We start from the raw sequence: 142,235 nt of genomic DNA, 5'->3' as shown, positions 1-142,235 counted from the left end.
CAGCTCGCCCTGATCTGCTTGGATTGATCTGTCATCCCCTCTAGACTGCAACCTGAGTCCTGTCGGTGTTTCGGCCCCCACCCACAGCCTGGTACACTGCAGGTGCTACACCACCAGCGGGTGGGTGTGTCAGAGCCCTGGGTGGGAGGGGGATTGTACTGGTTCAGGCTTGGCCTGTTTTCCTTTCCTTTCCTTTTTTTTTTTTTAAATAAGTCCTCCCCACCCTCCTACCTCCAAATTTGATCCAAAGGAAATTGCTCAACTGTGACTGCCAGGGCGTTACCATGGTTACTGGGTAGCACTTGTGGCTATGGTAACAGGAAGCTGCCTGTTGTCTCGGCAACAAGCACATTGATAGGAGATGGAGTGGCCCCTGATTGGTGCAGAAGCAGTGCATTTCCTGAGGGGAGGGGGTCAGATCATCACCTTCTCAGGCCAGATGGGCATCAGTACCCCTTCCTCCATGAACTGGAAGGCCGCTGTTCTTCCTCCCGGCACTCAGCTGTCTTCCCCCCAACAATAATTCCTTACATCCCACGCACCCAACTCTTGGCAGTTTACCAAGACCTTTTGCATCCCCATTACCTCATGTGATCCCCACAACACCCATGAGAGGAAGGTGAGATGGGGATTCAATCATGAATTCACTTAGGGTGGTTGGGGGATGGGAATGTGGGGGGTATATATTAAAATCACCTAGGAGTTTTTTCAGAGTATACAGTCCCCTAACTAAGATTAAGAGTCTAATATGGTTCCCAGGTGATTCTTAACCACCTATATAATCAGGGAACCCTTGAATTAAAAGGTAAAACTGGTTGGAGGGGGGAAAGCAATGGATGGAGAAGTCAAGCTGCTTTCCAGGTTTAGAGCTTGGGTGATTTGGATGGAGGATCAGGTTTGGGTGAAAAGATGAGCTCTGGTTTGGGTATGTCGAGTGGAAAATGCCAGTGGGCCTTTCTAGTCAGGATGTCCAGCAGGATATTAAGCAGCTGGGAAAATGGGTCTGAGGATCAGGAGAAAATGTGGGCTGTTGATGCGGAGCTCTGAGTCATCCTTGTATGGATAGTAGCTGAGGCTGTGTGGATGAGACTATCCAGGAAAATTAGGAAGAGTGAGACAGGCAAGAGCCGAGGAGGGTGACTTAGTGAACGCCAGCATCTTCAGGAGAAGAGAAACCCAGGCAGGGGATGGAGAGGTGAATTCAGAGACTATGGTGATACAGAAGCTTGGGAGAGTTTTCCTTATTTGATGAATTGAATTTGAGAAAAAGAGAAACTTACTTAAAGTCAGACAGTCATGAGATGGCAGGGCTGGGCATAGATAGCACTAAATATAACCCCCTTCTTGTTTAATCTAAATAATATTTAACATTATTTTCTCAGTTTTATATGTAAAACACAAATGTACAGTTTCAATTAAACCCTCTCACCCAATTCCTCTTACTCAAAGTCTTAGATGAGTCTAGGAGCCATGGAGACAGGCCTTACACAGCCCAGCCCAGAAAGCAAAGCAGAAGAATCTTTTTATTTGCCCCATTCTACCTGGTGCATGCCACTGAGTTTCCTCCCCCTCATCCCTTCAGGTCTCCGCACTTTCTAAATTCCTGGGTTTAAGGAAGGGATCTTGGAGAAAATCTACAATCCTAGTAGGAGTGGGGGAGTGTAGAGTTCAAAGGCACTAGGGCTCAGATCTTAAGGAGTCCAGGGGAGGATGGGGGTCTCAGGACCAGGCAGTTATGCTGAATGGGTATGTTGGTCCAATGTCTTTCAGATGAATCGTCCGATCCAAGTGAAGCCGGCTGCCAGTGAGGGCCGAGGAGGTAACTTTCCTGTCTGCTGAACCTCAGGGTATCACCCATGTCAGGGATGGTGGGCCCACTCCTGAAGTCAGTCCTACTCATAGCTGATTAATAAATACCCCCTGGGTCAGGGGCCCAGAGTTGTTCAACCCCAGAAACAGCTCAGTTATCCCAACTCAGAAAGGGGAAGAAATGGGAGCCCAAACCCAGAAGATGCAGAAAGGGGAGATTCAGATGCCGGGGACAGAGGAAGGAAGCTTTTGCCACCTTATCCTTGGAGAGCAGTTGCTCCTGTTTTACCAGGTAGAAATTACACGTTTGTTTGAAAAATGAGTCTGGGGTTATTCTGCCTTTCTAGATTCTTCTGATTCCAGAAAATCAGTCCACTCTGGGTTGAGGCCATTTATTCCTTCACTGTACTTGCTTGGTTACTCTTGGTAAACAATCAGGATGGGATGACAGACTTTTCAAGCCATAATAAAGAACTTGATTTTATGCTGAGGATCATAGAAAGTCTCCAAAAGTTTTTTTAGAGACTATTTCCTGGTAGAGAGACTACCTCTCCTTATGAACAGGAATGATAGAGATCCAGACTACCAGCTGGATAGTTGCCAAGCTGGAAATGCAATAATGACTTCTTTTGTCAGTTCTTGGTGTCTTTCTCACCCTTAGGTCATGTATCATACCAGGATATCTGCCTGTAGTATATCCCTCATTGACATCTGCTGATCTCTGCCTTGAGTAAGACTCTCTCCATGTCTTACCCAAATCAGCCATGGCTTTGTTAGATGAAAGAAGCTGCCCAAGATAAGGAAGAGAAAGGAACCCAATTGATATGAACATTTATTGACCCCTACTAATTCTGCACACCTTCTCAGACTTCAGTTCAATGTCTACACTCACAAGGGCTCTGGCAGCTTAATGGTTCCATTGTGGAATATTCCCTTCATCTGTTCAGATTCTCTGGGCTTTAGTCTCTGACTCTTGATCTTTGGTCAAGATGCTATACCCCCATACTTTGTCTTGGAAAAATATTTTCAACTTTCCTCCCCCTTCTCTCTATCTCTCTCCCTCCCTCTCTCTCTCTTCCTCCCTCCCTCATTCTCTCTCTCTCTCTCACACACACACACACACACACACACACACACACACTCACACACCCTCCTTTCCCATATCATTCTTGCCAGTCAGATTTTTGAGATGTACTAGGCTGTATAAAAATCTTCTGAATCACATGTTCTAAGAATTTCTGCTCCTTGGGAAGCTCTATTAGGCATCAGGGCCAATGTTGGCCATATTCTAACCTATAAACACAAGAGAGTCCCACAGATAAGTCACCCAAAAATAAATTAGTAAGTGAGAAGCAGACAGGTTCATCTGTAGTTCATCTAACCATCCAACCAATATCTTCTGAGTAACTTCCTCCATAAAAAGAATACAATGGTGAGCAAGGCAGTCCTGGCACTTGGCCTCATGGAGCTCCAGGCTATGAGGAAAAAGGGTCACAATTGGGTGTGATCAATGTTTCTCAAGGGAAAGTGCAAAGGGATTATGGGATTACAAACAAGGTGTACCTAACCCCCTCTGGGAGGTCAAGATGAGTTCTCAAGAGGTAACAAAATTTAGTGATATAAAGTGAGATCTGAAAGGTAACAGGAAGTGGTCAGAGAAAGGAGAGAAGTAGCATGTGTCTCATGCAGAGGGGATAGTATGTTCAAAGGCCTCAGGCAACTTGATGCAACTTGGGAGTCTTCTTCAGGAACTGGGTCTACAGTTACTGTATGGAGTGCCACGTATCCATCAGCATTGCAGCAGAACAAAGGAAGTCTTGTGCTAATAATGCTTCTTATTGACCTTATGGCCTCAGTTGGAGTGTTATAATTTTATTCCTCCTTTTGTACACGTTATTGACAAATTCTATATATGTGGCATACCACCTATATACCTATTCAGATTCAAAACAGCTCAACAGGGCAGGAAAAGCAAATCTAGCTGAAAAGTGGGCAGTCTCATAGCTAAATTAATAACTTATGTGTTATACAGATTTGAGGGGTGGTTAATATGTATTGAACCCAGGAGTGATCTACCACTAAGCTATATACCAAATCCTTTTTAAAATTTTATTTTGACACAGGATTTTACTAAATTGCCTAGAAGTTCTCAAACTTGAGATTCTCTTGCCTCAGCCTCATGAGTTTCTGGAATTCACAGGTTACACACATATTTCTTGACAAGCAATGTATCTTCAAGTAGTATATATTCTAAATGTATCCATAAATACTCCTTGAAAGTTTACATGGTCAGGTCTCTCAATTCCTCCCTGCTCTCTGCTACATATTTGGGAGAGAGGAGTATGTAATTAAATCTTGTAGAAATAGTTGGGCTTTTATAATTTAAAAGTATTTTATTACTAACTGATCTGTTATATAATGTTGTTATTAATCAAAATGTGTTACTTTTCTTTAGTGCTATCATATATCTCTTCTGACATGAGTTCAACTCTGCTGAATTTTAACACAATTTTTCTCAATGCTTGGGAAATTCAATTCAAGATGGTATTAAATTTTTGCTTTTGAAATGTAACAGATGATACAACTGTGGGACAGCCTATCCCATTCAAGTCCTACTTTTGTTCTTCAAACATTCTAAAAACTTAGAAGTAATGATCACATCCATGTTGATATATTTAAGCCAGTGAGCCTGTATATTTTTATTATCCCTTTAATTAAAGCCATTAGTTTACAGATGATTAATAATGGCTTCTGTATCTGATAAGGATAGTGGTATCAATGAAACCTGAATTTAAGGGATATCAAAACAAACATAATCTTCCAAAATTCCTCTATGTTCTTCTGGAAAGGATTATAATTTTTTTCTTTCCATAAAACAGGGATCAACAATTCAACTATTCATGTATTTCAAAATGTTAACCTGAGATTATCTGAGGTCAGAAGGAGCCTAGGTAGTAGGTAACCCAAATGGGTGAGATTCTCATAACATAATAAAAATTTATACTTTGATTACATTAAATATTGGCAACTTTTTCAGCTTTTAAAATGGACTACAGCTGCATGCCTGTAATCCCAGCGGTTCGGTAGGCTTAGACAGGAGCATCAAGAGTTCAAAGCCAGCCTCAGCAAAAGCGAGGTGGTAAGCAATTCAGTGAAACCGTCTCTAAATGAAATGCAAAATAGGGCTGGAGAGGCTGGGGATATGGCTAAGTGGTCAAGTGCCCCTGAGTTCAATTCCCTGTACCCACCCCCATCTCCACAATGGACTAGTATAGCGAAAGCCTAATGAAATGTATTGAGTTTGTTTCTTTGGCCCAAAGACCGTTACTTTTCGCCATCTGCCATAAAGGAACATTCCACTTTGCACACATGAGCTTTTGAACAAAAATAGTTATTTTATCTCCTGACTCTTGAATTTCAATGCCAATGCAAAAGAGTAGCAGTATTTGTACTTTCAATTAATAAACATGAGGTTTGTGGTAGAATAACTAGCATATGTGCCATATTTGTATTACTTTTAGAAATTATTGGTAACTCTTGGGAATTCAATGCCTACCACACAATTGCAATACAACAGGATCTGCCTGAGGAAGATGGGAGGTTCTTATTCTTGCATGGCTGACCCCCTGTAGGATTGGTGGCACTTTTCTCAGTGCCAGATGTTCATCCAGGCCTTCATAGACCATATTATTTTAATTTATCCCAGCCAGTTCCTATAAATTATGCAACCAAGTTTTATACTGTTCAGATATTCCATACTCTGTGCCCAAATTTTACATTCTGTGGCAGTTATATGTTGAACAACTACTATTAAATGAAAATGAATCTAATTTTCTCCTAACATAATAATGGTGCCCATTTTTACATTAAACAAACATGTATAAAAACTTTTCCCTTTGCATTTGGATACATTTAAAGGTAAACATTAAAATGTTTGTCTAGGCAGGGTGCAATGGCACTCTCATTGTCCCAGCTAGTTGAGAGATTGAGGCAGGAAGATGACTCAAGCCCAAGAGTTGGAGACCAGTCTGGGCAACAGCAAGATCCCATTTCAAAATTAAATAAGTAAATAAATAATGTCTGCCTGCATAAAAATCCAAGATTCATGTATTTCAAATGTTAACCTGAAATTATCTGTGGTCAGAAGTAAGGGTCAACAAATTTCTCAGACAATGGTAACTAAATAAGTCTGTTTTATTTGCTTTCAGCATGGTAATGTTGATTTTTCTTAACTTACATTACTCTACATTGGAAACACTAATAATAAGTTAAACTGTAAATATACTATTGCAAGAAATGTATTTTTTTAGTCATAAGGCAAAATCCACAATGATCAATTGCCTGTATATTTTCCTCCCTTTCAAATTTCATAATATAGAATCAATAAATTCATAAATCATATTGGTGATTGCTCGGGTTATTCTACTTCCCAACTTGGCTGTATTTTTTATCCAACAAATATATCTAAGTTGCCTAAGATATAGAAATAGGTTAAGTAATCAATTGGTACACTCCTTCCACTTTAGTTTTTTTATTTTAATTATTTTTTATTATTACTATCATTATTATTACTTGTAGTACTGGGTATTGAACTACATCCTCAGCTCTATTTATTTATTTATTTATTTATTTATTGGTAACAGGGATTGAACTTAGGGACACTCAACCACTGGACCACATCCCCAGACTTTTTTTGTATTTTATTTAGAGACAGGGTCTTATTGAGTTGCTTAAGACCTTGCTAAGTTGCTGAGGCTGGCTGAACCCACAATTCTCCTGCCTCAGCTTCCTGAGCTGCTGGGAATACAGGCATGTGCCACCATGACCAGCTCCTGGCCCTACTTATTTTGAGACAGAGTCTCCCAAGATTGTCCAGGATAGTCTCCAACTAGGGATCTTCCTGCCTTAGTTTCCCAGGTCACTGGAATTACAGGTATGTACCACTGGGCACAGCTAGTTTTTAAAAAAACTTTCAGATTTAAAACATTCACAGAGGCTTTTAAAATGTACTTTGAGGCATCTCCTTTTTATTCTTCTTTATTTTTTGAGATGGTTCTCATTATGTTGCCTAAGGTGCTTGAACTTGTGATTCTCTTGCTCAGTCTTCCAAATAGCTTGGATTATAGGTGTGCGCCATACCACCTGAATTTTGCATCTCTTTTTTAATCTTGAAATTTGATTTAACTCAAAAGTCAATTATCTGTTTTCACATTATCCCTCATACCAACATACTATAATTAAGTAATTTCTGCCTGAATTTGCATGGAGTTGCTTACGTATCAGCTTTTAGTTTTTTAAAAAAATAAGCATATATTATTATCTTTTCCAAATTCTTTCTAGGATTCCACTTTATGTAGTGTCTAACAATTAATATAACTCTGGGCTGGGATGTAGCTTAGTGGCAGAACACTTGCCTAGTATGTATGAGGCCATGGGTTCAATCCCAAGCATCCCCTCAAAAAATACCAACCAAAAAACCACATTAGTGTAACTAATGTTTGAATTAAGTTTAATAGTTTTCTCTTTCTTTTCCTTTTTTTTTTTTTTTTTTTTTTTTTTTGTGTGTGTGTGGTTCTGAGGATTGAATTCAGGGCCTTGCTGTAGCCCCAAACCTAAATTTGAATTGTGAAGTAGAATTTTCAGAGTTTTATAATCCTGGGACATATTATCTGACTTAAATCAGACATGGACCTTTGCAAAAACCATCTTATACAGTTGGTTGACAGTCATATCTATCTTTGGTCTTTATACTTATTTAATTCTAGAAAGTATTTTTCCCAGGAAGACCTGACTAGTTAGGTTTCACAGGAGTGCTTGAGACTTTGGCCAAGTTAACTCTTCACTTCCTGAAATATGTTCTACCTCTGAAGGTAAAGAGAGGTGCTTTTCTGCAGTTCGTTTTAGAGCAGATCACCTAAAGGTGATTGAGGTAACTATTTTAAGTCATGGCTGTGGAAAACTCTGGCAAGCCTCCCATAATGATACTGTCTTTCAGGTACATGTGTGTAGCCTGCAAAAGGAAAATGCATCTGTAGAAGCTAAGAGTCTTTTATTTTAAAGGACCAAGCCATACTTAGTCCATCTTTTTCACCTCCTGGCTTTCCTGAATCAGGATGAAAGGACAGTGGAATCTTTGTTCTGTTTATTGCTCCAGGTCTCTTTGCTGTACCTTCTTTAAAGCCCTTCTTTATTTTTTATTTATTTTCTTTTGGTGCTAGAGATCAAACTCAGAGGTGTTCTACCATTGAGCCACATCCCTAGCCCTTTTTATTTTATTTTATTGAGGCATGGTTTCACTAAGTTGATTAGGGTCTTGTTTAGTTGCTGAGGTGGCTTTGAACTTGCTATCCTCCTTCCTCAGCCACTTGAGTTGCTGGGATTACTGGTGTGTGCCACCAAGCCTGGCTCCTTCTTTATTTTATTTTATTTTATTTTTAAAGAGAGAGTGAGAGAGGAGAGAGAGAGAGAGAGAGAGAGAGAGAGAGAGAGAGAGAATTTTTAATATTTATTTATTTTTTTTAGTTCTCGGCGGACACAACATCTTTGTTGGTATGTGGTGCTGAGGATCGAACCCGGGTCCCACACATACCAGGCGAGCGCGCTATCGCTTGAGCCACATCCCCAGCCCCCTTCTTTATTTTTTATTTATTTTTTAAATATTTTTTTTAGAGAGAGAGAGAAGAGAGAGAGAATTTTTAAATATTTATTTTTCAGTTTTCGGTGGACACAACATCTTTATTTTATTTTATGTGGTGCTGAGGATCGAACCCAGTGCCCCGCGCATGCCAGGCGAGCCCGTTACCGCTTGAGCCACATCCCCAGCCCCTTCTTTATTTTTTAATAGTAAAATACACATAATGTGAAAATTATTGTCAGCCACTTTAAGTGTACATTTTTAAGTGTATTAAGTATATTCACATTGTTGTGCTATGGATCTCCAGAACTTTTTCATCCTGCAAAACTGAAACCCTGAACTCATTAATCAACTCCCCATTTCCCCCTCCCTGTAGCCTCTGGTGAACACTATTCTGCTTTCTGTTTCTATGAGTTTAACTTATCCAGATAACCTCATGTAAATGAAATTGTACAGTATTCATCTTTTTTGACTGTCTTATTTCACTTAGTGTAATGTCTTCAAGGTTCAGTCCTGTAATATGATGTGCAATAGAATGTGCTACATTTCCCTTTTTTATTGTTGTTGCAGATAGATATGATACTTTTATTTTATTTTATTTATTTATTTTTATGTGGTGCTGGGAGGTAACCCAGTGCCTTAAACGTGCTAGGCAAGTGCTCTACCGCTGAGCCACAACCCCAGCCCTCCCTTTTTTTTTTAAAGCTGAGTAATAGTACATTGTGTAATATATATATATATATATATATATATATATATATATATATATATCACATTTTGTTTATCCAGTCATCTTTTGGTGGACATTTGGGTTGCTTTCCCCTTTTGGTTATTGTGAGTAATGGTACTATGACCAGAAGTATGCAATTATCTCAATACTGGTGTGTTCCACTGTACAATTTCTCAGAAAACAAAAACTGCATGATCTCACTTAGGAGTGGAACTCATAGAAGCAAAGAGTAAAATGGTGTTCAACAGAAGTGGGTGGGAGGGGAGAATGGAGAAAAGGGAATATGTTGGTCAGAGGACAAAAGTTCAGTTAAACAGGAACAATAATTTTTGTTGATCTATTGTACAGCATTGCAACCATAATTAACAATAATGTACTGTACATTTCAGAATTAGAATTTAATCATTCTCACCATAAAAAAAAGTTGAGCTGGGCTGGAGATGTGGCTCAGCGGTAGCGCGCTCGCCTGGCATGCGTGCGGCCCGGGTTCGATCCTCAGCACCACATACCAACAAAGATGTTGTGTCCGCCGAGAACTAAAAAATAAATATTAAAAAAATTCTCTCTCTCTCTCTCTCTCTCTCTCTCTCTCTCTCTCCTCTCTCACTCTCTCTTTAAAAAAAAAAAAAAGTTGAGCTGGGCATGGTGGCACATGCCTGTAATCCCAGCAGCTTGGGAGGCTGAGGAATTCAAAGCTAGCCTCAGCAAAAGAAAAGGGCTAAGCAAGTCAGTGAGACTCTTGTCTCTAAAAAAAAATACAAATAGGGTTGGGGATGTGGCTCAGTGGTCGAGTGCTCCTGAGTTCAATCCCCAGTACTCTCCAACATCAAAAATAATAATAATAATAATAATAATAATAATAATAATAATAATAATTTGGCCATAAAAATGAGTATTTATGGACTCTCTCTATTCTGTTGGTCTATATTGGCTGTCTTTATGCCAGTAGCACAGTTTTTTTTATATTTATTTTTTTAGTTTTAGGTGGACACAATATCTTTATTTTATTTTTATGTGGTGCTGAGAATCAAACCCAGTGCCTCATGCATGCTAGGCGAACATGCTACCACTTGAGCCACATCCCCAGCCCCACAGTTTTGATTACTGTAGCTTTGTAGTAAGTTTTGAAATTAGGGAATTGTTCTTCTTTTTCAATAATTTTTGGCATTTGAGGTTCCCTGAGATTACATATGAATTTTAGGATGAATTTTTCTATGTCATTGGGATTTTGGAGGAGATTACATTTAAATCTGTAAATTGTTTTTAGTGGGGTTGCTACCTTAACAATATTAAATCTTCCAATCCATGAACATGGGATGTCTTTCCATTTATTTTTGTCTTTTTAAATTCATTCCAGCAAGTGTGTAGTTTCAGTGTACATGTGTTTATAAATATTTTATTCTTCTTCTTCATGCTATTATAAATGTAATTGTTTATTTAATTTTCATTTCAGATTGTTAATTGTAAGTGTATACAAATGCAACAAATTTTTGAGCATTGATTTTGTATCTTGCAACTTAGATGAATTAATTATTTATTCTAACAGCTTTAGGTTATTTGTTTTTAAAATTAATGTCCTTTTTAATGTTTATTATATCTAGACAGGAGTCTCTGCCTGTCCTGGATATTCCTTCACTCAATTTTTTAGTTAGAAGAAGCCAAGCAGGCTTCTTCTGCACTCATCACTAATAACACCAGAGGAGAAGTGCTTTGCTGCCACCAGCAGGACTTTTTGAGATGGTATTTGGACAGAAAGGTGAACTAGTATTTTCAGGATAGTTTTAATAGTTGATACTCAAAGGCTGAAACCTTTCCCTATTCTGTCCCTACAATCATGACATCCAATTAATATGGAGGGGAGTGGGTGTGAAGGGTTTAGAAACCAGAAACTTGGACACCTGAGGCACAGCCTCCTTTCTTGAACATCATCCTGGTTCCCTTTCTAAGGAAAATGAGTTCTTTACCTATTAGGAGTTATTTACATATTAAATGAACTAGACTAACTCTGTGTGGATTTAGGGGCTCTCGAACCTGTTATTTTTTGTATTAGAATTCCTGACTCACATGACCACTGTGCCAAGGCAGTTTCATGGAGGAGCCTATGGGAGCCTAAGCCACTTGTTTAGGGTTTAAAAATGATTTTAGAGAAGAACAAAGAGTACACACTAACTGAAAACAGGAAAATGCAGTTATACCATTCAACTATATGGCTTTCCAATCCTACAGTACTGGGGATTGAACCTACTCTCTTCTATGTCTCATCTCCAGACTGATGATGCCTTCTAATTCCTTCTACTCAAGGGAGGTTGAGCCTCCATGTTTGATATTCCCATTTTTCTAGGGACCTACCCACAACCCATGGGATGTTTTTATTCAGACCTTCCTGACCTGCCCCTTGTAGTATCCTCCCCCTTGTTCCCCTGGCACTGGGGATTGAACCCAGGGCCTTGCACATGCTAGGTAAATATTGAGTCACATCCTCAACTCTTTTTATTTTGAGACAGTATCTCACTAAGTTGCCCAGACTGGCCTTGAATTTGCAATCCTCCTGCCTCACCTCTGGAGTAGCTGGGATTACAGGCATGAACCATCATGCCAGATTTGTAACATCCCCCCTTTACCAAACTGGTAGAATTTGACCTAGAGGAGATGATCAATCCTGTATGTAGGCATCAATCAGTTCCACATCTTCAGGGATGTGGATTTGGAGGCTACTCTCAAGTACAGCCTGTACTTTCTTTGATTGGGTCTCTTGAGAAACTTATTCCACTATTTTTGGATTACCTGAGGTTCATGGTCACTGTGACCCATTGCATTCTCCTGTCAAACATTTTCAAATTTCCTGTGAAGTAGAAAAGACAATTCTACATCCGATTTGATACCTAGGAAATAGGCAACATAGATCCAAGCCCATCGTGGGTGATCATTTCAGTGTCAAGTCCTATATAGCCCAGTAGTACAGAACCATAGGGTCAGTACCCTGACATGAAAATGGAAATTCTTAATTCAGTATAGTCTCATTGGAGAAAAAGGATCAGAGAATTTCATGGATTATTACATGAGCTTCAACTGACCATCAGCAGCAGAAAAAGCAACAAGGGGAAGCACAAATGAAGGCTCAGATCATTACTGTCCATACAAATCTCTTTCCTTTGTAGGCAGCTTCATCTGAACCTGTGATCTCTTTCCTTACAAAGGGCTAACTGGATTCTGGTCCATGTGGTGTGACATCTTATCTGGGTGCCAACAACATCTTATAGACCCTATCCAATGATACAGCTACACTATAAATTGGAATTCTGTGAAGCCCCTTGCGACTCTGGAAGTCCCCAACATCTTCTCTAGTCTCTTCTAGGCCTCCTGCTGCTACATTGTCATATTTTAGTGTCAGACCTAAGAACATAGACTTCTGGGGTTTGACTCTTTGTCTAAATAGACCTTGTTCCCCAATGTCAAGGCAAAATAATGAACATCAGATTGGTCAAGGGATTCATGAAAGACCTTTCCTGTTCTCTCAGGTTTTGAACAGGATGATCTCAGATCCCCCTGCACACTATCTGGCACTCTATTCTTTATCATCCATGTTAATGGTTTCAAAGGGCTTTCCTTTGAGCCCCCTCTATGGGGTTATAGGAAAAGATTAAGCGGGAGGGATTTTAGTCCCCCTTTTCTGGTTTCAGTCAGAGCAGTTCTACTTTTCCCCTAAATTTTGAGCCTCATCCTGAGATTTTTATTGGAACAATGTATTCCACCACTTAAAAAAAAAAGGTTGAGAAATCAAAGATCTGTTTCAAGGGCACTATTCTGTGGCTAACACTCCCAGAAGCAAAGAACACTCACTGGATTGTACGCTCACCACCAAAGGTCAGCACCTCCTTCAGAATTTCAGCCATAGGTGCGTTATCCATTCCCTTCCACACAGGATCACCAGGCAGTACCCCTCTCTGGACAGAGAGTGGATTCTGCTGAAACATATTCCTCCTGCCACATATGAACTGCAGCCTCTGCCCACCACACAGACACAGCATTGACAAACATTTTAGGATCCCCAGGGCAGCTAAGGCTGAACCCCAAACAAACCAGGTGAAATATGGACACACACATAGCCTTGTTGACATTCCCATTGCTAACTTTGATTGATCTATACTTCCATTTCACTGTCTTGGACTTCAATCTGTGACCCCTACCAGACTTGTTTTCTCTGCACACAGAATTCAAGGACCCTATATGCCCAGCCAAGTTTGGCAAAGAGTAAAGGAGTTTTGGATGGATTTTTCTGAGCTCTAAGATCTGAAGATGAAGCCCAAAGCTAGATTCCCACCCATACCTTCTCTTCTAACATATATCACTCCATACATAGGCAAGCCCCATCCCAAATTCAGAGGTTTACTTTAGTGTAAAGAGGAAGTAGACTTAACCAGCAGGGTCAGTGGTCTGTACCCTCTATCCTAGAATCCTGGATAGTGTTGCAGAGGCCTAACTTGATATATGTGCAGTTAGTACCTGGTTTCTAACCCCAACCTTTGAGTTTTCTTTAGGGGACACAGACTTAGCTTACAGTCCCTTTCCTGCAACTCTACCACTCCCATAGCCAGTGTGGGTATACAGAGGGATCAGACTTATTTTTAGGTGGTCATCTAGGTCTATAGGCAGAATTTGTTTTCCCATAGCATGAACACTTGGAGGAAAGATCAGGCAAGAGGACAAGGGAAGTCATGGAGGGGTTAACAGGTTTCAGAGAAGGCTCTGGAAACTAGGAGAGGGGATGGATTGGTAGAAGTGGGAAATAAGGAAAGGGTTCAGACAATTCATCAATTGTAAAGGGGCAAATGCTAATCTTGGAGGCTCAGAAACCCAAGCTTCCTCTATAGGCCCTTGGGAGACAAGACCAGGTTGGATTTAGTGCTGGTGGTAAGGATTCATCATTCCACTGCTCAGTGTCTTGAGGATGAGGTAGTATAATAAAACAACTGTTTTCTGCTCTTTTAACTCACAATTCTCCTTGATTTGAGCAGGAAGGGACATTGATTCTAGCCTCCAGGCTGACCGGCAAAAGTGTACATCTCTGGACCCAATCTGAATACAAAGGCCTTCTCTGAGTACCCCTCCCCTAATATCTCTAGGAAGGTCTGAAACAGCGTCTCCCAAACTAATAGAAATGCTAAACATAAATTGATGCATATAAGGATCTACTGGCTCAAAGGTATCAAGACTATATCACTCCCCACAAGAGCAAAAATGAATCTTTCTGGGTTTCTCCAGGACCCAGGTTTTCCTGATGGAAATCTGAGCTGAGTTCCTTTCCTCTAGATTGGCCTATCTTGCTCCTTAAAGAGACCCAAACTTGGAGCCCCAGGGCCTTCTCATTTCCAACACTTCTTCCCTAAGAGCTAGATTGGTTAGCTACTTTCTTTCCAAGCTCTTCAATCTACTCTGGGGTGTCCAGGAAGATTTAGAGTCCCCAGGTCATTCATGGCTTTGTCCCCAGAGGACCGGAAGCTGTTTGTGGGGATGCTGGGCAAGCAGCAGGGTGAAGAGGACGTCAGACGCCTGTTCCAGCCCTTCGGTCATATTGAGGAGTGCACAGTTCTGCGGAGCCCTGACGGGACCAGTAAAGGTGACATGAATTACCCACTGGGATTACCTGGTGACCTTTTCACACTCGGGGCCACATGATCCTTTGGCCTCTGTAGCCTGAGCCACCCATCCCTCTATCCTGCCCCAGGCTGTGCCTTTGTCAAGTTCGGGAGTCAAGGGGAAGCTCAGGCGGCCATCCAGGGTCTGCACGGCAGCCGGACTATGGCGGTGAGGGCGGGTGCCTGGGCCGAGGGTGAGGCCAGTGGGGCGGGACGGGCTTCTCCTCCCCCATGAGCTCGGTACCCTGGGTCAAGGGCCTGATGGGGAAGGCCCTTGACCCAGAGACTGGGCTGGTATCAGGACCAGTCACTGCGGCCTACCCTGCCCTACTCTGTCCAGGGCGCCTCGTCCAGCCTCGTGGTCAAGCTGGCAGATACAGACCGCGAGCGAGCGCTGCGGCGAATGCAGCAGATGGCTGGCCAGCTGGGTGCCTTCCATCCCACACCACTGCCACTTGGGGCCTGTGGCGCCTACACCACAGCGGTAGGTGCCTGGCTCAGGCAGCACCGGTGGGCAGGTGGCTGGGCCAGGTTAGGGGTTTGGGAACCAAGGCAGCTGCCGGTTGCAAAACCCTCCAACATGTCCTTGTTACTTCCCAAAGATCCTGCAGCACCAGGCAGCCCTGCTGGCAGCTGCACAGGGCCCGGGCCTAGGCCCTGTAGCCGCAGTGGCAGCCCAAATGCAGCATGTGGCGGCTTTCAGCCTGGTGGCTGCGCCACTGTTGCCTGCAACAGGTATGATTCTAGCACCCTTGAGCAGCCACTGGGAGGGGTGGGATGGGCCACAACCTGACTCACTTACCTTTTTCACTGCCAACAGCCAACTCCCAGCCTGGCAGTGGTCCTGGCACTCTCGCGGGTCTTCCAGCGACCATTGGGGTCAATGGATTTGGCCCATTGACTCCCCAGACCAACGGGCAGCCAGGCTCTGACACGCTCTACAATAATGGGCTCTCTCCTTATCCAGGTGGGCCACCCCACCCGACTCTGCCCAAATCTCCCTTCAGTGGAGTAAGGAGCAGGGAATGGGGGGCAGGGCCTTGCTTTGGGGAAGGGGTTCCTATTATCCCTGCTGCCTCTCACAGCAACCCACCACCTCCCACACTCCCCGAGTCTCTCACCTGACCCTGCCCACTGGCCTTCACCGTGGGCCTTGCGCCCCTCTCTCCCCAGCCCAGAGCCCTGGTGTGGCTGACCCCCTGCAGCAGGCCTACGCTGGGATGCACCACTATGCAGGTTTTGCTTGGCGCTGCGCGGCCTGGGGGGGTTGAAGGGCCCCAGAAAGAAATAGGGAGATTTGTGGGGAGGTTTAGTGTCTGTTCTGAAGAGTCAACCCTCCTTTCCAACTCATCCCAAATCTCAACAACCTCTCTTGGGACAAGGGTTATGGTGGACTGGGTTGAACTGATCAGAAATGGCTGGGGTCCTGTTTGGGGGATGGCTCCAGGGGATCATTGCCCACTCCCACCTCTGTCTCCAGCAGCCTATCCGACGGCCTATGCCCCAGTGAGCACAGCTTTTCCCCAGCAGCCTTCAGCCCTACCCCAGCAGCAAAGAGAAGGTGAGGGACTGGGGGCTGGAGTTCAGAGCCTGGGTGGGGTTGGACTCAGGGTCCCTTCCCTTAACCAGCCTGCTACTGTTCCTTCAGGCCCAGAAGGCTGTAATCTCTTCATCTATCACCTGCCTCAGGAGTTTGGTGATGCAGAACTCATACAGACATTCCTGCCCTTTGGGGCCGTTGTCTCTGCCAAAGTCTTTGTGGATCGAGCCACCAACCAGAGCAAATGTTTTGGTGAGCTGAGCCCCATACCTTGGCTTCTCCCACTCCTAGCCTCAGAATTCCCTTACAGACTCTACAATAAGGCAGTGATTTCCAGTAGCTGAATATGTGGCACAAAGTGGGGTCACAGGCCAGTGATGGAGGCTAAGCCTAGACAAAGAACAAACCTTCTTTCATGTTCACCTGGGAAACTTAGGTGTCTAGAATGTATTCAACCAGGTCAGAGCTTTGGAGTTTGACAAGAGCCAGAATCATCTGGTTCTGGGACCAAAGATACCCTCCAACTCCAACTGCAATTCCAAGGACTAGAATGGGAGTAGTAGAGGGAGACAGCCAATCCAAGCAGGGAAAGACAGGAAAAGACCCAACCAACACACTGCCCCACTTGTCCCACAGAGTTATCTCCCATTCTTCCAAGAGTCACGCCTTAGGAATCTCCAACCATCTGCATTTATGGGCGTGCTTCTTATGTATATTGCATGCACACTTGTAAAAATGGAGAGGTATTTGGAACTGGCCTGAGGAACTTGGGAAATGAGGGGGTTGGTTAAAAAGAAAGGAGGCCCTGCTAGGCAGGTTTAGCAGCTAACCTCTTTGCCCACCCCCATGCCCAGGGTTTGTTAGTTTTGACAATCCAACCAGTGCCCAGACTGCTATTCAGGCCATGAACGGCTTTCAAATTGGCATGAAGAGGCTCAAGGTCCAGCTAAAGAGGCCTAAGGATGCCAACCGGCCTTACTGATCTGCTCTCACTGACTAGCCACAGAAAGGTGAGTCTCAGATGGATGCCAGGCAAATGGGATAAAGAGAAGAGCCAGGACTAGAAAGAATCCTTGGATGGAGAGTTTTTCCTTCATTCTAAGGACCGAGATAAATTAGACAATATTCCTGTCTCCATAGGCTGGGAGATACACAAAAGGCCCTAGAGAGGGCTCTGAGAATGAGAGTTTGGCTAGTTTTTAAAAAGTCTTATAGCCTGTGTTCTGACTTTACACTGAAGAACCATTGAGGAGTTTGAACAAAGAAGAGACAAGATATAAGGGCTGAGGTAATGACAGTGAACTCGGAGATGAGGGGAGAGAATCAAATATACTCAAGAGGCAGCATATGCAGGCCAGGTGGGTGATGGACAGAGAGATGACAAGTTCTAGTCTCTGGCCAGGTCATGGGTCCTTAGAAGGCTGTCTGCAACTTTTAGGGGTGTGCTCACTATCCCTTAAGGTCCACCTGGCCTTGCCTCACTTATACTGCTCCAGGAACCCTTTGCAGGGGCATTGGGAGTCATCTGCCTAAGACCCAGGATCTGGCATTGGTGTACCAGGATGCTGCCAAGAAGAGAGGTCTAGCTACTCATCTACATTGTCATTAAGCAGGCGGGCTGCTCTTGTCTTTCCCTCTACGGTGATTTTTACCTTCCCCCTCTCTCCTTATCAATTAATACCCAACAACAGAAACTGACGAGTGAGAAGAAAGGGAAGAAAAAGCACAGAAACCCTGGAGCAGCCCTTCCGGAAGGAGCAGCTGCAGATGGAAGTGGATCAGACCTGAGGCTGGCGCCTGGGGCTCACGCCACTCAAGGATTGTTCTTATCAAGTGGGTTGTTCTGCACCTGTGGCAGAGAGCTCAGGTTGTCAGGGCAACCAGGACTGGTTGAGAACTGACTGGGGAACCAGCAGAGGGCCTTGGGGGTGCCAAGGGCTTCTCTCTACAAGGGAAGCCCAGATTTACTTCTTTCAAAATCATATCATTCCTTAGAGTTTAGGGACCAAAGGACTATTGCTTTTTTTAAGAATATATATATATATATCTATATCTATATAAATTAAAACAAACAAGAAAAAACACAAGAGAAATAAAAAAAGACAGTATAGAGTCTCATAAAAGCTGCCTTTAAATATCCCTAGGAGACAGGGTGAAGGAGACCTTTGATAGCACCAGCCTAGGCAATGGGAGGCCATGGAAAGATTGTCTTGTGTCTCATCCCCTCTTAAACCACTCCCCCACCCTTCCCTTTTCAAGATAATTAAGGACCCAAGAGGTCCAGGCTCATAAAAAGAAGGTTATGGAAGCAGTGAACCCATAATCTCCAATCTCCAGCCTCAGAGGTCAACCCTGAAGAGGCCCCAAGAGGGGTTCAGGCCTGCCTTGGTTCTGTCATCCTACAAGGACTCCTGGGCAGCAGAAGTGATAACCTCCCTTTCCTTCTCAATGGATTCTCTCATGGAACCACTGCTTCCCCAAGAAGGAAGAAAGAGGGAGTTTTGGCCACATGAGCTTTTTTCATCCCAGTCAGTCCAAATAGACAGAGGCCTTGCCTTTGGCTGAACTGAGACACCTCCTATTTCTCCTCCCCTTGAGCCAGCCCCAGTGTCCCCTTGCTCCAGGCCACCTTCTGTCTCTTAAATTTCCCTACCTATAAAGTAGATTCAAAATATACATAGAGGGCTGTGACAACAGACTTGGAAGGTTTGCTACTGTATATACTGCCATTGAGAAGGGGATAATTTTCAATATGTAGAAGCTTCAGAATTAGGGGTCCCTGTTTACCCAGGACCCGGGAGGGAAATAGATGTTTTGCCAAAATACTTCTTCATTCCTTTAAAAAGTACATCTTTCCTATGCAAGAGTGTCTCATATGTGCTTATCCAAGGTGCTTTTAGATGGTGAGCAGTGTTCAGCTTAGAAGTGGTGTGTGCTCTGTCTGTCCGTCTTTGTCCGTCTGTTGTATCCAGTGGGTGCCATATAAAGCTGATCAATGGTGGTGCTTCCTGCCTGCTTCTGTGAGATGGGCAAAAGATTCCGCTTAGAAAACCGTGATTCACCTTGCCTTGATCAGTCTTTCCTGTGCCCACAGGCCCTGCTCATATTTTTCCAGGGGGATAATTTTCTCTCCACCCCTTAGAAATGAATTAGCCTAGTCTGAGGCCCCAGCTGTGTGTGGGAGCTCTCTAGTTCCCAGATGTTGCTGATGTTGGAGGTCTCTGATCTGATAACAGTCAGACAGTAAAGAATGTGGGGTGGGGTCAGAGGATTCTTCCTTCATATGGTTTCTAAGAAAACTTGTTCCCACCTGTTCCTCTTGTCTTTGACTCATTTTTGAAGGGAATGGGAATAAAAATTAACATTACCAGGTAAGGCTCAGTGTACATCCACCAATAATTTTCATCAGAGAGAGGAACCAGTGCTAAGGGGATGTGTATACCAGCATAATATTGACACATAGTTGGAGCACCCTGGACACAGGTGGGGATATGCAGCACCTGCACACTGGAACAGATATTCACCTAGAGGAAAAGAGGGCTCTCAGTGTTAGGTGCTAAACATGGTTCTGGGTGCTGGGACTTAGGAGCAGACTACAATACCTGGATAAGGAGAAAGACAGGCCATGAATGCAGTTACAATGGAGGGTCACACAGGGTCTGTGCCAGTAGGAAAAAGAAAACCAAATTCGGGCTTATTGGTAGGGGAGATCAGAGAAAGTCTTCCTGAAGGAGATTAAGAAAGAGGAGTGTGCTGGGTGCAGTGGCGTAGGCCTGTAATCCCAGCGGTTTGGGAGGCTGAGGCAGGAGGATCACAATTTCTAGGCCAGCATCAGCAACTTAGTGAGGCCCTAAGCAGCTTAGCAAGACTCTGTCTCAAAATAAAAGATAAAATAAAAGGGCTGGGGATGTGGCTCAATGGTTAAGTGCCCCTGGGTTCAATCTCTGGCATCCAAAAAAAGAAAAAAAAAAGAATAGAAAAAAGAAAAAAAAAAGATGTAGGCGTGTCACCAAGGATAAACTGGAACAATTTGGACTAAGTCTTTGGACAGCTGCATCATTTTGAAAAATTATTTTTATTTACCAAGAAATAATACTGATTACCATTTATTTCATTGTCTACCATGTTTCAGATAATGGGCACACCAGATAAGACTGACCCATTTCTATTTCTACCCTGAATCTTAACTCATTACTGAGTCATGTTAAGACACTTGCACCAAAATGACATTTAGGGTATTTTGCTTCATACTATATATAGGGTGTGAGCTAGGGACTGGCCAACTGACTCTGTAGTTTCAGAGTTTAATATGATCTAGACCAGGGGTCAGCAAACTATGAGCCTGTGGGCCAAATTTGGCCTATTGCCTATTTTATATAATGTACAAACTAAGAATGGTTTTTACATTTTTAAAGTGTTTTCTAAGCAAAGAAAAAGAAACAAAATGAGACAAAGGCCATAGGTGGCTCATAAAGCCTAAAATAGTTATTTTCTCCTTTAGACAAAAAGTTTGCTGACCCCTAATAAAATTGTAGAAGACTTGCATTATGTCTGAATTTGAAAAACATGGTATTTGTGTCTCTGTTTGTGTGTATATGTATTAGTCTATACTTTTTTCTGTTGCAAGTATCAAAAACTCAACTCAAACCTGGTTAAGCCAATAGGAGATTAATTAGTGTACATAACTGATAAATCAAAGGATGTGTCTGCCTTCAGACCTGGATGTCTAGAGGTTCAATGATGATTTTTCTATTTCTTCACTTTACTTCCTTCTTTTTGGTCTATCTAGCTCTAGCTCTGAAATCCTAGGGACAACTTTGGCCAGCTTTGGACATGAACCTATCTCTAGGATGGAAGATTGGGCCACCATAATTGACAACTTCACCAGGACTGTGAGGAGGAGAGAAATGGGTCCCCAAAGGAAGGAATGATGGGCAGATAAGCAATATGTGTTCAGTATATTTCACCCTTTATTTCATCCACCTATACTTTTCTTAATAAGCATACAATTTCAAAATGTACCTGCCTAATAATGCAGTGATTCTAAACCCAACCAAAAACATACTCACCCACTTCCAGTGGTAGAGAAAACAGTGTCATATCTAGTTGCTTTACTCATTCAGGGTCTCTTGATCAGGTATGGATATGAATTATTAAGATTTTGCAATTGATAGCTAAAAGATAAGTTTAGTTATCCCTATATAACCAATATGAAATAGCAGAGGAAAATGGGATCACAATTTTGAAAAAGTCTTCCATTTGGAATAAGGGAGAAGAGAAAACAATCTCTAATCTATAGCACACAGCAAGCACATCCTTCTAGACAGTGGAGTGAATTTCTTGATCAATAAAATTAATTGGTCTTGGTCCTTTCCATGGGGGAAATATCTCCTTTATCCATTGTTGTTTATGGACATCCCTATGATGACCCATCTATAACTGTAACATCCCACTTCCCTCTGACATGGTTTTGGGATAAAGATTGCATTAGAAATCCAGCATGCCCATATCTCTCTTTATCAGATATGTGGATTCTCTGATTCCTGGGCTCTCTGTGAACTAGTAACCATCATCAAGAATCTTTTTTTTTTTTAATTTAGTGAATGAGAGTAGCTAGGGGAAATTTTTTTTTAAAGAGAGAGGGAGAGAGAGAGAGAGAGAGAGAGAGAGAGAGAGAGAGAGAGAGAGAGAGAATTTTTTTTAATATTTTATTTTTTAGTTTTCAGCGGACACAACATCTTTGTTTGTATGTGGTGCTGAGGATCGAACCTGGGCCGCACGCATGCCAGGCAAGCGTGCTACCGCTTGAGCCACATCCCCAGCCCCGCATCATTGAGAATCTTGCTGAGTCTTCTTCCTAGAGTTTTTTTCTAGCCTTCAGAAATATGGTTTACATCTCTAGCATCACACTTTAACTATTCCTCTCAACTTCATGGCTTCCATAGTGGCCTGTCTATGGTGGTGCTCACAAAGTCATAATTTCTATTTGATTCATGGCTCATTCATGCTCCAGTAACCTTGGCCCTGATCAGACAGTCAAAATTCCTTAGTGAAGCCAAACATGATGGTGCATGCCTATGATCTCTGTGGCTCAGGAGGCTGAGGCAGAAAGATTGCTAGTTCAAAACCAGCCTCAGCAACTTAGCAAGACCCTAAAAAACTTAAAGACTCTCTCAAAGTAAAATATACAAAAAGGGCTGGAGATGTGGCTCAGTGGTTAGTGCCCCTGGGTTCAATCCCCAATTAATAAAAAAAAAAAAAAAACCCTGAGCAGTGCTAGCTCCTAGGCCTCAGTCCCAAGGAGATTCTTAGGACAGTACTGAAGCAACCAAACATACACTCATTCTGTCCAGCAATAGGCAGCTTGCTTCACTCCTCTCCCTCCAGAACACAACCTGTTATTACACTGAGTTTAAAGCACCAAAGGATGCCTGAAGAAATTCTTTCAGTTGACACTGATTATGGGGCCCTCTGATAATCTCTAGAGCGTGGGGACTGTCAGGAGAGTCTTTAGCCTTCAGCAGGTCTCCTATAATGAATTTCTCTCCTTGGATGCAACCTGAGTGTCCTGGATATGAGAGCAAAGACTTTTGGTCTGAGATGGGTTTGGTGACCTCTGTCCTTGGAAATGGCTCTCCTGTGTACTCTGACCAGATCTAGAGGCTCACCCCTGTCTCTGTGCAGCAATGCCCTCCAAAAGAGGGTGCTATGGATGTGGAGATCACAGAATCTCCTTGATTCTTTCCAACTTTAGTTCTAATCTTTCGGCATCTACTCTTCTATGCTGGCCCCATTGTGACATGACAAAACCCAGCAGTGAATCAGAGGCTATTTGTGGCCTCTGGGCCTCCTTTCATGGTCAGTATATTTTATATTCCATTACACAGACTGGTGTTCTACCTCTTGGGTTCAGGGATCTCAGAGCCTATGCAGGCCATGCAGCTACTATCTTCCAGTCTGAGGCCTGGATCTGGATTTTCCCATCCAGGCTATATCCTGGAAGGCTGAGTTTGGTAACTAAGTCAAGTGCAAACTCAGAAAGGGCAGAGGGCCACTTTTTTTCTTCCTTCAGACACAGCTATTAAAATGTCCTCCACCTTTTAGCAGCTTGGATTGATCAAAGCCTTTAAGTGGCCATCTATTGGTGGAACTTTGAACATCTTCTAGCCTCCTACCCTCCAGCTGCCTAAGAGCACAGAGAACCAGAAGGTAGCCTGCAGGCCTAGGTAGGGCTTTTCCCAAGGGATGTCTTAGATGCTCATCAGAAAATGCAGAGGACCATGAAGAAAGCCTGTAGAATGAGCCTCAGCTTCTTGGAAAGTAGTCCAGAAATGGCTTGACCTATGACCTTGTCACTGGGTCCCTGAGAGAAAGCCAGGGGTCAGGGCTAAGTTCCCTGCATTTGAGAAGGAAAAATCTGCTGTGTTCTCAGGTCTTTTTACTACCCAACTATTAGGAATCAGTATTGAGATGGGGACTTTGATTATGTCTCTATGTCTTAACCCAGTCCTCTAGAAAACAGATTCTGAGGCAGAGGGCCAGAATTAAATGATGACTATTTGGGAAGGTGGAAGCCCAGGATAGGGGCAGAGAGAGAAGTGCAGAGAAAGGAAGCAACGTAAGACAGTGTATTACTGTGTTCACTACTATGTCACATAAATCATGAAGACAGAGCAGGTCACATGACAGTCACAAGTGTTTGCTAGGTACATGGTGTTTGCAAGGAGAAGCTGCAACTTGGAGCAGTTGTCCAATAGGAGATTTTGGAAGGAATTTATCCATCTGTTCTCCTCTCATCTGTTTTCCACTGGCCAAGGTACACCCCACAGAGAGCTAATTCCCCTAAACTTAACAGTAGCATTATTTGCTGCCTGTATGGCTTCTGGGGAAGTCAGCTCTAATGGCCTGCCACATGGAATTTCCACCAAAGTTGTGAAAGTAGAGAGATTACATGGTTTAGGCATGGTGCCACCCAAAAGAGAAAAAGGGAGGTAACCTAGAGAGTACAAGAAAGTGCATGAGGATTATGACCAATATATTCCACCTTCTTCCACAGGATTCATAGTCAAGGACCCCAGAAATCAGGCCACAGGCACTGCCTGAATTCAAAGCCAAATAAATCTTATTTAACTGTGGGAGTAGAAACATTCAGTCCCTCCCCTTTCTGGAACTTCACAAGACCTAAGCTCTAGCCTCTCTCCACCTCTGTGTTTTGTTCTCATTCACCTTAGCTTAGAGAAGAGGATTTGACTTTACACTATGCAAGATGCATGATTATTTGGCCCTTGGCATTCTGGATTTCTGGCCTAAGGCAGAAAAGGCAACTCTAAACAAAGTTGTATAGTGTTCTAATTCTGCCAGCATGGTGGAAAGCTAAATTGCAGGATCTTGTGGAAAATCTCAAGAAGAGGCCAACACACTCCAACATCTAGATAATTTTTTTTTCTAGCACGTCCCTGAAACCTCCAATTTTTTTTTTTTTTTGGTACCAGGCATTGAAATCAGGGACACATGATCACTGAGCCTCATCTCCAACCCTATTTTGTATTTTATTTAGAGACAGGGTCTCCTTGAGTTGCTTAGCACCTCGCTTTTGCTGAGGCTGGCTTTGAACTTTCGATCTTCCTGTCTCGACCTCCTGAGCAGGGGTCACAGGTGTGTGCCACCACACCAGGCAAATCTCCATCTTTAATGGATGCATTATCTACATCTCAATATAAAATAGAGTTTAACTAAATTGTGTGTGTGTGTGTGTGTGTGTGTGTCTGTTTACTGGCAGATTGAACCCTGGAGTGCTCTGCTACTGAGCTATGTCTCCAACCCTTTTATTTTATTGCTAAATTGCCTAGCCTGGCCTCAAACTTGCAGAACTCTTGTATCAAGCTCCTGAGTCATTGGAATCACAAATGTGTGCCATGGCACCCAGCTAACCAGCTAATTTGACATCACCCAACAGGGATTTCTAACTTCCCAGTCAAGAGTGATCAGATCATCACTGACTCCATTTGACTCCAGTTCCAGCAATTACACATTCCATTGTTTGCTTATCACCTTTCATTTCTATATTAGCACTAATTTAATTACAAATTATAGTAACTAATATAAAATAGCTTAATACAAAAAGGGAACTGAGAAGTGAATAGCATTACTGACCTCAGGCAGGGCTGAACTAGAAGGCTCAAAAAATATCACCAGGTCTCTCTTGCTCCATCTCTCAGGGCTCTGCTTCCCTTTAAGCTGTGGCTCTACTCTTTTTCCTACCAGATAAGTACTCTCTCCATATAGCAGAGAGAGCTGGGTGCCAGCAGTTTCAATCTCATATCCTTTTTCTTTTTCTTTTTTTTTTGGGGGTACTGAGTTTTGAACTAACGGGGACTCGACCACTGAGCCACATCCCCAGTCCTATTTTGGCATTTTATGTAGAGACAGGGTCTCACTGAGTTATTTAGCTCCTCCTTTTTTTCTGAGGCTGGCTTTAAACTTGTGATCCTCCTGCCTCAGCCTCCCAAGCCACTGGGATTACAGGTGTGCACCACCATGCCCAGCCCAATCTCATATCCTTGTAACACCATGACCTCCAAAGCAAGAGAGCTTTGATAGGGAATATTATGATTGGCTCTACTTAGGTCACAAACTTGTACCTGAACTAATAACTTTGGTTGGAATGATGGTCTCCTCTACCTGACCTGATGGGTCATGTATCCATCTCTATGGGGCAGAGATAAAGGTGGCATTGTGACTATCAGTCCCATTAAGTACTTATGAAATGTGAATACATGCTCTGCATGACCTATAAGAATGTTTAATTTGGCCTGGCTGGAGGTTAGATGCACATGAAAGGGCAGTGAGAGTCAAGTAGGGCTAGATCCAGAGAAAGTATATAAATTTTATGCTAAGGGCAGCAGGGAGCCATTGGAATGCTTTAATCGAGAAGTGATATGATCAGATTTGGATTTTAGAAAGATCCCTAGGCAGCTAAGTGGAGAATAGATTTGAGCAATACATACTAGATAAAGAGTCTAGTAAGGTTGCTAGTGAAATAGTTCTACTGATGAGGAGTCATAATATAAAGGGACTGATTTAAGATGTATTGAGATTAAATTTAAGATGTTTAGGGAACTGAGTCAAGCTGGTCAGGATGATTATAGACATGAAGCTTGCTGTGTTTACTAACATGCTGAGCATATTGCTTTTCTTGCTTGTCTTCCTCTATTACTACCTAGCTATCAGCAATCCCCAAAAAGGAATGAAAGTGGTGGTTTCATCCCAGTGTTCCAAGAGATAGGGTGAGGCAAGATGGAGGGTGGGAGGGGCCTTCACACTTCACTTCATCCCCCTACCCATCACAGCATGGCAGCAATTATTACATATGAATTCTTCCAAAAAACTCAAAGTATTCCTTACCCATGGAACAAGAAGCTGCCACTGAATTGGGGCCAGTTTAGGGGCTGCTTTTTTCTGTTGTCTCCCCCTTAATAAAAAAGTAAACATATTGGTATTCGGGAGGTAGCTCAGTGGTACAGCACTTGTCTAGCCCATTGAGGAGCTGGATTCAATCTCCAGTTCCATAAAAAAATAAAAATTTTAAGATTTTTACAAGGTAAAATTGATTCAGTTTAAATGAGGATAGAAATCTAAAATGCTTCCTTCTCAAGGTTCAGGCTGAATAAATCATAGATGATATTTACTAAGGAACATGAAAGAAATTTAGAGTGAGAAGATGAGTCTGCCTGTGAGGTATCCAAGTGGAGCTGTTTCAAAGGCAATTCATCCAAAAGGCAACTTGAAATTCAAGAAGGTTAGGATGGAGATATAGATTTTGGAAGCCCAGTTTATAGGTGTGTGTCTCTAATGCTGATTTAAACAGAAAACATTTGTTAGAAGGGCACTAGTTTGGGTACTATGATTCAGGTAGGAGACCCAAGATTAGAAAATAGGTAGGAACAATGGAAGGCGAGTTCACCAGAACAAAGGCCAGAATCACATACCAGAACCAGCCCAGCAAGAACATTGCTCCTGCTGTTATCTTCAGACACTGGATGTCACCACCACCAATTCCCACACCACAGCTGCTGGGCATGAGATTAGGCTGAGCCTACTGTGGCAACTGTCACTGGGATGAATTCTCCATGGTTTTATTTCTCTGAATCATTTCAGAATCTCCATTTCCGGGGGTTGCTTGGCTAAGCCTAGGTCATATGCTTCTGTCTTACCTGCTGAAGATCTGGGAAAGTAAAGATCCAAACTTTTGGTGTCTGTCATGGAAGGCAGGCTCTGCTTATCTATATGATTTGTAACATAAGAAGGGGATTCAGATTCTGAGAAGCCTAAAATGAGCTAGGTCTGCTTCACCAGGGTGCTGTTGAAATCACTGGAAAGCGTGATAAGAGTAAAAAAGGCTTATGCTGGCCTGTTTTCTTATTTAAATAGTAAATTAAGGAAAAGGAGTCTATTAAGAATGCAGTGAAGGAATCACATGAGAAAGAAACTGGAAGAGGCTATTTCAAAGGAGCCAACAGAGGTTGAGAGGATAGGATGATCAACAATGCTGAATGACATCAAGTGGTTTACCAAGCCTGAATATTTCCAGTGGACTTGGCAGTTCAGAAGTCATTTTTAACTTTGGTGAAAGTATTTTCAGTAGAGTTTCTGGGAAGACTCAGATGGCACCCATGGAAGTGTAGATGCAGAGTATAGACTACTACTAGAAGCTTGGCTGCAGGCAAGAAAAACCAGTAGCATATCAGATTAAAACAGGATTTTTTTTTTGAATTTTTAATATTTTTTATTTTTTAGTTCTCGGCAGACACAACATCTTTGTTGGTATGTGGTGCTGGGGATCGAACCCAGTCGCATGCATGTCAGGCGAGCACGCTACCGCTTGAGCCACATCCCCAGCCCAAAACAGGATTTTTTTTAAAGGTTGGGCTAATTGATCATATTTGTGTGCTAAGATCAAAGAGTAGAAAAGAGGAAAGTGTTGAATATACATGAAGGAAAGGGTAAGCAAAGGAGAAGTTAGCAAAGAGGCAAAAAGGAGATACAGATCACAATGAAAGGATTAACCTTGGATTTGAAGGGAGACCTCCACTCGGCTTTGTGAAATATAAAAGATGGGAGAGAGCCAATATCAGGGGACAGAAAGTGGAGGCAGCAACCCTCATGGCCTTTATTTTATCTGTGAAACAGAATGAAGGATGGTGTGGAAGGGATGCTTGTTACACTGAGAGCTCAGCTAATGAGACTATGTATTAGGTACAAGTTAAGTGAGCTTAAGCAATTTGTTCTAGATAAAGAGTGATTCACAGAACCTGAAGGTCAGAGGGCCTCACAAAGTGTCTGAGAAGCCACCAGGAGCTAGAGAACTATCTTGTCATTTCTAGTTTCTACTTCTCCATGCTTCATTCTCTGTCCTAGAATGTCTTTATCCATTCTCATTTCACATAATAGGTGGGAGATGGATAGAGTCTAGTTAGAAACATAATCTCTCAGCCCTATTTCAGATTCCCAGGAGAGAATATTTGTTTAGTATAGATGAGATCAGGAATACACTTACAGTTCAATAAACTGCAACCAGGGTGCCAGGGATCACAAAATACAAAAATGGCCCTGAAGCTTGTGGATTTGGAGTGTGAATGTGGGAAATATAATTCCCAAAGAATGGGCTCATGGGCTGGACTAACCTAAAATGGTTTCCACTTACAAGCTCAAGTCTGTAGGACTGAGTGGTTTCCTTCATCCTAGTTTAGGATGAGAGAATAGAGAAGATACACAGTTAAAATTACCCATGAATGTTTTTTTTTAAAGATTAAGGTCAATCATACTAACAAAAATGCCATTAATGTGACTGACTTAAAGATATGGAATGGAGGGGCTGGGTTGTAGCTCAGTGGTAGAGCACTTGCCTAGCATGTATGAGGCACTGGGTTCAATCCTCAGTACCACATAAAAATAAATAAATAAAACAAAGGTATTGTGTCCATCTATAACAAAATATTTTTCAAAAATATCGGGAATGGATAGGAAAATAAGCAAGGCCAGGAAGGTCCTGAAAAACTATGAAGCAGTTGAGATTCACCATGAGTAATTGAGTAGTGGTGTGAGATGGTAAGGGTTCAGGAGGGGGAGTCCTGGAAGGTTATGGAATTCTGGAGTTGAACATTTCACTGAAGGAGTCAGAACTCCTGTGCCTACCCAAAAGTGCTGTATTCACACTCCCATACACATGTGGTTCTCAGAAGCTATTATGAGACCCTGCATTAGGGAGTAGGACCAACTCTTTCTCCAACTACTCTGACCTTCTGCACTCTGCAATTGGGCTATATTCCTTACTTTTTCAGTTATTATATACAATGGGTGTGTCAAACTGAGATACTGTTGTGGCCCAGGCTGAGTGGCAAGGTGAACAGAGGTGGGCATTGAAATGAAAATCAGTCAGAAAGGGGCTGAAGATATACAAATGTAAAAGAGAATCCTTACTGGGAAAATTCTGACATCAGTTCAGAAGCAATAAATATGGCATGTGGTTTTTTCATTTAGGGTTAAGGCCCTCCTTGTATGTGCTGTGTCCAGCTAAAAAGAGGAAGTGAGGAAGAGGAGTATGTCCAAGATGAACCTTTTCCCATGAGTGCTGATGGAAAAGAAGGTTATATGGGAGCCCAAGACTGGTAAATATGAGAGGAAGTCTGGCCATATCTAGGGATAATAACCATAAAAACTACAATTTCAGCTTCCATTTATGGACTATAGATGCTCCTCAATTTACAATGGGATTATGCTCCAATTAACTCATTTAGTGTACCTAACCCACTGAAAGAACATTATACTTAGCAATAGGGCACTACAAAGTATCAGTTGTTTACCCTCTTGATCTTGTGGCTGATTGGGCAACTTTGATCAGATGTTCTGCCCCACTGAGAGAGACTGCAGTGCATAATGCTATGTACAAGAAAAGTACAGAATTCAAAGTATAGTTTCTACTAAATAGGTATTGGGTTTGAACCATCATAAATTAGAATGATCTTAAGTTGAACCATGTAAATTGGGACATCTGTACTTCCTAGTCAAAGGATTATGCTATTTACTTTTTGTGTGTGAGGATTGAATCCTTGCACATACTTAAGCAAGCATTCTACTACTGAGATACACCCCCAGCCCTCTTTAATTTTTTATACCTTTGTTTTATTTATTTTTATGCGTTTTGCTGAGGATCAAACCCAGTGCTTCACACACTTATTTTATTTGTGAGTCATCATCTAGCTAAATTGCCCAGGCTGGCCTCAATTTGCTATCCTTCTGCTCAGCCTCCGGAGTAGCTAGGATTTTGGTGGTGTGCTGCTCGCTCGGCTTGCTGGCTACTTCAAATGTATTAATTTTAATCCTATGAAATTTCAGGTATTTGTGCTCATTTGGGGAGCATATATACTAAAATTGGAATAATATAGAATAGATTAGCATTCCCTGTGCAAATTCATGAAGCATTCCACATGAAAAAAGTTACAAATATTTGTTTATATCCTACAAAAATGGTTCAAACTAATACATATGGTTTAAGCTAATACTACCTCATTTTACCTTCAATACAACAGCCCTATGAAATAGGCACTATTGTCTCCAGTTCAAAGAAGAGAAAATATTGGTGCAACATGTCTATAATCCCAGCTACTAGGGATCTGAGACAGCAGGATCACAAGTTCAAACCCAACCTGGGCATTCAAGCAGACCCTGTCTCAAAAAATAAAAGGACAGGGGACGTAACTCAGCCATAGAAAGCTTGCCTTAACATGTGTGAGGCCCTGGTTCACGCCCCAGTATTGAAGAGACAGAGGGGAGGGGGAAGGGAGAGAGAGAGAAACGGAGAGACACAGAAAGACAGAGACAGGGGTAGAATGAATAAAGACTCAGAAAATGAAAAGTTTTTATTTTAGATTGCACAATAAAGTGCTGAAACCAGGCTTTGAACCTACCTTAACTTAGAAGGTGAGGGTACTTTCCATACTGAAGCTACCAGGGGAACAAATTAGTTAAACTGTAAGATATTTGCCTCTCACTTTCTAAAGAGATTCTTGGAGTCAGTAATATCTGGGGAGAGGACGGGGCTCTAGGCCTCTGTGGGCCAACTCCCAGCGTTCAGTAAGGAGGATCCCTCCCAGCAAGCAGGTGGATTGCCTTACCTGCGCATTCCTCCGAACCACAGAGGGAGCCAAACGCAAATATTCCTCCTTTGGAGAGCACTCCGCCCACTTCCCGGAGCCTCTCTTCTTTCTCCACTCCCCCCCTTCAACCCACTGCGCAGGCGCCACCTTCTCGCTCCGTACCCCTCCCAACTAGCTACTATTGGGCAAGCGCCCTGATACTGGCGTCCGGAGCGGAGGCGCGCCCGGCTGCCGGCCGCGCGGCGGTTGGTCAGGAGAGAGACACGTGATCGCGGTTGTCGCGGCGCGAGCGTGCGCAGAGTGGCCCAGCGCACCCGTGACGGAACGACTAGGCGTGGGGTGCGCGACCTCGCCCGCCCGGCCTGGTCCCCGCCCCTTGGCTCGCCGCTCCGCCCCCGCGGGGCGTCCCGGGCCGCTCGTCCCCTCAGCGGCGGCCGCGCGCGGCCCGGGGTCGCCGTGAGTACTCGCGAGGCTGGCCTGTGGGGCGGCCACCACGGGGACGGGGCGGGGCGGCCAGACCGCTGGAAGGGTGTGGGGTCCGCCCCGCCTCGGCGGCGGGGGATGAAATGAGGGGTTTGGACCAGGTGGTTCTGAGGGTGGCTCCTAGACTTAGGCTTCGCTCAGGCCGGGCAGCTGAACCACAGAAGCGGCCAGAGCTTTCTTGGGAAGGCAGGGGTTGGGTGTCTGGGGCTTCAGAGGAAACCCGGAGAACTGTAATTGCTGCCTCAAGGGAGGCCCTAGGGCCTGCCCTAGAAGTGCGGGTGGCAGGGTGTTTTCAGGACCAGCCGCGTTCTCTCCTTCCGCCGGGTACCTGGGGTTGCGCTATCCTGCAGGAATCGCCACTCCCTGGCTCTTCTCTTCGCTCTTTGTTTAATGGCCTAGCCTTTCTGAGACTGGAACCCTCCGTATAGAGGGGAGTTTTTTTTGTTTTTTGTTTTTTTACTTGCCCAAGACCACAAAATTGGGAGTCAAGCCCAGAGTTTAAATGAGGAGATCAGAAGCTTCTCTGACTAGGCGTAGAAGATCCCCATGAACCTAGGGAAAAAGACCTTTGTGATCCAGACTTGAGGCTTATTTACATTTGGTTTATTCCCATGGAAATACATAAAGCATTCCATGGTAGTTGTCATCATTCAAAATAAACACTAAAGTTAACAACATCTTTCTTTGGGCATTCTTCATATAGTCTATATTTGGCCCAACTTCTTGTGAAATACTCCCTCTTTATTTTATCATTTCAATAAAAAAGACATGTCTTGCTGAATTCATGAACAACTCCCTCAATTAATTATAGTCTCATCACATGAATATTGGATGTAATTTGGACTTGTCAAATGATATAGTTCACCTATACTCCTAACCTTAAGCAAGTTGTATGACTTCCATATACCTGAGTGTCTCTGCATAACATGAAAGCTTTGAACTAGGTAAACTTTCAACCTTATTTCTTATTTAAATGATTCTATGAATTCTATTAAAATGATCTGTGAATTCTGTGACCTACCACCTGCTTCCCCCCCCACCCCCTGCATGTTTTCTTTCTCTTTGTCTTGGGGATCTATCTCAGGGCCTTATGTGGCTATACTCTCTAGCTCTTAAACCCACTCACCTCTCTGAGAATGGTATTGAGAATACACAGTAGAAGTCCCTTTCACTATGTTAGCCTGATTTGAAAATGCCAGTAATTTCTGAACGTCTCTTTTTGGACAGGAAAAACTCTCTGCCCTGAACTTTTTTTTTTTTTCTCCTTGTGAAAGCAGCAGACGCTGAGCAGCAACAGCCTTTGGAGAGATGCTGAGTTTTTCTTGACTTCTACAGTGATAAAGACCCTGAAAAAGTTACTACTTCTGGCCTGTGTGGTCATCATCTTACCACTCATCCCCCAAGACAACCCAGCCTGAACATTAGTGCCTCCCTCTTTATTCCTCTGTGATCATCCAGATCAATGTTTGACTGTTTATTTTCAAATTTCACAAGCCCAGCCCCAGATCTTCATATTCTGGTTCTCAGCTGCTCTTGAAGGTGAATGAAGTCTTGCTGTTTAAAATCTGTTTTTGTGTTTTTTTTTTTTTTTAATGATTTATGCCTATGCATGGAGGTGGTTTAGGTTATTGTATGAATGTCTTGTTTGACTTAGTTATAGAGCAGAGAGCTCATTATTCGGTTAATATGTTAAGGAACTATTAGCATAGTGAAAACAGTTAAAATCTATGCCATAGGGGGCTGGGGATGTGGCTCATGCGGTAGCGCACTCGCCTGGCATGCGGGCGGCCCGGGTTCGATCCTCAGCACCACATACAAACAAAGATGTTGTGTCCGCAGAAAACTAAAAAATAAATATTAAAATTCTCTCTCTCTCTCTCTCTCTCTCTCTCTCAAAAAAAAAAAAAATCTATGCCATAGAACTTACATTCTGATGGGAGATAAATGTATGCTAGACTGTAGTAAGTATTTTGGGAGAAGAGAAATAGTGCTAGTAAATGTTGAATTGTTGCTATTTTATATAGGATAGTCAAGGTGACCTTTGAGCAGAATGTGGATATGTGCATTGAAAGGGAACAGCAGAGACAACAGAAGTTTTTTAGGCAGTTGTTAGGGTAGCTTTGCCATCTACCATTTAACCCTTCATAGTTTAACAGATGTTTTGTTTTGTTTTTCCCTGCTGCATGTGGAGTCTTTAGTGGGGCAAAAAGTTGCTTGGTATACAGTTAGAGGTCTTTAGGAGTAGAAACAAGCAGGAGAAAAGGTTAGGGGTTAGTGGTTTTTTTTTTTTTTAATGCATTTGTTGGGATCATTATGGATTTTTTATTTGGGGACTAGGTTCCAAGATGATCCCAGGACATTATTTTGGCCATAACAATTCAGACCATGTTTATTTGAGGACGTTCAGTATTGTTGAGGACTTTGTTAGATATGATTGTCGCATAAAGGCTTATAGTAATATTGATGTTTTAAAAAACATAATGGCTCACTATGGAGAAATGACGGAGAAAAAGAGTGATTCTGGTTCTTAATTGTGGTGAGGATTGGTATGGTGAAGAATATTTAAAAATGAACTGGTTAGACAGGATAGCATAAACATTTGATCTGCCATCATCACATTTGGCTTTGAGGTTATTGTAGCATTATGAAGTAGAATAGATCCTTGTTCCAATCCCAGCTCTACCGTTTGAATTTAATGGCAGTACCTTATGTTTGTATAGTGTTTTCATGGTTCATTATCTTTATTTCATTTTATTTTTGGTTCCAGGGATTGAACCCAGGAGCACTTAACCACTGAACCACATCCCTAGCCCTTTTTAAAGGTTTTTTTTTTTTTTTTTTTTTTTTTTTTTTTGAGACAGAGTCTCCCTAAGTTGCTTAGGGTTGTTGAGGTTGGCTTTGAACTTGGAATCTTCCTTCCTCAGCTTCCCTAGCTGCTGGGATTAAAGGCATGCACCACTGTGCCTGGCATCCCCAGCCCTTTTTATTTTTATTTTGATGTAGGTCTCACTAAGTTGCTTAGTGCTCATCACATTGCTGAGACTGGCTTCAAACTTGTGATCCTTCTGCTTCAGCCTCTCAAGTCGCTGGGATCACAGGCCTGCACCACTGTACCTGGCATTGTTCATTACCTTTAAAGAAGGACATACAAAAGTGAATGTGTATACATGTAAGTATATCTCTTTACATGTAATAAAAGTGTACCTGTGTATAAGCCATCTAGCTATTAAGTGGTGATGTAACTAGTTGTTATATGCTTTCCACAGAACAGTGACCTGTTATCACAGTAGCAGAGTCTGATATCCCCAGCAGATCTCCAGTTGCTTCTAACATCACCTCCCTCCCTTATCTCCCTTTGTGGCCTCCTAAATGCCCATCTCGTTGGCCTGGGTTCAGTTGGTGGTATGGAGGGGTGCTGCCTAGCACTGACCTGGGAGTGTGTGTGACCTACTGACCCAATGGTGAGAACTGACTCCTTACTTCTTCCAACTAATCATCCAGTGGGTAGATGAGACAATGTGCTGACTTTATCTTTCCCCAATATTTTCTCTCTTGCCCTTTTGGAAGAGTGTGGTATCTGAAGTTAAATAAAGGAGAAGGGGCAGGAAATAGTATTACTTGGGGGAGAAGTGTCTGTGTGTTTATGTGTTTTCTTAGGGTAAAAGGGGTGAGTTAAATACATTAACAGATAGAAACAGAATAATGAGATGAGAGCTTACGTATACTTGGGTAATGATGTAGAAGAGGCCAGCTTATACTACAATCCAGATATACTTAGAAATCAACTTTATCATTGAAGTCTTTTGTGTCCCTCCCTCATTGGCTACCAGAGCCTTGATCATAGGAGAGTTAAGAAGGCCAAAATTCCTCACTGTTTTCTTTCTCAAGTTAGAGCTATGCCTTGGATATGATCAGATTTAGGAAGAGATAGACTTGGTAAAGGGTGAGGCAAAAAGTGTAATGGGATTAAGGCTTTAGTTATTCTACCCTAAGGAACCTTTTCCTGTTCTGTCACCCCACCATATTCCATGGAATGAAAGGGACTTAAGAAATAATTGTATCTTTATTTCTCATCATTAGGACATCAAAGGCCAGTTCTGGAATGATGATGATTCAGAAGGAGATAATGAATCAGAGGAATTTCTCTATGGAGTTCAGGTGAGGTTATATTCTTTATAATATTCAATGTTGGGTGGTCTTGATTTTATTCTCTGGATACATCAAGAGTGAAAGAAGTTGTCCTGGAGCAGTGATGAGATGAGGATATAATGTTGGTATGGTCTAATTATGGTCTTGTCAGAGCTTATCCCATGTCTTTGCTCCCCTAGGCTGGGACCTATACCTGTTACAGAATAAACTACATCCTCTGTAAATGAAAGCCATATGTATTTTCTTAGGAACTATTTTTTTTTTTATTTCACTAGCCAGTGAGGAATATTCATTAGGGTCAAGTCTTAAAAGGACACACTCTTGAGCAAAAATGCTCACACTTTCAGAACGCTCTTCAGATAGAACTTACTTGAGTTAAAATCTGTACCCTTTAGCCTATCTGAGTTTTAGCAGGTCAGTGCCTGAGAGGAAAAGCTAAAGATTTAAAGGATGTGAACTCCTCAAGAAAGGCCTACATTTGGTCTTCAGAAACTTCCTTAAAGTGGTGATGTAGGAGGAAGGGATTTGTCAATAAAATCTCTAGCTAGGGCCACCATCAAGAACTCCTTTATATAAGTAGCTTTCGCTTCCCTGTACTGCTGCTGTTTGTATCCCTCTGTTTCTGGTGTATCTTCATGTTCTTTTTATTTTTGACTGTCTTTCCCTGTTTATATATCCTTTTCCACCCCTCCTACCACCCTACATTTTTTGCTGCTGTCTTAGGGGAGCTGTGCAGCTGACCTGTATCGACACCCACAGCTTGATGCAGACATTGAAGCTGTGAAGGAGATCTACAGTGAGAACTCTGTATCCATCAGGTAGGACTCTACTTCAGGATGGCAGGGGAGCAAGTCACTTATTTCTGAGTTGTTAAAAGGCTAAATCTTTTTATGTTGTGATAAAAGGGGATAAATGGTGAGCTTAATGATAAAATTTGCCCAAAATACTGATGCTTGGCTAACAGGAGGTATTGGTAGTTTTACTAACTACTTTTCTTAGAAGTTCCCTCTTAGCCAGGGGCACCTACAATCCCAGCTACTGGGAAGGCTAAAGCAGGAGGAATGCAAGTTCAAGGTCAGCCTTAGTTGCTTAGTGAGACAGTGTTTCAAAAATAATAATACCATAAAAATAAAAAGGGCTAGGTGCTCGTGGGTTTAATCTTCAGTATGGCCAAAACAACAACAACAATAATAATAATAAGTAAATAAATTTATTTTTATCCTAAATTCTTGAAAGTCATTAATTTTACTTTTGATGTAAGAAGAGTTTCTGTCCTAGAGAAAGCCCTGATCATATAAGTGGCTTGAGATCATCCAGCTAAGACCCTATATACAGACTGTCTTCTAGCCTTTCCTCTCCCCTGTCCCCAGTTCAGTTCTCCTTCTGTCTCAGTTTCTGTTCCCTTCTTTCTCCCTTAATGAGACTCACCTGTTGTATCTCTGTAGAGAATATGGAACTATCGATGACGTGGACATTGATCTCCACATCAACATCAGCTTCCTCGATGTAAGTGGTGCTAGTACCTGCCAACAACATGTCTATCTGGACTTGTGGATTTTGTCATGTAGGCCAGGAGTCTTGTTCCTGAGTGCTGTATTTGGAGCACAGGTTCTTCATCTCTGTCTTTCCTAGACCATCAGCAGATAGTGGTGTGTACTGTCATGTGCATGTATGTGTTGCATAGGGGAAACTTCAAGTCCATTCCAATTGTAAACTGGAAATTTTCCCTTATTCTTTTAGGAGGAAGTATCTACAGCCTGGAAGGTCCTCCGGACAGAACCTATTGTGTTAAGGCTGAGATTTTCTCTCTCCCAGTACCTTGATGGACCAGGTAAAAGCAGTGATTTGGGCAAGCGGGTACTCTGAGTGTGGTCTAATCTAAAGTTCTAAGTTAACTGAAGTAGAAAAAAACTAGGAGTAAGGCCTTTGGGCTCAATCTATAGCTATTGATAGGGAATTTTCAGTTTCATGTCATTGATGTCTTCTTGATAGCTATCCCTTAAAGGCCTTCTTGGTTAATGAAATTGTTTTCTAGTTCTAAGATATCATTTATTCTTCCCTTTCCTTCAATTTCCTACTGAGAATATTTGAAATTGATTAGAGAGCTTCCACAATCTATCTACCTCAGAAGTTTTTCTCTTCCACATTATTATTTAGAATATGCAGTAGCTGCTGTTTTTAGACTGTGAGGAAACTATTCCACTGAACTATGGCTTTAAACTCCAAGGAGGATAGAGATATGTATACACTAGGAACTTTCTCTTCTCTTTGCAGAACCATCAATTGAGGTTTTCCAGCCATCGAATAAGGAAGGGTTTGGACTGGGTCTTCAGTTGAAAAAGTAAGAAATTTGATCTTTTTTTTTTTTTTTTTTTTGGTCATGGATATGTGAGGGAAAGAGAGATGAACACATGTGTTAGTCAGCTTTTTGTATCTGTGGTAAGATACCTGAGATATTCACTTTGAAAGTAGGAAAAATTTATTTTGGCATAGAGTGTTAAAGAGTTCAGTCCATGATTGCTTGGATCTGTTGCTTTGGGCCTGTGGTAGCATAGTACAGCATGGTGGGAGTGCATGGTAGAAGAGGCCTGTTCACCCAATGGTGGAAGGGAAGAAGGAAATAAAGAAATGGAAAGTGAAGGCCTAGGGTTTCAATATCCCCTTCAGGGGCATACCCTCTGGCCCTAACTTCCTCCCACTAGGCCTTACTTTATAAAGGTCACATTTTTCAATAGTGCCATAAGCTGGGACCAGACCTTCAACACACAGACTTTTGGGGGACATCAAAAATGTAAACTTTAGCAACACATGTGCATGGACAGAGCCTTGGATCTAATGTTTCCTTTTTAAAAATACCCTTTTGAAATAAGCCCAGGAAAAACTAAGAAACAAATTTTGGTAGCATTATTTATGGTTGTGAAAGGGAGCCTATGGTTCTTGGGTATCAGACCTTGAGAATTCCTGGAAGTTAAGGAGTAGTTCATCACTATTTAGCATTTAAAGAAAAGTCAGGCATGGTGGCACATATCTGTATTCTCAGTGAGGCAGGAAGATCTCAAGTTTGTTTTTTGGTTTTTTTTTTTTTTTTTTTTTTGTACAAAATCAATGTTTTATTAGTGTGAATGTGTGTGTTTTTTTTTTTATGCCCTTTTAAAATTTTTACTTGTAGGATTGCAAGTTTGAGGCCAACTTCATGTAACTTTAAAAAAGGACATGGTCAGATTAAATTTCAGAAAAAGTATTCTGGTAACTTTGTAGTGGGACCAGAACTAGTTTAGTATGAAGCTTTTATATACCCTTAGACATGAAATGATGAAGGGCTGAGCTAAAATATGTCTGTGGATTAGAATAGAAGTGAGAGCTGGTTCAATGGGTAGAGCACTTGCCTAGGCTTAAGTCCCTAAGTTCAATTCTTACTAGTAAGTGAACAAAAAAAAAAAAAAAAAAAAAAAAAAGAATTGCAAGAATGGAGATGAAACAGAATGATTTTGGGGGTATAAGTCAATAAGACTGGGCTTAGATATTTTGTATACATTCGCAAGAGCCAAGGAGTAGTGGAAATTACTTTCGATTTCCAGCCCTCCTGTCTAGGTAAATTGTGATGCCACAATTTAAATAGGGATATAAGAAGAGGAGCATGGACTAGGATGTAACTCGGTGGTAATGCACTTTCCTAGTACATGCCTGGCTCAGGCCTCCAACACCACAAGGAAAAGAAAATAGCAGATTTGTAGCATGAGAATAGATACCCCCGCCAACCACCAGTTTCTTTTTGAAACTGGGTATTGAACCCAGGGCACTTAACTACTGAGTCACAGTCCCAGGCCTTTATATTTTATTTTGAGGCAGTCTCACAAAGTTGCTCAGAGCATTGCTAAGTTGCTGAAGCTGGCTTTGAACTCATGATCTTCCTGCCTCAGTCTCCTGAGCCACTGGGATTATAGATGTGTGCCACTATGCTCAGGTGATAATCCAATTTTAAACATATTAAAGGTAACTTTAGGATATGAAAATGGAGATGGCTCATGTACAGTGTGTATATGAAGTACAGTTTGTTATGTATAGGAGAGGTTAGGGTTGAAGATAGTCATCAGCGTGTGGATAGAAATTAAAACCAGTGAATATGAGATAGCTAAAGGGAGAACATGATAGAAAAGAAAATAGAATCAAAGGTAATATACCTTTTAACACCTAGACAGAATACCCAGGAAACCCCAGAGAAAGAAGAAACACTAAAGGTGGGTCAGAGAAGAATGGTATCACAGAAGACAAGGCAAGACAACTTCTTTATCGAGGGTCAGATGCCAGTGAAGATCTGTTAAGAGGAGAATTTTGAAATTTCTATTTGATTTAGCTTAAAAATGAGAACAATTTTAATGGAATGGTGAGGTAGGAACCACAGTAATTTGAGAATTGAATGATTGGCAAGAAAGTAGAAACAATAATTATGAATTGGGAAATTTAGATGAGTTTAGAAGGGGAAAAGTATGAGATACTTAGACTGAGGTACAGAAAGTTTAAATTTTTTGTAATCTTTGGGAAAGGAACCAACAAGAGACAGGAATGATTGATAGATTGAGGTTCCTAAAAAGGCAAGAAGGGGCTGAGATAGAGCACAGATAGAGAAATTGTGTTAAATAGAATGTCACTTTGGTCCAGAGTGGAGGGATTGAGGTCAGGGTGGAAATAGGTATTATAATAAGATTAGAAAAATTAAAGGTGCTGATATCTGATGGCTTTCTCTAATTAGAAGGGAAAGAGATTGTTGGCTTTAGTTGAAATTAGAAACTTGAGAAGTTGAATAATTATATTGAATCAGAAATGATAAAACTGTTCAAGGACAAGTGAAAGGACTGACAAGTCTGGGAGTTGGAAACTATAATTATAGTATTTCTTTATTTGAAATACTTCGGATTAAACCTGGGACCTCACATATTCTAGCCACTAAATCCCTAGTCTTTTTAAATTTGATTTTGAGACAGAGTCTTGTGAAGTCATGATTCTGGACTCAAATTGGATCCTCCTGCCTCAGTCTTCCAGGTTGCTGGTATTACAGGCATGTGCCACCTTTCTGGAAACTGTAAATTTGGGGATGTAGTGGTTTTTTTTTTTTTTTTAATATTTATTTTTTTAGCTGGATACAATATCTTCATTTTATTTTTATGTGATGCTGAGGATCGAACCCAGGGTCTCACACATGCTAGGCGAGCACTATACCACTGAGCCACAACCCCAGCCCGGGATGTAATTTTTCATCTAACAATGTCAGTATCTTTTATGTTCCTAGTTCTTTTCTTCACTATTCACAAGGCAGAGTGTGGTACTTACTTCTGTCCTCCCATCTCTGTTCTGGTTTCAATATAGTCATTCTTGGCAGTAAATTTCAGGTGCACAGCCTTTGAAGGCTCACCTTTGAGATCTCCCTGAAAGTGCAAAAAGCATTTCAGAATTTTTCTGATCCATTTACATAGTCAATGGGAGAGTGTACTATGATCTACTTTTTTTTTTTTTTTTGAATTTTTTTTTTTTAATATTTATTTTTTTTAGTTCTCCGCGGACACAACATCTTTGTTGGTATGTGGTGCTGAGGATCGAACCCGGGCCGCACGCATGCCAGGCGAGCGCGCTACTGCTTGAGCCACATCCCCAGCCCTATGATCTACTTTTTCTCACAGTGGATCCAGTAGAATGTACCCCTTTTTTGAGTTTTTTGTCTTTGGCTTAGACTTTTAGCCTAGGACCTACTTCTCTCCAGTCCCCTTCTGGGGTTCATACTGAGTCTTCATTTTTATCAGTTCTTTTTACCTTCACTCTCCAGGTCTCGCAGTTTCCCCATCATACAGGACTCCATGCTGAAAGGCAAACTGGGTGAACCAGAGCTACGAGTTGGGCGCCTCATTTAGGATGGCATTTAAGATAGTAATTTCCATGTGCTAAGGTCACCTCAAGGCGGGTGTTCAAGCACACATTCCCCTATCACAATTAGTTTTGCAGTCTTTGGAATTAGATTATTTGCCTTGCCTAGTTCCTATTTCTTGACCTTCTCCTTTGCCTGCTCTTGCCTAAACCTGTTCTCTTTGATTCTTCAGGATCCTGGGTATGTTCACATCCCAACAATGGAAACATCTGAGCAACGATTTCTTGAAGACCCAGCAGGAGAAGAGGCACAGTTGGTTCAAGGCAAGTGGTACCATCAAGAAGTTCCGAGCTGGCCTCAGCATCTTCTCACCCATCCCCAAGTAAGAACCCCCTTAGCTAATCATCTGTAATCACCTCAGTCTTGTCTTAGCCTCATTCCCATCTTCTGGAATACATGAATTAATTTTTTCTGTCCTCTTTCTTGGTCCTCCAAATTCTGTACCTTTAACTACTAATACCACTCACATGGTTTTGTCCCCTTTGTGTCCTTACTCTTCTGTTCCTAGTCCAATGTTCAAACCTCATCCTGTATGTAAAATACAATAATTCTGAGCTCACAGTAATATATTTGGAGATGTGCATGCTGATCTTTCCATCTTGTCTTCCTTTGGTTCTTATCCTTATTCCCTGTCATAAGGAGGCAGAGTTATGGAATAGGCACCAACTCCTGGCTCTTATGCAAGGGCCCATTGATTTATTATCTAGGCTGGAAATAAATATTGCTCCATTCTTTGACCCTAGATATACATTGTTTCCTTCTTGGTTATCTTCTGATCTTCCCAAAGGCAGACACAAACCTAGGTTTGTAGCTTCTCAGGCACCATTATTGACAGTCAGATAGTTAATATTAAGCTCTTCAGGATACAACTACTTCTTGCCAGTGTGTAGCACTTAATCCTTCTCTTTTATGACAGAGAGTAAATGAACAGGTCTCCTCTCCAAGGGATTGTTTCAGACCTGGTGTTAATGCCTAGGCTTTGCCTTTACCTCCCTTCCATGTCCCAATCTGAAAAAGGTACAGGTAATGACGTACAAATCAATTCATTTAGTTGGTGTGGTGGTGCATGCCATTCAGCCATTTGGGAGCCTGAGACAGGAGAATTGCAAGTTTGAAGCAGCTTCAGCAATTTATCAAGACCCTGTCTCAAAAATAAAAAGATTTTGAGTGTAACTCAGTGGTAGAATGCCCCTGGGTTCAATCCCCAGTACCAAAATATATAAATCCAATAGTGTGATCCACTTTTTCTCACAGTGGATCCAGTGGAATGTACCCCTTTTTGAGTTTTTTGTCTTTGGCTTAGACTTTTGGCCTAGGACCTACTTCTCTCCAGTCCCCTTCTGGGGTTCATACTGAGTCTTCATTTTTATCAGTTCTTTTTACCTTCACTCTCCAGGTCTCCCAGTTTCCCCATCATACAGGACTCCATGCTGAAAGGCAAACTGAGTGTACCAGAGCTACGAGTTGGGCGCCTCATGAATCGTTCCATCTCCTGTACCATGAAGAACCCCAAAGTGGAGGTGTTTGGCTACCCTCCCAGCCCTCAGGCAGGTCTCCTGTGCCCTCAGCACGTGGGCCTCCCTCCCCCAGCACGGACCTCTCCTTTGGTACATGGGCTGGGGAGGATTTGACTTGGGTATCAGGAGGGTGGGATTGGAAATGTGGGAGTGTAGCTTTTCAAAATGGGGTGGGGTTATTAATGTATTATGAGTGAGTAGAATGGAACATATTTTTTTAATAGTTGAAACTTAGATCTAAACTGTCTGGCTGCCTTCTCTGGTAGTAGGCCATAAACCAGAGAGAGACTGTAGATGGGCAAGTCATGTTTGATTTTATTAGACTGTGGTTAACTTGGTAGTTAACTTCTATACTGATCTGTTCCATCTACTTTGGAAAGGATTAAAGACGAGTTAACACTAGTCTAGAATCTTTGGCAAAAAATGTCTAAAAAAAAAAAAATCTCTCCAGCTTTGAGGTTGCTTTTTTTGAAATAGGACTTAGTAATTTTAGGAAAATCCTAGGTGATGGGTCAGTGAGGTCTTTAGAGGCCCCTGCTTCATAAAAGATTTATGAGGTCTTGTCTTTTACTTCCACCAGGTTAGTGGTCACTGCAAGAACATTCCCACTCTGGAGTATGGATTCCTTGTCCAGGTAATTAGGTCTAAAACTTCAGTCCAAACATCTTACTTATTGTCTGACCATATGATCCCCTAAGATCGCACTGGTCTTTTAGTCAGTTAAATATTTCCTGAGTTGCTTTGTTCCCAGAACTATACTAATAAGTATTGAATGGATAAAGAGAGAAGATATAGTTCCCAACCTCATGTATTCTCAGCATGGGTTTAATCCCCAATATTAGGACTAAAACAAACAAACAAAAAACTTACAGAATTATTGGGAACACTTAGGATCGGGTACAAATGTACTGTGAATTTTAAGTATATAAAGTGTTAAGAGAGGTATTGACACTAATTTTTCTTGCAGTCCCCAAATCCCTTGCTTAAGTGATCTTCAGTTTCCTTAAAGATCTTTTTCACTGCTAAGCCAATGCTGATCATTTACATCTTTCAAAAATCTCTTTACTTCTTTGAGCTTTCACTTTTATATCTCTGTTATCTTTTTTCATGTTATTCTTTCCACTGGCCTTCCTCCCCATGTCTGCCTGTTGCAATCAAGGTTCACAAGTGTCTTTTCCTTATAATCTTCATTACTCCATTGCATGATCCTTTTTGTTTTATGTAACATCTCTGTGTCACATACCATATGTCACATACCATTGTAAGGAATTTTGTTGACATACCACATCTCCCCTATTGGAGTCTAGCATCTGAGACAATCTTTCTTGATAACAGTCAAAGAGACCTTTTACAGAGCTGAGTACATAGTAGGCATTTAAAAAAACCTGCATTAAATGAATTAGTAAAACCCCTTCCATCTCTGTTACCAGCTCATGTGAAATGGGACAGCTTGATTTATTCACAAACAGTATGTTAAGGCATTGCTAGGAAAAACATATTAGGATATTTTGCATGAATTCTCAATTTGTACTACCTTCCCAGCACAGAATTCTTTTTTCTTTTTATTTAGTTTTGAGGGGTGTGTACTGGGGATTTAACCCAGGGGTGCTCTACTACTAAGCTACAGCCCCAGCACATTTTTATGTTTATTTTGAGACAAGGTCTTGCTAACTTGCTGAGAGCGGCCCTAAGTTGCTGAAGCTGGCCTCAAACTTGCAATCCTCCTGTCTCAAAGTTTCCCAGGTTGCTGGGATTAAAGGCATATGTGACCAAGCCTGAACCCAGCACAGAATTTTGTTGGTGATTTTGACCAGTGAATTGGCTAATTGTCTAGGTAGTTGAAGTGTCTTTTCAGGTCCCCTTGCAATCTGATCTTGGATTGAATACTCACCTATACTAAAGGGCAGTCTGTAGTGAGTACATCTGCTGTTACTAGTTTAATTAGCACTTGCTTATGCTTATGAAATGCTTTCATGAAGATAATCTTACTTTTTGCAATATCCCAATGAGGTGAATAATATCTTACTTTATAAATGAAGGCATAGATTAACTGCCATCCATAGTTACATTTGATACTAAGAAGTAGAAGTCAGTTATTAACTCAGGACTTTAAATCAAAGATCATGACAGGTATTATTTTTATAATAATATACAGATTTAGCTCTGAAGTAGAGGCATCAGTTGAAATAAGTGCAATGCCCAAGAATCGATTCTGCTTTAGGCAAATGGCTGGAAGGGAGGAGAATAACTAGAATGAAGCGTAAATTATTTCCTGCATCTAAAAAAATTTTTCTATACTTGTGCGTGAACCTCTAAAATATGTAGACATCTGTTCTCTCTCCAGATCATGAAATATGCAGAGCAGAGGATTCCAACATTGAATGAGTACTGTGTGGTGTGTGATGAGCAGCATGTCTTCCAAAATGGTTCCATGCTTAAGGTATAGGCTCCTACCCTGTGACCTTTTTCCTCCGCCAAGACCCCTTCATTTACTTCTCATCTCTCTTTTCTTCCTGGGCCTATGGTAAAGAAGGGATTCTGTCCCCAGAGACTCTAGAATTGCTTTTCTCAGAAAAGAAGTCTAATCATGTTTGGAGAGATGAGGATATGATAATGACCTTGAGGAAATAGTTCCCATGCAGCATTTAAAAATAGGAATCAGATATTGACAAGATGAGTGGATACAATACTATCCTCTGGTACTCCCAAGTCTAGATGGGTGGATAGTCAATTATAAATCATAATATATGTTAAATGTATAGAAGAGATACAAACAGTGTCATGGAAACTTAGAAGAATTATCTGACTACCTGACAGGTCAGAGAATGGTTCATAGGTAGATGACTCAACTCTCAAACTTTTTAGTAAGGCATTTTAATTAGATATAATACTTTTTGATGATTTTCTCCTGATACAAAGGACCCCAAATTTCTACCTTATTCTGCAGTGGTCTAGGGTCAGACCTGTCTCTCCTTACATTTTCTCATTGCATAACTTACACCTATATTGTATTGTTTAATATGTTCATTCAGCCAGCTGTCTGTACTCGTGAACTGTGCGTCTTCTCCTTCTACACACTGGGAGTCATGTCTGGAGCTGCAGAGGAGGTGGCTACTGGAGCAGAGGTATGAGGAGAGGGAAAAGCGGCTGAGGAATTGGGATCAGGAAAGTCAAGGGAACCCAGCAATTTTACTCCTTGGAATTTAACCTCCAAAAATGATTTCTTATGTAAGGATGTTCACTAAGTTATAAAGTTTATAAGAAAAAATGAATACAACACCAGCTATACAAAATTCAGTTAAAGAAATTATGGTATGCCCTTATAGTAGAAATACTCTATACTTATTATTTATGGATAGAAAGATGTAACATATAGTTATATAAAAAAGTAAATATAAAGCTAGGCATGGTAATATGTGCTTGTATTCAGTCTCAGCTGCTTGGGAAGTGGAGTCAGGAGGATTGATTGAGCTCAGGAGTTGCTCATGCTTGGCATTCATGAGGCCCTGGGTTCAATCTTCAGCACACACAAAAAAAAAAAAAATGAAAAGAAAAAATTATTTACATAGTAATAAATATCTGGAAGGATCTACATCAAACTTAATTAGTATTTACTTGTGAGGAAATGAGATTTGTTTGTGGGTGGATGATATTTATCTTTAATCAAAACTTTGTTATTACTTGAATTTTTTCATATTTTTATTGCTTAAATCTATATAATCAGATTGCATTTTCTAATTAAAACAGCAGGAAAATATGTTTTTAAAAAGAACAGAATAGAGAAATGTTAGATGCCATGGACTTCAAGAACTGAGCAATTGTTTAAGCTTTGCCCCTTTTTTCTTTGCCCTAAGGTGGTGGATCTGCTGGTGGCCATGTGTAGGGCAGCTTTGGAATCCCCTAGAAAGAGTATCATCTTTGAGCCTTACCCCTCCGTGGTGGACCCCACTGATCCCAAGACTCTGGCCTTTAACCCTAAGGTACAGTTGCTTGGGGAGAAAGTCAGGGATAAATAACAGAAATAATAAGAGATAGTGGGAGACTATAGACTGCCATTCCGGCATATACAACAGCTTGGATAAGGGACAGAAGAAATGGAACAACTGTTTCTTGGGAACTCTTGAATCCTAGTGTTTAGCTGTGTCAGCTGAGTTCATCAGAAGAAGGGGAGAAGAATTCATATTAAATTATTATGGGAAGAATTTTATAAACTTTGGAGCCAGACAGACATGGATTTTATTTGAAGTTCTGGTGCTCTCTAGTTGAGTGGTGTCAGGGATGGCATTAATGTTTTCTTACCTATAAAAGTGGATAGTATTTACTTTGTGGATTGTCATAAAAATGAGAGATAATGTATGTAAAGTACCATATTAGGATTCTCCAGAGAGAACCTAATATAAATATATATAATAAGAGAATGAAAGAGAGAAATTTATTATAAGGAATTGCCTCACATAACCACAGAGACTGAGAAGTCCCAACATCCATAGTCAGCATGCTGGAGACTCAAAAAAAAACCTGTCACATGTATAGTTGCCGTCCCAGACCAGAGGCCTGAGAGTGATCAGACTCAAGAAGAAGCCATTTTGTAGTTCAAATCTAAAGGCAGGAAAGATTGTTATTCCAATTCAAACAGGATGATTACACTATTATTCAATTTGTGGAGTGGGGAAAGGTTAGCCTTTTTGTTTTAGCCTTTTCAAGTCTTTAGTTACCTGATTGAGATCCACATTAGGAAGGTCAGTCTGCTTTACTCAGTCTACTGATTCAAATGTTAATCTGAACTACCATCACATACCCAGAAATCCTGTTTGATCAAGTGTCTAGACCCCATGGTCTAGTCAAGTTGACTCATAAAATTAACCATCACAAATATATAAGACAGGGGCTGGGGATGTGACTCAAGCGGTAGTGCTCTCACCTGGCATGCGTGCGGCCCAGGTTCGATTCTCAGCACAACATACAAACAAAGATGTTGTGTCTGCCGAAAACTAAAATAAATAAATAAATAAATATTAAAAAATATATACATATATATATGACAATTTATCACTGTTACTATCATTACTTTGTCAGGCACTATACAGTTTCTCTACCTACATTATTTAATTCTCAAAACATTTCTGTATGGGTAGTAGGGATTGCTATTTTTATTTGCAAATAGGGGCTGGAGGTTTTGCTTGGTGGTAGAGGGTTTCCGTAGCACTACAAAATTAAAAAAAAAAAAAAAAAAAAGCAAAATACACGCACAACTGAAAAGCCATCATTTTTAAGCAGGGATACTAAGATTCTAAGAGGTTAAGTCACTTACCCTGTTATTTTGAACTAGCATGTGATTCCAGAACTGACATTAAACTTGTATTAATTCTATAGCATACAAGTCTGTTTCCTTAAGCCCTCTTAGAGGTCTTTGTACATCCTACTTTGATTTTCTATACTTTTCTCTCTCCTCTACTTTTCTTCATCTGATTCTTTTCTTCCCATTGATTCTCTACAGAAGAAGAATTATGAGCGGCTTCAGAAAGCTCTGGATAGTGTAATGTCCATCCGGGAGATGACCCAGGTATTCTGCTCTCTATGTTCTCTGCCTGCCCAGTTTAAGTGCCCTATTCTGTTTGTATAATTCATGGGAGTGGGGGTGAAGATTTAGAGAAGCTACTCAAATTCATGTATTTTTTCTGCTATTCCTTCTGTAACCTTCCCAATTCTTGTTCTGTGTTTTATTAGCTCTCTCTTTACTCTTTTCACTCCTAATGTCTTTCTCAATCTTTATCTTTGCTGTTAAATCCTCACAAGTTGTTCAAAATTAATGTTTTTTGAAAATTCTTAGAGAATTAGAGAAATAAGGGAAAGAACTCTGCCCAAGGTTGGGAGGGTGAGGAGGGGGGCTTGGAGGTAAGGAACTAGACCCAGGGGCCTACATCTTCTGTCCTTCCAGGGGTGGGGCAGCCACATGGAGCAGTGACCATCCTTTGACTCAAGGCTGTTCCTCACCAGATTTCCCCACCCCTCGTCTACAGTCTCTGCATGAATAGACATTCATTTGTTCTCACATTTACAGGTGGGCCTCTTCTCAGCAAATCCTATATATCACAGTTGAGATTAACACAGAATGTACACTTAGGAGGGATGATTTACTTATCAGAATGACTTTGCTTTATGTAAAGATTTACTATAGGATTCCTTAGCCTAATCTTTCTGGGACATTGATTTTATTTATTTTTTGATTTACAATCAGCTTTTTAGGGCTGTAGGAATTGCATAAAATGAGGGAGACCCACCTGCATGTTGTTTTGTAAGCATCTTCAGTCATTTTCATATTTATTTTTGAGTCTTCCTAATCTGACTGGGGCTCCTTGAGGGTGGGAACCCCCATGTCCTCTTTCTCTATGTGGCGTTCAATACCCTTGCCCTGGGTTTGGATGTCAGTCTATGGAAAGTGGGAGGGCTCCCATCTCTCCTGGGAGATAATCTTATGATAATTGTCTTACAGGGCTCATATTTGGAAATCAAGAAGCAGATGGACAAGCTGGACCCCTTGGCTCATCCTCTCCTGCAATGGTATGGATAGAGTGGTTCACCCTTCTTGGGGCAATAGAGAAGGGGGAAGGTTTTAGATATAGAGCCTGCACCCCTTAAAGGTGGTTTCAGTATTCTTCACAAGGTTTTAGGCAGTATGGATTTTTTTTTTTGAGTTTTGCTATTGACATATCATGCCCTGACAGAAATTTAGATCCTACATAGAGTTCACAAATTCTTTTTTTTTTTTTTAAAGAAAGAGTTAGAGAGAGGGAGAGAGAATTTTTAATATTTTTTATTTCATTTTTTTAGTATTTGGCGGACACAACATCTTTGTCTGTATGTGGTGCTGAGGATCGAACCCGGGCCGCACGCATGCCAGGCGAGCGCGCTACCGCTTGAGCCACATTCCCAGCCCCCACAAATTCTTTTTTTAGTGTTCCATGTTTCCTAGGCTGGGGATATAGCTCAGTTGGTAGAGTGCTTGCCTCATATGCATAAGGCCCTGGGTTTAATTCCCAGTACCAAAAAAAAAAAAAATGTTTCCCCAAAAGATTTGTTTGTTTTCTTAATTTTTTGTTTTTGTTTGTTTGTTTTGGTACTGGAGTTTGAACCCAGAGATGCTTTACCACTGAGCTACATCCCCAGCCCTTTTTTTAAAAAAAAATGTTTACATTTTGAGACAGAGTCTCACTAAGTTGCTGAGGCTTCCCTCAAACTTTTGCTCCTTTTGCCTCAGCCCCCCCGAGCCACTTGAATTAAAGTGTGCTCTGCTATACCTGGCTTTTTTTTTTTTTAACATAAATACATACATACATATATACATACATACATTTATTTATTTATTTATGATTCTGAGTATTGAACCCAGTGCCCTGCATGTGCTAGGCAGGTGCTCCACCACTGAGCCACAATCCCAGCCCTGGCTAATTTTTAATTGACAAAAAAAAAAATTGTATGTTTCTCATAAAAATATGATGTTTTGAAATAGGTATGCATTGTGGAGTGTCTCAGTAGAGCCAGTTACCATACTCATTACCTCACATAGTTATTTTTTATGGTGGTAACACTTAAAATTTACTCTTGGCAATTTTCAATGCATTTTTATTAAATATTGTCGTTACTGATAGGTTTTTGAGTGTTCCTTGCACATAGGAATTAGCTGACTTATTAGTCAACTAAGTTTCCTGTGCATCCTGAGAGGTCTGTCTATCCTGTCTTCTTTCCTTGTCCCGGCATGTTCCCTGATATTGAATGTCTAGAGTCTGAGGTACTGTTGTTATTCACTTCTATTAGCAAAGATTCTGAATATTCCTACTGCCTGCCCTCCCTGACCATGATTTCTGTTTTGTTTTCTTGACAGCTTTCTTTTTCTTGCTTGCCTTTCTCTTACTAGTCAACCTTCGACATCAGTTCTTCTCAGTACAACAGCTTCCTCCCTTTTGCCAAAAAGATTGCTCTGGGGACTGGGGTTGTGGCTCAGTGATAGAATGCTTGCCTAGCTAATGTTAGGCACTGGGTTTGATCCTCAGCACCACATAAAAAATAAGTAAATAAAATAAAAGTATTGTGTCCATCTGTAACTGAAAAAAAAAAATTTTTAAATAAGAATAAAAATGATTGCCCAGGCATAGGGCTGACATCACAAGTATATGGATGAGGCACAATAAACAAACTGTATTCACTGTAGGAGAGTGCTGTCTTGCTGAGACCTCAATATTTTAAGCCTTTGTCCTCTCCTGTTCTGAGTACAGCCTGTGTACAGCCTAGTCTGTCCTTGACTTCTCAGGAAGTTCATTCTAGTTTATTTTGTTTCTTTCTCCAGTTTAGTTCGTAACTTTCTTTTCATTTTCTCCATCTCTGAGAGTCTTCAGCCTTCTCTGAGCTCAGGCAAGATGGCTCCTGAGACCCAGTTCTGAGACTAAATCTCTGGTTTAAGTTGTCACCATTCCTAATTCAGGTCTCTCCTTTTATTTCTCTTTTTTTTTCTTTTTCTATTTTTTAAAAATAGGTGACTTCTTGTAGGATTCCTTTTGTTCCATCCTTTTCTCTCCCTGGATGTAGTGACCTATTTCATACCCTTTCCTTTCTTTATCCATTGTTTAACTCCCAATAACTAACTGTTCTCTGGACAGTAGGTTCCCTTTTAAAATTTTATACATGAGCATTGTCACTCAAAAGGAATATTCAGATAGTGACCTGGATTTATCACACAATTCAGACAATGCTGTAATTCTTGCTTGTTCTCCCAGGGTCAAAGGAAGACTGTTCAGGATAACCTAACCCTATACTTATTCTATCCTTTTCCTTTTTTCTCTGTTTCTTCCCAGGATCATCTCTAGCAACAGGTCACACATTGTCAAACTACCTCTCAGCAGGGTAAGTGATCATTCTTCCTCTAAACCCTTCAAATTTGTGGTGAAGGGGCAGCAGGGGTTTCAAGCCAGCTGATCACATTAGCCATGTTGGCTCTGTATGTCAACATAATCTTTGGACCTAATCATATTTCCTTTGTTTGGGGTCAGTTTAAGCCTAATTTGTTCCCTATCCCTAACCCTTCCCTCCCTGATCTCCATTTCTGCTCTGTTTTCCTGACCGCACCCCCACCCTGGGCAGCAGCTGAAGTTCATGCACACCTCACACCAGTTCCTCCTGCTGAGCAGCCCTCCTGCCAAGGAGGCTCGGTTCCGGACCGCCAAGAAGCTCTATGGCAGCACCTTTGCCTTCCAGTGAGGAGGGTGGAGGGTGGGCAGCAGTGGGCCGGGGGTGGGGGTGCCTTTGAGGTATGAATTTATATTACCTGTGTCCCTCAACTAGTTAGCAAATATTTATTAAATGCTGGTAGATGTTATAGAGGATAAAATGAAACGTGACATGCTTATGTTATCAACTTGTTTATGATACAGTTGAAGAGAAATGATACTTATAAAATGACATAGTTGAAGGAACCAAATGGAAGGGGTGATAGATTTCAAAACTTTGAAAGGAAATCCACAATTTATGCCTAATTGCGGGAGGGAAGAAAGAAAGAAAGAAAGTGTAAAAGCTAATTTAGAGGGAGTGATAGTGTTCTTAAAGTAGTCTGGACTGGAAGGCCCATTTAGAATTAGTAATAAGTTTGACGGGTTTGAGATAAATTTGTTGAATTTGAATTATCAGGAAAATAGGCAAGTGAAAATGTTGAATCAGCAGTTCAGTATTGAGAGTTTAGAATTAGTAATAAGTTTGACGGGTTTGAGATAAATTTGTTGAATTTGAATTATCAGGAAAATAGGCAAGTGAAAATGTTGAATCAGCAGTTCAGTATTGAGAGTTAGGATGTGATTAGCTGAAGGCCAGAAGAGAGGATAGGACGGGAAATGCAGATACAGTGTTTAACCACAAACATACATCTACTTGCCTATGACTGTATCCATGTGCATGTCCATCTCTAGGTGTGTTTGTGCCAGTCTTAATGTTTCGTGTGGGTAACCATGGGTGGGGATGGCACTCTTGAAAATGCTCTGGAAAACTTTATGCCACAAAGAATCATATATTCTACCCTGCTTTGCAGTGGGTCCCACATTGAGAACTGGCATTCAATCCTGCGCAATGGGCTAGTCAATGCATCCTACACCAAACTGCAGGTGAGACTGTGTCTCTTTCTTTTTTCTGTCCATCTCTACCTACCCCACTAAGTTTTGGGGAAGGCTGCTCTAGAATACTCAGATGTTTTTGCCTCCACATCCTGAAGCTTAGTCTGGGGAGCTTCCTTAGAGGGGAAGTTGGAATTGTATCTATAGAATGAACATGGCTATTGTGTATTTGAAGTTGGGCTGTATTTTTTGGTGGTTTTGGGAATGAGAATATACATATAGTTAGGGATGCGGAATTGCTGGTTTTAGCCACTGCAATAGATTCACATTAGATAGAACTTCTCTATTTATGTGGCTATTTAGGAATTGATATGAAGACTTGTTTCTTTACCCTGAGAAACTTCAGAGAATGGTTGTTATTCCTCCTCCTGGCGACCTCTTCTATAATTCCTTCTATAATTGCCTGTATGCCAAGGCTTGGGGATAGGACTGTGGATTTTGAGGGACTGTGACTCTACCACTCCCCACTCACCAAGACATTAATATTTAATATATAATAGGCAAACAGTTTAATCTAAATCCACTTTTCAGCCTATCAGTTTTATAAGAGTAGGTGCCTACTGTTAATTTGAATGTATGAGAAGGTAGATGGAGAGACAGAGGTCTGGATAAGCCTTGTGGATGCCTAATATATAGCCATGGGAGGGCCCAGGCTCATATGTTCATCCTGGTGTTTCCCTGCAAGCTGCATGGAGCAGCCTATGGCAAAGGCATCTACCTGAGCCCCATCTCCAGTATTTCCTTTGGATACTCAGGTAAGAAATACTCTCTGGCCACCTTGACTCTATTTACATTGTATCCATTTGTGACAACATGATCTGTGCTGTCATCTTCTTCCCCATTGTGGATATTTGGTCTATGTCAGCTCTCTCCTCAATCATGGACACATAGTCTGTCTCTACTTTCTCTCAGTAGAACTTTAAATTCTATTTAAGGTGAGGTCAGATATTGTTAAAAATGGTAGTTTTATTAATTGTAGTTTTATTAATTGTAATTTATTAATTAATTTTATTAATTGGGCCCTCAGAATGGGTTAAGGAATAGATGGGAAGTGAAACAAGGGTTTTTGTAGACCATAGTTTTCATGTTGGCAGTTGTGAATTGTATGCATTTGTGCATGTGACTTTATGTGTGAATATACCCAAAGGCTTGAATTCTTTTCATTGGCTTATATTTCTGGAGACCTTGTTCTGTCAACCACTTTTTAAAAGTTTAACTGTTCATAATCAAACATTGTTCATAATATACATTGACTACAAGAAAAAGAAGTATGTTATTCCAAAGGTTAGACATGAATGAGGTCTAGAGTCTGGTGAAGAAATGAGTCCAGAGTTGTCTAGCTCAGAGATGGGAAAAAGAATATGACTTAGAATTCTTAGCCTTCCTGGTTCATGTCTCAGTTCCTTTTTTTTTGCTTTTGTTCTTGATCAGTATAATCTCTGGATAAAGGATGGCTTTCGTGTAGTTACATGTCAACTGTATGAAGGCAGTTGTACTAGATTCTTTAGATTCTTTGTAGATTATTATTTAGTATCCTGCAGTGATTATAACAATTGTAAAGGTCAGAAAATAAATGACCAGAATCTCAGAACTGGAAAACTCTTGTAACAACCGAGTAAGTCAAAGAAGAAGAAAGGAGATGATGTAGGTAAAAACCAAAATCAATGAGATAAAGCAGATACAGTACATAGGCTACTTAGAATTTAGGAGCACAAATAAATATTACAAACAGAAAAGTAATATAATTCTAGATAGAACAATTTTAAAAGCTAATAAGAGAATTCTGAGTTGGGCATGGTGGTACACACCTTTAATCCCAGCTACTCTGGAGTTTGAGGCAGGAGGATTCCAAGTTCAAGGCCAGACTTGGCAATTTAGCAAGACCCTGTCCCAAAATAAAATAAAAAGACTTGGGGTATACCTCAGTGGTATAGTGTTTGCCTAGCATGCATGAAGTCCTGAGTTTGGCACCCATCACTGCAAAAAAACTCTGTAAATTTTATATCAATAATTTGACAACTGATAAAAAAGATGAACTCCTAGAAAAATATAACAATAAAATTGACTCAAAAAGAAATCAAAAAGGGCTGGGAATGTGGCTCATGGGGTAGCGCGCTCATCTGGCATGCGTGCAACCCGGGTTCGATCCTCAGCACCACATACAAACAAAGATGTTGTGTCCGCCGAGAACTAAAAAAATAAATAAATATTAAAAATTCTCTCTCTCTCTCTCTCTCTCTCTCTCTCTCTCTCTCCCCTCTCTCACTCTCTCTTAAAAAAAAAAAAAAAAAAAGAAAAGAAATCAAAAGCCTGAGTGGCCATAAAACTATAGAAGAAGTTTACATTTTTCCTCAAAAAAGAAACACACACCAAGCCTAGATTTTTGCCTGCCTGCCTGCCTGCCTGCCTTCCTTCTTTCCTTCCTTCCTTCCTTCCTTCCTTCCTTCCTTCCTTCCTTCCTTCCTTCCTTCCTTCCTTCCTTCCCAGGGTCTCCATCATGCACAGACCTATACCTCCAAATTCCAGATTGCACAGACCTATACCTCCAAATTCCAGATAGTTTTTTTCTTTCATTATCCTCCTCTTTCTCTACCTTCTTCTTTTTCCTCTTCTTCCTGCTATCCCTCTTCCTCCTCTTTTTAAAAATTCTTTCTTGGGGGGGCTGGGGATGTGGCTCAAGTGGTAGCGCGCTCGCCTAGCGTGCATGCGGCCCGGGTTCGATCCTCAGCACCACATACCAACAAAGATGTTGTGTCCGCCGAGAACTAAAAAATAAATATTAAAAATTCTCTCTCTCTCTCTCTCTCTCTCTCTCTCTCTCTCTCTCTCTCTCTTTAAAAAAAAAATTCTTTCTTGGGCTGGGGATGTGGCTCAAGCGGTAGCGCGCTCTCCTGGCATGCGTGCGGCCCGGGTTCGATCCTCAGCACCACATACCAACAATGATGTTGTGTCTTCCAACTAAAAAATAAATATTTAAAAAAAAAATTCTTTCTTTTTCAGTTATAGATGGACACAATACCTTTTTTTATTTATATGAGGTGCTGAGGATCAAACCCAGTGCCTCACATGTGCAAGACAAGCACTATACCACTGAGCCACAACCCCAGCTCCTTCCTCTTCTTCTTCCTACTTTTTCTCTTTTCCTTCTTCCTTTTCTTCCTCCTTCTCCTCTTTCTCCTTTTCCTCTTTCTCTTCTTCCTGCTATTCCTCCTCTTGTTCTTGCTCTTCGTTTTTGTAGTGCTGAGGCTTAAACCCAGGGGCGCTCTACCACTGGCCTCAAACTTGGGTTCTCCTGCCCCAGTCTCCCAAATTGGTGGGATTACAGGTGTGCACCATCACGTTAAGTTCCCAGATAGTTTTATAAGTAGGTTTTTGTTTTGTTTTGTTTGTACTAGGATTGAACCTGGGCCACTTTGCCATTGAGCTATATCCCCAATCCCTTTTATTTTGAGACAGTGTCTTGCTTATTTATTGAGGCTGGCTTTAAACTTGGAATCCTCCTGCCTCAGCCTCTCAGGTTGCTAGGATTACAGGCATATGTTGCTGAATTCAGCTATAAATGAGTCTTAAACCCAACTTTCAGGGACCAAATTATCCTAATCTTATACAAAGTGTTCCAGAGAATAGAAAAAGATGGAATTACATATCATAAAAGATGAACTTCCATTTGACAAAAACAAAGTACAAACCAGGAGAAGACTCTTGGAATACTTATTACTAGCTGCCACTGCTTGGAAGGCTGAGATAGGAGGATCACAAGTTCAAAGACAGTCTCAGCAATGGCAAGATGCTTAGCAACTCAGTGAGACCCTGTCTCTAATAAAATACAAAATAGGGCTGGGGATGTGACTCAGTGGTTGAGTGCCCCTGACTTTAATCCCTGGTACCAAAAAAAAAAAAAAATACACGTTACCACATAAGATTAGTAATAAAAATGCAATTTACAGATTGAGGATGTAAACTCAGTGTTAGGGCATTTCCTAGCATGTGTGAAGCCCTGGGTCAGTCCAATGCTACCAAAAAAAAAAAGTGTTTTGTAAAAATTCTTATAAATCAGAAGCAAAAGACAGCCTATTGAAAAAATAGGCAAATGACATAAACAGGCATTTTACTGAAGAAGTATTTCATATTCCAAAATATGAAAAACTGATCACCTGCAGTTTATGAGAAGTTAAGACCAAAATGACCTATTTAGTACCCATGTGGATTGGCAAGTATTAAGAAATCTGATACTATTTTTTATTGTGCTGACAATTGTGGATCAGCAGAATCTCCTTTAATAGTCTATGGGGATATAAATTGGTGTGACCATTTTAGAAAGCATTTTTTGTGTTATTTCATTAAGCTGAAGAGTTTTATCACTGTTGACCCAGCATTTTCATTCCAGCATATGCACACCCAAAGATGTATACAGGAATGTATAAAACAATATTGTTTATAACAGCAAACCTTGGAAACTGCCCCAGCGCTCATCAGAATAATGGATAAATACATTCTAGTGTAATATTACAATTGTTATTCAGCAATGAAAATAAATGACAGCATTAGAATGTAACAGCATGGAAAAATCTTAGTAATATGTTGAGTAAAGAAATGAAATTTCCAAAAGACTATATACTGCATGATGCCTTTTTTATATTGTCCAAAAGCAGACAATATTAAACACTGTCTAGGGATATATGTATATGAGATAAAACTAAATAAAAAAGGGAAGAAGAAGGAAAATGAAAGCAAAGGAATAATAACCCTGGATGTAAGTCAGTAGAAGAGTGGTTTCCTAGCATGTATGAAAACCTGATTTTGATCCCCAGCAAAATAATAATAACCCAAATCTCAGGAGTGTGGTTACCCTTCGATATAAGTCACTTAGAGTTCTAGTTCTTGGACTTAGTTATTGGATCAGGTCTCTACGTATTTATTATCCTGTTATAAACAGTGTTTCATGAAACAAAGGTTGTGAGTAATCCACAAGGGTAACTGCTGATACATATTTATTGAATGTGTGCATGAATCTTATTGTGTGTAACTGAGGTCTAAACTTGTCTGAATTCCTCAGTTTTTACCTTTGTCTCATCCTGAGGAGCTCTCTGATTAAGCTCTCATTACTTTCTGATGAGATTAGAAATGAGATTCTTTTGGCTTAGTGCCCAAAGTTTTCCTTCCTGGCCAAGTGTGATGGCACATACCTGGAATCTCAACTACTAGGAGGCTGAGGCAGGAGGACTGCAAGTTTGAGGCCAGCCTGGACAACTTAGCAAGACCCCATCTCAAAATGTCTCAAAAAAATAAAAAGGGCTGGGGATGTAGCTTAGTAGTTGAGCACCTTTGGGTTTGATCCCCAGTGCCTCAAAAAGAGGAAAAAATATTATTTTTTTCTGTTTTCTATTTCCTTTCTTTCCTTCTCTCTTCTCCTAGAGGCCTTTGTTTACCACTAAGTGCCTGAATACTTCTGGTTATCAGATGGAGCCAGGAATCTCTATGGACTTCTTGTCTTTCCTTAACACTTTACTAATTATATATAAACATCCAATATCTCTGTCCTTCTTTCCTCTCAGAAAGTGGTGATTACAGATCCACACTATTGTATGATTTTATTACTGGAGTATAGGTCATCTAGTCCAATTCCTTATTACTTTACAGATAAGAATGCAGATATGCAGAAAAGTTAGATGAGTTTCTCAAGGTCATATGGCTATGAGTAGCAGAATTAGGACTGGAATCCAAATCTCTTGACATCTAGAACATGTTATCACTCTATTGGACTGATAAGGTGGGCTTTGCTTGAAACACTGGGTCTCTGAGATCCCTGTAGGTGTTTGAATGTTATATAACTTTGAATGAGATGTGTGCAAATGTCTTGCCTTACCATAGTTATTCTGGCATTTGACCAACTATCTTATGTTTCCTTCTTCTCCATTCTCAGGTTTTTTGGTTTTTTCTTCCTTAGGGTACCTTTAGCCTGGTGACATTGGGTACCCCTTGAAGAGGGAGCAACCATTTGATCAATGGAGCCTTAGATGATTTGGCCACAGTGTGCAGGTTGAAATGAGGGACAATTTGAAAGGAGTTGGTAAACTCCATCTGTTTAAGTCTTGTTTGGGGACTTCTGATAAGTGCATTATCTGAACACCAAGTATCCAGAGATTATTATAAAAACTATATTCTCAGGGGCTGCTGTTAGACATGGACAGAAAGATCATTGGGTCATTAAGTATAGGACAGTACACAGGATTGGGATGAGACAAGATTTGAGTTATGTTATAAGCCCCATCTCTAAGATCCACTGTAGAAATCAGATTGTTCTTTCTTATCCTCCTGTCTTCTTCCTCTGGACTAGAACTTGAATGGGATTTTGTCTTGGAACCGTGTTGCTGAAAAAGCCAGGCTGAGGTAGTCATATTTGGATGCAGAGCTGAACCTTGTTAAGAATAACGGAGATGTAGAAATTGAGGGATAGTAAATATACTCTAGAAGGAAGGAATTGGCAGTTCAAGCTGAGAAGTTTTCATTGTTCTGAGTTTTGTTCAGGCCATGAATCTTTCATGAAACTTTAGTGTGAATGCATGATGAGTTGACATCCTGATCAGTGAAGTATGTCAGTCCGATGGTCATCCTTCCCACTTCTACACCGTGGCTATCACAAAACCAAGAATTGAAGCAGAGTGGAGCTAGTACTAATAGGATGGTGAAATATGAGTTCTGCTATGACTTGTAACTATGGCATAATTTTCATCTTCATCAGTCTCCCTCTTTGTCAAACACATGAATACACACACATACTCTTATCCCTACCTGGGCCTGTGATAAAGCTAAGTACAGAAACTGAGGGCCTGTCCTAAGGCCAAAAAGATTTGGGAGTAGGGACACAGGCATTGTTTCATGTTTATCTAAAAATTCTGGTATAGTCGATAAAGTTATAAACATTGATTCTTTATTGTGGCGTAAGGATGATGGAGGATTTATGATTTTAGATAATGTGTAAACTAGAAGGAATTGGCCCTTCTTTCTCAAGACTTGAGAAAAAAAGGTAGGATTCTTCAGTTTAGTTGCCATTATGATCACCTGTGGAAATTTATCATGTAAGTGCTTTGCTTTCTCCTTTTTTTCCTGAATGACTGAACAGAATTTTTTATGTAACTTTGAGACTAGAGCATATCTGAATTGCTCTGGTAACTTCCTCTCCATTCATTTCATTCAGCTTGTCATTTGATACTGAGGTATTGATAGCTGATTCTTCTAGTCCCCTAATTCCTGGCTCATTTCCAGTGTTATTCCATTATGAATAAAACCCTTCATAGTTCCCTGGGGTTCTGAGGATAAATTCCAGTTGCCTTAATATGACCTACAAGGGTAGCTTACCTTTCCCACATCATTCGTTGCAATTCCTCTGCCATTCTGTACAAACTAAGGCACATGACTTTATTTTTCCTGCAGATTTTCCATGTCTATTACTTCTGCCCAGAATACTTGACCCCTTTAACTAACTCTTCTCAGTCCTGTAGTTCTCAGCCTGTCATAAGGACAATTTCTTCAAACCCCTGGGTTAGGCAGTTCCCCTTCTCTGGATCACACAGTGCTCTATAATCTCTTCATCACAACTCTTACCATACTGTGTTGTAATTACTTGTTTGTTGCCTGTAATTCCCACCAGACTAAATTCTGTGTGAGCAAATATCTTGTTTTATTTGGTTCTGTATTGCCAAGTGTCTAGTTCAGTACCTGATACATAGTAGGTATTTCAGTAAATATTTGATTAAGGAATTGATGATTGAACAGAGCTTGCTGTTCTGTGACAGGAATGGGAAAAGGACAGCACAGGATGCCCTCCAAGGATGAGCTGGTCCAGAGATATAACAGGATGAATACCATCCCCCAGGTATTATTAGTTGGCTCTGCTGTAAGGAGGTAGGATTCTTCTCTGGGGCTAGTTTAGGTTACAAAGATGGGTGGGGAAAGAGTGGATCTGGGGTGATTTGAAGCTCATTTAAAAGAATCAGGTATGCCTTCAGGTGGACACACTTCCTGAGTAACATGTGGTTTCTTTCCTAAGTGTGAAAGCAGAGACTGAGTTTAGATGAAAATGTAAAGATAAGTTGGACACAGTGGCTCATGCATGTAATTTTAGCGACTTGGGAAGCTGAGGTAGGATGAATGCCTCCCCAACTTACTGTGAGGCCCTAAGCAACTTAACAAGATAGAGCTCAGTGGTTTTTTTTGTTTTGTTTTGTTTTAAGAATTCCTCCTCTTTTTCTTCTTTTTTTTTTTTTTAATTGTAGTTGGACACAATACCTTTATTTTATTTATTTTTATGTGGTGCTGAGGAGCAAACCCAGTGCCTTGAGTGTTCTACCGCTGAGCCACAGCCACAGCCCCGAGTGCCCCTGGCTTAAAAAAAAAAAAAAAAAGTAAAGATGGAAGCCTTGGGCCTATCCAGACTGATTATGGGAAAGCAAACTTTTGGAGGGTGGTTGGAAGCTCAGGAGATCCCTAATCCCTATCCCCATTATCACCAGCTAATGAGCCTGTTTGGGGAAAGCCCTAACAGTATATTTGGTTTTGTTCACCTTTGCCTCCTTCTTTTTCAGACTCGATCCATTCAGTCAAGGTTCCTGCAGAGTCGGAATCTAAATTGTATAGCACTTTGTGAAGGTAGGTAGTTTGTCCAGTCCTAATTTAATTGGTTCCCCAACCTTTATTTCTGATTCATATGATATGTGATCCAGCCAAGGGTGATGTTGAAGCATCATGTCTTCCCTCCCCTACCTGGACTCTGTGCCTTAAGCATCATATCTATAATTTCTGGCCTCCTTCTTCCCAGTGATTACATCTAAGGACCTCCAGAAGCATGGGAACATTTGGGTGTGCCCTGTGTCCGACCATGTCTGCACAAGGTTCTTCTTTGTGTAAGTCTAATAGGGACCCTGGATAATACTTGAAGAGTGAGGGTGGTGGTACTGGGAAAAGTCCTTTTCCATTATCTGAGACTTGTCTCCTGCTGCATGAGTAGAGCTGGCACTGGGACTTTGACCATGGAGGATGGGGATGAGTATAGATCACTGGGATCTGTTTAGAGGAAACCAGATAAGCTGAATCCCTTTCATCTTTAAAAGTAGCAAGGGTTTTAACTTTGGGATGGGGTGTCCACCCTCTGAAATACAGTTCTACTACTTGGCATTATCCAGGTATTATTCTCCCTTATGCTCACATTCGCCCTGTCTTTGGCAGATATGAGGATGGTCAGGTGGGCGATGCCAACATTAATACTCAGGACCCCAAGATACAGAAGGAAATCATGCGTGTGATCGGAACTCAGGTTTACACAAACTAAGGGGGCCCCAGCCCTCGTACCACCCTGTTCCCCCAGGATCCATCTGCCCTCATTAAAGGGCTCAGGAGCAGCAGGTGAGGCTGCCCTGAGGAATCAAGAGGCCATTGTCAAGGGACAGGAAAAGGATAGAAGAGACAACCATCATGGTGGAGACTGACCCAGGAACCATTCCACATTTGGATGGCCCAGACTGATTCCAATCCCTGATTTGCCCAATTGACTTCACTCTGTTTGTAAATAAAACAATAAAATGGAAGGTGCTGTGGACTGGATATGATCACTGTGGTCTGAATAGCCTTGGCCCAGAACCTACCCCAAGGTTCCAGAGGGGGTGAGTGGGAAGAGTGGACTATTCCCATAGTCAGGACTATTTGTGTTGTATGAAGTCAAAGCTGAGTCCTTTTAATGTTGTATTCTACAGATCTGTTAGCATTTGTATCAATGGATAAAGGTAGAAAAATCTATCAGTCATGCAGATGAAACTGAGAATAAAGAATACCATTAGTGATTGTTAATCAAGATTTAAAAGGGCCTTTGAGGCCAGAGTAACTCAGTGCAGTTTGGGAAGAGCTATATACAGTGACACAAAACGGTAATCTAGCTTCTTAGGAGACTGAGGAAGGAGGATAAATTTCAGTAAGTCAGCAAGACTGTATCCCAAAATAAAATTTAAAAAAGGACTTGGATTGTAGCAGGTGTGGGCCCTGGATTCAATCCCCCAGTACTGGAAAACAAAAAAGGTGTGTGTATGTGGGGGTGATAGTCAGAAGAAGATTTGCAATGGGAATCTCTGTAGGGAGAAGATGGAACTCACTGAAACAGTTATCTTGAAACAGCTGCCTTCCTTCACCACCTTGGTAATCCTGGAAAATTGGGATTTTGTTTAAGAAAGGCTGCTGGCCTTTCAAGCTGTACTTCTTAAAGTTCTAAGCATTGCTGAGACATAATGGATGTTTCTGAATATTTTATGAAATATTAATGAATAAAAATGGGCATATAAGCACAGAAAATGCAAAACACATTTTAAAAGCCTGACTTTACAAAGGTAGATTTTTAAATTCTGTTATAGTTTTTGATTTATAATGCCTATTCTAGACTATGTATTGTTTTTTCATTACCTCTGCTGTACTTTAGAAATACTTTCTTACTTAGATACCCTATGCTCTTTGGGGAATTTTTTTTTTTTTTTTGTACTGGGATGCTTAACCACTGAGCCACATCCCCAGCCCTTTTTGTTTTTTATTTTGAGGCAAGGTCTCACTAAGTTGCTTAGGACCTCACTGAGTTGCTGAGACTGGCTTTGAACTTGGGATCCTCCTGCCTCATCCTCCTGAGCCACTGGTATTACAGCTATACCCCATTGCTCCTGGCTCTTTACTCCTTCTTGATCAAGACTACTACATTCTAGTCAGGTGTGGTAATGCTCTTCTCTAGTCCCAAGTACTAGGGGGAAACTGAGGCAGAAGGATCACTTGAGCCTGGTTGTAGGCCAGCCTGGGCAAGCCAGTGAGACATATACATAACCCCATCTCAAGAGAATAAACAAACAAACAAACATCTACTATGTTCTGACATTGTAAGTTTCCTAAGGCTCTCGGTTTAGGAGAAATACCTCTTTCACCAAATAAATTACCTATAAGTGAGCCCACACTAACTGAAATTTCTGTCTCTTGGGAGAACCTTTGCAACCCATCTGTGCAGTAATTCAGATAGCTAACACTTCTTATTTCTTACTAGGTTAAGTGTTGGGTATTATGCTAAGCATTTCAATAATTTGTTTAACATTTTATATTACTGTGTGTTTGGCATTGGTGAAAGCTCCCACATACATTGGTTCAATTCTCATAACAAGCCTATGTTGCTGTTAGGTGGTATTATTGATATTTTGTAGATGAGCAAACAGAAGCACAGAGGACGAGTAATTTACTGTATTCTACAACTAGTGACAACAGCCTGACTCCTAAACTAATATTCTGTGGCTTTCAAGCTTTTACAGATACTTTTTTCACTTAATCCTGATTAGAAAATTGGAAGACAGGTTTTCTTTAGAGAGCTTATTTTTTAAAATACTTTTAAAGCATTCTTTTTTTTTAACCTTTATTTGTTTATTTTTATGTGGTGCTGAGGATCGAACCCAGTGCCTCACACAAATTAGGTAAGCGTTCTACCACGGAGCCACAATTCTAGCCCTTCTATAGAGATCTTAATGGGCTAGAGTAAATTGGGCTTTTTTGTTGTTGATGGTGATGGTTTTTTTGTTTGTTTTAGTACCAGGGATTGAACTTAGGGGCACTTGACCACTGAGCCTCATCCCCAGCCCTATTTTGTATTTTATTTAGAGATAGGGTCTCATTGAGTTGCTGTTGAGGCTGGCTTTGAACTCACAATCCTCCTGCCTCAGCCTCCTGAGCTGCTGGGATTACAGGTGTATGCCACCTTGCTGGGCATAAACTGAGTTTTTAACCAATATCCCCAATTCTAGAACCTGAGCTCTTTAACTACTCTTTTACTTCCCTGGAGATTCTCAAAAAGTCCTCAGTGGTGTTCCTGGAACTGGATGTAGTAGGTATGTGGCTACTGACATGGTATAACTACATTTTTGTTCAATTTCAGAATTTGTTAATAGATTTTTCTCAATTGTAAGCATTTCAGCATGTGATATGGCAAGTAGTAGGAAGTGATGGGATAAGAAGGAATGAACTAGAGTATACCAGAAAAACAAATAACTGAGCTAGCCTCATGGTATCTCCTTAAAAATAGCATATTCATAATCATAATCTTTCTATGCCAATAAAATTATAACAGTTAAATAGACCATTTCATAGTGCTTCACAGAAAAGCAGGACTTTGTGGATCTGAGAAGTTTGTAAACCACAGATAATTGTATATGATAAAATTCAAAACATGAGGTAAAATAAGTCCAATTAAAACATCAAAAACACAAGAATGCCTTAATGGCAGGGAAATGTTCTGGAGAGGAACCTTCCCGCAGCCTGGAGGGAATATTGAGTAGGGTTTTCCCTTTCCCCAACCTGGTCCTGTCTACCTTGGAGGTGAGGAAACTGGATGTCTGTTAAAGCCAGGTGTGAGCAACAAGGCATCATCAGCCTTCTACCTTTCAAATAGATCTGGGTTCAAACAGCATCACTTCTTTTAGACCTGGACATACTTGGTTAGGGATAGAGGCAGGAAGAGAACTGTTTTCCTCAATTAGTTCCAGTTGGAGAATAGATGGCTGTGATTCTGGACTGAGAATTTAAAAACTGAGTTTAACCTTCTTGTCCTTCCTCTCCTGGTAATTTTCCATTCAGGCTGGGTGTGACCATGACTTAGTTTGTGGTGAGGATGTGGCCATCCACTGGGGAGGAGCCTGCTTGCTTCTTTCATTCTGGCTGGGGAGAGGGAGAAGAATCTGGTGCTGAGTCATGTCTGGTTTACTTTCCAGCTTCTCACAGGAGGATTCTGGATGGAGGTTTGGGGATGTTTCATCTTCTGGTACCAATTTTGGGTACAAAAATTCAATTTTGGAAAAGAAGCTTCATGTATCATACAATGCCTCTAGAGTCTTCTGTCCCCAGGAATAAGGTAGACTTCAGTTCATATAAAGGGTCATTATCCTCCCTGGAGCACAAGACTTTCCACAAATTGAGTTTCAGACCACCCCACCTCACCCCAAGATGGAGCCAGAGATGCCGCCTGTTAAATTAAAGTCATTGCCTATGAAAAATACTTTATGTAAGAGAGGACTCAAAGTCTACTTAATCCTAGCTGTCCTTGGGACAAGTAGGTCAGGTAGCTGGCAGCCAGCTGGCAGCCAGTGTACACAGGCCATAGACAAGAATGGAGAGTGTGTCCAAGGAAAAAAAGAACTGCAGCAGGAGGACTCTTATGGTGGGGAGGAACCTGATGCCTTTTCTTGTTTTCCAAATCTCAATTGTCCATGTCCCCTTCCTAATCTTTTTTCTTTTTTGTCTTTTTTAGTTATAGTTGGACATAATACCTTTATTTTTATGTGGTGCTGAGGATCGAACCCAGAGCCTCACACGTGCTAGGCTCTTGTTCTACCGCTGAGTCACAACCCCAGCCTCCCCCGATTTCCCCAGTCTTATTAGTGTCAGGATCTTTCAGGCTTTACCTTCTCCTAGGGTGAAAAGTGACAAAGTATATCCAGGCAGATTGCTTTTGGGGGGTAGGGTCTGTTTACACTTCGACGTATATTTTGTCTATACTTGTAAGGATTAAGGAGAACGCAGGATGTGATCCAAGGGAGCAACTTGGTAGGTAAGTTTAGACTACCCTACAAGTGCTTTCACTTTCCAATAAGTCCTAGCAGTTCTGGGCTACAGAAAGATGGTTGGAAGTTATTAGGCTGACAGTCTCCTTGGCTGAGGCAGTACTCCATTTGACTGAAAAAGGACTCCTCAGGCTTCTCCCTGCTTCCAAGTGCTTATGCATTTTTACAGGATCCTCAGAAAACCTAGATAAACAATTATATTAAAAACAAACAAAAAAACTTCCCAGGTGCAGTAGTGCATGCCTGTTATCCCAAAGTAATACATATTTCTGCTTTAAACCTGACAATAAAGGCTTATGGGCTATCCTGGTTATCTGTTGTTCTGGGAGAAATAACTCTGCTATATTAGGCAGAGACCAAGATGTCACATAATCAATGAGAAAACCTGTAATCTTACCCTCTTCACCAGGGCCAAAGCTTGTCTTTGGGCTTTGGATTGGGTTCAGTATTACTCAACAAGGACTCCCATTAGAGAGTCAAACCATTAAATTCCAGATTCTTGGGGCTGGGGCTGTCGCTCAGTGGTAGAGCGCTTGCCTAGCATGCATGAGGCCCTGGGTTCAATCCTCAGCACCCCATAAAAATAAACAAAGGCATTCTGTCCATCTACAATTACAAAAAAAAAAAATTAAAAATAAAAAAAAATAAATTCCAGATTCTGTGGTCAGCAATACAAACAAAACAGGAATCCACACCTCTAGTCCAGTGAACCTAACAGTTCCTCCTCCCATTCTGGCCAGATCAGTGAACACAGTGGAAAGGGTCTGCTCTGGGCTGAAGGGCCTATGTCTTTCTGCAACTTGGTTCCCTGTAGCTCTAGGATTGTTACTTGTGAGTATTCAGAGGGCTGGCTGAGAGAAGGACAAGCTTGAATTCAGAACCATTGTTTTAGCACTGGTGACCAGGACATTTGTTCAAGACTAGTCAATTCCCAGAGAAAGGCATTGAATTGAACTCATTGACATTATACCATCTTATTAGATACCACTCTATGAAGCAAGAATTGTCTTCAACTTTTTTTTTAATCAATGGACCTTTATTTTATTTATTTTTATGTGGTGCTAAGAATCAAACCCAGTGCCTCACATGTGCTAGGCAAACACTCTACTACAGACCCACACAACCTCAGCCCTCAACTTGCTTTTAAGGAACTAGATTCCTAAATAAGTTATAGGATATGGTCATAGGACTAGAACTAAGATATGCTGTGCTGCTTCTCATCAAAAATGAAGACAATTACCTTAAAGCTCATGTGACACTTTCACTATACATTTAATGTGAGCAAGGATATGCTGGATTAGTCTCTGCCAGATTCTTATGGAAAGCATTTTTATAACTATCATATCAAAATCTGCAACTGAAGGGCAATAGCTTGAAATCAGATTAATGCATGTACGCCTCAATCGTGGAAATAAAGCCCTCTTTGGACTGGGAAGGATCTGAATCTCCTCAGGAGCAGGTCTTTATTCCCTTGCAACTTTATGTCTTCTCATCACCTACCTACAAGTAAGGGGACCAGAAAATGTTTACAGGAAAAAAATTCAAGGCTTTATTTAGTTACAAATTTACTTGTAGGCTGACACTTTCTCCTCCCAGTTTATCTACCAGGAAGTGCAATGAAGGCCTGTGATTCAGTGCAGTCAAGTGTGTCTGCCTGAGCAGGTCACACCCATTGGGATGATTTTCCAGGAAAAAGGAAAAAAGAACCTAAGAGAACAAACTCCACATTGTCAATTAGACAACATTGTATCTACTGTCAAAACTTGGCTGAATAAGAATGAAAGCTGTTTCATCTGTAATTGCTCTCATCACTAGTTGTTGAGACCACGACTGCGAAATTCCAAATTGCCTTGTAGAAAATGTAAGGAAAGCTTCAACAATATTGATTTAAACGCACAAGTGCTGACTCCTGTGGAGATTATTGGCTCTAATGCCCTGACTTGATATTTCCTGATGGTCAGTTTTGCACTAATATCAACACTTTTGATTAGCTTTCTACTCCTTCACCCTTGTTCTGTAGGGTTCCAGGCCCTACTAAAATATTCATAAGGTCCCAACCTGTCTTTCCTTTTTCCAGAGTTGCGCTCCTAATCTAGTTGCGATCCCCTTTTCTTAGGTCTCCCTACTCGGGGTTAGAGCCTGAGCTCCTCTCAAATCATCCACGACTCTGACTACCTAACTTGCCCGTTCAGTCAATTGAGAGTGTGCTGGTGCGGGCACCCGAAGGGGTGGGAAATCCTAGGGCGGGGCCGGACTAACGCTGCCTGGGGATCTATAAACCTGGGCACCGCCCGGGCAGGCCTGGACAGCTAGGGCGGCCTGGGCAAGCGCCAAGAGAAGAACCCTGTCCAGTCGCCCAAGTCCGCAGCAACAGGTGGCCCAGGCGCCTGGGGGTCTGGGTGGGAGGTATCCGGGGACCCGAGGGCGGGTCCTGCAGTCTCACCACTTCCCTATTGGCCACAGTCGCATGTCAACTCGACTTTTGTATCACGTATCCTTCCGCTACTGAATGTAGTCCTCCCCAAATGGAGAACCTGCCCGTTTAGCCTTCGTCGTATTTCCTTCTGAAGGTGCCCGCGGCCGGCAAGGACGCAGGGGGGCGGGACACAGGCAGTCGGGAGCCGGGATTGGGTGAGGGGTGGGGCTGCGGAGGGATTGCGGCAACGCAGCCTGCATAACCTTGAGGCGAAGGCAGTGGATTCCCGCACAGAAGCTGCGCGTCCAGAGACTTCTGAGCCCTTTCTGCTTTACAGCGCACCCGGAGCCGGAGCACGCCGGAGGTGAGCGGGCCGAGAGGCTGGGCCGGCGGTCCCCACTCAGGGTCCATCCGCCCGGCCAGCGCGGAATATGGGCCCTCCAGGTCACTCAGACTAGGAACGGCGCAGCATTCCGGGGATCTTGGATCCGGTCGGGGTTGGGAGAGAAAGGCTACTCGTGCACGAGGCCTGCTTCTCAAAGACCCCGCTCCCAAAGTCAGACGGGTCCTCCAGTCTTCCCCCACCCCCTCATGCAGGTTCCATCTTTTCTTTCTCAGTCTGGCTCCATCCTCGCCTATTATTCTTCATTGGTTCCATCCTTGACTCTTTCCCTTCCGCTTGGCTAAGTTCGTCTCTCTTAATCCTAGTTCTTTCGTTTCCCTCATCTTCAGCCTCCGTGTCCCCCGCATTCTGTTGGTTTGCTTGTAACGTCCCCTTGAAACCATTCCTTGGGTTCTTCCCTGTCCGTTCTCCATTCAGGCTGGTCCGCGCTTCCCGCGCGGGTCCCCTCCTCATGGCTGCCCCTCCCCCCTCCATTCTAGTCACGTCCGCTCCTCGGCATCCCTCTGACTCTTTCACGCGGCCTGGGTCCCCGCCCCTCCTCCTCCGTTTCGGTCACGTCCCCGCCCCCTCCATTCTAGTCACGTCCTCTTGCTTCCCCTTGGCCTTCCATTGCAATTCTGTCCCCCTTCTCCATCGTTGCTGGAGTCCCAGGTCCCAGTACTGGGCGGGCAGTGGGCCAGCGCCCTACGTGCAATGGTCTGCGGATGGGCAGAGGCCGGTGAGGATGCCGTGGTAACCCGAGGGGATGCAGCAACTGCGCTGGGCGTCGCTAGCGGGTTATGTAATCTGGGTCTGCTCCGCTACAGGAGGAAGGAACCGGGGCTGCTCTTGTGGCGCGACCCTTTTTTTGTGCAGCGGGGGGGATTTCTCCGGCGGCCTGTGAGGCCCTCTATCTCAGCCTCGGCCCTGCAGGGTGGCCGCGAAGACTCACGCACTCCATCCTGTGGCTGCGGGGCTGCACGTAGCGGCTCCCTCTGGACCCGCCCAAGTTTCTCAGAGGCAGCATCCACTTCCTTCAGCTATGGTTCACAGTTTTTACCAAATGCGCCCGGATGGTAGAAAGCAAAGGCCTCAGCGTAGGGAGAGGGAATGTTACAGGGAAGGTAGGCAGTCTGTATTCACTCCAAAGAGGTATGGGTCAAGGATTGTTGCAGGAAGCGGGTTGAAGACTAGGATTGCTAGAAGGGTCATAACCCATAAAGATCTAATTAGGGAAACAATTTATCATTGATCAGTGCTATAAAAAAGATACGAATTTCCAGCCGGGTGTGCACGCCTGTAATGCCAGCTACTTGAGAGGCAGGAGGATCACATTCATAGCCAGCCTCAGCGAGACCCTGTCTCTAAATAAAAATACAAAACGGGGATGGGGATGTGGCTCAGTGATTTCAATGGCTGCCCCCCCCCCCAAAAAAAAAAAGAAAGAAAGGAAAGATACGAGTTTCCTAGGAGAGAGAGAAGGTCGTAACCACTCCAAAGTTGGCACACAAGGTTTGAAGAAGCAGGAAAGCACCTTCAAGACTGAAAGCTATTTTAAAGAGACAGGTCCTTTGGCTGCTTAAACCTAGGGCATCCATCTTGTTCTTTATTCTAAAGTGAGCCTGATATCAAAGACCCAGGCCTGGTGGACGAAGGCATTCTGGAGTTGAAAATGGGCAATTGGAATCAGGTGTAACTACTAAGATGACTGATGGAAGAATTCATCCCCTGGGCCTGTTTGCTGTGGGAAAACTGGGAGTAACATTTTCCTCATGAATGGTGAAAAGGCTGGTTTTTGGGCACATCCCTCCAAGTATGTGGAATTAAGTGTCTAATCTCTAATGAGGTGTCCAGAAGAAATGACATTCATGTATTATTGTTCACTGCACAATTAGTTAATTCACAGTTGTCTTGAGGGTCTGAGCTTCTCATTTTCTCCTTGCTATCCCCACACACATGCTTTTTTTTTTTTTTTTTTGGTAGATGGACATCAAATCTTTATTTTTATGTTGTACTGAGGATGGAACCCACTGCCTCACATGTGGTAGGCAAGTTCTCTACCACTGAGCTACAACCCCAGCCTCATACAGTTAATCTTTGGGAGTTAGATCTCTAAATACTAAATAGCTCCTGGAAACAATTCTCATGAGAGATCTTGGTACAGTGTTTACAAATTACAGTTACTTTGCACCTCTCTTGGAACAGAAGTTCTTTGGTCTCCTGAGAAAGGATACCTCTAGATAAAGGCAGGGGTGGGGGGTCAGCCTATGGTGTGGACTTTAAGGGTAGAAACAAACTTGCACCATACCAAAACTAAACTCTTTCATTCAGGTCCCTGATTGCTCCAAGGGGGTTTTAGGACTTGCTCAGCTAGCTTTTAGGGTGATGTTAGGATGGGAGGCAGGGGAAAGTCACCCCCTTTTGGCAGTACTGAGGGTGTGGCCACTTCTTTGGGTACAGAGGAGGTCCTAGGTCAAGACCCCTGGGGCAGCATTGTTAGCAAATAATTTGCCCTCTGGTGGCCAGAGGGTACTCTTGGTAATGCAGTAGGGGCTGTTCTGTGGGGAAGGGTAATGTAACTCATCACCAGATCTGTGGGGGATGCTGTGTGGGCAAGATGACTCAACCTTTCAAATTGTCTGCTTTTGAGAGAATTCTCTTCCTTGGGTAAGTGGGGAAACTGCACTGTGGTTTTTGCAGGCTTAAAAAATGCCCCCCTCCCCTTTCAGTGAGTCAAATAATGAAACAGCATACATTTTCCCAGTTAAAAATGTCTCACTAAATGCAGAATGGTTGGTCCAGGTGTCACCAGGCTTTCTGTACTGCCCTAAGAGATTAGGTGAAGGGAGCTGTGCCCAGGTAATGCAGTCTGAGTCTTCTATGTTGGGCAAGGCAGCCTCCCATGGGACATGAATAACAAATAACTTCTATGAACTCATTTCTGAGTTATTGTACGTAGCTGAAATATATGGGTATTCATCTCCTGTCTAGTACAGCTGCTTTAATTAGAAGCCTTACATTAGAAATAGTTTTAGTGTTGAATTTATAGTTTTACAAACAGAATTAAGGACTGCATCCCCAGTGACTTTGCACATTTGATAGTTGACTCCAAACAGTAGCTTACAGAAGCTGCTTGTCTTTCTTCAATTATTGTGACATTAAGGTGGGGTCACAGGAAAACCCATTTTATTTCTTAAAGCTGTGTATTTCTTAACATTGAGGCAGCAAAAGAAATGCGGAAATGGCTTTTGAGCAGGAAGGTAGGAAAAAAACATCTTGCAGCATTTGTAAGTTGTAAACTCACATTACTTAGGTTTTAGTTTGCTTCAGCTTTTATGTAGCAAAGTCAGGATGGCCAAGACTAAAAATGACTCATTTGACAATTACCTCAATTTCTGAATCACTCCAAATGCTTAGTCAAATCCTAGTTAACTGGTGTGCCACAAGAATGAGTCGCCCTGTGAGCAGAGTTTTATTGTAACCTTGCTGAGGGTTTCTGTGAGATGTTTATGAGTTTTATTTGATTAAAAACTTAGAGAACATTGAGTTGTCATTTTTAATTAATTGTGGAACAGATAAAAATAGAGCTGATAGAATGTATTAAAACCATTCTTTTTTTATTTTCAGTTGGACACAATACTGTTATTTATTTATGTGGTGCTGAGGATCTAACCCAGGGCCTCTCGTGTGCTAGGTGATGGCTCTTCCCCTGAGCCACATCCTCAGCCCAAGACCATTCTTAATACCATATTAGTTTCTGGAACTCACATTTTACACTATAGCCAGGCTTAGACTGAATAATTGAGTAGTCTAATTATTTGGGTCTCTCTTTTTTTTTTAAGTTTTTATTTATATATTTATTTATATTTGGTGCTGAGGCTTGAACCTAGTGCTTCATATTTGCTAGGCAAGCCCTCTAACACTGAGCCACAACCTCAGCCTTACTTGGGTCTCTTAAAGAAGCTGTTGGGGAGAAGGTGAGCTTGGGCTGGTGGTGGTGTGCAGCCTCTGCTGACTCTTCCTGCCTCCTGGTGTGGCTACTCAGAGATAGGGGCCCTGGTAGGGCTGCAAAGCAGTGCCATGAGACCACGCCCCTGCAGTGGTTTGTGCGGCTCTGCACGTAGGAGGGAGAGCTGGGCTGCAGTACCTCTGGTGGCCTCTGAGAATCCCCCTCATTTGGTCCATAGGCAAAACTCCTGGGAAGCTCTAAGCCTCTCTTTCCTGGTGCCAGCAAGCAGTGTTTGGAATACAGGCTGGGGCTCTGGTACCACCAGCTCTATATACTAGGGCACTGAGGTTGCTGATTATAGCATTTCAGAGTATGGACCAGCTTAGGGGAACTCTGCTGGCAAAAAAATTCTCTGAAGGGAATCCCATCCCTTCCAAACATCTTTAATTGATCTACAGTTCATATTTCTTAAACTTTAAACAATGTTTAAACTCTGGAAATTAGTGCAAGAAAATTTGCCTCAGCAGTGTCAGTCATGACACATAAAATGCAGAGTCTGTCATATCCATTTTGGAGAGGAGCCCAGGAGTTTTGATTAAGAAGTAGGGAAGTAGAGACTTAAATCCTGCTATCCTACCCTTTGGTAATTAACATTAGAGAACAGACTAACAAATATCACTTATCAGCTGGGCAAACATTTTTCAAGTCTGACAGTACCAAGTATTAGCAAACATGTGGGAAGGCAGGAACTCGCAGAACTGGTTGGTTGAAAGTTGATACAAAGACTGGGGTTGTGGCTCAGTGGCGAAGCGCTGGCCTAGCTCATGCAAAGCTCTGGGTTCAATCCTTAGCACCACATAAAAGTAAATAAACAAAAATAAAAAATAAAGGTATTGTCCACTACAACAGCAACCAAAAAAAAAAAAAAAAGAAGAAGAAGATACATGCAATTATTAGGTTTAGTAAAATAGAAATAAACATTCTCCATAACCAAGAATTCCATTTCTGGGACATATAGAAGCTCACCATACTATGAGTTGTTATAGGAGACATACTTTGTTGTTATAATATTAATAGGGGAAATTGGTTTAATGCCCAGGGCAGGTGGTTAGCTACCAGTAAGGGAATACATAAATGATCTCTTTGTGCAATGGGCTGGTATGGTAGTTCACATGAACTAGCTGGATCCTTATACCAACTGGATGGATCTTAAATGTACCGAGTGAGAAAGAAGTTATTCAGTGATATGCACAGTACTCACTTAGGATATTAAAAATGGCCAGTATATAGATAAACTGCATGAACTTAAATGAACTAGGAATATACAGAATTCATGTTAGTGATTTGGGTGCCAAAATTAACAATAAGGACTAGGGATGTTAAATAGGAAGGCTTAGAGGAAACTGGAGCGGGAAGAAAAATGAACTGTATAAAATTGTTATTTTTAGAAAGTCTGAGGAAAATAGAACTCATTGTTAATGGTCAGTTCTGGGTGGTAGAAAAACATGTTAGGGATTTTTTTTGTTGTTATTGTTTTGTTTTGTATTTTCCCTCCCTAATTAAAAAAAATCCAAAATAATACAAGTAAACCTGTAAAAGCTGCTTTAGGGGAGACACTGGTGCTAACTAGGTCAGTACTCTTGGATAGCTGTCACTGCTTTTTCTCAAGTCCTGTCCCCTACCCCAACTGTGGTGTAAGGAATCTCCTTTAAAAGCTGAACCTCACTTTATTCAGGCCATAACCCTGGCTTTAGAGGTCTCTAAACCAGGGTCCCAGGTTCCTGGCAGCTTCCAGAGTTTGGGAATCATGCCTAGAAGCACTATCCCATTGCTTAAGCTTATTAAGAATGCACCATGTGCCAACACAGCAAAAGCTTCTCCCAAAATTTCCACCTTCAATGCTCTGCTCTGGCCATCTAGGATAGAACCAGGGAATCCTTGGCATTTGAGGGCATCAAGTGTTCTGACTCTGGACTTCCTGTCCGAAAACGAAAACTGAGTGGTAGTGGTCTTTCATTTAACATCAGTTTTTGTGGGTTTTTTTGCCCTATTCCACACTGTAGTTTGAAATAGTTCCTTAGGCTCCTGCTGATAGGTTTATGTCACTTGTTCTAACCCCGAAGAATAAAAGAACATTGTCATCTGCCTCCCCTCATCCCCAGCAGGAGAATTTTTCTTGACCCTACAAATGGGTTCATTTTTTGTTTAGCTGATAACACTCAGATGTTGCCTTCTGTTACAGGCCCTGCTTGAGGTAGAGTGTAGACTTCAGACTGAGATCTCTTCGCTAAAGGAGATTTTATTGTCTGTACACAAACACATTGCTGTGTTTTAGGATGGAACAGACCTTACCAGAGTCCTGTGGCTAGCTCATCACCCAGGTTGTTTCCATAGTCAGTCTTGGAGACTCTTCTTCCCTTTTCCATCTTGAGAAAGCAGGCTGACCTGAATACCAGCATATTATGGTACAAACCTTTCTGTTGGATGCTGGAGTTCTGAAGAGTTGAGAATTAAAAGCCCTTCATGCTGGCATGGAAAACATGAGGAGCTTTTGGATGTCAGAGCAAGGAACTCTTGGACCTCCCAGCAATATTTGAGGAAGAAAGTGGGCTTGAAGTGCCATCATTATTGGGTTGGTCTGTATGATGAGGTTGGTATTGAAGCATAATTGGTACAGAGAGCCCTGCTGATTGAAAATTGGCTTAAACAGATGAAGACTAATAGGCCAAGTTAGTTTATTAGGGCAGAATGATTTGAATCATTGTGAAATGTAGAGTTGATGGAGTGAAGCATGAATCTTTTCCAGCATGACCTGACAATAGTGCTGCCTGCAAGAAGCAGAGCATTTGCTATTTTTTTATATGGTTCTACCCTCTGGTTTTTGAGGAATGGTCAAAGAATTGTCTCTGGCACAAAGGAAACTAATATAAGAGACAACTAAGATGAGATGGGAAAGGGTAGAATTGGGCACCTGGAGTTAAGCTGTGCTGTGCCTGCTACCACCTGTTAGCCCAGACTAAGCCCTCAAATGGTGTCTCATTTCTCACAGAGGAGAAATGGCTCTGAGGAAGATCCTACTGCAGGGGCTCAGGCTCAAGAGTAAGCCTTTGCCAGTACCTGGGCATGGTGTTTGCTGCTATCAGGGAACACATCAGGCTTCCATTCTCAACTGGAGGTTGGCTTTGCATGTCTGTGCCTCCTGAGGAGGAGGATGCAGTAGTGAGTCAGACTGGCATGGGTGGGGCCGCATGTCCTGGCAGACACTGTCCAGGCAGCCGGCAGGCAGAAGAGGAACATTTCCCAGAGGTACACCCTAAGAAACCAGGGCTGCTTTCTGGGGCCAGGGGAGATCCTAGAGGATGTTTTACCAACAACTCTAGGTGAGAAGTGGGAGGGATAGGCAGTTTGTGTTGGAAGCAGAGGATCTTTTTTGGAGAGTCAGGAGGGCTCCAAGCAAGCTCTTTTTGACTGCTGGTGTGTAAATCTACTAAAATTCCAAACATATTTTCATTTCTGTACTTAATAGCAAAAAAGTAGAGCTTATAGACTTCAGATTTAAATTTGAGATGATGAAATAGGGTCTGTTTGACGCCAATATATAGTGCTAATGGCATTATCCTGGTCCTGGAGACAGCCCTGCTATACCAGAACATCCTTGTCACAAAGGTACTGTGCTTGAGAGTAGACTAAACAGGAAAAGAAATTTGTTGGATTTGGGCATGGAACTAACAGACTTTTGGCATGGAATTGTCCTTTGGACTGTATTACTTTTTTTTTTGGCCTCAAGGTTCTCAGTGGATCAGGGTTGACCTTCCTAAGTCATTGAAAGTGGCCTACAATGCTTCTGTGGTTTAGGGCCCAAGGCCTCTGCCACATTTAAGCAGAATATTTTCTGAAGGAGAGAGCAACAGTTAATACCTGGAACTTCATATTTCTTTTAATTCCAACAATTTTATAGGTGCTTGTAAATATATTACTTAAATAAAAAGTATACGTATAATTCTTTAATAAAATTTCTAACATTAAATATTTTTATAATAAGGAAAAGAAAAAAATTTGCTGTAGTTCTGCCACCCAGACAACATACTGTTAAAAAAAAATTTGGTATATGTCCCAGACAACATACTGTTAAAAAAAAATTTGGTATATGTCCTTTAGACCTTTCATGAATGTTTAACTTGGTATCCCTTTCCCACGGTGGGGGACTAGGTTCTTCCATAGAGTAGTGGGGTGTTAGTAAATCACAGGTTAAAGAGACTTCAGGGTGAGGTGGTTTTGGGGTGTTGGGAGTATAGCATCCCAATGGGAACCAGTAAGACCTCACTTTTAACTTGTGAATTTTCTATTAACAATTAGAATGCTTCTGTAATTTTCTCTGTATCATAGCTGAACCTTTAGGAATAGCTTCTGCTCAGACACCTGATTATTAAGGTAACTTTCCCTTTACCCCTAAGAGCTTTAGTTACACTCGGCTTTTACCTTAATCCTTGTACAGTTCTCCAGGGCAAACCTTATTCAGCTCTGAGCGATGTATGCAAGTGGGGCCAAGGAGCGGCCAAGGTGCTGAGCCAAATAAAGAGGGATATATCACCGAAAACCCAAGCCCAGGGAACCAAAGGTATGACTTGATAATGAAGTGGCCCCAAGCTAGTCTTTGAAGGAAGACCAAAGGTCTAGAGGAGAGCCAGTTGATGGGTTTTCAGGAGAATGGAATGAGTGACTCTGTCACACTCATCCAGATCTTGTGTTCTTCACAGTACAGTCTTTGGACTGAATGACATTCTGTGGAGGCTACAGCAAGGCCTTTGTGTTCTGGTGGCCTGATGTGCCAACTCAATGATGTTCCCTTAACAGCCAGATTTTCCTAAGCCCAGCTGGGAGCCCTGAAGGCTTATGAGCCATGCCTCAACCATGAGTGTAGATCAAGGGGCCCTGTTAGTAATTTAGGAGTTCCTCAGACTTGGGGAAGCTGGAGAGGAGGTATAACTTTCAGAAAGGCCTTAAATTAGACAGAAGGTCATCACACTGAACTGCCTCCAAGTACTAGAAGCCAGGAGATACAAAACCAATTAGTCCTGGAGAAGAGGACTGACTTTCTTTTTGGTACCTAGTATATTAGAGGGGTAGGAAAAGCTAATTGAAATCAACAGTATATTTTCCACCAGGAATAGTTAGCTAGTATCTTAGTTCACTTTAAGAGTTTTCAGTTCTGAGCTGGGCATAGTGACTCAACACCTGTAATCCCAGCCACTTGGGAGACTGAGGCAGAAAGATTCCAAGTATGAGATCAACCTCAGAAATTTAGTGAAGCTGCCTCAAAATAAAAAAGGGGTGTAGCACAGTGGCACATGCCTGTAAACCCAGCAGCTTGGGAGGCTATGACAAAGCCACACTTGACTTTGGTGAGGTGCTTAGGAGTGTAGAGGTACCTCAGTGGTAGAGTGTCACTGGGTTCAAACCCCAGTACCACTGCGGGGGGAGGTGAAATTTTAAAAATTCAGTTTTATAGTTGAAGGCTTGTAGCTATCAGTTTTCCATGACTGGTCACCACTGGTCACAAAGCTCATTGGTCCTTCACCAAGCCTTCTTGGAGATGGCAGAGGTGGTTTAGATGCATGCTGTCCCTGAGTAAGGGTCCTTGATTTGAGGCCCTGAGATTTGGGGAAAGGTGGAGCAGGGCTAAGGATAGGCTTATTCCTAACCTTTGGCCAGAGCCTTTTTTAGAGTAGCCCTTGTTCTGAGGACTTTGAGAAGGATGTCTGGCTTCTGGTTCACATCCTTCCCTGATAGTTCTTCAAATGCTGCCCAAAATCCTCCTCTTGATTTCTGTGCTCTAATCAGCACTGGAAGCTTCTCCTGAATTCTTCAGACTCTAATCAGGTAACTCACTGGCTCAGTGAGTTTAGTTGTAGGTCAGTAATAAAGTAAAGCAAAGGTCAGGACAATTGTAGGGATTATGACCTGGGCTGGTTAATTGCCTGGAACAGATGGTCCTGTTGTTGAGAGGCAGCACACTTGTCAGACTTAGAAAGAAAGGGAAGCAGGTGAAACATTAAAAATTAGTTGGGGAAACATCATTTCCTTATTGGGGCTATCTTATTAATATAGTTGTAAAAATTTGACATTACCTTGTGTGTGTTACTAGGGATTGAACCCAGGGCCTCACATATGCCAGGCAAGTGCTCTGCCACTTAGCTACGCCCCCCAACCCATTTGTAGTGACTTTCTCTATTTTTTGATACCAGGAAGTTAACCACTTTATCAAAGGCACTTAACCACTGAGCTACATCCTCAGCCCGTTTTTTGTTTTTCAGACAGGGTCTTTCTAAGTTACTGAGGCTGGCTTCAAACTTGCAATCCTTCTTCCTCAGCCTCCCAAGCCACTGGGATTGCAGGCATGCACACTATTTGCCCAGTTTGTAGTGACTTTAAAACTGAATCAGTACCATTGTGATTATCCTTGGTTTTATTTATTTATTTTTAATATTAGTTGTAGATGAACACTTTATTTTTATTGTTTATTTTTATGTGGTGCTGAGGATCGAACCCAGTGCCTCACATACGCTAGGCAAGCACTCCGCCACTGAGCTACAGCCCCAGCCCTATCCTTGATTTTAATTTTATTGCTTTGCATACATATGAAACTTCTCAGACCAAAACTAGGGGTGTGTGTGTGTGTGTGTTTGTTTGTTTGTTTGTTTCTTTAGAATCCTGAGTTGAGATATTTTGCATTCAGGGTTCTCTTTCTAGTTAAACTTTTCTTCCTGTTGATGGGGACTACATTTTGTTCCTACTATTACCTTGTAGGAGCTGAAGAATAAACTTAGATGGCACTCTGAATAGTGAAAGCAGCTAGGATTCTGGAGCTAAGACTTACTGGGCAATGGTTGTTTCCACAACCAGGGAGATTGCTTGGGTTTGGGTGAGGACTGTAAAGGGGCTATGTGGGTGCTTCACACCAAAGCAGATATTTGTAGCTTTGAGACCGCTTACCATACAAAGATCTATACTTATTAAGGAGCTAAAGTATGAGGTACAAACAAGTTGTGTGTATCGCTGGAAGATTGGTTACAACTTCCTTTTGAGAAAGTTCCTTCAGTGCATGTAAAATGGTGTTATTTATAGGGTTGGTGGGAAAGCCATCAAAAGTAGATTCCAGCCCAGTGTAAAAGAGACCTGCTTACTCTGAGTCCCTGGGAAGGACATGGATTTGGTTTTTAATTTGTTCATTAAGGTTCTTCCCATTTGCTCACAGTTGTGAGAACTCTTTGCCCAGTTTGAAAAATGCCCACATAAACAGAGCATGTCTGGCCTCCCTGTGGCTTGTGCACAAAGCCTGCTTATTGAGTTAATGTGTAAGCAGGAGATATCCTCCTGTGCCAAGTGGCATATTAACCACTTCTCAATCTAATTGCTCTCTCTCCAATTACCTCCGTCCCAGGACCTCAGAAGAAGCCTCAGCAGCCATGTCGAAGCCCCATAGTGAAGCCGGGACTGCCTTCATTCAGACACAGCAGCTGCACGCAGCCATGGCTGACACGTTCCTGGAGCACATGTGCCGCCTGGACATTGACTCTCCACCCATCACTGCCAGGAACACTGGCATCATTTGTACCATTGGTATGTGGGTGTGTCCCTCCCTCAAACACGGACTTCATGTGACAGTGGCTAGTTCTCTCCTGAAGACTAAACAAATGTTGTAGCACATAGGTGCTCAGTGAGATACTACATAGATTTCTTTTAAAAAATATTTTAGTTGTCAATAGGCCTTTATTTTTATTTTTTTATATGTAGTACTAAAGAATTGAACCAGTGCCTCTCAAATGCTCAGGATGCGCTCAAACACTGAGCTACAACCCTAGCCTGCTACAAAGATTCTTGTGGGAACTGGGGTCAAAAGAAGTTGCAATAAAGTATCCTGTATTTTCTGCTATAGGCAAAATTTAGAGGATGTCCTTCCTTTTTTTTTTTCTTTTTTTACTCAATGCCTTTATTTTTATGTGGTGCTGTGGATCAAACCCAGTGCCTCATACATGCTAGGCAAGCACTCTACCATTCAGCTATAATTCTAGCCCAAGGGTGTTCTTTCTCAGCAGATCTTTATAAGAACATCTCAGAGACCTAGTAAATATCATTTTGACATGCTCTGTGCCACCAAGGTACTATGGTTGGAAGTCTGGATGAGCTTCAGGGAGGGCAAAGAGGGCTGGCCAAATCTTCCTTAGGCTTTCCTTTTTAGTTAGGAGCCTGCAGAATTTGAAGGAAATGGGAGGAGTGTACTCCAAAATCAAGAAAGTAGCTAGCATAGTAGTAGTCTTTTATGCACTTTTCACTTTTCAACTTGTCTAGGGGAGGAAACATTTAGGAAAAAAAAAAAAATTAAGATGTCAAGACATTTTAAGAGCTTAAGCAAATTTATTGTTTTCCTACTTGTACATCCTTTTTCCTATTATGGCTCTAATTTTTTTTTTTTTTTTTTTTTTTTTTTTTGATAGGCCCAGCTTCCCGATCAGTGGAAATGTTGAAGGAGATGATTAAGTCTGGCATGAACGTCGCTCGTCTAAACTTCTCTCACGGAACTCACGAGGTGAGGCTCAGGTGGATAGTGAGGTTCTGCGGACAGCTTGTAGGAAGCAGAGAGGGAACGTCACATTTGTTTAGCCACAGTAGACCAGGCATGTATGAGTCTTGAGTTTTACTGTGAATGAGACATTGTCTTTACTGGCCCGTCCCTATTCTCCTCCCCATCTCTACTGGCCAAGTCTCCTTAAGCAGACAAAACCTGATTTGTCACTGGCCGTAATTCTCCCATGTACCTAGGCTACCAGTAGCACTCACAAAGGAAGGCATGGAAAGGCACTCCTAGAAACTCCTCTCCTGTGGTGAGCTGTGGTGTCTTGGCTACAGCACTATGTCCACTGTTGCAAGTTAGGAACCAACTCTCAAGCACTAACACTATCTGGCATGTGATAGTCTACACTCAGCATTGTTTTCACAGCTACCCCTTGCCAAGGGTCCTGATGTGTTAAAATAACCAGTCAGCACTCCTCAGGAGCCTGGTGGGAATGGGGCTTTACTTAAACTAGGACCAGGTGGCAGCTGTTGGGAAGGCTCTGTTCCCAAGTTTGGAAGAAACTCATTCTGAGCAGTGGGGAGTAGGAATGGTGCAGTGAGATGGGCTGCTCCCTGAGAGATTGTGCCTTTTTAAAACCTTCAGACTTGACATGGATTTCCCATAGTCCATGGGATCTCATCTCATCCTGTCCTTGATGGACCATTGATGAAAAAAAGGAAGCTTTACCCTGTCTTTGCTTCTATACTTCTATTTAGAGTAAAGAAAATGCTACCCTGTGAGGTCAAGTGGTAAGGGGGTTGCCCTCTGGCCTTTGGAAATTGGTATTAAGTTTGGACTAAAAATAAGTCCTCACGAACAGCAATCCAAGAAGTGAATTCCTCCTTTCTGGGAACATGAGACTCTTCTTCATAGACTTCCAAACCATGTTCCATAAACAGCCTATGGCCTGGCGGAGGCTTACCCTCAAATGTCATGAGAGCTAGACCTGGTCCAGCAGACACCTAGGCAGGTTAAGCATGACTTTGTTGACATTCTGTAATTGTTCAGGAGGGGACTTTTCAGCAAATCATCAGGAATTAACTATAAATGATACCTTAGCTTAAAGATAATGCAAAAGGTAACAGTGGCTGGGCATGGTGGCACACACCTAAAATCCCAGTGACTCTGGAGGCTAGGGCAACAGGATAGTGATTTCAGTTAGCCTCAGCAAATTAACAAGGTCCTAAGAAACTTGGTGAGACTCAAAAATTAAAGGTAAAAAGACAACAATGAAGATCTGCTCACCATTGATCTCCCCTGCTGGAGTCTGTCACTGTCTCCCCATGCAGAAGAGGGAACAGAAATAGATTTTGAGAGTTGACCTTTGATGAGGCTTTATGACTCCTTCCATCCAGTAAAATAACACCGCCCAGATCTGAAATGGCAAGGGCTAGTGGTATCTGCTTCATCTGCAGGACAGGGGCTGGCTTAGGAGAGGTGTTTGGAAATTATCCGTACTTGAACTCTGATTCCAAGATTAGAATTTTTTTTTTAAGTCTCTCTTATAAGTTTAATTTCAGGCTTTACATGAGATGAAGTTTTCCCTGAGATGTGGGTTTTGGAAACAGATCTGAAACTGTCCCAGTATTATGTAGTGACATGTAAACAGTTTTAATTTGGCTGCATTTTAGGACTCTTACTTCATGCCCACCTTCAACTAGAAACTGGGATGTACTTTTCTGCTCTTTGACAAGTTTAAGTACTCTTCTGAGAACTTTGAAATTGCTTTCTCTTGCTTTCTGATAGAGGGACATCATGTGTCTACTTCTGGTCTTCTGACAGCTTTGGCAGTATCTCTAGCCCCCACTTTTGGCAGTTCACATGGGCAAGATGTGTACTTGCTGAACATGCGCTTCCATAATGCCATGTTGGCTAGAAAATACTGACTTTTAAACAACCTAAATTTAGAGCCTTCTGAGCCTTCTACAAGGACAGCACTGATGGCTGGCTCTTAACCATTTGATAACATGCCAGCCAAACCACAGCCACCCACAGTGGGTGACAGCAACACATCTCCCAGAAACATACCAAAGATAACCCACATAGGTGATTTAAATAATACCTAATAATCTAATCATTATTATAATATACTGTTTTACCTCCCCCAGACATATTTGTCTTTTAAATAAATGCATATTTATTTAAAAGACTCAGTTACAAAAATGTAGTATACCACCGAAAAAAGTTAAAAGTTTTATAAAACCTTCAAGTTGTATAAAATAGAAAGTATACAGAAACATTGTCTGACATAATCCTTTAATGAAAGTTGAGAACAAAATCTAAAGTATAATTAAGAAAACTTCGAAATGCACTTATTCTAGGAAGCAGAAATCTCAAGGTAGATGAAATATTTCATCTCAAAACACTTGAAAAACAACCTAAAAGGGTAACAAGAAGGAATTGATCTTATATAAAGGCATAGCTTAATACAAAAGAAATTTGTCAGATTAAAAGTTGATGCTGTGTCCGGGGAAATAGGTAAACGGAAACTTCTGGAAAGTCTGATCAAAAATATGAAGATGCTGGGCTGGGAATGTGGCTCAGTGGAGAGCGCTTTCCTGGCATATATGAGACTCTATGTCAATCCCCAGCACAAAAAAAGGAAGTAGTTCATATACATTAGAAGAAATTTTTAAGGTCAAGAAAGACTTAATTTCTATAAATACAGGTGAAATTGATTATTTTCTAAGAAAATATATTTATTCAAAAGGTAGAGAATATGAGTAAACCCAATCACCTTAAAAAGTTGGAAAAGTGAGTATGACATCTAGCTTCCTTAAAAATGTTAAGAGACAAATGATGCAGAGCAAACCTAATGCTTTGTACATGCTAGGCAAGTGCTCTACCAGTAAGTTCCACCTCAACTCAAAGCAAAATGACTTTAATAGCTAAATTTTGTATCCTTCAAGGGACAGTTTAATCCTCCATTACACTGTTCCAGAGATTACAGAAGCACAGAAATCTCCCCCATGTTCTTTTAAAACCAATACACTGACAGGGACAGAAAGGGAAAGTATCAAAACCAGACTAACCAGGTTAGTACTAATGGTTAGTACTCTAGACCAATCAATCTTACTTAGAAAGATGGGCAGAAAGCATAACTAAAATTTAGCAATTCAAATCCCATAGTGTGTTAAAGGAATTTTATGACCCATGATCAAGAACATTTTATTTTAGGAGTGTAGAGTTCTACATTGGGATTAAGTAAGAATGGTCACTATAAGATTATGATGATAATAAGTAACATTTATTAAATAATGACCATATGCTTGACTCCATTCTGAATACTTCATGTGTTCTTTAACTCATATCAAATCAACTCTGAGGAAAAGGCATTTGACACCAGGGTGCATGGCGCATTCCTGTAATCTCAGCAGCCTCAGAGTCTGAGGCAGGAGATTACAAATTCAAGGATAGCCTCAGCAACTTAGTGAGGCCCTAAGCAAGTTAATGAGATTCTGTCTAAAAATAATAAGAAAAAGGGCTGGGGATGAAGCTCAGTAACTTTGAGGACTTCTACAAAACAAACCAGTGGGTCATTTAGAGTGTGAGTTCCAATCTGAGAATTTCAGACATAGCCTTTAGGCAGCACAGTCCTTAGAGATTAGGTTATGGCTCCAGCTCTGCACCAACCACCTGCAAATAGTAAGCAAGCCTGCTTGCAGTTGCTGCCCTCATGGACAAAGGTGTTTAAAGGATAAGGCCCATAAAGTGCTCAATTAAGTACCCCTGTTATCAGTAATGTGTCACAAGGATTATAGTATCTAAGAGCTCTTTTGACGTCTTATCTTGACCAAGTCTTTTTTTAGTCTAACAGTAGTGGCAAAGGGAAAGGGCTTTAAGGGAAGATTCAAACCAGGATTTATTGCAAGTGAAGGGGAATTCCTTCAGAAAAAAGCATCTGACCACCTTTTCCTATTCCTCTCTAATTAGAACTCTAGAATGTGATTATGTAACCAGGTTCATGTGACCTTAGTAATGAATTATTTAGCTTGGACCACTTTGAGCTTAAGTCAACAGCTTTCAGTTTGAATTGTAGTTGGGATCACTAGAAAAAAAGCACAGAACCTGATCCTAATAGCTAGGGAAACCTTGTCCAAACACAAGTCTTGGGTCTTTTGCTCCAGTTTTCTGCTTTATTTGCTTAGGGTTCTCAGTGAGTCCTAGGGACAAGAGAACAGTTGAAGAAACACAGATGAGATCTGTTCAAACCCTTGGCTTTAGTGGGTTTTTGTTTTTGTTTTTGGGTACCAGGATTGAACTCAGTTTCACTTGACCACTAAGCCACATCCCTACCCCTATTTTCTATTTTATTAGAGTCAGAGTCTCACTGAGTTGCTTAGCACCATGCTGAATTGCTAAGGCTGGCTTTGAACTCTTAATCCTCCTTCCTCCGCCTCCCAAGCTGCTGGGGTTACAGGCATGTGCCAGTGTACCTGGCCTCTTTAGTGGTTTTTGGTTGTAGTATTCTGAACATTCCCAAGACTGGTTTAAGGCTGAGGACATTAAAGGGAGTATATAGAGGATGCCCAGTATATAGACAGAATAGAGGATGGTGGTAGAGGTCTGGAACTTCCACAGGCTTTTCTAAGTGATCAGCTTCAGCTCTGGGGCAAGGAATGAGTTGGATCCAGGTGTGAGAGGACACTTATCTTCCACCTTTCTCTTAGTACCATGCAGAGACCATCAAGAATGTCCGTGCAGCCACAGAAAGCTTTGCTTCTGACCCCATTCTCTATCGGCCAGTTGCTGTGGCTCTGGACACTAAAGGACCTGAGATCCGAACTGGGCTCATCAAGGGCGTAAGTATCTTGGGGAGAAAGAAGGTAGCCCCAGAAATGCCTCTTTGATAGTCTGTATCTTGCCTAGATGCCTTGTTTTGGTGTGCAAATGAAGGTCTTGTTTTCTTCATTGTTTTAAAAAAATTTTTTGATTTAGTTTGCTTGAAAATGGTACTACAGAGGAGCTGGTTTTTACTCTAAAAGCCACTCCCAAGTGTCTCTCAATTTGAGGAGCAATTTTTTCATATCTTTCTTCCCCCCATCATTGAGTAGTATGACATCATTCTTTCTCTGGATTATTCCCTTGAAATCTATGAAGTTAGGGAATAAGAGCATTTATTCAAGAAGATAAAAGTTTTCATATTACTTTCATCTGAGATTTGAACATTGTTCCCTGGGGGAAAGAACTTTTCTGTTCCTGTCAGATGGTGGGTTGCTAGCTTCTGCAGTCTGGATTCTTACATTCCCTCTTGTACATGTACATAGAGCGGCACTGCAGAGGTGGAGCTGAAGAAGGGAGCCACTCTTAAGATCACTCTGGATAACTCCTACATGGAGAAATGTGATGAGAACATCCTATGGCTGGACTACAAGAACATTTGCAAAGTGGTGGAAGTGGGTAGCAAGATTTATGTGGATGATGGACTTATTTCTCTGCTGGTGAAGGAAAAAGGTATGTGTGGGGGTCAGGTTCTAAAAACATCCCATTTCTAAAGTTTCTTGATATAAGGAAGTCGGGAAGCAAGGCTGAATCAATACATTCTTAGAAATGCCTTTCATAACCCATTTATCCTCAAAAACCACCAGCCCAGCCTAATTGCATTCCTGCAACATATGAGAAGATTTCCTTTTTATTCATCCTTTATGCTTCTTGACTATCTGCTTGCTTCCTTCTATATTCCATCCATCAATATGATGTAAATAGGACTGTTTGTGCCTGGGAATGATAGCTAAAATTTAAATAAACTTTTTTTTTTTTTTTTTTTAGTTGTAGATGGACACAATATCTTTATTTTTATTTGTTTATTTTTATGTGGTGCTGGGGATCGAATACAGGGCCTCACACTTGCAAGGCAAGTGCTCTACCACTGAGCTACAATCCCAGCTCCTTAAGTAAACATTATATTTGGTGATGTATTTGAGTAATTTTAAAACAATTTTATGAGTAGGTGGTATTATCCTTACTTAGAAGTGAGGAAACTAAGGCACATAGACTGGCTCAAGGTCACACAGTTAGTGGACTTGGGATTTGGATTCTGGTTATGCTTCTAGTGCCTACTGTGTGCCTCTGAATGGAGAGAAAGGGCTTGCTGTCTGCTACTTGTCTTCCAGTTGAGATGTTCCCTCATTGCTCTGCCTCCCCTCCCTACTCTGTTTTGCATAGGTGCTGACTTTCTGGTGACAGAGGTGGAAAATGGTGGCTCCTTGGGCAGCAAGAAGGGTGTGAACCTTCCTGGGGCTGCTGTGGACCTGCCTGCAGTGTCAGAAAAGGACATCCAGGATCTGAAGTTTGGGGTTGAGCAGGATGTAGACATGGTGTTTGCATCTTTCATCCGCAAAGCATCTGATGTCCATGAAGTTAGGAAGATCCTGGGAGAGAAAGGAAAGAACATCAAGATTATCAGCAAAATTGAGAATCATGAAGGAGTTCGAAGGTAAGTCCCCAATCTTCCCCACTTCAGTTCCATTTCAGCATTCTGAAGGGCAAGATTTATCCTGTGACTACACTTGCCTATCAGAATGCAGCCTCCCAAGATTGATCTAGACTCATTGAATCAGAGTATCTTGGGAGAGCAGAATAATTGGTGTTTTTAAGTTTCTCATGGTTTTTCAGGTGAATGGGATGCTGGAAGCTTGGCATTGTTCCATGGGCCTGGGGACAAGCAGTGGAGTGGACTGGACTAGGTCACCAGGTCCAGGGCCATCATGCTCTACTCCTGAGCAGGAGCACTATCAGTGTTGGCTAGAATAGGGAAATAGCAGGTACTTAGAAAGGGCCTCCTTTTTGACATGTGGAAGCTTAGGGCCTTTTGGACTTCACCTAGAAAACAGCTGGCCTGGTGATCAGTCTAATTCTGGTATGGTTTGTTCAGCTCCCATTAGGGAAACATGGGTCCTCTCCAGGTTCAGGTTGCTCCACCTGAGCTTAACCATTTTCCCAGTGCTCACAAAGTAGAGTCAAATGAGTACGATCAGTTTTTAGTGACAGTGTCTTGGGAGGGTGAGAAGAGCAACCTCTAAGCCCACTGTTATGACCTTACTGTCCTTAACCTTTGTTTAGGCAATTTGAAATTCTCCTCTTTGCCATTCTGTTAAGCCATGGGTGCTAATTGACTTTGGCTCAAACCACATCAGGCAAAACCACATGGGAAGGAACCACCATAAAATGTTCAGCCTTCAAATGTTCTTGGCTAAATGAGGTTGTGCATTTTTGTGTCAGAAGCAATCAGCAGGCCTTGGGTTTACTTTCTTCCTTGGAAGTGGTGATTGGACAGTGAAGATTTTAGGGAGATAATCAAAGGGGCTCCTTATAGGAGGCAGACAGAGAGGGAAAAGGAGCCCATGGGATTTCTGAAGAGACCTTGTCCCTTCCCCCTGTTTCCCCTCAGTGAAGTATCCATATTGGAGTTGAAGAAGCCTAGCAGAATTGTTGGCCCATCCTGTGTGGCTGAGATTGCTGGAAAGTTTTATCTCTTCCACACACCTATGGTGACATTATATATGGATATCTATGTCAGAGAATCTCTGACATCTTCTGGTCAGTAGTTGTACTTGTGGCCCTTGCTCTCTTTATCTCTTCCCCATTTTCTCATCAGATTTGATGAGATCCTGGAGGCCAGCGATGGGATCATGGTGGCTCGTGGTGATCTAGGCATTGAGATTCCTGCAGAGAAGGTCTTCCTTGCTCAGAAGATGATGATTGGGCGGTGCAACCGAGCTGGGAAGCCTGTCATCTGTGCTACACAGGCACGTCCCCCCTCCTGTGTTCTCCTGTTCATTTTCACATGCTTGTATGGGAAAGTTGTAGAGCCTAGCCAGTCTCTTCCTATGTATGGACCCTGTGGCACTTAACATACACACTCATACCCCCACCCCCTGGTGCACTTACACAAGTTGTGCTCTATGAACCTACACACTATGTCCCAAGGATCAGCTTACAGTCATTTGTCTCTGAAGAGAGCACAGGCCAAGTCTTATCAATGCTTTGTCCTTTTCCAGATGCTGGAGAGCATGATCAAGAAGCCCCGCCCCACCCGGGCTGAGGGCAGTGATGTGGCCAATGCAGTCCTTGATGGAGCCGACTGCATCATGCTGTCTGGAGAAACAGCCAAAGGGGACTACCCTCTGGAGGCTGTTCGCATGCAGCACCTGGTGAGTAATTAGGGCCCACGCTGTGCCCTATGCTTCCAGCTGGTATGGAGGCAAGCTCTAGCACAGAGCTTTTTAGGCTTCTGCATCCTCTTAACCAGGGTCTTTCATGGTCCTTAGTCACTGCAACAAGAGTGAGGGGGTAGGGGTGCAGGGTGCCTCCTGGTTTGTTTGTTTGTTTGTTTTGTCTTCCCTTCACACACCCTCTCCTATTTCTGGAGGCATCCTCCATCAGACATCACAGTGTTTCTGTGGCTCCTTTCCTTGATTTTCAAGTCCTGGGGTACTGATATAGTACTTTTAAACTCTGGACAGTCCAGAGGGCCTGAGTGCCTCTGCCCTATTCTGAAAAAGGCCATGCTCCCAGCTGTGCTTACTGTTTGCCTTCTGATTCCCCACCTCTGGGCCTGCACTGGTGGGTGTTGCCCACATGAGCTGCCTGAGCTGGCCTTGCATGGTGCCTTCAGCATGGGATCTACTTTGATGTGCCAGACCAAAAAGTGACATCAAGTGACTAGTGGAAAGGCACTGAGCCTTGCGGGCTTTGGACTGAGAACTTCTGGGGAGATATGGGTGTTCTTTCTCCCTGAGAAGGAGTTCTTAGAGATTTCCAGCTTGGTTGTGTCCTTCTGCTGCTCTGCTTTTCAGAGATAAGAGTTCCAGTTCCTTTGTCCTGCTTGATCCCTCCCTGGAACTTTCCAAAGAATTAACTTAGGGATTAGTTTTTACGGCTGCTTGTGCCTGATAATGTAAGTGTTATGAATTAACTTTTTCCTGGTAGTTCTAGGTCAGTCTCTATAACATACACCTCAGTGAAATTTCCCCGTATCTGTTCCCTTTTTAGCCAACAAAGGAACCTTGCCCTTTAGCCCTTTGTATGATCCCCTTTTTGTCAGGTCCCCAAATAATTGAAAAAACAAACCAACTCTGTACTAAGTATCTCTTTTACTTTATATATATCCTGTTACTGGGCTTAAGTAGCCTTCTGGTAGTGAACTGAGTTCCTACCCAAGATTCTAGTCCTTGAGGCTATTGTTGGCATCCTGGTGAATTTCCCCATGTTGAAATGGGTAGAAACCTCATCCCTTTTTGCAGGGATGTTTCTGTAGCCTGGCCCTGGGCCATCCATACGTCACCCCATTTGTGTGATATGATTGCTGTTCCAGTGGTCAGATACTCTTGGCATATTCTCAAAGCTGCCCTGTGGTGGAAGGGTGCTCCTAAGTCTGTCCCAGATGAAAGTGCCTCTCAGCCTATCACCTCTGGAGCAGCCACCTTTCTGCATCTCTACATGTCCCCCCTCTATGTCTTGCTTAGTTATGTGACTTTCTGGCCTCAGGGGTTGGAGGCTGACCTTGACTTGATTTATTGAACTTTGAAACCAGATTGTGAGTACTGTATGTCTTTGGACAAGTCAATTAATATCTCAAGACCTTGTCCTAAAATGGATTAGCTGAAATATTTAATTATAACCTTAACATTAAATATTCCCTACAATTATTATTAAATATCATATCAAATCCTGTGTCCACATAATCTTCATATCTCCCATTACTTCAGTTTGTAGTTGCAGGTTACATGAATATAAAGCCTGAGTTTGAGCACTGGTCTGCTGACTTCAAAACCAGTCTTGTCTCCTGCAGCATTGTACTCTAACAGCAGATGAGGAGAGGTCTTTATTTGGGGACTGTAGTGAGGTCAGAGACTAAGATTCAGCTCTGGGTTCTGAATTCCATGTCATTTCTTCCATACCCTGGTCTTTCTGTGAATGGACAGACATCTTAGAGCTGCAAGGCTTGGATTGCATGGCACTGCTCAGAAGATAAGTTATGAGATCTAGGCCAGGTAGTAGCTGCTCCTCCAGGTGGTACAGGCCTCTCCTTTCTATCATCAGTTAACACTGGCCGCCACAGCCTCCCTTAACAATTCATGGCTTTCTCCTATGTCTAACCGATGCAATTCATGACCCATAGTTAAGAGCTAGGCAGTACCAGGTATGGTCCTGTTTCCTGTTCATGTCCACTATCCTTTGGGCTGCATGCACTCCATTCTTATAAAAAGAATACTTTTAACCTGGTATACCCTGGCACGCATCTGCTTATACTGCTGAATTAATAAGATGGTATTAGTCTTATCTACTGTTCACTAAGGTACTGGTAATGGCATTATAATCCTAAAGCTTAAATTTTCTTTCTTAGTCTTATCTGAGCAGGCAGTCTATAAATAACTTACTGGCTTTCTCATGACCATTTTAATCATTAGATTTTAATCAGATGTCTTGTTAAACATGTCTGCATGCTTCCACAGGCCTCCATATCTTCACATGGCTGTGCAAAGTGCCCCTCACAAGTTAGCCAGTTTCCCTTCTCCTAATTTGAGAATTCAGCTGTGTAGCTCTGGCTTTATGTTGACCCCAGCTTTGCAGCACTGTTCAGTCTGTTTCCATGGCAGGCCTTGGAAAATACACTTTATCCATGAGGTAACCCTGCCTCGTCCAGACAGCCATGTGAGAAAGGAGGCCCTGTTTCTTGCTATAAGCTGTGTCATGAGGCAGCGTGGTCAAGTCCTCTGCCAGGGAGTAGTGTGGGTTCAGTCTACGCATGTCTTTATGCCCAGCTGCTAGAACCTACCCACCATATTGCTATGGCTCTAACCAAAAAAAATCCTTCTAGGATGGAAGTCCCAGTTTCCCCTATATCAGAGGGGAAGAAACAGTTGAAGCACAAAATTTTCCATACCTCCTAGAGCAGGTGGACTTCCACCATTCTGCCTCTGTGTCTGCCTGAACAACAGATTTAACCTAAGGTTAAATCTTTCGTCGTTCTTACCTTCCTCTCTTATTAATTCCCCGTTCTATCTTTCCATGTGTTGTCTCTTGTTTGGTTTGTTTTTTTTTTTTTCCTTCTTTATCCCTTTTCCTTGCCCTTCCTTCTCCTAAACCTTACAGATAGCTCGGGAGGCTGAGGCAGCCATGTACCACAGCAAGCTGTTTGAAGAACTTGCACGAGCCTCCTGTCTCTCCACAGACCCTATGGAGGCCATGGCCATGGGCAGCGTGGAGGCTTCTTATAAGTGTTTAGCAGCAGCTTTGATAGTTCTGACGGAGTCTGGCAGGTAGGGCCCCAAGGGCAGGTACCACTATAGGATAACCAACTTCTTGCTTGCTCCAGCCAGCCCTGCACTTGGCCCTGGCATACAACCTCTTCTCATCTGCAGGAAGGCAGCCAGGGAGGTCATGACAGGGCAGGATCAAAGAGTCCTTTGTCTCATTAGGCATGGTAGAAGTCACAGGCACCTGGTGAAGGACTGCTTCCTGTGGAGTTTTGCTCTTGCTCATCTCCAAACCTCCAGTGACTATGCTCTTCTTTGCCTTTGTGCCCAGGGATATGTTCCTTGCCAGCTGTCTGTAACTTTTTCCCCACCCTTTCCCTTTGTGACAAAGCTCTGTCCCTCTGGACGGATATTGCTCCCCTAGATTGCCCGTGAGGCAGAGGCTGCCATCTACCACTTGCAATTATTTGAGGAGCTCCGCCGCCTGGCGCCCATTACCAGCGACCCCACAGAAGCCGCCGCCGTGGGTGCTGTGGAGGCATCCTTCAAGTGCTGCAGTGGGGCCATTATCGTGCTCACCAAGTCTGGCAGGTAGGAGGTGGCAGTGGCTCCCTGAGGATACCCTGGTCTGGTGGCACCTCTCCTTGGGGGTTCTGGGAGTCGTGCATTGAACAGTGCTCAGATGATGCTGAGTCAAGGTAAGGACTGTCTAGCTGCCACCTTCCCAGCTCCCTCAGTCCAGGATCCCAGCATGGGCAGAGTTCCTTCCTCAAGCCTGGAGGACTATAGGCAGCATTCAACAAATGTGTTTATCATTTGGATTCAAAGCAAATGATTCACAGTGAACTATTAAAAATTGCATAATGATGGATAGGCTCTAAGTACCAACTGCAAATGGTTATTTGATATTTAAAAGCTGGTCTTCTAGCTTTTAAATGGTGCACACCAATAATCTCAGCAATTTAGTGAAGCCATAAAGAACTTAGCAAGATCCTGTTTTAGAATTTAAAAAATGTGTGGGTGTAGTTCAGTGGTAAAGGGCCCCTGGGTTTAATCTCCAGTATTCTTCCTTTAAAATGGCATAAGATAGGGGCTGGGGTTGTGGTTCAGTGGTAGAGCGCTCGCCTACCATGTGTGGGGCCCTGGGTTCTATCCTCACCACCACATATAAATAAATATATTGTGTCCAATATAACTAAAAAAAAAAAAAAATTTTTTTTAAATAATAGCATAAGACAACCAGTTTTGTTTGAGTAGTTACTGTGTACTTTTAAAAAAAAATCATTTGGAAAATTAATGCTGTTCACTATGCCCCTATTTGGTACACTGGTTCCTATTTGCACCCCAAAGATGAGTCTGTCCTCTCTAGGAAAGGTTGCTATGCCATTTTGCTGGTATTCTTTGGAGTTAAGGTATACAGGCCTGTGGTTGGCCTTGGATTTGAGGTTCCTTCCTAGCCTGGGACATTGTCTTACTGTCTCTCAATCTTCTAGTCTGGGGAGTGTGCTCCTTGACCTCGACAGCAGGATGGGAAGTGTTTCCTGGAGGTCAGGGTAAAGAGGAGAGACAGGCAGTGCCCATGCACTGAGGATTGGCAAGTGGGCTTCCCAAAGCACCAGGGTACAGGGCCTGTGTGGATTCCCTCAGCAGAGGCTCCACGCTCTTGCCTAAACAGCCATTAGGATTGACCTTTGTGGAAAGGGCCAACCCTTGCTATTTGGCTATTTTTAGCTCTAGTCTTCTGGGATTTCACTCAGCTGGACTGGACTTCAAGAGCTATTTCTCCCTGAAGGATGTGTATGGAGGCCAAACTTGAAGCAGTGTTCTGCTATGATCATCTTAAATTTCCCTGACACCTGTTGTGTGTCCTCAGAGCTTGCCTTCTAGGGCCCAGTTCTTTCTGCAAGGTGCTCCCCAATTTCTGAAACACATCTGCATCTTATGTATAGTGTCAATGTTCAAGGAAGCAGTTGGCAGAGGAATTTCAGAGGTTCCTGGACATGCTTCCACACCACCATTCTGTTTTTGCCTTTTGTGTAGCACCCAGAGTTCTACCTGCTCACCTGGGTTCTATATTATATCATAGAACTTCTAAGTTTCCTTTTGATACTCAGGTTTGAACTTGAGGGTCTAAAGTCCAGTTGCTGGCACTACTTGGGGGACCTGGGAACCATGTGGGGTAGGGAAGGGGATATAACAGTTGAGAAGTGTCATGTTGTTGATTCCCCGAGGGCTGGTCACTCTGCTGCAGGGTGTTTTTTTAATATTTTAGTTGGACACGATATCTTTCATTTATATATTTTTATCAGTGCTGAGGATCAAACCCAGGGCCTCACACGTGATAGGCAAGTCGAGCCACAATCCCAGCTCTGTGCTGCAGTTCTTTGCCCCTTTTAAGAATCGGGTGCTTTTCACATGCTGCTTGGCTTGTAGCTGTTGGCTGGCAGCAAGAGCAATGGGTGCTGATGAGGTTGGGCCAGGGCTGCCTTTCTGTGCCAAATGGAAGAATTTAGAGGTTCTGGCAACCAATGGGCCATGTGGGTTAAATGGGTAAGACTGAGAATCCCACATCGGGATGATCAGCCAATGGGAGGGGATGGAATGGAGGGCAAATGGCAGCATAGCCTTCTGGAGGGGAAGATACAAGATTAGGAGCTCCCCAGCCTTGGGAGGCAGTTCCCTACTTTCCAAGGGAGGCGCGGGAAAAGCCCTTTCAGGCTGGCGAATTGAGTTGGATTAGAGTGAGCTACTGCTGAAGGCCATGTTGTGCTTCCTGGGAGGCTTCTGGGGACACTGTTTAATGGTCTCTTCCTGTTCCCATTGCATTTCAGGTCTGCTCACCAGGTAGCCAGATACCGCCCACGTGCTCCCATCATTGCGGTGACACGGAATCCTCAGACAGCTCGCCAGGCCCACCTGTACCGTGGCATCTTCCCTGTGGTGTGTAAGGATCCAGTCCAGGATGCCTGGGCTGAGGATGTGGACCTCCGAGTGAACTTGGCCATGAATGTTGGTGCGTAGCTGGGAGCAAGGGCTGGAGCTTAGAAGGGAAGGAGTGATTGAGCTCTGGTTTTTCTGAGATGATGAAGGTTTGGGGAATACAAACGGAGGCATGCAAACCCCATCCATTCTGGGACAAGAGGCCCAGCTGACTGCTCTTCATACTCAATGGAAATGTTTTTTCAGAATCCTCTCCCATCCTATAAAGAGAATGTAAGGGAAGAGGGCTCTTTGAGGGGTGGGGCTAAGCATCTTACTCCTTTTCTTTAGTCTCCTACTCTGGGGCACCAGGTGAAATTAATTGTCTATTACTTGGCATCTGCTTATTTATTACTGAGGTTTTCTTTATATAAAATTGACTAGGGCTACTGTATGGTGGAGTGGCGCACACAAAGATTTATGTGTTGATGTGGTCTTTGTACCCAAAAGCTAGGAGGTCATGGGATGAGATGAAGCAGCTAGCTCTGACCTTCTAGAGTATAAACTGAAAGATGTCCAAAGGTTCCTGCCAGCTCTGCCACCTGACCAGAGGTTACTCTCTTCCCCTTTCCCTGTGTGGTTGGCACCACCTTGTGGTGTGAGGGAGTAATTGTTCACCAGTTTTGACTAGTGGCTGCTGATTGCTTTTTTTTTTTTTTTAATACCAGAGATTGAACCCAGAGGTGCTTAACCACTGAGCCACTTCCCTGGTCCCTTTATATATTTTATTTAGAGACCTAGAGCCTTTCTAAGTTGCTGAGGCTGGCTTTGAAACCATGATCCTCCTGCCTCAGCTTCCTGAGTTGTTAAGATTACAGGCGTGTGCCACCAAGCAGGGCATGAGGGTCTCCTTCCATTTCCATGCAATTTCCCTTCTCTCTCCCTTTCCCTCCCACCTCTCATCCCTGTTTAATAGTTAGTCGTCTTCTCATGCTCTTCTTCCCTACTCTGTTCTTAGTTACTCTCCTTATATCAAAGAAGACATTTGGCATTTGTTTTTTAGGGATTGGCTAGCTTCACTTAGCATAATCAAGCAGGGCTTCTTGATGTGGGCATTTGCCTCAGGTTCATATCTGCTTGGCTTGGTTTTTATTCACCAATCTTTTTTCTTCAGGCAAGGCTCGAGGCTTCTTCAAGAAGGGAGATGTTGTCATTGTGCTGACTGGATGGCGCCCTGGCTCTGGCTTCACCAACACCATGCGTGTAGTACCTGTGCCATGATGATCCCTGGATCCCCTTCTGCCCCTGCCCTATCCCCTTCCCCAACCCATCCATTAGGCCAGCAATGCTTCTAGTGCTCACTCTAGGCTGTAGTGTGGCACTGGTGGGCTGGGACACCAGGGAAGATTAAGTCTGTTTTTAGACCCTGCTCGAGTGGGATAGCCAGAGCCTGGCTGCATCATGTGGTCCCACCCAAAAGGGGGCAAAAGAGGAACATAAGACTGGAGGCTTCCAGACCTATGGAAAGAAGGTGACAACTCCTTCTCCTCTAGTTAGTTCCTATAGAAAGTGGATGCCCAGAGAACTCCTAGCCCTGGCCTGGGGTCAGGAGACAGCCAGCTGGGGTAGGAGCTTAGGGTGTAGGGCAGTGATTCCAGTGTATGCAAATGGACCCTGACACTTATTTGCTTCCCCAACTGCCTCAGCCTCCCCCACTCCACCTTGTTGTGCACTGTGTTGTTCTCCTGCACTCCACTGGGCTGACGTTCATGCTGCAGAAAAACACTCCACCCCCTGCCTTCCATTTTCCCCACACTGCAGCCACCTCCAGGCCTGTTGCTATAGAGCCTACCTGTATGTCAATAAACAACAGCTGAAGCACCTGTTTCTTTATTCTGCTTGGTGGGGGCTGGGGGGTGGCTGAACCCTGCCCCCTGAGTAGGTGGAAATGGCCCTGTGGTGGGAGTCTTAGCTGCCTCTGCATCCTGCAGATGGGCAAGTGATCTAGGAAGGCAGTAGCTTACTACCTTGAGTTGCAGATTACCCCCAGCATACTGGAGACTGGGCTGGTTTTTGTCTAAAACTTCCCACCCGTGGGTAATGCCTTATTTGGGCCAAAGATGGGAGAAGGCAGGCATGAAGTTTCTCCTGAGATTCCAATGGTGTGTAGTCCTAGAGTGCAGTAGCCCTTGTACTAGTTGGTTTTCCACTTTGGTCTGCCTGTAGTAGAAAGCTATTTTCTTTAAATTGTTATTAGTTATTGGTGGAATTTTGTGAATTTATATGTGGTGCTGAGAATCGAACCCAGTGCCTCACACATGCTAGGCAAGCACTCTACCACTGAGCTATAACCCCAGCCCCAGTAGAAGGCTATTAAAGGAACTGAGGTTGAGCACTCCGATTCTGCCCTAAGGTGCAGAAAGTTTGTGGACAGTTTCCCCCTTTGGGTCTCTGTGTATTGATGGCTCTCTTCATGATAACAGCAGGATCAAGGTGGGCGGGTGGGTAGAGTAAGAATGGGATTGTGTGTCCCTCTCCTGAAACTCAAGGACCAAATAGCCTGGTGGGGAAAGGGACCTGCAGGCGAGCAATATTAAAAACGAAAACTTCTGGGTCCATTCGTAATTGCACAGCTCAGCCCAGTTTATTGTCAGTTACACCAATCACTGACCTCTTGATAACTGCTTCCCAACTCGTCTCAATGCAGATTCCTTATAAAAATAATGCTGGGGTTGTGGCTCAGTGGTAGAGCACTTACCTAGCATGCGTGAGGCACTGGGTACAATTCTCAGCACCGCATATAAATAAAAGTCCATCCGCTAATAAAAAATTAAAGAAATGCTGGGCCTTGCATTCTTGGTGACCTGGATTTTTGACTGTTGTGTTAAAAATTCTCCCTGTTGTCCCAAATTGGAACACCCTGGATCTCAACGTTGGGAGGGGTTGTAGGAGTGCAGGATTGCGTTCCTGTAGAGGGCGCCGCGCTCCAAGACTAGGAGGACAAAATTAAAAAGGGGCTACATGTGAGGACCCGTAGGTATGTAGACCTGGGCTCTAGCTTCCAGGACCGCATTCTGGGAATCCAGAATGCGGGTCTGTGTAGAGATAGGGGCCTCACCTGGGCGGTCAGGAGAGGGGAAGTCTTGGCCAATGGGCTGGCCCGGCCCACAGAGCAGCCAATTGGCGGGTGAAGGCGGGCTCTGCCCAGGGCGGGCGGAGTTCTCGGGCTCTGGGTCCCGAGCGCGGTGCCGGGTCTGGAGTAGGCGCCGGGATGACGGCTCTGAACCGGAGCGAGGCCTCAGAGGCGGACAGGTAAGGAAGCTGCGGCCCTGGGACTGGGTCTGCGACTCCAGAAGCCACTTCGGGGGGCTCAATGTCTCGTGGAGCAGAGCAGCTCCGGGGCCCCACATCACCTCAGGGCGTTCTGCCCCCAGGGCAGGCACTTTCTGACTGCGGGAAAGCGGCTTCGGGTCCAGAGCGGCACCTCGCGGGCTGGGCGCATACGGAGCTGTTAGGTGTTCGTGTGGGGACGGGATGTTTCTAAGGGTGCCAAACCTGGGGGCTGAAGTTCGGTCCCGGCGGCATTAGAGCAATGGAGGGCACAGTCTGAATCCACCGCTACCCGCCACCATCGCTGCAGTTCGTTCGTTCGTTCATTCATTCATTCATTCATATATTTATTTATTCATTACCCTCCATATCGATCAGTCCCGAATGCCCTCCACTCAAAGTCTGCGGCTTCCCTGCTGGCCCCTGCAGGGTCTTGCCGTTTCCTCTCTGCCGGATCTACACTTGTAGAGGCTCGCAGCTGCCGGGGAGTCAGCGCGGAGCTGTCCCAGCACGACTCCGCCGCGCCCGTGCGCCAGGCTGGGCGGGCTGGGGCTGGTCTTCAAGCCTGGAAAGCTGGTCCAAAGTCGACCTGGGAGGAAGGAAAGTTCTTGCAAATGGGGACTAGAAAGGGGCTAGAGCAGTGGCAAGTGGCATTGCAGAGGACATCAAGAATTGTGGGTTTTGCTCCATGAAGTTTTGGGGACCTGGGAATGGGATTATATAGGGAAAAATAGAGTCAGTGAATGAAGCTGTAAATTCCTGCCCCTGCCCAGGACCCAACACCAGTCTGAGCTCTGGTGGACAGCCCTGCACCCCTGGCCAGGTAGCCTGGAGCCAAGTGGTGTAAATGTGAGCCTGTGCCCAAATCAGCCCTAGATCCACACTGTTCCTGGGTGTGGATCTAGGGCTCTCCCTCTGCTCTGTCCTTAAAAGGCTTTGGAGGGCTTCTAGCCAGCTTCATTTGTTCTTGCTTTGCTTGTCCCCTTCCTCATCATACATGATTGTTCAAAGATGCCTGTCCTTGCAGAGGTCAGTCTCCTATGGAATGATAGAGGGTAGTCTGACAATTTGTGCTGTCTCCCTACCCCTGTACACCTCTCGCTGGCACTGAATTCAGTTCTTTTCAGAATAAAGACAAGGCAGGGTGGAAGAGGTGGAGAGGAAAGTGTCCCTCCCATTCTATAGTGAGGGGACCAATTTGTCCCTTCCATGGTCTTCTGGTCAGGTTGGCCAGAGTCCCATCCATTCCATGCTGCAGTCACTCTTAGGTTTGAGGTAATAGATGGCAGGCATTGAGGGAAGCCTCAGTGGGCATCTCTGAGACAAATGGGCAGATCCAGAGAGCGAGGCTGACAAGGGCTGCCCCTGAGCTTCCAGGAGAGTTTCTGTCGGGGCCAAATGGGAGTTCTTCTCAACTTCTAGTTGAGAGGATTTTCTAAATAAGCTAGAGAGATCAGCCTGGGCCCCATCTATTCCTTGATGTTGCTGAGCTTAGGTTGAATCCTCAAAGCTAAAATTTAACACAGATTAGAAAGACCTGTATTCTAATTCATCCACCTAGGATGCTACCTCACTCACTAGGGTTAAGGTCACCGCATCTAAGATGATTTAAGCTGCTTCCCTGCCCCTCCCCATCCCTTCTTGAGCTGCTAGTGCCCGCTGTGTTGGCTCCACCCAGTCCTTAAGCTGGTTAAGCTTTTGCTTGGCCCTTGAATGCTACGTTCCATATTTATAGATTGGCATGAGGAGCCTCACTCTGGAAATCAGTCGTAAACCTCACACTGTTCCTGTTTTGCTGTGACTTGGAGCAAATTGCTTCCCTCTCTGGCCTGTTTTACCATAAGGTAAGGATATGGGACTCCTTGATGGCATTCTCCATGCAGTTGTTCAGGGATTCTGCCTACTAGTGTGTTTCCTCCTCCATTTCTGAAGGTGTTTCATTTCTTCCCATAATTTCCCTTTTGCCCTGATTGCCCATGTCATCAAGAAGTGCAGAATTCTACTTTGGTATCTAGTGTCTGAGTCTGAACATGATTTCTTTTTCTTTTTCTTTTCTTTTTTTTTTTTTTTTTTTTCGAGAAACGAAAATAAACTCTCCTGATCCTTCAGCCATCTCTGATGCAAATTTGACATAAAGTCCATCTTGGCCACTGTGCCACTGCTCACCTGAGCTGCAGGGCATCAGTTTGTCACCGCCTGTTATCACCAACCTTTGAACCTTTGATTAACTCCCCAGCTATTTACTAGTGGAGGAGAGGAAGGATGAGAGGAAGAGCAGAAACCCCTGGGAATGGAGGTTCCTGGGTAATTAAGAAGTAACAGCCTCCCTGAGGTGTACCTGTCTGCTATGGCACAGATTCCAAAGGAAGGCATTGTTCTCCAGAACATAGCCTCTAAGAGACAAAGTGTTTCCTCTTCCCTCCTCCCACGACTACACATTTTTATTAGTTGTGGAAATGCTTGATTAGAATTTAGGACTGGAATGTTTTAATAATCTGTGGCAGTTGAACCAATCTTGAAATCCTTGTCCTAAATTATTGTTTCCTCAGTGATGTTTAAAATTATATTATTAATTTTTATCTATTTATTTGTTGGCTTATTTACACTGTTAAAACCTGAAAACCAAAGTACTTAAAGAATTAGTTTAAAATCAAACACGAATTGCTTTTCACCCTCAAGTATTGACATAGCATGTCAAAGATATATTTAGTAATTGTCAATATCCTTCTGGCATTTTTTTCTCTGACTGAGGGTCAGAGCCTCAGTGTAGATGGTTTGCCTGAGCCAACGGTTGTTCCTGGTTATAACAATTTCTCTCTCTCTCTCTCTCTCTTTCTTTTTTTAATTTGTTTTAATTAGTTACACATGACAGTACAATGACCTTGACATATCATACATTTGAAATAGATGGGATATAATACCTCATTTTTCTGATTATACAGGTTGCAGAATCACATTGATCATGCATTCACATACATATACACAGTAATAAAAATGTCTGTTTCAAACAATTAAGTATTTCTAATAATGTTCCATGTAACCAAATTACTTAAAACTTGCTGATGATCACTTATACCACACAAAACAATTCAATTTTTTTTTTTTTTTGGTAGTGCTGGGGATCTAATCGAGGACTTTGTACATGCTAAGCATTTGCTCTACCATTGAGATACATTCCCAGCCCCTAAATTTTTGAATTTTTTAATAAGGTCATTTTTATTGATACATTATAATTATACATTACAGTACTATTTGTTGTTACATATTGATACACGCACATAACATAATTTGGTATAATTTTTGAATTTTCAAGAACCTCTTCAGAAATTTTATTTTAAAATAGCCTGGTAATATGATCTCAGAAATGATGTTCATACAGGGCTTCCTTCATTACCAAATTGAAAAACGTTAATATTTTTAATTGCTAACTGTTTTTGCTGTGGAAAGTCTCAAACATACACAGAAAAGGAAAGAAAATAGTGTAATAAGTGGCATGTGTCTATCACCAGCTTCAACAATGATCCAGTCACAGGCCAAGTTGTTTCACATGTACCTCTCTTCTCCCTCCTTCTTTTCTGGATTGTTTTGAAGCATACCTAAGCTATTATATTATTTCATCCGTAGATATTTCAGGTGATCTATAAGAGGTAAGATCTTTAAAAAATATTATGACAATATCATTATTATACCTTAAAAAATGTCAGTAACTCCTTAAAGTCAGCATTTGAATTTCCCCAGTGTCTGCTAAATGTCTTTGTACTATTTGTTTATTTTAATAGGAATTTAAATGAGGTTTACATAATTAGTTGACACTGTGAATATCTGTATCTCTATAATCCTTACACTATATGTTCCCCTTTCATTTCTTCCTTTTTTCTTGCAAAAACTCTAGGTTATTTGTCCTGTACCATTTCCCAGTTTGTTGATATTGTTTTAAATGTTCCCTGACTCCTGAATTTCATATAAATTGGGAGTTGGATCTAGATTCCTGGTCCAATTTCAGGAACATTGTGCACTTCAAGAAGCTTACACTGTTTGTTTCTTTCTGTTTGGGGGATGTGAGTAGCCATTGATGATTATTTAATTAGACCCATTATTTAATTAGAGATTGAAAATGGTATTAATCTAATTCTGTCATCTTTATTCATTTATTACCCATAATCTTTCTATAAAAAGAAGTGTTCCCTCTTCAACTATGTGTTTACTCTGAAGTATAGCTAGTACTAGATAGGCAGAATAAATGCTTGACTTTTTCCTCATATTTACTTGTTTTCAAAATCATGAAATGGGTCCCTTGTATACACCAAAGGTAACCAATGAGTAATTTTATATTACTATGGTATCATGGTTTTAAATATGTTTGAATATTTAATGCATATATATATATATATATATATATATGATATATATGTTTCAGATCCTTGTAGACATCATTTTTATTGATGCTCAAGTTGACCTTTTTTTTTTTTTCCATTTAGTGCTGGGGGATAATACCCAGGGCTTTATGCATGCTAAGTATGTATCAAGTTTTTTTTGGCCGGGGGTGGGGAGGGTAGGGGGGATGGGGGGTGGAGTACCAGGAATTGAACCCAGGTGCACTCAACCACTGAGCCACATACCCAGCCCTATTTTGTATTTTATTTAGTGACAGGGTCTCAACTGTGTTGCTTAATACCTCACTTTTGCTGAGGCTGGTTTTGAATTCATGATCCTCCTACCTTAGCCTCCTGAGACTCTAGGATTACAGGCCACCTCGACTGGCTCGATTTTCCCATCTTTAAATTGGCTCCTAAGTCTTTGTGCCACAAGGCCGGACTTTGATGGCTTCCTTTCTTTGTGGTATGTTTAGAGGTTTTAGGCTCATTTGTGCATTTCCTACCTCTATCTGGAATCAGCTGTATCTCCAAGGATCCCAGTTCCTTTTAGCGGGAAATGCTTTCCAGAGATCACAGATGAAGCACCAGGGAGGTGTTCCATGCTAGCTGTTTATTATTTTTAAGTGATTAGTTTTGAAGTTTCTATTTTAAGCCCATTTCGTTACTGATTAGACTAAACAAGTAGTTTTGATCATTTTGGAGTTATCAGGTACATTGAGAATCTAATAAAAGTGAAATGCTCTCTTTCCAGAAATATGCCCCTTTATTCAGACCCACTCTTTGGTCCAAAACCCTAGGACCTCACCCTTACCTGCTTCCAGGGATGTGATTTACCATAGGCTGTCAACTGGGTCCATACAGATGGGAGAAGACTTTAGAGGATTAAAAATAACCAGTTGGCTTGATATAAAAGCAGAAAGTGGGAAAGCTAATGGACCTTGCAGATAAAACGAGAGAAGAGAAAGTAGGAGTGGTCATGGCCCTGACTGCACTGATCTCACAAGGAGTGATCACTTTTTATCAAAGAAGGAACACAAAGACAAAAGTTCATTCCTCGGTGAAGGATCACTAAATAGAGCACAGTCCATTTGGGTGTTGGAAAGTACTTTTTGATAATCAGGACCACAGTGACATACCTAAGGAATGATATTCACGTACATGCTCATTTTTTTTTTTTTTTGGTAGGTATTGAACTCCGGGGCACTCAACCACTCAGCCACATCCCCTATTTTGTATTCTATAGAGAGACAGGATTTCACTCAGTTGCTTAGTGCCTTACTTTTGCTGAGGCTGGCTTTGAACTCGTGATCCTCCTGCCTCAGCATCCCAAGCCACTGGGATTACAGACATGCACCACCATTCTCGGCACATGCTCACATTTTTAAAATTCCTGTTATCTAAATACAATTCCACCTTTTTTAAATCACTCAAATATTTATTCCTTTATACCAAGTTCTTTGATATAGGTAACACTGAAGTAGGTTTTTGTTATGTTTTGGTGTCTTTTAAGTCATTCCCAGATTTGTAGTCAATGTGATACAGTAGGAAGGGCCTGAGCTTTCAGACAGATCTGGCTCCAATTCTTGTTCCCTAAGTTAGTGCTCTGAGTTGTTTGTTCTTCATGAATTCACATCTGGCCTCCTTCAAAGGTCCTCAGGCTATGTAATGGCCTGGTACACAGTGTGTGCTCACCAAAAGGTACTTTCACGGCAGGGCCTCCAGCTTGGAGAACGTCTGTGATGATTCTACCCCACCTGGCTCTGAAAAGACCTTCCTGGTTTTTTTTCGTTTTGTTTTGTTTTCCTTTTCAAGGTGCAAAATTTAATCAATATTTATTTATTTATTTATTGGTGTCTGTTGATTGATTGATTGGTGCTAGGAATCAAGCCTAGCACCTATGCATGCTGGGCAAGCACTCTATCACTGAGTTATAGCCCTAGCTCAAAGTTCATCTTTAAAAGTAAACTTTTAATTTGGAGATCATTGTAGATTTATGTGAACTTTTATGAAATAATACAGAGGGATCTCACGTAGTTTTCACCCAATTCCCCCAGTGGTAACATCTCACAACCAGAAAATTGACAGTGAGATAATCCATTGACATATAGACTTTATACAGATTTCCCCAGTTTTACATGTGTGTGTGTGTGTGTGTGTGTGTTTAATTTTGATCGATTTTATCACATAAATTTGGCCAACTTCATTTTTTAAAGTTTTTTTTTTAGTTGTTGATGTACCTTTATTTTATTCATTTATTTTTATGTGGTTCTGGGAATTGAACCCAGTGCCTCACCCGAGGCAAGGGCTCTACCACTGAGCCACAACCCAGTCCAACCAAGTTCTTTTTTTTTTTTTTTTTGGTATTGGGGATTGAACTCAGGGGCACTGGACCACTGAGCCACATCCTTAGCCCTATCTTGTATTTTTTATTTAGAGGCAGGGTCTGAGTTGCTTAGTGCCTTGCTTTTGCTGAGGTTGGCTTTGAACTTTCGAGCCTCAGCCTCCTGAGCCACTGGGATGACAAGCATGCCCCACTATGCCTGGCCCAAGTTCATTTTTAAAACGAAGTCTCTCAGGCTGGGGATGTGGCTCAAGCGGTAGCACGCTCGCCTGGCATGCGTGCGGCCTGGGTTTGATCCTCAGCACCACATACAAACAAAGATGTTGTGCCCACTAAAAAATAAATATTAAAAAAAAATAAAATGAAGTCTCTCTATAGTTCACATTAACCTAGTACATATTTTATGAATAATTAGACAAGAGGAGCTCAAAGTCTCCAAATACAAAGTAATGAAAAGGAGATGGAAATATTAATTACCCTAACTTGATCAGCACATATTATATACATGTATCAAAATATTACAAGGTATCCCCATCAATATGTACAATTATTGCTGTTAATTAAGGTATTTTTAAAAATATTTATTTTTTAGTTGTAGGTAGATATCTTTATTTAATTTTTATGTGGTGCTGAGGATCGAACCCATTGCCTCACGTGTGCTAGGCAAGTGCCCTACCACTAAGCCACCACCCCAGCCCCCCAATTTTTTTTAAGTTTAAGGAGATAGAAAGGTTAACTACCATGATTCAATCAGTACACACTCTGTATATGTATCAAGTTATCACACTGTATTCCATAAATTTGAACAATTAAGATAATTTTTAAAGCTTAATATAAAAAGTAACATCTAAAAACATTCTAGTTGTCTGCAAAAACGAAACTAAACCCAAAATAAAACCAAGTTTCTTTTTGTCTTTGAGTTTGAGGGTTTCCACATAGTAAAGGGGGAGATTTTAGGAATATGGAATTTCAGAGGTGTTTATTAATTAATATTACTGTGGCTTTGAAACTATTTTTGTTTTCTACATTTTTATTCTTTATTTTTTTCTTTCTCTTATTTTTTCCCATAGTACTGGAGTTAAACCCAGGGATATTCTCCCACTGAGCCACACCTCCAGCCCTTATTTGGATCTTTTTTTTTTTTTTTTAAGAGAGAGAGAGAGAGAGAACTTTTAATGTATTTTTTTTTTTTTTTTTTTAGTTTTTGGCGGACACAACACTTTTGTTTGTATGTGGTGGACACAACACCTTTGTTTGTATGTGGTGCTGAGGATGGAACCAGGGCCGCACGCATGCCCGGTGTAGCACTCATGCTACTGCTTGAGCCACATCCCCAGCCCCAAGACAGGATCTTGCTGAGCTGCCCCTACTGTCCTTGAATTTGCAATCCTCCTATTTCAGCTTCCCATATCTCTGGTATTACAGGTGTGCACCAGCTTGGAGAACTAGCATCTTTTTTCCCATTTATTTATTTTTAATTTTCTTTTTCTTATTTCTTTGTATTTTTAAAAATTATTTTTGCCAAATGAAACTTATGGGTTTATTCTGATCATAAAATATAGGCAAAGTATACAGAAGACTATAATAAGAAAATAAAATGCATGTGAAATCTCAACTCATGGAGAAAAACATTGTGGATTTTAGTGATATACTCCTGTATGTGTTTTATTATACATTCTGTTCTCTATAATGTTTCCCCGATATTATATAATGCTCTCTTTCCTTATTAATAGTGACTTATTTTTAATAAATTTTAATAATAAATATTGGTAAATATTTTTGATGCTTACATAGCTTTCTTTCTTTCTTTCTTTCTTTTTAGTTATTGGTGCACTATTATTTATTTCTTTGTTTATATGTGGTGCTGAGAATCGAACCCAGTGCCTCATACATGCTAGGCAAGCGCTCTACCACTGAGCCACAACCCCAGCCCACATAGCCTTCTTTTTAAAATTTTTTTTTTTTAGTTGCAGATGAACATAACACCTTTTTAAAAATTCATTTATACATAGTGCTGAGGATTGAACCCAGTGCCTCACGAGTGCCAGGCAAGTGCTTCACCGCTGAGCCCCACCCCAGCCCCTTATATAGCCTGCTATTCCATTGCTATTCTAAACCATAATTTGTGCCCTATCAATGGACACTTATATGATTTCCTTTTTTCTCTTCTAATTGCACTTTAGTGAACATTCTTATTATATCTTCAAATTTGGGTACAATTATTTCCTAACAATAAGTTGTTAGATGGTCGAGGGCTAGGGCTTAGTGGTAGAGCACTTGCCTCACACGTGTGAGGCACTGGGTTCTATCCTCAGCACCACATTAAAAAAATACATAAACAATAAGTCGTTAGAAATGGAACTTAGGGATCAGATATGCATCTACATATAAAACTTTTTCCACACTGCCTGACCGTGGACTTATGTGATTGCCCTTTTGCCAATAAATCAGCATTATATATTATTAAATGTTTAAACCAAACAACAAAAGAAAAATTATTAAATGTTTAAACTTTTGAAATCTAACAATTAAAAATGTATCATTTCTACCTTTTATTTTATTTTAAAATGTCTTTATTTTTTTTTATTTTAAAAGAATTTCCCAGGCTGGGATTGTGGCTCAGTGGTAGAGCGCTTGCCTCACAGGGGTGGGACCTGATTCGATCCTCAGCACCACATAAAAATAAAGGCATTGTGTTGTGTCCATCTACACCTAAAAAATAAATATTAAAGGAAAAGAAAAGAAAAAAAAAAGAATTACCCATGTAAGTTTCAACAAAACAGAAAATTAAACAGAAAGGAAAGAGTGAATATAGCCCAGAATTCTCTCTTTTCTTTTAGTACTTTTTTTTTAGTTATATATGGACACAATACCTTTATTTTATTTATTTATTTTTATGTGGTGCTGAGGATCGAACCCAGTGCCTTAAACGTGCCAGGCAAGCGCTCTGCCACTGAGCTACAACCCTAGCCCATAATTCTCTCTTTAGATAGTCATTATTGTTTAATATATACCCTTAATATACTAAACCCAAACTGAAACCAAGTTTCTTTTTGTCTTTGAATTTGAGGGTTTCCACATAATAAAAGTGTAATTTTTAATTTATAGATGACATCATACTTGCTGATTTGTACCTACTTAAACAATACATTTTGGAATTTTTTTCATATTAGTACATGAAACCATATGCTGTTCTTTTAGTCAATTGCACAGGAATCCATCATATTATAAATACTATTTTGGTATTTATACATTTTCCCCGTATAATCATTAACCTTATAGTATACATTTTTACCTATTCATTTATTTCCTTATGCCAAGATTCTTAAAATGGACTTAATGGATTAAAAGATTTGCATTTCTTAAGACATTTGATATATATGAGGATGTTAACCCAATTTTTAGTCTTATTATAGGTATAAAGAATGCCTATATTGCTGGCTGTGGTGGTGCATGCCTGTAACCCCAGCAACTCTGGAGGCTGAGTCAGGAGGATCACAAGTTCAAGGCCAGTCTCAGCAATTTAGCCCTAAGCAACTTAGTGAATCTCAAAATAAAAAATAAAAAGGGTTGGGATGTAGTTCAGTGGTAAAGCACCCCTGGATTCAATCACCAGTACAAAACAAACAAACAACAACAAAAGAAAAAGAAAACACCTAGGATTTATCTCTTTATTCAAGTCTTCTTTAATGTCATTTAAAAAAATATTTATGATTTTACTTCTCTTAGGTTTTTCTATGATTAATATAATAATTTCCCCCATTATGTTTTATAACTATATTACAGGTCTACCAGGAATCTACTGAATTGTAAGTTGATCTTGTAACCAGTAGAATATTAATTAGCTTGAGGTCTTAATTATGTATCTGTCTCCGTCATAGCTCTCCCTAACCCGGTGTCCAAATATAAAAATATCTGAGCCTTGTTCTAATGTTTTATCAGTTGCTTGTGTGTCATCTAGGTTTTTTATCTTAAAATCTTCCAAAAATTCTTGTTTCATTTTAATATACAAGCCTTTTGTTAATTTTTCTTGCCTTTGTACAGTGGCTAAAACTTCTAGAGCAGTATTGAAGAATGGGGGCTAGAGCGGCATTTCTCCCAGGTTTCCCCAGTTACACAATCCTGGGTTCTCCCTGGAGGAGGAGGCCCCAGGACGCAGCAGGCTCCTTAAGATAGATCATTGGTCAGAAATCTGAACCCTCAGCCCAAGCAAAGCCTGGGGAATTCCGAGGTCTGGAGCCTGCGGCGGCACTTGGGGCCCGCCTTGGGAACCACTAAGTGTGGCGCTGGAATTCTGGGTGTGGCTGCCCTAGCTGGACGGGGAACCTTGGGCTTCCCAGCTTTTTTCAAGGCAGGAGCAGCAAATAGATTTGTGATTGATGCCTGTGTGTCTGTCCGAGAGGTGGAGGTAGGGCAGGTGAGGGTGGCTTGAACAAAGGTGGAGGACAGCCCCTGCCCTCTCCCCTACTGCAAAAAACACCCTATGGGAACCAGGAAAGACACGCACGATCCCATCGCTTGTCTGTGGTGTGTGTCAGGGGTGGGGTGGGGGGGATTGTTGTTAGTGTGTGTGTGTGTGTGTGTGTGTGTTTTACTGCAGGTTGAACCCAGGGTTGCTGTACCACTGAAATACATCCCCAACCCTTTTTATGCTTTATTTTGAGAGAGGATCTCACTAAGTTGCTGAGGCTGGCCTGGAAATTGCAACCCTCCTGCCTCAGCCTCGTGAACATCTGGGATTATAAGTGTGTCCCACCAGGCCAGCGACTCCGGTGGTCTTTTGCTGGGAAGGAGGGAGAGGCAGGATTTGAGGTTGGTGTGGCACCGAGGTGGCTTGTGACGGGTTTCATTGTGCAGTATCCTCACTTGTGGTCAGAGGCTTGTCCTCACTGCCCATCCCCTGGAGGCAGTCCCCACCTGGGAGGAAGGAAAAAGGAGTAGTCTTTGCTAAAGTTATCCATCCACTAGCTAAATTCGGTGACTGCCTTTCACTCCTGCTATTACTTGGCCACAGCAAACTTCTACACTGCTTTCCCACTCCTTCTTTTAAACATGCCTTTGGTTTCCATAACAACCTATACAGCTGAATTTGTTGCAACTTTTTAGGTCACTGTCTCTTAATCTCTTCCACACAATCTCTGTGTGGTTCTTCTGGTTCCAGGTTTCTCTCCTCCTCCTCCCTCCTCCTCCTCATTTTCATTGAGATGTAATTCACAAACCATAAAATTCACACCTCTCTCTCTTTCTCTCTCTCTCTCTCTCTCTCTCTCTCTCTCTCTCTCTCTCTCTCTCTCTTATTTATTTATTTAGCTGTGCTAGGAATGGAACCCAGGTCCTTGCACATGCTATTCACAAGTTCTTCCAATGAACCACACCCTCAGCTTCTCATCTTTTCAAAGTATCCATTTCAGTGTTGTTTAATATATTCACCAAGTCGTGTAACCATGACTCCTCATTCCAGAACATTTTTGTCATCCCCAAGAAGAAACTATATGTACTATTGGAAGTCACTTCCCATGTTCCCTTTCCTGCAATCTTCAGTAATTACCAATCTACTTTCTGTCTGGATTTGCCCATTTTCATGTTTCATGTATATGTAACCATATGATGTGTAGTCATTTGTGACTGGCTTCCTTCATGTACCTTAATGTTTTTAAGGTTTGTGCATGTTGTAGCATGGGTCACTACTTCATTTTATTTTATGGCTGAAAAGAAATATCATATTTTGTTTATTTCTTCAGCAATTGATGAGTGTTTGAGTTGTTTCTTCTTTTTGGCTATTATATATAGTGCTGCAATGTGCATTTGTGCATAATTTTTTCTTTTCTTTTCTTTCTTTTTTTTTTTTTTTTTTTTGGCAAAAGGGTATTGGGAGGGGTGCTGGAGTTGGTTCAGTGATAGAGCACTTGCCTGGCATGTATGAGGCCCTGGTTTGATCCTCAGCACCACATGTAAATAAATAAATAAATAAATAAAGAGACTCATTGACAATTAAAAATATTTTTTTTTAAAGGGGGTATTAGGGAATGAACCCATGGGGGCTCCATCACTGAGCTACATCCCCAGACTTTTTCAGTTTTATTTTGAGACAGGTCTTGCTATATTGCCCAGGCTCTCTTCAAATTTGCAATCCTCCTGCCTCAGCCTCCCAGGTCACTGGGATTACAGACCTGTGCTACCATGCCTGGCTGTGCATACTATATTGTGTGGACATATGTTTTTAATTCTCTTGGGTAAATACTTAGGGGTGGAATTGCTGGGTCATGTAATAACTCTGTTTAATTATTTGAGGAACCAACAAACTGGTTTTCAAAGCAACTGTACCATTTTACATTCCCTCCAGCGATGTATGAGGGTTCCAATTTCTTTACATCCTAACACCTGTTGTTGATTATGGTCTTCAAGGAGGAGGTATACAGAAGCATCTCCTGTGATTTTGACTTCCTTTCCCAACATCATTAGTGATGTCAAGCATCTTTCTATGTGTTCATTGTCTATTTAATATCGTCTTTGGAGAAATTTTCATTCAAATGTGTTCATTTTTAATTGGATTATTTGTTTTTATTGTTGAGTTGTCAGAGTTCTTTTAAAATTGTGGCTTAATAACCATATATAACAAACTTTACCATCTTAATACTTTTAAGTATGCATTTTAGTGTTAAGTACATTCACATTGTTGTGTATCCAATCTCCAGAACATTTTCATATTGCAAATCTGAAATTCTATACCCATAAACAACTTCTCCTTTCCCTCCTTCCTCAGCCCTTGGCATCCAGCATTCTTTTGGTTTCTATGATTTTTTTTTTTTTCTTGGTGGTGCTTGGGATTAACCCAGGAACTCATGCATGTGAGGGAAACACTCTCCCAACTTGCCTATATCCCCAGCCCAGTTTCTATGAATTTGACTGCTTCAGGTACCTGGGGAAAGTGAAATCAAACAGTATATGTCTTTTTTTTTTTTTTTTTTTGTATCAAGGGTTGAACCCAGGAGTGCTTAACCACTGAGCCACATCCCCAGCCTTTTTTATATTTTATTTAGAGACAGGGTTTCACTAAGTTCCTTAGAGCCTCACTTAGTTACTGAGGCTGGCTTTGAACTTTCAATCCTCCTGCCTCAGCCTCCTGAGCAGCTGGGATTACAGGCATGCACTCAGTGCCTGGCTGCATTTGTCTATTTGTGGGTAGTTTATTTCATTTAGCATAAGGTCCTCAAGGTTGTAAAAGTTTTCTATATATCTTGGATGTTAGTCTTTTATCAAACCTATGATTTGCAGATATTTTCTTCCATTCTTTGGTTATCTTTTCTGGTTATCTTTTCTAATGATATTAGTAGCAAAAAAAAGAAATTCTGATGAAGACCCATTTATTTGCTCTTTTTCTCCCATTTCTTGTGCTTTTGGTGTCATATCAAAGAGACCATTGCCTAATGGTTCTCGAAGACTCACACCTATGTTTTCTTCTAAGAGTTTTATAGCTTTTGCTTTGACATTTTGGTGTTAATTTTTCTATATAGTGTAAGATAAGGGTCTGCTTTCATTCTTTTTCATGTGAATGTCCAGCTGTGCCAGTACCATTTGTTGAAAGATTATTCTTTCCCCCCATTGTCTGGCATTCTTGTAGATAGCTTCTCTTCTCTGTGCCTACTTTCCTGGAGGAATCTTACTAGCTTCTATTCCCATTGGGCCACTAACTCAGAAATCTGTCCCTCTAGCCTAGACTTTTCTTTGGAGCTCCTCAGTCATATAGGACTTGACATCCATATAAGTGATATCTTCACTTCAATGTATCTCCCACTTGTTTAAAACTGAGTTTGTGGTTCTTTCCTCCAAACATGCTCCTCTTCCAGGTATTGTCCCCTGTTGTATCTCAGCAAGATGGCCCAGTACCCTACTCGCTTAAGCCAGGCATCTTCTAAAGTCATACTTAACACTCTCTCCGTTTCACCCCACATCCAACTGATCACTGAGTCAGGTAGATTCCATTTGGAAATAATCTCCGTAATCCATCATGGCCCTCCATCCCCACTGCTACCCAGTCCTAGAAATCATCTGCCTGCTGCTAGGCTACAGGGTCCTAACTGATTTGTCTCCATGGGAACAAAGGATGAGAGAGTTACACAGTGGATCCCACGTGTCTATCACCTGGCTACAGTAACCTGCAACGTAAGGTCGTCTCTGTTTTATCAGCATTTACCACCCCACCCCCGCCCCTGCCGTCCCACTTCTGTTGGATTACTTTTATTTGTTTATTTTTGGGCTACTGGGAATCAAACCCTGGGGCACTCTATCATGGAGCTACATCCCTAGTTCTTTTTTTTTTGTTTGTTTTCAGAAGACACAACATCTTGGTTTGTATGTGGTGCTGAGGATCGAACCTGAGTCGCACGCATGCCAGGCGAGCGCGCTACCACTTGAGCCACATCCCCAGCCCTACATCCCTAGTTCTTTATATTTTCTCTTGAAACAGGATCTCCCTAAGTTGCCCAGGTTGTCTCCAACTTGTGATCCTCCTGCATCAATCTCCCAAGTTGCTATGATCACAACCACGTACCATGGGCCTGACTTCTGTTGGATTACTTTGAAGCAAATCTGTACATCAGTGCATTTTTAACATACAATGTTGATACTATACTTCCCTGTTTAAATCCATCTTTTCATTAATTCCCTGTTACTTGTAAGACAATGACCAAAACCCTTAACTGGGGCCCCAAGGGACCTGCATGATCTGGCCCCAGCAACCTTGGCAGCCTCATTGCTCACTGCTTCACTACTCACCTGTACCCTCCAAACACAAAGGCCTTGTTTATGGACATCATACATGTCCTGCACATTTGGCCTCAGAGCCTTTGCATGTGATAACCCTCTACAGTGACCCCTCTCCAATTGTCATTTTCCATCTGGTTAGCATTCATTGGCTATCCGCTCAAATATTGTTCTTTAGAAAAGTCTTCCTGCTTCCCAGGGTTGAGTCAGGACTCTGATAGAAGTCCTTCTAGGACCCTGTGCTTTTCCTTCATTGTATATATTACACCATTATAATTATGCATTGGTTTATGTAAATATTTGCTTCATGTCTGCCTCTCCCAGCAGACATGTTGCAGACAGTACCTTGCCTTACCTCCTAGTACACATAACGCTTGCCCAGATCTGAGAGAAGAGCAGGCATTCAATTGCTATTTGTAGAAGGAAGGTAGAAAGGAGAGAGGCTGGCAGTTCTCTGAGAACCAAGCTCCTGCCAGCCTCTCGTGGGAGAGGAGTTTTTCTGACCACACAGGGCTGGTGGCCATATGTAGTTCAACCCGTTCCTGGTCTCTGCTTCCTTCCCCTCAGACATTTGTTTTCCCTCTTGTGCTGAGATTTTCTTCCCTCTTTGCAAAGGAGTAACTGAGGCCCAGAAAGAGAGTGTGGCTTACTCAGGGACCCTCAGCCAGTGAGGCACCATTCCAAGCCTGCCCTGTCCTCCACCCCTACCCCTGGGCTCTTTCAGGACCCAAGAGCATTCATACTTGCCTGTGGTCCCGAGGACAGCCTGGTGGTCCACAGAACCACAGTAATTCTGAGATAGGTGTCCTAGGATGGTTGGATGGGGTATGCTGGATGGCATCCCCAGTGGACAGAGCTGACTTGTCCCCAGAGTAGCCACACCCCCTGGCAGCCCTGAGTGGCGGTGTCTGAGCAGTGGAGGCTGTCTGTGGGTCTCCCCCCTCATCAGAGTGGACACCAGGAGCACAGGAGTGCTCTGTTTCTTACTGAATGCGAGTCTGTTTTTAGACCTGAATGACAGGCTTCTTGTATAGAAATGGCCAGGCCCCAAGTGGCCTGCCAAGAAAAAGTTGTCTGTCACCAGGCCCGGGGGTGCCCGCTCAGACAGACGCTGAGATGGCAGTGGGCACTGTGGGCAAGGCCAGCCACAGGCAGGGCACTCTGCAGGCCAGCTGCCTGCTTGTCGATGTGTCTGGGCTCTGGAGGAGATCCTGGCTCTCCCCCCGAGGAAAGCCTCCCGTTTTCAGCTGTTTGTCCCTGTCTGTCTCCCTGGTGACTGTGCTCACTCTGCAGGCCTTTGAGCTACTGGCAGGAGGGAGAGGCAGCAATTGCTGGACTCAAACCTCTGGAGGCAGGAGGAGAAGGGAGGGATCCTGAGCATGGCTGGGCCTGAGCCATGCGGGTGCCTCCGGGCCCAAGGGGTGGGAAGCAGCCCCTGGTGTGACAGGTATGAAGGGCCTTCTCCTGCTGGTTGCTGCTTCCATGGGTTGCAGTCTCCAGGGAATGCAGGGCATGTGTGGAGTTTTGTAGGTGCAGTTGGGACCCAGAGGGGCCCTGGTCCTCGCTTCCCACAGGGAGATGCACCTCTAGGTATCCTTCCAGGAATGGGAGGCTCTTGGCTCTCAGTGGTGCTGGTGGGATGTGCAGCTGAGTGACCTCTCTCGGATCCTCACTGCAGTCCTGAAGATCTGCAGGTCAGATGTGGGAGCTCCCTCCCCAGCCCCATCTTATAGAGACACAGACTCAGAGTCAGGGGAGTTCGAAGCAAACCTGAGTGAGTCGCTCCCACTCCAGGTCTTGTGTCCATGTCACGAGGGCCCATTGCTTCTAAACAAACGACACAGAGGAGCTTTTCAGCTGGGAGAGTTTTAGTCAATAAGTGGTTCTTGAGCACTTACTGAATGCCTGGTGCTGTGCGAGGCTGTGGGGAATGAGAGGCAAATGGGACATAATCTGGTGGGGACACAGTGATAGAGTAGGCAGTGTAGACCCAAGATGTGTCTGAGCAGAGAGTGTGTGGACTAGGAGGGAGGGCTCAAGTCTCAGGAAAGAGGGGTCTTCTCTCTAGAGGAGGTTTTGGGGTTGAGGACAGGGTTTCCGTCTTGGGCAAGAACAGCTAGCTCTACAGAGCCTAAGCACTTCAGCACCCCACCCCCAGAATTCCATCCCCACATGGAGCTGGGCCTCTCTAGTGTGCTTTGAGAACCCGGACCTGAGTAAGGAGGTCAAGGAGCAGGGAAAAGGGGGATTGAGCCCATTATCTAGGGGTAGTCTAGTCATCCAAGTGGCAAATGTCTGGGTGGACCAGATCTGGCTCTAGCAAGAAACCCACCAAGGGTAGGAGGTGAGATCAGCTTTGCTCTCAGCTCCTCCAGCATCTACTAGACAGGAAGACCCAAAGGTTTCTGAGACACCTGTAGGGAGGAGCTCTTGTTAGCACCAGAGCTCAAAGGGATCCTTGTTTAGCCTGAATCCACTTCCACCAAGGACTGGGCCAACCCACTCCCTCTCCTGAGCCATTCTCTCTCCCAATTTGTTTGATTCTTTGAGTAGAGAAGACTGGAAGAGGGGGGAGTTCTGATCTAGGGAACCCCAAACCCCAGAAGGGCCCCTGCATGGTCATCTCAGCCCAAGAGACATCCCTTTTGTCTGGAGTCTTTGGGGGAGAGTGAGGGCTTTGCCAGGGAAAGTCATAGGAAGGGTACAATTCCAGGTCCCTCAAATCGTCCAGCCTGTGCTACAGTGGAAAGAGTCCTTCCTGCCAGACTGGAATATGGATCATCGCTTCGCACGGTCCCAGGTGTGTGCTCAGGAGCAAGGTGCTTTTCCTCTCGGGCCTGCTTTTCCATCTGTATAATAGGATGATGCCATCTCCCTTCAGAATGAGAGCTGAACTGAGGGCAGAGGGATCCATGAGGTAGATCTCTTTACCTTCCTTCTTTCTATGGTCCACCCCAGGAAGAAACATGGCTTCCTGGGCTAATGGGGCATGTCTTGATCTGAATACTTTCCTGAGTTTTCTGCTTGTCCTGGCCCTCAAGGCTCATGGTGGGTATGAACTTTTATAATTTATTTATTTATTTGTTGCTGGGAATGGAACCCAAGGCCTCATGCATGCCAGGCAAGTGCTCTACTGCTGAGCCATACCCCCAGCCCTCATGAAGGGTATGGCTATGGCTATGGCCCAGGCTTGGGTGTCAGACAGACCTCCTTGGAGCCCAAGCCTGTTTGGATGAGTCACAGAGCCCCTCTGCCTCCATTCTCCACCATGGAGTGTGGGTGGTACCACTTGCTCTATGTTAGTTGCCTAAATGATGTCATCTACAGTGTGCCCTAGTTTGCAGTCTTTGCGTAAACCAGGCAAGGAGGTTTCTTGTTGGCTGCAAGTGCTGATCACTGGAAGAAGAATTAGAAGTTAATGGGCAGCCAAGGAAAGCAGACCTCCTTTGCTGTCTCCCAGACTCTGGGCTTGGACTGTGGCCCCCTGTCTTTCTCTGCACCTTTCTCATTACCTCTTGCCTCTGGGTGCTCCCAGAGGTTCTGCTCCAGATCCACGAAGCTAGGTCCCCTGCCGTGCTCTCTCCTACCTGTTCGTTCTGGCTGCACATCTCTGCATCTTGTGTTTCCCAGTTAGGATTCATTAGAAAGGGAATTTGATGGGTCAGCTCCTCTCACAGGAGGCTGTTGGTCAGCATGCATATGACTTGGTTTGGGTCTGCAACACACCTGTGGTTCTGTCCACTGTGGTCAGGGTCACTTATTAGGTCTTGTGAAAAGGGGTCTCCGGCCCTCCACATACGTCCAAAGCTGCTCCAGGAAGTGAAGGGGAACAAATTAATATTCCAGTCTAGGTGTCCTCGGGCCCCTTCCTAAGAAGTTAGGTTTGTGACTACACAAAGCACCTGCCCCTTCCTGAGCCCTTTGCGGTGGGATCTGAACAGAATGTCTGAATTGGGACCCAGTGAGTATCCTCCTGATTCCTCCACACCTGCTCACTAGCCCAACCCCCCCCCAACTATGGGAATTTCTCCCCTTTTTTAGTCAGTGGAAAGGGTGTAGCAGTTTTCCTAGATATGGAATGTCATCTTCGAAAAGAAAAAATGAAGTGCAACTTCTGTGTAAGTACAGAGAGAGCAATTATAGGATTATTTTTGAAAAGGAAGGAAATTACTTTTTACTCTCAATTTTCGGTGTGTTGATGATAAACCTGACTCTGTCCACCTCATCCTAGCTAGCCCTCAGGGGAGGTTTATTAACTAGTTTCTGGCCTGTGTTGTCAGGACTGTGATTTTTGAAAGAACATAATGTGGCTCAGAGTTGACCTCTGATATGTGGGAAAGCTGTCTTGTCACTTCCTTAGCACAACCCAGGACATGGGCTACATGGGCTTAACAGACAAAGGAAATCTGTATTAACAAGAGGATGCCCTGCCTGAGCACCATGGAAGGCTCAGGATGATCAGGACCTGAGGTCCTGAGCCCAGGCAGATGGACTGGCCTCAGAGAGGAACAGAATGCTTTTCCCTCTGAGCCACAAAGAAGGAGGGGGCAGAACTTTTCTAGTGGTTTCATTTTTTGTTTTGTTTTGTTTGTTTGTTTTTTAGTTGTTGATAGACTTTTATTTTATTTATTATATATGGTGTTGAGAATTGAATCCAGTGCCTCACACATGCCAGGCAATTGCGTGACCGCTGAGCCCCAGCCCCAGCCCCTCCAGTGGTTTCTTAACGCTGGCTCTGGGTTCACATCACTTGGGAGCCTTTAAAAGCCTCAAGCTAAACATACATCTGCCTTGTGACCCAGCAATTCCAGCCCAAAGTGTTTGCCCAGGAAAATGAACACTTGTGCTTACAAGAGTGGCACTAGAGTTTTCATTCCACTTTCATAACAGGCAAAAACTGGAAAGTGCCTCATGTGCCTCAATGGCAAACACAAAAATTGTAGACCCATACAAAGGAATTGTAAATCCTAGTGACATCACACACTTCACAATCACACAAAACTGTGATTCCTTCAAACACATAGCTGAGTCAAAGCAGCCACATAAAAGAGTGTGTAGGTATAATTCTGTTTACATAAAGTCCCCAAAGAGGCAAAGGCAATCTCTGTTGGAAATCAGGATGATGGTTTTCCCTGGAATTTGAGGGGACAGGCAGTGAAACTAGAGAGAGGAGGAGGAGGTTCTGGGGGACTGGTCCCTAGGTATGTGTTCATTTTTGAGATGCATTTAATTATATGTGTGCTTTTCTATATTTAAATTAACTTTAATAACAACTTAAAAATATATAGTCACTAAATGCTACCCCCAGAAATTCTGATATAACTGGTTGGAAACAGGACTCAAGCATCTCTCTCTCTCTTTTTTTCCCCCCTAAAAAGACTTGCAGGTAAATTTTAGTAGATGGTCATAATACCTTTATTTTATTTATTTATTTTTATGCTGTGTTGAGGATCGACCCCATTGCCTCACATGTGCTAGGCAAGTGCTCTACCACTGAGCTACAGCCCCAGGCCCTTTGCTGGTGATCCTACTGTGAATCTAGCCAGCTCCACGTTAGTGCTAACAGGAGAGTGGGTACCTTTTCTCTGTGAGGAAGGAGGTGAGCTGTGTGCTGAGTGGGAGGTAAGGAAGGAATGAGGAGACCTGGGGAGCATTTAGACCACCCTAGAGGGAGGAACCCCAAATCTAGGCAGCTGAACCTCAGCTTTCGAAGCTCTATTCTTGTGTCTGGATGGCTGCTTCCATTGTTTGTGGGTTTGTAATCTCAGGGGTCTGTGCTAAAATGCATTTTTTGATTTTTCTGTTTTTTTGTGTTTTTTTTTTTTGTACTGGAGATTGAGCCGAGGGATGTGTAACCACTGAGTTGGATCCCAAGATCTTTTTATTTTTTTTTATTTTGAGACAGGGTCTCACTAAACTGCTTAGGGCCCCACTATGTCACTGAGGCTGGCCTGGAACTTGCAGTCCTCCTGCCTTAGCCTCCCAAGTTGCCGGGATTGTAGACACAATTGTAGATTGTGCCTGGCTCTGATGCATTTTTTATTTTTTTGGTTTGGAGAATAGTGCTGTTTTCAGATCTCACCCTGGAGATCACAGAGGCCTAATGTCCTGGCTGGCTGTGGGAGAGCTGGCTGCGTGAGAGGTGGAGCTGGCCCTGGGTATGACCTGTAAGATGCTCTTGTATTTCAGATGTCCATGAGAAGTCAACGTGGGAGAGTGTGGGCATCTCCCTGGGGGAGGAGAAGCCCCAGGGGATGACCCTGCAGCCAGTTGTAGAGAAGGCCACTCCTATGACCACGTAGGCCAAACTGTCTCAGGCTGCCAGACCTGACTGGGGTTTTTGCTTCAGTGGTGGCCACAGGCGTTGCTACTGCCAAAGGCACCCTGGGTCCTGGAGGGAGGTCTGTCCTAGGTTAGGGAGAGCTGGGTGTGGGGAGCAGGCTATGCACAAACAGCCAACAGGAGGGAAGCCACATGGACACTGCAGTGGACACCAGAGAGGTCCAAGTGGCACTTTCTTTCTTTTTTTTAATATTTATTTTTCAGGTGTAGATGGACACAACACAAAGCCTTTATTTTTATGTGGTGCTGAGGATTGAACCCGGGTCCTGCCGGTGCTAGGCGAGCACTCTACTGCTGAGCCACAATCCCAGCCCCCAACTGGCACTTTCACCGAAACACCCCAGCCCGTCTGGATCATTTTCTCCTGATACCTCCCACCTGAGTTTCCCCTTTGATCCCTCAACCGGTGTGGGTTGAGTACCTCATGGTGCAGCCCAGAGCTCCTGGAGGGAAGAGTCCAGTTTTGGTGACCCTGCCAGCTCCTGTCCATTTCTCCCTCCTTCTTTCCTGCTGGGTGTCAGACATTCTTTGTGTCCCTTTTACTCTTACTGCCTTGCTTCTCTCTCTTTTCTCTTTGGGTACTGTCATCTCTTTCTCTCTGTCCTTCCTACCTTCATTCATTTAGCAAACACTGGCTATGTGCTGGGGATGCAGAAATGTAGCAGACACGCCCCTGCAGGAGCTCAGAGTCTGAGGGAGGCAGATGAGTAAGCAGACAAACGCAGTTGGGTCTGGTAAGTGCTGGGGCAGCAGCATGCAGGAGGGACAAGGGACCACGGAGGAGGGAGTAAGCTGCAGCTTTGCTGGAGGAAACCAAGGAAGGTTTCACAGAGGAGGTGACATTTGCTTTCCATAGGACCAGGAATTTCCCAGGTAGAGCCTGTGAAGGGTGCCAGGGGCTGCATGGGAGGGAGTGGCAATATGTGAGGAAGTGGAGGGGAACTACAAGGCAGTGGGCAGGAGAGGGCAGGGTCAGAGCTGGCCCAGAAGGCCCTGCTGGCAGTGTGGCTGTACCTGAGAGAGGCAGGTGTGTAAGAGCGAGGTATGTTGGGGCAGGTGTTGTTAGGGAGCTGTTGCCAGCATCCAGGAAAAAGACAAGAGCGGCCTGGGCTTGCCTGGTGTAGCAGGAATGGAGAAACAAAGATGATCCTGTGGTTAAGGAGTGGCAAGGCTGTGGAGGCCAGGTGCGGGTGGGAGAAGAATGAGTAAAGACTTTGGCTGGGTATCTGTGTGGATGGTGGAGTCTTCCGTGGATATTGGGGCTCAGAGGAAACAGGTTTTGGGGGGATGAGGCTGAGTCCACTTAGATGGATGCATCTAGATGGCAGGGGATAAAGAGTCAAGGTTGGAGATGGAGATTTGGGGGTGTCTGCCAGGTGGCAGTATTTTGATCCTGGGGGAGGCACGGACAGCAGAGTGCATAAGGCAGGTGCTCTGCGCAGTCTGATCCACGAGATCTGGGGAGACTTGCATCTCCAGGTCCCCTACTCACTGTGCCTCTCCCTCTCCTCCTCCTTCTCTTGACATCTCCCATCAAGTGCTGGCTGCCTATCCCCACCCCTTCCTGTCGGGCGGGCCCCATACCAGGCTCCTGGTATGGGGCCCGCCCTACAGGCTCAATAAGTATTTGTGGAAGGAATGGAGTGGGCAGGTGGCCCCGGTCCCACACCAGCCAGTGGGGCTTGGGACAGGCAGACTCTGCCATGCCTTCCAATAAGCTGTCCTGTGTTTGGACCAGAGCTCAGCAGTGGAAAGGACCTCATATGAATTTTTCAGTCTTGAGTCCTCCCTTTCATGTTAAAAAGGCTGCCATTCCCCTGCTACATCCCCTTCATAACTGTAATTACTTTTGTACTTTTGACTGAAAAAATAAATGTAATTTCAGGATCCCGCACCCTATACTAACTCCACAGTTTAAACGTGGGGTTAGGTTGGGATGGGATGGATGGCTAGAAGCTATGGTTTATGACTCAGGAGGTATCTGACCCAACTGGCTATGGGGGGAGTGTTCATAGGAGGAAGGGAAATGGACAGAGGCTGCCAGCAGTCTGGGGGCCCAGGCTGAGCTCATGCTCTTGAAGCCCCCTCCTTGGCCTTCTGTATCACAGCCCAGTTGGTCATTGGGTACTCCTGTGTCTGACAGGTTCTTCTGGTGAGTACTGGACGACCCTTTTCCCCAACCTTTACATGCTCACAGGTAAAGAGGTTGCTTTTAGTTTAAAGATATTTGAAAGTTCGTTGTCCACAAGTGACTCCAACTTACCTCCATGATTTTCTTCATGGAGATGCAGCCTTCTTCTGTTGCCTCATGGTCAGGTCTGCCTCCTCCAACCTTATCATTTAGCTCCCTCCATCCATCGACACACTGTCACCTTGCTCCTGCAACATGGGCTCAGGGGAATCGGTGATGGTTGAGGAAGAGTTCCTGATCTCCTGAAGCCCCTGAAGATGGACAGTCTCAGCACACCAACTCATGTCACAGATACCAAGGGGAGACTTCCAGTTAGGGTGCCGTGAGTGCCTTCAGGCAGGGGCTCCCCGCCCAAGTTGCAGGAAGGCTAAGAGGAGGCTTTAGACCTTAGGATTTGTCATTTGGACCTTAGGATGAGTCAGGTTTAAGATCCAGCCAAAGGTATGGTTATCCATGCAAGAATATAATCCTGCCCAGTTTATGAGGTTCTGCTTCCCTTTCTCTGGGAACCCTTCTGTGACTATTTAGTCCGCAGGGATCTTGGTTCTCTGAGCGCCTGCAACCCTGAGAACTTGAATCTAACTTTCCACTTTTTCCCATGGATAACCTGTTGTGTCCCTTGGCCACCCTTTAGGCTGCAATATGTGTTCTTTGGAGTCAAGTCCACATCCTTTTTCTTTTTTTGGCCTGGTAGCCCAGGAGACTCACTGCACTTCAGGGGCCTACCCTATGCAAGGTACACACCAAGAGAGAAACAGAGATGAATGAGAGAGATGGGTCTACCCCACAATAATCAAATACAAGTATAGCAAAAACACCACAGAGGGGTTGGAGTTGTGGCTCGATGGTGGAGCACTTGCTAGCATGTGTGAGGCACTGGGTTTGATTCTCAGCACCGCATAAAAATAAATAAATAAAATAAAGGTATGTATAAAAAAAGAGCAATGTACCTTTAGAAAACACCACAGTCAAAAAGGCAAATGATAAACTTGGAAAAATATTTGCAAAAATGATAAATGAAGGATTAATATTCTCAATAATTTATACAAAACAAGACTCATAGATGAAATTCCAATAGCAAATATATATTTGGGAAAAAAGTACCTAGTAATAGCTTCTTAATCCACTAATTTCATTTCTGAGAATGTATCCCACAAAAGGACAGTGACATAGGGTTTCTCATGAAATCATGTTGAGCAACAAAAATGCAGTATGTAAATTATATGCAATATAATTAATTTATATAATTATATACTTATTCATAATTTTTTTTCTTTGGGTGATTTTTAGAGATTTTTATTTTTTGGTACCAGGGACTGAACCCAGTGGTATTTAACTACTGAGCAGCATTCCCCCACCCTTTTTTACTTTTTATTTTGAGACAAAGGGTTGCTAAGTTGCTTAGGCCCTTGCTAAGTTGCTGAGACTGACTTTGAACTTGCAATCTTCCTGCCTCAGCCTCCCAAGCCACTGGGATTACAGGCATGGCCACCATGCCTTGCTAGGAATTTTTAAATGGCTAATTTTGACTTTTGTCAAAATTTGACCTGTGTATTTTATATTTCTCATATTCTCTGAAATGAATGTTAAAAAAGTCAAGGGAAAAAAATCCTCTGTGAAGTGTGAAATGATGGAAACAAATAAATCTGGAAATTAACCTTTGAGAGTCAAAGGGTCAAATCATTAGCATAATCTGTCATTTCATAAGATTCAGTAAAGACAGTCATGTGTTCCTTAATAGTGGGGAAACGTTAAGTGTTCTGAGAAATGCATTGTTGGATGATTTTATTGTTGTGCAAACATTTGTGGAGTGCTTTCACAGATTTAACACAGCGATGATGTCACAATGTTATATAATCTTATGGGATCACCAATATATATGTGGTCTTCCCATCGTAGACCAAAATGACTTGTATATGTTGAAGAATGTACCAAACCCTTTACAAGTTTGAGGACAGAGGCTGATTTATGGTAAGGTTTCCTGGCTCAGTATCTTAATCTCTACAATGGTATGGTGGGAGGGACCCAGACTAAATCCTTTCTGAAGGTCTCCTGGCAGATCTTGGACTAAGTTAGTAATTTTTTTTTTTTTTTTAAATACAGGGGATTGAAAACAGGGCTGCTTTGTACTGAGCTAAGTTCCTAGACTTTTTATTTTTTCTTTTGAGTCAGAGTCTTGCTCAGTTGCTTAGGGCCTCACTAAGTTGCTGAGGTTACCCTCGAACCTGAGATTTTTCTGCTTCAGCCTTCCAAGTTGCTGTGATTACTAGCATGTGCCACTGCACCTGCCCTGACTTAGTCATTCTAGTCTTTTTTAGTTTGCCCAATCACAGGGCTGAGTGTAATGATGTATTGGGATTTTCAGGTTTCAGATTCTAGTTCCTTTATGATGGGGGAACACCACACAGGACCTTGATACCTATTCTGGACCACCATTCTGCTCTGTCTTGGCCCTTCTTCCTGCTCAGTCCTTGGGGCCTCTCAGGTGGAACTTCTCTGACTGCTCAGGTTTTACTGTTGCCAAATCTGAGGGAGAAGAATGGGGGAACCCTATTATTCACAACTGTTAGGTAGAGGCAGGAACTCAAAGGCTTCTGGGGAACCCCACCTGTTCAGGGAGAGTATCTTCGCATCTGAGACACTTAAAAAATTTTTTTTTCAGTTGTGGATGGACACGATACCTTTATTTTATTTATTTATATGTGGTGCTGAGGATCGAACCCAGTGCCTCACATGTGCTAGGCAAGTGCTCTACCACTGAGCCACAACCCAGCCTTCCTGGGTCATTTTTGAAATGATTTGGCTGTCATGGTCCATGTCTCCTGACTGTCTGAAGGTGACTGAAGCCACTTCCTGGAATGGGCCTGCTCTTCCCCTCCCAGCCACTCTCACCTGTGGGTTCACTGGAGTCCAGCTCCAATGTTAGCTGCATCATCAGTTCCTTAGCTTTGATAAGGCCACCCATGCTCAGCAACCTTTCCCAGAACCTGACAGTTTATAGTAATGCTGCCCAGGCACTTCAGTAAGTGGTTCTTTCAGTCATAAGTAAGTCTCAGAGTCTCCCCTGCCAAGGTGCCTCCTCTAGAGTGAGGCTGGAGATCCAACTCTGCTGCTTCTCACAGCTGCCTGGTACTCAAAATGAGATGGACAGATTGATTTCCTTCTGGTCCAGGCATTGATTAAACCTCAGGCTTCCAGGAAAAACCCTATGGGAGAAGCCCCACTCTGTCATTGCTGTCTCTGAATTGTGATGTCTTTAACCTCATCTTGGATATTAGGGCCAGTCTGGGGTGGTGGACAGAGGTAGCTGTCTAGGTCATGGTGTCTCCCAAATATCCCCCTTCCTGATGTGGGCCTGTTTCTCCCTAGCAACCAACAAATGCATGGAAAAATGGTATCTCTGAAGAGCCCTGTGTCCTGCACGGAGACACCAGTCAGGGCTCAGGAGCCCCCAGAATACAGGTGAGTCCCCCCACCCCCAATCAGAGGCACATGCAGATTGAGGAGTGGAAAGTCCTCAGGAGGTGACCTTTTAGAAAGGGGACCTTAGCAAGTCTGTTACATTGGGCATAGGCTGCCCAGGGCCTCTTCCTGCCACCCCTCTAGCTTATCCCAATGCACTGGGACCTAGTAGAGTCTAGGCTTCTCAGGTTACCAACGGCCTCCCTGCCTACTTGTCCTCTAGCTAGCCTGGTCAGGGAAAAGGTTTGCCTTTCAATACTAGCTCCTCCCTTAGACTGGTAGCCTCCATCAATCTGGATGAGCTTGTGCTGAGTCCCGAACTGCTCCAAGCCACCAGGAGGAGGCTGCAAGGGGGCCAGGCCTGCCAGATCAGGCCCATGGCCTGGCCCCAGAGCTGTGAGTCTAATGTCTCCACCTCAAGCCTCCCCCACCTAAAAAGGTCACCATCCCTATACTGACTGTTCCTCTGCCTACTACCCTTTAGCCAAAGAAATGGGAGAGCTACCCATGGGTGGGTAGCTCCTGAGCATCTTGGGAGACTGAGGCTCAGGCTGAGCATACTTCTGGTGGGTGGCGCTCACGCCTGTCTGGGAAGGAGGGGTCTCAGTGCCTACTCCCCGCTTCCAGGAGTGCCTTCCCCAGGGATGAGCTGTGTGCTTTCTGTACTTAGAATTTTGCTGTGTCCCCTTGAGAAGGGCTCTAGTCTCCAATCTCTGCCCCAACCTTCTGGCTCAAAGCCAGGCAGAATTGGCTCTGAGGATGCATGGGCAGGACTCAAGGGTTCTTTGTCCCTGGAATGGAATGTCTCCTTTGCAGTCTGTACTGGCCAGAAGGCTTGAAGGGTGAAGAGATAAAGAAGTGTGGCCGGGAAGGGGTAAGTGTGGGGAGACTGACTTCCCACTGCTCACCAAGGCGGGGGCGGTGCCCTGGGCTGTCTGAATTCAGTAATGACTTTCGGCCACTAGGTTTGTCAGCTGGAATCCAGGAGACCTAAGTGGGTGTCCCTGCCGGGGTGGGAGTGGGGTGTTCCCCGCTCCATTTGCAGGCTGCCTGTCAGGATTCAGCGTTTCCAGGGGACAACCTGTGCTTGGAACTCAATCCTCCACACCCATTGGCTGTTTATTGGCTGCTTCATTTGAAGTCCCTGGATAGGGGGCTGTGGCATTTTTCTTGGTGACTGGAAAAGGGTCCTTTTGGTGGTTTGATCTCCCTGGGCTTCTCAGATTCAGCCCATGTGTTTGCAGACACTACTGAGTAAATACAACCAGCAATACCACAAGCTGTTTAAGGACATCCCCTTGGAGGAAATGGTTCTCAAAGGTGAGCTGTCTCCCTGGTGTGGCTGCCAGGTTCGTGCAGTGCCTGGGGCCCAGGCACTCTACTCTTGAAGCTCCAAGGCACAATTTAGATATGGGAACTGGCTGCCCTTTGGATGCAGTTGGTGCTTCTTCCTCCAAAAGTGTGAGAAGACTGGGCTGGTTTGGGATAGGAAGTTGAATTTATGAAGTTTTTCTTGAAGAAATGTAGGATTCCTCATTTATTTCTGTTCTGTTTTTACCAGTGACTGTTATTTCCTGCTCATGCCCCTCACTGAGCATGTGCACAGTCAAGGCCCCAGTGGGGCCCAGCAAGAGGTTCTGCCTGGAGGTAACAGAAATCCAGGCTTAGAGACTCAGGCAGGAACCTGCTTGGACCTTGGAGGCACCTGGGGGGATGTACTGATTGGGGCCTGGGATGGAGACAGGGAGTCTGAGAAGGGCAGATGCTGAGGCTGGACTCTAGACTCCTGATTGTGAAGATCCAGGCCTGGGGCTTCTTGAGCTGACTTACTCATGGCAGTCTTTTCTCCTGTGACTTCCCAGTGTGCTCCTGTGCCCTCCAGAGGGACCTCCTTCTCCAGGGCCGGCTCTACATCTCCCCCAACTGGGTCTGCTTTCATGCCAGTCTCTTTGGCAAGGATATCAAGGTAGTCATGAGTGGTAAGGTTGTTATATGTCCCAGCGAGGACCCAGCCCCAGCCCAAGGAAGAGGCAGCTCCCACCCTGTGGGCATGCATCTAGTCACGCCTTCCCTCTGCATGCTGGGCACTTGGTGAAGCCTTTCACTTGTTGGATGAGAAGCATCAAGGTATCTCATCTGGTATCCAGGGAAGTAGTCCTGCCCCTACTAACAGGGTCCCCGATCTTGACCCTCCATGTGGCTTAAACAATTCATAGCCAAATTACTCTGTCTCTGGGTATCTCAGAAATGCCTTCAGAATCAGAGAGGGATGTCACATTTACTTGGACCCTATTTTGGCAAAGATAGAGTGCAGGGAACTCCAGGAAACTCCACAACATAAGTGTGGGATCTACCAGAGATCTGCCTACCACGTTGGTTGTATTCTTGGTCTATTAGATAAAGGTTCATATCTAGATGAGAATCCAGAGTGGCATGTGCTATCATCAAGGTGGGACAAGGTATTGGGGATAACTGGAAGAGAAGCCTGGATGAGAGGGTGGAAATTTTAAATGCTCCTCCATATGAGGTCAGCCTTCTGCAGGGTGTCCATGCTTAGATCATTGCCAGCTATGGCTGGGGCCCTATGCAGGGAGCAAAGGGACTGTGTCCTTGGGACTGAGTCCTGAGAGAAGTATGCCTCTCCGTTTCAGGTGGTCATTCCTGTGGTATCTGTGCAAATGATAAAGAAACACAAGATGGCACGGCTCCTTCCCAATGGACTGGCCATCACTACCAACACCAGTCAGAAGGTCAGTGAATATCTGGTCCAGCACTTCCTTGTCAGTTTTTCCACACTCCAGACTCAGGAACCCACTGCCTGGCTCTGGCCCACTCCCAGGCCTTTATTTCTTCCCACCCTGCAGCTTTCCAGTGGATATTTTAGGCCATATAATAAGCTATAAGAGACAGCCCTGTGTGCAGGGTGGGGTGGGGGGAGGTGTTCTTATTATTGAGTCTCATTTCCATATCCCTATGGGCCTGACCCCAATTCATGGAGGTGGCCTGCTGGTACAGCAATCTCACTACTTCTTTCTATTTTTTCTCCATGTCCCAGTATGTCTTTGTGTCACTTCTTTCCCGGGACAGTGTGTATGACATGCTGAGGAGGGTCTGTACCCACCTACAGGTATGGAGCTCAGGGACAGAAGTTGGGTCAGGGGGACTATTCAGGACTGGACCCCAGTTTTGGGACTAGGCTGTTAAGGGAGGTCAGCCTATCTTTCCAGCACAGGGAACAGGACACGGGAGAGTGAATAAATGCTCCGGCTAAGTTTACTGTGAGCATATCTGTTTGAGGCCAGTGGGCCCTCGAGTGTCCTCATGTACCTATATGCACTCACTTATGTACAAATAGACAGGAGCATGTGGCAGCTTCCCAATATGGCCTACAATCCTCTCTGGCCTGTGGGGAGGAATGGCAGTGGGGAGGGGTTGGCAGAATGGGAGGTTAAGTTGTCTTGCCCTTCTGCTCTAGTATGGAATGGGGGGACCTGCAAACTCTGGGAGCTGAGCTTCACCAGAGACAATATGGCATATTTGGAGGTAAAGTTATCTTGGAGAATATCGAGGCCTCCGCATGTCCAACCTTGCCTGTTTCTTTTCCTCCTCAGCCTTCCAGCAAGAAGAGTCTGAGTGTAAGAAAATTTCCAGAGGAACCGGAGTGTGAGTCTCTGGTGAGAGCTGAGGCTGGGAGCAAAGACAGCTGAGAGTACTTGTGGCTCTGAGGCTTCAAGGTCTCCTAGGACCCGAGAAACCAGGTTCAAAATCCAGTGGCCATGCTGTGCCAGAGGTCCCCTAGACTCCATGCCACACAGAGCTGCTTAGTTCCTTTGCAGACTTCTGAACAGAACAAAAGTCTAGGCCCTGGAACAGCATTTAGGTTGGGTCCCACACCTGTACGGATGCAGGGCCCGGTGATTCATCCTCTTTCCTTTGACAGTCAAGAGGAACTCCAAAGACTATCAATTTACAACCCACACTGAATTTAGGTTTGCTGAGGTCCCAGCTGTTTGCTTTGGTATCTGGGGACCTGGATAGTCAGAGCCAAGTTTTTAGTGAAGAGGTAGATGTAGAAATGATCCCAGGGTGTTTGAAGCCTGCTCAGTAACTATTAAGCATTCAGCCAAGCATGCAATATGCATAACATTGTGCAGGGGACAGAAGGTGATGTTCCCATTTCTATTGATAGAGACCTTAAGTCTCCCCTGTCAATGTCAGTGATTTATTCAGAGTTAGAGACCAGAAAAGAGGAGCCATAATGTACGCAATATAAGGCCTACTGTGCCGATCTTTTTTAGACTCAGATCTGAGCATGTACCAGGACTGACTTATCTAAGAATCTGCTGTAGTTCTAACTAGTGGCCCTCAAAGACATTGTTTCCTGGCAGAGGGACTATTGTCACAGCAAGGAGAACAGATAGGAGAGATATATGATTGGGCTATGACAATTGTCCCCACCTGTGAATTTGCTTCCATTCCTGGCTAAGCATCAAGGATGAAGGTCCCTAAGGGTCTGAGGGTCCCATGACTCCCATATTGGTAATATCTGGAGGAAGCCTTGGTAAACTCTTAGGGCAAGAGGGATCCCAAGGACAGTGGTGAGACAATTTCTCCTGTCTTTTCTGCAGGAAGTCCTCATTCCTGAGATGAAGTGGAGAAAAGTGTGCCCTGCCTCCAGATCCCTGTCACTCCCTGACAACATCCCTTGTATCCCTCAGGCAAACATGGACTGCACAGACAGCTTCTTCCCCTCCAGGAAGCCTCCAGGTTCTGGTGATTCAGGGGACTTATCTGTGGCAAGCATTTACAGAGGCCAGACTTTCTTTGAGTTCTGTGAATAAGGCTCGACGGAGTCAGCAGGGCTTCTGAGAGCTGTTTCTTTCTTTTTCCAAATCAATATAGAAAAGTCAGGAGCCCAAGTAGCTTCAGCAAATGACGGGAGGAGGCATATCCCAGGCTGGCTGGGGTCCTGCCTGCCTAGGAAGATGCCTAATTGCCCTCCCATTGCAGAGAGTGCAGCCTGTGAGGACAGGGAGCTGGAGGAGCCCACAAGCAACCGGGAGCTGAGGCTCTGGGATTCCTGCCTCCTCAAAGTCGTCTTCATGCTGTAAGTGACTGTCCTGGGGGAGGAGGACAGACTCACGTGGGGAGTCTGGATATTTGGAACAGGGGTCTTGGAGAGCGGAGAGGTCACTTTCTAGATCCAGGAGAAGATTTAAAGCAAATGTCAAGCTTTTGGGTAGTGTCTGAGGGCTCCATGACTCGCCCTTCTATGGCAAGAGAAAGTTTTACTCCTGAAACCCTATCATTTAGGTGTAAGGCTGTGCAATGGGGAGGGAAACTGTTGAGGAAAGGAAAAGCTGCTGCCCAGGATTGGGGAGGGGAGATGGTTGGCAGAATTGGAGACAGCCATCAGATAGCTTTTGAGAAGTACTGACCAGGGGAAGAGCATGCTTATCCCACTGCCCACTAGGGGAGATTCTAGACCTCCTGATTTGTTTGTATCTCTTTCTAAGGACCAGTAAAGTAGTGGTGGGAAGTTACATGTGCAGCCAGCCCCTGATTTTCCCTCATCTGCCTCTTCTGACTCTGTGGGCTGGGTGATTGTCAACCTCAGCACCTGCAGGGGCAGTGGGCCTGCTACCTTAGGAAATATTAATGGCCTCTTAGAGGAGACCCAAAAAGGACCAAGGTGACTAGTCAGAGGGAAGGTGGGACAACAGCTTTGGCTGTCTGGCCAGGGATCACCTGAAGGGCCCAGAATTCCTGCCAGGCTGTGAGGACATTTCCATAGGGATGAATCTCAGGACTCTATGCAGCCTCTGGAAAGAATAATGCCCAGGCCTGAGGATGGCTACAGGGCAAAGAGTTCATTAATTGCTCCAATTGCAGGAGTAGCTTAGTTCACATACCTATTTCCAGTGAGCCTCCCCAAATGCGTTTTCAACTCCATTTTGCCCATTTCTCAAGGATCTGCTTCTTGGTCATGTCCTCATCCTATCTGGCATTCCGCATCTCTCAATTGGAACAACAGTTATGCTCCTTGAATTGGGATGCTCCGGTCCCTGGGCACAGGTGAGACTCTCTTTCTCCCTAATACCTTTGGGATTGAGGGTTAAGAGTCCAGTTTTCCCATTACCTTGGGTGGACTTGGCAATGCTATCTGCTGGTTTGATGGCCCTAAGCAAGACTGAGTAGTGTATGCAATGTATTCAGATTCTATTGTGGACTACTCTCAAGGCGGAAAAAAGGCTTCACTGGCCCTTCTGCTCTTATCTGTCTTCATTCTGGGCCCTTTCTCTGGTTTAACCATTCATCTCTCCTATGTGCAGGTAACAGCCACTTGGCCTTTGTCCTCCTTGTACCTTCTCCAAGAAGAATGCTCTGGGTGCTAAGTCTCCAACGATACCTTTGATTTATGCTGCTGCTGTGCTGAGACTGAATATGAAGGAAAATATTCTAGATTCCTCTCCTCCCTCAAGTCTTCTTCCTCCCTCAACATGTGATCTGAAGTACCTGTTTACAAGTTAATTGGAGCCTACAAATTTTGGACTCAAACTAAAAGCTAGATTTTTGGAACTAGCAGAGGAATTCTGTACACTAAGTTTTAACAAGCACTTAAATGAAACAAAAAATTAAACTTGCTCCTTGAAAACAGTTCTGGCACACAGCCAGAGCCCTGGGGGCCACTTCAAGGGCCAAAGGCCATGCTTTGATGCTTGGAATGTGGTTCTCTATCACATGGCCCACTCCAGTGTAGGCGGGGAGGCAGAGACCAGTACATAAATCCTGTGTGTGTGCGTGTGTGTGTGTGTGTGTGTGTGCTCTGCTCTCTCCTAATACACGGCTCTTGCTTGGGACACTGAGGGTCCCTGCTCTGGAGATTCCAGAAGGAGATGAATTTTCTTGCTCCAATTAAAGCTCTGTGCTGGCCCGTCATGAGAAGTCTAGGCAAACCTGAAAAAATGTTATCCACAGCAAGGGATGGTAGCAGGGGCTATGAAGGAGAATGGAGGTTCCCAGAATTCCATGTCTCCAGCTATTATTTTCTGATGAGACAGGTAGACTAGGGCCTCTGATTTCCTGTGGTCACCTATTAGGTCTATCCCTGGTATGCTCAAACATTTCCAAGGTATCCCAGGCCCTATAAGCAAGTGAGGGGAAGGGTAAAGGCTTTGATTTGAGCTTTGCTGGGTACTCCCTGCCTGATTGCCCAGATCTCAGGCATGCTAGGGACACTTGCCTGGGCAGCCAAGTATTATGGTGTTGGGCCACCACAGGGCAGAGTTCATTCATGTCACCTGCAGTCAGCAGGCCATGAGGGAAGGTCATTTACTCCATGGGGTCTGTTCCCCATGAATAAGGTGCAGGTGCACTGGTTCAGTGCATGGACTAGGTAAAGGGGGTCTGTCTGATACATTTGGGGACAAGAGACATAGGGGACAAGAAGAGTGGATACAATGATGGTTTTGCTTTGGAGAGTCTTCCTCTGTCTGCCCTCTCTGTTCTGAAAAGAACTCTGGCCTGATCTCCTAGGACTCTCATCTGCTAAGACAGTACCTGAGGAGTTTCCAGAAAGGACTTATAAGGAGACCAGATATGTGAGGGAAAGGCACTGGTGGTGGGTGGGCAGCGTCAGAAACAGCTACTGTGTTCCCGTCTCTGATCCCAAGAGGTTAATCAGGAGAGGAAATCCACATGGAAACTATTGATCACAGACTAGAGATCGTCTTTCCTGTTCATGACAAATCCAAATAAGGAGTGGAGGAACTGACAGTAGGTGACAAATCCCTGAGCTCAAACCAGAGAGCTCTTCATCCTCACCATGTACCACTTTCCAGGATTGAGTGTAGAGCCTGGCCTTGTGTGTCGTTTGCACCAAATCTGTGTGTCTCAGGTGAAACTCGCTGCCAGTCCTCCTCACAGTGCCATACTGGATGAATGCCTGTCTTTTTTTTTTTTTCTTTATTTTTGGATATGGCCCCCTTCATTGCTCTTTTTCACCATATTTTTGGGGAAACAATGCTTCTTGCTCCAGTGCTTTCCCTCCCTGGTCCTTGCTGAAAGGCAGAGAGAACAAATCCATTCTCTGAGCCTTGCTAGGTTGAACTAGAGGCCATGAGAGGTGCCAAGTCATGGTTGGATGTGCCAAGAGGCTGGTGAACTTGGTCTCCTTCCAGACCCCAGCCTCAGAAAGGGCTGGAGATGTACTATAGGGTAGGTGGCTTTGGAGACACGCTTGTGGTCCAGGGTTTTGAGTGGCTTGGGTTTGCCTGTTCCTCCAGAGGGTCCTTTCTCCATTTCTCTCTTTGTCCCCTACCCTGGTCTCTGGGGCTACTCTATGTTCTGTTGGGCTCATTTATAAACTGTAAGTATTTATACATTCCTGCTTGCATTGGCTAATGCTCCTCTAATTGAGAGTTTGGGATCAACCACCCTAAGGTTGTTCCACTATGGCATTAGCCTTTGAAAATTGTTTAATAAAAAAGAAAAAACAGATTTTTCTAGTGTCCTGTGATGTGGAAAGTTCATTTTGTCCTTTGAGTACTCATTAGAGGTCCTCTTACTGACATACTCAGCACAAAGGAGACTGATGGAGCTCAAGTCAATTCCCAGAATCCTAAATATTCTACAAATCTCAAATGACTTAGCTGAGCTGACTTAGACCTCAGGCATATAGGGAAGGATGAGGATGACCACAGCAAACCACTACAGCCTTTCTCTTCTGTTGGGTGGACACAGGGAATGCTTCCTCATTTCTCCAGAGCACTCCAAAGCAACATCCCTGGCTCAAATAGTATTTGATTCAGGAAAATCTGTGGCATTCAAAGCCAGACAATTCTTGCAGTCTTTTCTACAACTTATAACCTAGGGAGGCTAAATTCCATATCACCCTTTTCTTTCTCCCAGCATTGCCCCTTTCTAGTAGTATATTCATTCAATAAATATTATTGAGCCCAGATTCTGTACCAGCTGTGATGCTGGGCATGGGAGGAACAGCAGTGAACATAACAGGTGGTGTCTGTTTCTCAGAGGCACTTATATCCCATGTGCAGGTAAGTGTCGAGTAGATATGTAGACAAACAAAGAGAACTGCAGATTGTGATGGGGTTCCATGAAGGAAAAAAAATGATATGAGCTGGGCATGGTGGCACATTCCTGTAATTCTAGCCACTCAGGAGGTTGAGGCAGGAAGATTGCAGGTTTGAGGCCAGCCTTAGCAATTTAGCAAAGCCCTAAGCAACTTAGTTTTAATATTGTCTTAAAATCCAAAATAATAAGGGTTGGGGATGTGACTCTGTGATAAAATCACCCCTGGGCTCAATCCCCATTCCAAAGATAGAGTGAGGGAGAGAATGGTAAAGCAGGCAGGATAAGAAAGTTTATATACTCCCTGGGTATTGTAGTTCATAGATGAACATTTGAGTCTACTAAGTTGTTTTAGTGGTTGCTGAAACCAAGTTCTTTCCCTGGATAAAGGAAATAGACACCTGATGGAAAATATGGCTGGAAATCTACATACTTCTGAAGGACACAAAGAAACCAATTCAATACAATTCTTTTAAAACATGTCCCCTCCTCACTCTTTTCAGGAACTGCTTCATAATGACACCATCACAGAGAGGGCATATAACCACATATTTATAATTTTTAAGTTGAATGAGCTGATTTTATAAGGGATAAACAACTACCTTAAATTTGGAGAAGTGGAGATAAAGACATACACATGCGCAAAGCCTCAGTTCTGCAATGTGAGCTCTACTCAGAGGGGAGGGGTCACAGGGAGCAGGAGTTTTGGTGAAAAGGGCATTTGGGAATGAAGGGAGCCCAGGGAGGACTTCAGTCCAGGAGAGCCGTGCTGGGAACAAAAATTGCCCTATCCCAGAGGCCCGACCAGCCCACCATGGCCTTCCCACCTGGTTCCATGTCATTAGAAGACCCACTGGTGAGGCCTTGAAGCCCTTGCTGGTCCTTTCTCCTAGCTGCTGGGCCACAGAGTCAGGGAGTCCTAGGCCAGACACATGTCTCCAGGAAGGATCTCTGGTTTGTCTTAAAGACTAGACTGAGGCCAGATCCCCAGCTCAATGCAAGGCTGGTTGTTTCTTTCTGAACAGGAAGAGAGGAAAAGTGACCACTAGGTGGCAGCAAAGTCCAGCAGGAAGACCTGGAACCAAAGAGGTAACAGACTTGATTCTCTTTTCTCAGAGCAAGATCCCTGCTGTCTCCTTGCTGGATGAAAAGGGGCCCAGGCTTCTTCCAAGTCCAGCGCGCCCCCTGTACAATGGAAGAAGGGACTCTCCAGGCCAGCTCCCGTGGCCATTTAGCCCTTAAGGAATAGTTCTATCCCTTTCCCCTTTGCTCCTCCCGCTCCCTAAGCCTGAGGAAAGGCCAGCAGTGATTCTGAAAGGAAAGCATTTCCAAGGGCTCTCCAGACTTTCTGAAGGTCTGTCAGGTATGAAGAACACGTGTGTGTGTGTGTGTGTGTGTGTGTGTGTGTGTCTGGGCTGTAAGGGTGGAGGGGCAAGGGTGAAGATCTCAGCTTCTAGGGTACAAAATCCCTAGCTGTTCTCACTCAGGGAACAGAATTAAAGAAATCTGCCCCCCCCCCACCATACAGTGTGATTTCAGGATGGTAGTGACACTGTCTCCTTCTACTTTACTTAGAGAGCATGAGTTGGACCCCAAAGCACAAAGGTTTGAAATTTAACGGTTGCTTACGCTTCATCCACTGGAGGCGAGAGGGAGGGAGGCATTAAGCCTCTGAAACCATAATCCATAGAAACTAGAGTTCATCCCTCTGCGTGCCTGACCTCCACAGAGACAAGGAGCACCTGGCGCCCAGCAGGGCTCTGCATGCTGGGCTGCCTTCGTGTTGGCAGGGTTCCTTGCCTTCCCGGAATGTGTTCCTTCTTGTTTGCCACTCAGTGCCTGGCCCAAAGCCAAACCTAGGCTGCTGGGAATGTGATGCCCTCACTCACTTCTCCTCTCACAGGATCTGAGACGAGGCTCTCTTCCGTCTGGGGGAAGGCCAAGGCCACATTACAGCCTCACCCCCATTGATATGACTTCCCTAGGGACATCAGACCCTCCAGTGGCTTAAAGCAGAAGTATCTGGGGGGAACAGAGCTGGGTCCCCAGCAATGTAGAAAATTTGGAATGTTGACATCCTATTGGCAGCCTTCTAAATTGGGCCAGAGTGGGGTGGGAAAAGAATTACTCACAAGCTGTTCATTAACTTGCTAAATGCAGGAAGGTTGGCTTAGGCACCACTTTGGGAAAATGTGACACCCACTGCTCCTGGATTCAGTCTAGCATGAAGGCGTGTTAATTGGTGTAGGATTTCTGATGGAAGTTTTTCTTTGTTGCTAGTTCCAAATACCAGGCTAATCTGAATGGTGTTTTATCTTTAGCACATAACTATATTTAAGCAATTTATTAAGTACTTTCTATGGACTGCTGAATATATGCTTCTATAGATACCATGACACTATCATTTTCTGAGTACCTGTGTACCAGGGAGTTCTTATGCTTGTTATATCATTTAACTCTCAATAATACGGTTTTTGTACTTTATACTCTGAAAACAGAGATCAATAGGTCAGAAATTCAGTACTGACCCCTTCAGGGAGTTTAGTGAGGGGCACCTTGAAGGATTAGCTATGACCAGTGAGCCCAGGATAGGTACAGACTGACTGACTCAGTGGCACAGAGGCGTGCAGCATGTGTGGGCTTCAAAGAATGAGTAAGATTTGGATCAGAGGAGAGATGTGGGGAGGATCCTCCCAAAACTTGTGTTTAGGGGATTGTGTCAGTAAAAGGACAGTGGGCGCAGAGGGTGGTACCAGTGAAAACTTCAGAGAAGTAGAGTTCCTGCTGCAGAAAAGAAGTGTAAGTAAGCAAAATCCCTTAGGATCTAAATACCATGATGAAAAAAGAGACTTGGTCTTCGGGGCAGTGAGGAGCTACTGGAGCTGTTGTTGCAGCTTAGGTGTGATGAGTGTATTTGATGGTTTAGGAAGATTGGTTTGGCAGTGGAATATAAGGTGGTTTAAAAGTCCCATAGGATAATCTAGATTGTGGTTTCAAGTTCAGCACTACTGACATTTTGGGCTGGGTAATTCCTTGTCATAGAAGGTTATCCTGTGTATGAACACTTAGCCACATCCTTGCCTCTGCCCACCTGATGCCAGTGTAGCCCCCACCTCTGACTGCAACAAACAAAAATATCTACAGACATTGCTAGATATTTCTGGGGTGAGGGTGGGGGTGGAAAAAGACTGTCCCTGATTGAGAATCATTAGCCTGAATGGCAGGAATTTAGGATCTGGACCTTGGAAGATTTTTTTTTTTTTTTTTTTTAAGTCATGCTAGGGATTGAACCCAGAGCCTCATACTCTATGACTGAGATATGTCCCCACCCTTGAGCTATACCTCTGGCACAACAAGTATTTTCTTAATATACTGCATCAGTCTATTGACTTTTAGAATAGCTGATACAAGTAAAAATGGTTTACTTGTCCAAGGAAATTTATCATCAATACCAAAGAATTTAATGGCATTAAAAAAAAAAGGCCTTCAGAAGTAGATTATTTTGCACATTAGAAACCTCTAGAGGATGATGCAGAACCACAGATAATGTGCTCTGAACTCATTAGCAAGAAAGCCGCCAATGCCAGGATTTCTTTTCCTGCCCAGCCCCCTAAGTCACATCTTACTGAAGGGCCACTTTGAGTAAGGAACGCCTAATCCCAATCTGTCTGCAGACAGAGAAGCTACTCATCTGTAACTTTCCTACATTGGCATTCACCCTTCTAGAATTTTGTTTTTGTCAATTGGTAGAGCCTGGCCTGTCAGTGAAAAACTTGATTTACAAAGATGTGTCTTTGTCTAAAGCAGGACTCAGTGAAGGACAGTCTACTGGCCAGATTATTTTTGTAAACAGTTTTATTGAAACACAGCCACACCTATTGTTTCTGTGTTGTCTCTAGATATTTGGGAGCTCCAAGGGCAGAAATTAGTAGTTAGAATAAAGACTGTATGACCTATAAGCCTAAAATGTTTACCATTTGACCTTTTAAAGAAAAGTTTTTCAATTTCTGGACTAAAGGAAAGTGCCTGTGTTTTACAAAATTGTGGACTCCGATTCTCATTCTATTGGCAGGGGGACAGATTTTCATTCAAAAATTATAATTGAGTGCCTATCACAGGCTAGGCATGGTGCTAAGTGCTTGGGATATATTATTGAAAAAGGCAAATAAAGATGTTCTCTTCATGGAGCTTATATATTCTAGTGGCCAGGGGAGGGAGAAAGACAATCATCAATGAAGATAATAAATTATATGGTATGTCAGAAGGAGATAAATGCTAATGGGAAAAGAGAAAAAAAATAGAATAAGAAAAGGGGGTACTGGAGAAGTTGGTAAGAGCTTGCCATTTGAAGAGGGTGGTCATTGAGGGTCTATTTGAGAAGCTGATATTTAAGCAAAGATTTAAAGGAAGTGAGAGAAGAAGCTTTGTGGAATTTCCCAGGGAGAGTGAACAGCAAATGCACAAGGTCTAAGGTGGGAGGGTGCCTGGCTTGTTCAGGAAGAGCCAGGGTACAGGCACAGCTGGAAGAGAGAACAAGAGAGACAGGATTTGATGAGCTCAAAGTGGGGGAGGGGAGGGATGTCATCTAAGACCACTATACGAATTCTGGCTTTGACTCCAGATGAAAAAGGGAGATGAATGAGTAGTAATCTTTTATAATATAGGTCTTAAAATGATAATCCTTGGCTGCTAGAGAGGAAAAGATAGAAGCAGGGAGATCAGTTAGGAGATTTCTGTAATAATTTAAGTAAGTGATGATGGTAGTTCTGACTAGGATAGTAGAAGTGGAGATGGTAGAAATGGGTAGATTCTGGATATATTCTGAAGGTAAAAGCAATAGGATTGCCTGTGGACCTAGAGATGACATGATTTCAGAAAAAGTATATTAAGGAAGACTCCATGATTTGGGGCCTGAAAGGATGGAGATGAGGAAAGCCAGGAGTGATACAGCTTTGGGGAGGAGGATCAGAAATGTAGTATTGTATGTTAAGTTTGAGATGAATTTTAGACATTCAAGTGAGGATGGCAGATGGTAAATGGGTTATATGAGTCTGGATTCAGGAGAGAGACTGGGAGATAGAAATTTGGAAGCTGTCAACATATGGATGGCATTTTAAAACATAAAACCGGATGAGATCACCAGGGGATTGAGTGTCTGTTGAAAGAGGAGAGGCTGGAAGACTCAGTCCTGAGGTACACCATATATGAGAGATGGGAGGAGGGAAAAAGAAGCAACTGGCAAAGGAAACGGAGTAGAGCCTGATGAGGAAGGAGAAAATCCAGAAGTGTTCAGAGTCCTGAAAGCTAATTACCATACATCAGGGCAGCGTCTGTGACAAATGTTGCTAATAAATCAAATTTATTTTACTGTGGCTCAGTAAATGCTTTCTCACTTGAATGTAACCCAGAAGTTTCTGACCTGGATAATCTCAAATAATTTAATGTTTACAGTCATTCTTTCAGCATAAAAATGGCCCAACGTCCATTTCCAATCACTATGGGAAGTTCTGAGA

General features: G+C 43.1%; 4 protein-coding genes and 1 non-coding gene across 36 annotated transcripts in view; all 5 read left to right on the top strand.

Moving 5' to 3' along the window:
* Celf6 (CUGBP Elav-like family member 6) overlaps positions 1-17,331 on the top strand; it is a 29,105-nt gene extending 11,774 nt beyond the window's left edge. The window contains exons 3-12 of one of the 24 annotated variants that reach the window (XM_026387655.2): positions 1,771-1,819; positions 14,662-14,790; positions 14,899-14,978; positions 15,150-15,293; positions 15,412-15,544; positions 15,630-15,776; positions 15,983-16,045; positions 16,290-16,370; positions 16,458-16,601; positions 17,204-17,331. In XM_026387655.2, coding sequence (XP_026243440.1) covers positions 1,771-1,819; positions 14,662-14,790; positions 14,899-14,978; positions 15,150-15,293; positions 15,412-15,544; positions 15,630-15,776; positions 15,983-16,045; positions 16,290-16,370; positions 16,458-16,601; positions 17,204-17,331 — 1,098 coding nt within the window. Of the gene's footprint in view, positions 1-1,770; positions 1,820-14,661; positions 14,791-14,898; positions 14,979-15,149; positions 15,294-15,411; positions 15,545-15,629; positions 15,777-15,982; positions 16,058-16,256; positions 16,371-16,457; positions 16,602-17,202 lie in introns of all 24 variants that reach the window. The other 23 variants (XM_026387680.2, XM_026387675.2, XM_077800036.1 and 20 more) reach the window with 23 other exon arrangements.
* Positions 17,332-30,749: 13,418 nt separating this feature from the next.
* On the top strand, positions 30,750-30,857 carry LOC113182093 (U6 spliceosomal RNA). The gene has a single exon (XR_003300675.2). It is a non-coding gene; the product is annotated as a U6 spliceosomal RNA (small nuclear RNA).
* Positions 30,858-31,873: 1,016 nt separating this feature from the next.
* On the top strand, positions 31,874-63,324 carry Parp6 (poly(ADP-ribose) polymerase family member 6). 6 transcript variants are annotated; one of them, XM_077799716.1, is made up of 23 exons: positions 31,874-31,960; positions 33,265-33,526; positions 35,062-35,156; positions 35,254-35,448; positions 36,068-36,145; positions 36,860-36,954; positions 37,582-37,642; positions 37,877-37,967; positions 38,411-38,477; positions 42,226-42,375; positions 43,450-43,660; positions 44,151-44,204; positions 45,915-46,010; positions 46,603-46,695; positions 47,425-47,550; positions 49,068-49,133; positions 50,064-50,131; positions 52,420-52,468; positions 52,706-52,818; positions 53,643-53,715; positions 62,310-62,373; positions 62,543-62,627; positions 62,950-63,324. In XM_077799716.1, the coding sequence occupies exons 4-23, from the start codon at positions 35,446-35,448 to the stop codon at positions 63,050-63,052; spliced, it is 1,746 nt and encodes a 581-aa protein (XP_077655842.1). In that variant the 5' UTR covers positions 31,874-31,960; positions 33,265-33,526; positions 35,062-35,156; positions 35,254-35,445; the 3' UTR covers positions 63,053-63,324. The 6 variants fall into 6 exon arrangements, 5 of the variants coding, with proteins under 5 accessions (XP_077655842.1, XP_077655846.1, XP_077655845.1 ...); XM_077799720.1 differs by lacking the exons at positions 31,874-31,960; positions 33,265-33,526 and adding exons at positions 54,410-54,479; positions 61,521-61,600 and having other exon boundaries at positions 35,067-35,156; positions 43,450-43,600; XR_013343717.1 differs by lacking the exons at positions 31,874-31,960; positions 33,265-33,526; positions 62,950-63,324 and adding an exon at positions 61,521-61,600 and having other exon boundaries at positions 35,067-35,156; positions 62,543-62,565.
* Positions 63,325-70,026: 6,702 nt separating this feature from the next.
* On the top strand, positions 70,027-98,708 carry Pkm (pyruvate kinase M1/2). 3 transcript variants are annotated; one of them, XM_077799876.1, is made up of 12 exons: positions 70,027-70,126; positions 78,589-78,711; positions 81,535-81,713; positions 82,589-82,680; positions 87,378-87,509; positions 87,975-88,161; positions 88,873-89,143; positions 90,305-90,455; positions 90,708-90,860; positions 93,805-93,971; positions 96,740-96,921; positions 98,002-98,708. In XM_077799876.1, the coding sequence occupies exons 2-12, from the start codon at positions 78,626-78,628 to the stop codon at positions 98,106-98,108; spliced, it is 1,707 nt and encodes a 568-aa protein (XP_077656002.1). In that variant the 5' UTR covers positions 70,027-70,126; positions 78,589-78,625; the 3' UTR covers positions 98,109-98,708. The 3 variants fall into 3 exon arrangements, with proteins under 3 accessions (XP_077656002.1, XP_077656001.1, XP_077656000.1); XM_077799875.1 differs by lacking the exon at positions 78,589-78,711 and having other exon boundaries at positions 70,045-70,126; XM_077799874.1 differs by lacking the exons at positions 70,027-70,126; positions 93,805-93,971 and adding an exon at positions 94,333-94,499 and having other exon boundaries at positions 78,608-78,711.
* Positions 98,709-127,546: 28,838 nt separating this feature from the next.
* On the top strand, positions 127,547-133,711 carry Gramd2a (GRAM domain containing 2A). Of its 2 annotated transcripts, none has more exons than XM_077800200.1 (10): positions 127,547-127,632; positions 128,449-128,506; positions 128,877-128,952; positions 129,495-129,598; positions 130,284-130,382; positions 130,688-130,759; positions 131,244-131,306; positions 132,261-132,405; positions 132,535-132,739; positions 133,603-133,711. In XM_077800200.1, the coding sequence occupies exons 1-10, from the start codon at positions 127,550-127,552 to the stop codon at positions 133,709-133,711; spliced, it is 1,014 nt and encodes a 337-aa protein (XP_077656326.1). In that variant the 5' UTR covers positions 127,547-127,549. The 2 variants fall into 2 exon arrangements, with proteins under 2 accessions (XP_077656326.1, XP_026243517.2); XM_026387732.2 differs by having other exon boundaries at positions 127,550-127,632; positions 132,643-132,739.
* Positions 133,712-142,235: the final 8,524 nt, after the last annotated feature.

This window comes from Urocitellus parryii, chromosome 6 (assembly GCF_045843805.1).
Source record: "Urocitellus parryii isolate mUroPar1 chromosome 6, mUroPar1.hap1, whole genome shotgun sequence".
NCBI classification, from domain to species: domain Eukaryota; kingdom Metazoa; phylum Chordata; class Mammalia; order Rodentia; family Sciuridae; genus Urocitellus; species Urocitellus parryii.
Note: the sequence above shows the minus strand (reverse complement) of the source record. Positions and strands in the feature narration are given on the sequence as shown.

Bases quoted from the DNA above. Each gene is read 5' to 3' on its own strand.
- Parp6 (XM_077799720.1), top strand. The intron at 42,376-43,449 runs GTAAGAACCCCC...TTCACTCTCCAG, and splicing joins ATCTTCTCACCCATCCCCAA to GTCTCCCAGTTTCCCCATCA. The intron at 43,601-44,150 runs GCAGGTCTCCTG...TACTTCCACCAG, and splicing joins GCTACCCTCCCAGCCCTCAG to GTTAGTGGTCACTGCAAGAA.
- Pkm (XM_077799876.1), top strand. From the start codon at position 78,626: ATGCAAGTGGGGCCAAGGAGCGGCCAAGGTGCTGAGCCAAATAAAGAG. The intron at 90,861-93,804 runs GTGAGTAATTAG...TAAACCTTACAG, and splicing joins CTGTTCGCATGCAGCACCTG to ATAGCTCGGGAGGCTGAGGC. The intron at 93,972-96,739 runs GTAGGGCCCCAA...ATTGCATTTCAG, and splicing joins GTTCTGACGGAGTCTGGCAG to GTCTGCTCACCAGGTAGCCA.
- Gramd2a (XM_077800200.1), top strand. From the start codon at position 127,550: ATGCATGGAAAAATGGTATCTCTGAAGAGCCCTGTGTCCTGCACGGAG. The intron at 128,507-128,876 runs GTAAGTGTGGGG...ATGTGTTTGCAG, and splicing joins AGAAGTGTGGCCGGGAAGGG to ACACTACTGAGTAAATACAA. The intron at 131,307-132,260 runs GTGAGAGCTGAG...TCTTTTCTGCAG, and splicing joins AACCGGAGTGTGAGTCTCTG to GAAGTCCTCATTCCTGAGAT.